Source organism: Choloepus didactylus, chromosome X, assembly GCF_015220235.1.
Source record: "Choloepus didactylus isolate mChoDid1 chromosome X, mChoDid1.pri, whole genome shotgun sequence".
Taxonomy (NCBI): domain Eukaryota; kingdom Metazoa; phylum Chordata; class Mammalia; order Pilosa; family Megalonychidae; genus Choloepus; species Choloepus didactylus.
Genome location: NC_051334.1, coordinates 18,199,437 through 18,343,615, shown reverse-complemented (window position 1 = coordinate 18,343,615; position 144,179 = coordinate 18,199,437). Strand labels below are relative to the sequence as shown.

At 38.2% G+C, this 144,179-nt stretch overlaps 2 protein-coding genes across 2 annotated transcripts; both read left to right on the top strand.

The window, feature by feature from the left end:
- Positions 1-73,880: 73,880 nt before the first annotated feature.
- Positions 73,881-142,687, top strand: RPS6KA3 (ribosomal protein S6 kinase A3). The gene is made up of 11 exons (XM_037822118.1): positions 73,881-73,977; positions 74,180-74,619; positions 100,468-100,524; positions 122,055-122,171; positions 126,930-127,011; positions 137,083-137,163; positions 137,967-138,046; positions 138,638-138,744; positions 141,579-141,616; positions 141,824-141,966; positions 142,535-142,687. Exons 1-11 carry the CDS (start codon positions 73,881-73,883, stop codon positions 142,607-142,609), a joined length of 1,317 nt encoding a protein of 438 aa, XP_037678046.1. The 3' UTR covers positions 142,610-142,687.
- Positions 131,068-132,448, top strand: LOC119522736 (heterogeneous nuclear ribonucleoprotein A1-like). The gene has a single exon (XM_037821349.1). It carries the CDS (start codon positions 131,268-131,270, stop codon positions 132,165-132,167), a length of 900 nt encoding a protein of 299 aa, XP_037677277.1. The 5' UTR covers positions 131,068-131,267; the 3' UTR covers positions 132,168-132,448.
- Positions 142,688-144,179: the final 1,492 nt, after the last annotated feature.

Sequence of the window (144,179 nt, the reverse complement as noted above, 5' to 3'; positions counted from 1 at the left end):
TGTAAAGATTTTTAGCTAAAAAGTAAGGCTATTTCCCATAACCTCCAGGATGATAAAGAGGAAAGGATGGTCTTGATAAAAGGTTCTTTTTTGTTTCTTCTACTTTCCCAAGCTAAAGCTGATTAAGATGGTATTGGGCAGAAAGGAGCTCTGGATTCTGTAGTAAATATAGATCAAGCAGTGTTGGGTGAAGTCATCTGTGTGGGTTTTCCTCACCACTGACTCATCATGTAAGTAGTGAATGTCTGCCACGCTTGTCTTTCCATTTTTATCATGAGAATTAAGCATCTATGTAATAGCAATGCTTTGAATCTTCAAATGCGCCCAGTCATCTTTGAACCCCCAGATGACTAAAATCAGAAGGAGAGTCAAATCTCAACCTGTGTTGCAAATAAAGCATCCTTTTTCCAAAAGCCCCCTTCTGATGTCCACCTGATATTTCACAGTGCTTTCAGCCCAGTAACTAACAACTGATGTTCTTAGATAACAGACACGTTAGGATGAGTTTACAGATTACTAAGCATTTTTGAGCTGCTAAGAGGTTCAGGGCTCTGAAGGGTGAAGTTGAATCTTGCTACTTGAAGTGGGGGTCTATGGGCAGGTGGTATTGGCATCACCTGGGAGCTTGTTAGAAATGCAGAGCCTCGGGCCCCACCTTGGACCTTCAGGATTAGAATCTGCATTTTAACCAGATCCCCAGGATATTCGTGGCACATTAAAAACCAAGAAGCTCTGATAAAAGAGACAGAGGAAAAATAATTCCCACCTGGACACTAGTAAGATCAGGCCTTTCTGGTGGGAATTCGGGGACTTAGAGACCCCCAAATCCTTCTGCTTTCAGGCAAATGCCTCACATCCCTTAAGTAGGGGATCATAGCATTTCATTCCACAATCAGAGATAAGTTTTAAGAAATTAAGTCTCCTTGCAGAGGTAGGGCACTGAACAAATTCACATGAGAGCCTGTTGATTCTGATCTTATGGTTTGGGTTTTTCTCACCTTGGCTTGTCTTCCCATGGAAGGCAAGAAAAAGACCTACAGTGGGCAAATGTGATAGCTGGCATGAAGTCCCAAGGGTTGGCCCTGAAAGGGCAGCATATCCCCAAAAGATGACCTAGTACAGAAGAAATAAAATGCTAGTTCCTGGAGTGGGATTTCTATATACAGGTCCTGAATCTATCTGCCAACTAATATACATGTCCTCAGTAGGACTGAGCATGCTTGTTAAGAGTACAAGTTCTGAGTTCAAGTCCCAGCTCCGTCATTGACTATGTGGCTTCAGACAAAGGACTTAATTTCTTTAAGCCCCACTTTCCACATTTGTAAAAACAGTCATAATAGTGCCTACCTCAAGCAGTAACTGTCAGGGCTAAATAGATTAATGCAGGTAAAGCATTTCTAATAATGTCTTATTGATACATAAGGGGATCAATAAGTAACAGCTACTGTTATCATTATCATTATCATTACTATTATCGTTGCTACCATTATTATTATTATTTTATTATTGTTGTTACTAGAGAGCTCCTTGTGGTTTAACATTCATCTGCGCTCTCTGCAACACAGGCACACAATTCCCCAACTGGTTTTTATCCAGTCTGTAATTCTCCAACCTATCAGGAAATGTTTCTTCTTTTGTAAAACACTGTGTCAAAACCTGATTAAAATCCACTTGTAGAGTCTCAACTCCGGAGAACTCCCCTAATTTGCTGGTGTGTGATAACTCTATTCATGGGGAAATGGACTCAGCTGGCATGACTTACTGATTTCATGCCACCTGCTAGCCAACCCCCTCTTCCCTTTCTAAGTACCCATAAACGACTTGCTTTAATAATTCATTCTAGAATTTTCAGTGAATTTGCAGTTTGAGGTTAGAGTTTTTGGGAGATTGGGACATTTCCCCTTTTCCAGGCTTTGAGCTTTCCTCTTTCCCATAGCTCCTCAGAGTTACCGGCAATGGCTCGGTAATTTTATCTGCATTTGTCTACGTTCTCTCAGATTGTCATTTTTTTCTGTGTCAGAAGACGTAAATCCGTTTATAACAGCTTTGTGGCTCTCTTACAATCTCCCCACTTATCTCTGGTTTCACTTCCTTTTAACCAGATCTCTTCTAACCTTTCTGCATTCTCTCCAGGGCCCACTGACATGACATTGTCACACCCAAGCAGTCAGGTGCTTCTTTGTGATCCAAGGATAAATTGAAAAACCTACCTCAAAAAGAGTCAGCTTTTTTGGTCAAACCATAATTCTGGTAGCCGTTTTACAGGTTAGGGTTGGTTCTTTTATAAATTAGAGGATGTTGAATGGGAACTGGGGCCTAAAGCTGAGGACAAAGAAGTAACAAGTAGCTCCACTTTCTAGAGAAAACCATGAGCTATCGGGGCCTGACACCCCACAGAACTGACCCTACTACTGTCTGTCATCACATACACTACTACGGGGGAGAAGAAACAAAATTCTCTCCAAACTCTATAAGATGAATACTGGGAAAGTCACAGGAGTCACGCAGGGGTCGCTGGGTAATCAACCCTCTGGTGGGAGCAGAGTTTGCGGTAAGCAGAGACCCCGTCCCCTCCCCATGGAAAGGGAATGAGGGTGCCTCCCCTTCTGCACCCCTAGGCAAGGTGAGTGGGTGCCTGCAAAAAGCATGGCTATATCGCAATGCCGTACCACTTCACACCCACCAGGATGGCTATGATCAAAAAGACATTAACAAGCGTTAGCAAGGATATGGAGAAATTGAAACCCTCATACACTGCTGGGTGTTGGGGTGGGGGGATGTAAAATGGTACAGCCACTTTGGAAAATTCCTCAAAAGGTGAGAAAAAAGTGTTTTAGTTTCCTAGCTGCTAAAACAAATACCATACAGAGGGTGGGCTTAACAACAGGAAGTTATTGGCGCACAGTTTTGAGACTAGGAAAAGTCCAAAATCCAGGCATCAGCAAGGCAATGCTTTCTTCCTAAAGACTGTGGTGTTGTGTGGCTGGCTGCCGGCCATCCTTGGTTCTTGGCTTTTCCGTCACATGGCAGCGCACATGGTGGTGCCTTTTCCTTCTCTTCCAGGTTTCGTTGACTTCCGGCTTCTTGCTTCTCCCTGTGGCTTTCTCTTTCTGTGGAGGATTGAGGGGTGATGGCTAGGGGGTACAGAGCTTCTTTTTTAGGGTGATGAAAATATTTGAAAATTAATTGTGGTGGTGGTTGCATAATCCTGTGAATATCCTAAAAGCCACTAAATTGTATACTTTAAATAGTTGAACTGTATGGAACTGCATGGTATATGAATTATGTCTCAATAAAGCTATTAGGAGGAAAAAAAGAAGCATGGACTGGTCCCCCTTCTCCAGCTGGATGCTTACCAAGGGGCAGAACCCACGGGCCCACCCTGGTGCCAACATCAGAGTGTAGTGAGGGAGTGCTGGGGAATTTGGAGCTTTACATGAACATGGAAACTGGGGTCTGCTTCCAGCCTTGAGATACTTGAATGGGGTGGGGTTGGGTGAGATGGATGCTGGAGCAGCCCACCCTGGAAGGACAATGAAGAGGGGTGGCAGTGCACCTGCCTGCCTGCCACACTTTGGTAACACAAGAATGAGTATGTTTCCTACAGGCTAAGGAGACATTGGGGAAAAAGGTATCCGGGCTTCAGCTATTGTGTTGGCATCCCACTCCAGAGCCACCCACTAGACAAGGGAAACCCAGCAGCCAGGGCCTTGGGGTGTACACCCAATGTCATATCTGAGGGAGAGGGAAGAAAAGAGGCTGAGCTAGATCTCCCCCATGAGGGAGCTATATAGAGGGAAGCCCCCTCCCACTGAGGACCCTCTAAGGCAGAGCTTCTCAAACTTTACTGTGCCTATGGAGCCCCTGGGGGTGTTATTAAAACTCAGATTCTGATTTAGTAGGTCTAGGGCAGGATTCCACATTTCTAAGAAGCTCCCAGGTAATACAGATTCTGCTGGTCTGTGGAGCAACTTGGAGTCACAAAACTCTAAATCAGTAGTAGTCAAATGTTTTGGTCTTAACACCCTTTTACATCTTAAAAATTATTGAGGATCCCAAAGAGCTTTTGTTTATGTGGGTTTTAACTATTGATATTTACTGTATTTGAAATTAAAACTGAGAATTTTTTTATATTTACTGGTTGATTATTTTAAAAAAACAATAAAGCCCACTACATGTTAACATAAATAACATATTTTTATGAAAAATAACTATATTTTCCCTAAAATTTAGCAAGTGGCATTGTTTTACATTTTTGCAAATCTCTTTATGTCTGGCTTAACAGAAGACAGTTAGATTCTCAATCTGCTTCTATGTTCAATCTGTTGCAGCATATTGGTTTTGTTGAAGTACATGAAGAAAATCTGCCCTCACACAGATATGTAGCTGGAAAAGGGAGGAGCATTTCAATAGCCTTTTCTGGTAATTATGGATACTCTTCTTTGATACTACACCAAAACTCAATAAGAGATAGTTTCTTAAAGGTTAGTTGCAATGTGGAATCTGAAAGCATAACAGTGAACTTTCTATACTCTGTTACATTAAAATTCATTGGTCTATCTTGCCCTTTGAGTAGCTCTTTTACCCATACGTGATTTGTAACATTTGGAAAACATTGGTTCACTGAATTATACAGATCATCCAAATGTTGACACATTTCATGATACAATTTCAAAAAGTCACATTTGTTACTACCACCACTGATCTCACCCATCAACTCACCAGAAAAATTTTTATGTACTGGGAAGCTGTCAAGCTCATAGTGGTGGAATACAAGTTTTCCAAAATTTTAACTTTTGCCTGGAAGCTCAAATTTTATCATTGACAACAAATACTGTCAATTGTTTTACCTGAAATTACAGTCTTCCTTCAATCATTTGCAAGAAAATGACTGCCAAATACCAAAGCCTAAATAACCGTAGTTGCCTGTCAAACATTCTTCTAAGAGAAATTGATGTTCCATGAAAATAAATGGCCAGTGCAGTTTGCAAATCAAACATTCACACACGTTTTTCTCAAGATAACCATCGTCCTTCAGGTATGCGACAGAAGTGCTTTATGCATACTTCCCATTTGATAACACAGAATATCCAAAAGGCATGTACTCAAAGGTCAAGATTTAATACAATTAATAATTCTTACTGCTTTGTCAAGGGCACCCTTCATTGACATCGGATTATGTTTTGTTGTATTACTGAGAGTGCACAGCAATGAAGAATACAATGACTACTAGTACGGTTCAGTGCCACTGCCTTAATTTGTGCTTAGGCACTGGCAGTTTTTTCCATCATTGCTTTTGCCCCATCAGTGCAAATAACATCTTCATATTAACATGAAAATAGCTTTGAACTCACAGGCCAAAGAAAGGCTCTCTGAGAACCACTGCCCTAAGGAACTCACCATGTGACCCATGGGGAAGCCAGGTTTGGAAGGCTGCCACCAGAGGACACAGGGGCTTAGTGGTGTGCACCAAAGAAGCCACTGAATGACTTTGTTCTACATTTTTGTGAAGAAGCCACAATAATCAACAGAAAGGCCCATTAAGTAAAAAGACCCTCGTCCCTTTTCCTCTCCCACTTTCCCCAGTCAACTTGCTTGATGATCTAGGCCTTGGAGAGGAGGGAGACAGATTGGTATTAGAGCTGGACCCAGCCACTCCAACCCCTGCTCAAACTTGGACTTGGACAAGGAGAGGAAATGAGATTCAAATCAAAGTTGAGATTGAAATTTAAAACCAGACTGGGCTTCTAATAATCAAAAGTGGCTAGAAAGCTATGGAATCCACCCAAGATATTTTTTACTAAGAAAATGGAAAAGGCAATGAGACAGAGCACAGTTGGAAGTAGGGATTAAAGATAAACAAAACACTTTCATGTTACTACCCCTACTGAGTGGAGACTCCTCATAGAACAGTTATAGCCCCCCTTCCATTCATAAATGTAAACATCTGAGCTAATTGAAAAGATCCCTGTGTGACATGCCATATTCCTTTTCTTCCTTGTCAACATCATATCATTCATCTATTCAACATATTTTGATTGAACACCTACTGTGCCAGGCACTGTTCAAAGGGCTTGAGAAACACCAATGAGAAAACAGATGAAGATCCATTGGGAGAAGCTCACATTTGTAATTACTTTTTAAAGCTTTTTTTTTTTTCAATTAACCATGTGTGCTCAGCTACAAGGTCTGCCGGGATCTTGACACAACCTAGCAGGGCTCATTGGGGTTTGGCTAAATATTATAAGTGGTCCATAAGGCTGACCCCAAGGAACATGGCCAGCAATCTACATCGCAATGTTCCAGGCCCTGTCCAGCTGGTTCCAGCAGCCAAGGTTATCTAATGATCTAGTGGGCAGGAGCCGAGAGTGGAAGGCTCTAGGCAAGTTCAATAAGAGGGGCAGCATCTTGATTTCAGTGAGATCTAGGAGGAACCCAATCCCAGCAATGTCTGGAGGCACAAGAGATATAGTCCAACCCTTTCAAGGAAGAGGACCTGGTGAAAGTTTGGCAGGGGTAAGGTCCTAGTCAGATGAGCTGGGGCTTCACTTGGAGACTTTCATAGTAAAACGGGTACAAGCTCACTGGCTGAAATGGACACTTTGGATTGGATTCAGGACAAAAGGCAGTTCGATGGCTCTATGTCTGCTGCCTACTGGGCTTTGTCTCTTTTGGGGTCTGTTCACGGCCAATTTAAGACCATTAGAGGTTCTAGATCTTGAAAAGGCATGTAATGCAGAATAAAAACAACACTAAACCAGAAAATAGTGTAAGGAAGTCCAACATAGTTCTGCTTTGTTCTCTAATGTCTCCTTCAAAGTTGTCTCTTAATATCCAATTCCTTCAAGTGTGTGTGTGTGTGTGTGTGTGTGTGTGTGTGTGTGTGTGTGTGTACTGCAATCACATGCTTAGTCTGCCTTGGGGGTCGTCTCTCCTGGTCTGCCCCAAGCTCAGCAGAGAACATCAAATATATACGGTGGAAACTCCAGAGTGAACCACTGGCATTCATGTGATCAATCCTGTTCAGGCTTTCAACCCACGGATCTCATTACCGCACAGCCCGTGACTTCAGTCACCGCGCCGACTTTATTTTGACTCAGCACTTCCGGTTTGTGAGCCAGCCACCCTACTGCTCCAACACTTGGTAGTCCTATATCATTCCTTGACTTTTCTTTCTCCACCCTCAGTGCTCCCTTGGGAGAGCTCTTTCAGGAATGGTCCCTTCAGTTCATCTCCAAGTCCCCTTCATACACCCTGACTTTCTGAGGAAACCTAACTGGGCACAATCTGGCTTTCCACTCACCCCACCCCAGCTTGGAACCTGGAGGAAAGAGATCAAGCAGATAAACCTTCCCTCTCCCTCTCTGTCCCTCTTCCCAAGTAAAAGCCATAAAACTTGAGGGAAATGCAAAGGCTCTAGAAAGTGGTAGACCAATTCGAAAGGATGCTAATAACCTTATATTTAGTTATAAAACTCTCAGAGCAGTGTTTCTCAAAATATCATATGTGATGTCACATGCTTCAGAATCATCTGACAATGCTTGTTAAAATGTGGATTGCTGGGCCAACCCCAGACCAACTGTCTTAGTTTGGCTTCCCCAAGAATCAGACGCTGAGACAAGGATTTGAGTGCAAGTCGTTTATGTGAGAGATAATCCCAGGAAACCCTGGGATTGGGAGTGGGAAAGTGAGACAGGGAAGGGAAGGCAGCCCATAAAAGGCACACTCTCAAGCCAGTTACTAGTATGGGATTCACTGGGGAACTTTGGAAACAATATAGTACACACATCTCAAAATTATCCCACTGGAGAGGTGAGGGAGCTGAGGTGTTTGTATGCCAACTCCCTTCAGTCATAGATTGAAGCAGCACTCGGGTGGCATTAATTCCCTGACACTTCTGACCTGGAAAATCACAGCCCTCTGGCAAAAAGATGCAGGTACTGGGAGCTGGAAGTCAGGCTGGTATGCACCGAAATGGTAAGAGCTGAAGAAATATGGGTGGCCCTGACAGCATCTACTACACCAACTAAAACATGTCTGAGGGCAGGGCTGGAATCTACAGTTCAAATGAGCTCCTCATACTACAATTTGAGAACATAGAGTAGTAAGAAAATGTAGTGCAAGTGGATTTCTAATTTCCTAATGGCTTCTATGAGTAAGAAGGCATCTCCAAATGCCACTGAATTACATACTTACAAGTGTTTAAAGTGGCAAATTTTGTTATATATGTGTGTATATATATACACACACACATATATATATAACAACAATAAAACATTTTTTAAAAAGATGGCACCACTACTTCATCATTCCCCCCAAAAATCTAATTTTAGTAAACCCTCCTTTTCTTATGATGAAAGCATAAAACTTGAGTCTGCCACTCATCATTATGATCCCTGGACTGAATTTCCATTTTGTACCAGGGGAGCTATTTTGGACAAACCCTGTGAACTTAAATAGGGAAAGTGATTCATTGGCATGTAAGGTCCGTTTCATGTTGATGTCAGGGTGGAGAAATAAGATGGTGCTAAATGTTCTCTCAGGTCAATACTAGATGACTTCATAGCTTTCACCAGCATTTTAAATGGTTCGACATTTAGCACTCAAGTCCAGGAGCTTTTTGCCAGCTCTTTGTGAAGGGGGAGACCGGAGAGATGCTATTGAAAGGTTTTTTCAAAAGGTTAGTTAATGCATTAGGGCATAGATTTCATTACATGATCACATAACACTGAGTAGCAGAACATATAGTGGGCGATCTAAAAATAATTACTGCTCAGATGTCGATTAACCAAGGGCTGGCCATGAGCCGGCCTTTGGAAATGTGAAGCTGAGGGCTGAGAGAGGAGGATCTTGGGACCCTGACCTTCCGTCAGGCTGCAGGTTGGGAGTGAATAAAATGGAATTCCTGCCATGGCAGTTCTCACTCACTTTCCCTTTCTATTCTCCGTGGCCATAACCTACCCCACGCCCACGGGAGCTGGGAAGGGCTAAAAAGGGGCTGCCATAGTCCTTTTTTGCTTCTGTCAGGAGCCATCTTACGGAATTGAATATTGACGTAGATGCTCCTTGATGCTCAGGTGTGGTGGGCACCATGTTCTTTCTGCAACCCCACCCCATCTAGAAAAGTGCAGCGATTGAGCAGAGAACAAGAGAAGGAAGAGAAACTAGCCAGGCTGTGAAGCTAAAGGTTTCTCCTAAGAGAACCAGTCAGAAACACTTGGAAGAGGAAAGGAAGAGGTGCATATGCAACTGAGTCAGGCATCCAGAGCTTCTACCTCTGCCAAAGCCCTCACTCCACTGTCTTGTTTGTTGCTTTTTTTGACTGTCTCTTAAGAGTGGCTTGAAGGCAGGGGCCAAGTCCTGTTCATCCTGGAGTCCCCCCTGCCTGGAGTACAGTAAGCTCACAGTGCATTTCAGTTGAGTGAATAAATGAATAATAATTAATTTTTTTACAGTGCCAGAAAATAAGAAAGTGCTAAAAAATCCACAATGATAGGGCTATATCAAAGGCATATGGAAAGAGTACCCAATGGCCAAAGTTGGAACAGTTTGAGCAGCAAAATAAAGTAATATCAGATTATGACTCAAAATATAAAATAAATATTTGAGCCCATACTGATATAAATAAGTGATTGAATAAATTAATAAATGGGGAAAAGAGACTAATCTTCCATGCAGGAAGTACCCCAGAAAGAATTTCAGGAACCAGACGTGGGCTTTAGGCCTGGGTGATGGGGTTCGCTAAGTGCCAGACTCAGCAAATTGCCTTAGTTGGTTGTATGAGTTGTTTCCAGATGCTGACATGGTTGGGATTTAAAAGGCAACAGGGTCCCCAACTCTGGGCAACTGTGGTCTGGGGAATAGCTCACTTTTCAGGCTACCAAGACCACTACGAAAAGCAAAGGAAGTGATGGGGAGCTGCAGCAATGTCCCTGCAGTCTTACCTCATGTATATTCTCTGCAGGGCTTATTAGCTGCTCTGAGAGAAAGCAGAAGTAAAAACAACCTTGACGTGTGCTCAAGTTGTCAATCTCACCCATCCTTGCCCCGGACCAGAATCTGGCCTATTCCCTCTATAATCATGGACCTGGTGTTACCTTGCCCAGCAAATACTGCTCTCTTCTTCCATTCTGAATATCTGGCTGTAATGTTGTAGAAAGTCCTGTGAAGAAAGATTGAAAAGGAGAAAGGAGCAAGGGAGCCTGTCCAATGAAGCTACATTCATTGAGGGCTTTCTGGGTGCCAGCATGCTTTGCTTGTTGCAGCATGAATGCTACTGTTATTGCAGTAATTGTTATTTTTCCTAAAGATCTAGGAATAGTTGAGATCACACAGTTAAGGGCAGAGTTTGCCTTTACACTCCCCCAATGGGGGGACAGCAGAGTGACAAGTAGTGATCACAGGAAACCCCAAGCCCCGGTGGTCTTGCAAGGTCTCCAATCCACAGTTCTACTTCCTTCTGGCCACCTACCCTTACCCCATACCCCACAATCACTAACCTGTAGGAAGGTAAGTCCCAAGTCAGGAAGACAGTCTCATACAGTGACGAGCACAACTATGGCTGAAAGTTGGAGGCCTCGGTTTTATTCCAGTTCCACCACTGACTAGTTAGAACATTCTTTAGTGTTCATGCTGACAAGCACTCCACTGTAATAGCATAGAAGATTCTGACAAATTGGGAATGTGTGTTCTTTCCTTCCGTGTTGATAATAAATAGCATTTGTATCACAGTCTGCAGTTTACAGTGTCCACGCAAATCCTATCTCACTTGGTTTTCAAAAGAGCTCTCCAAGATAACCTGAAGAGTTGCTATTGTCTCTGTGTCACAGCGGAGGAAACCAGGGCTCAGAGAAATCAAGCATCTGGTGACAAACTAAAATGGCAAAAGGACAGTAAGAGTGCAGAGCAGTTAGTAAATGGCTCCTCTGACCCCTTTAAGAAGCAGATGGGTAAAGCTTTAACTTAATGGTGTTTCCCAGGTTGGCTTTCCTATTCCTCTTATAAGATCCATTGATTGGATTTTTTTTTTATCTCAAACTCTTGCAACAAGTCTACAAATTGGAGTCATTGTTAAAAAATAAAGAAACAGTTTCAAAGTTACTTGTCTGATATCATACAGCTGATACAATCTCAGCAAATGAGAATTCAGATCTCATAAGGCAGCAGAATTCATGTTCTTGGTCACAGTCCTTTCTGAAAGTTACACTCCCTTCCTGGGTGATACGTTAACCATTAACTCTGTCTTGTGTCTAAACATCTCTCCTGAATCCCAGATCTATTTATACAACTGCCTACCGGAAATCTCCACTTGCGTGTCCCATGTGCATCTCAAGGCCAGTTTATCCTAAATTGAATTTATGTATAGTCCAAACCTGCCCCTCCTTGGGAACTTCCAATTGCAGCTAATGGTACCACCATCCTGTCCATTGCACAAATCAGAAATGTGGAAGTCCTGAGACACTCCTGCCTCTACCTCACCCCCACACCCATTTGTTGCCTTCTCAATTCTTTCTCCTCCATGTGTCTCCATTCACTCTGCTGATTTCTATCCCCCATGTCAATAGTTCCCTATCAATCTCCTTGCCATGAGGCTCAGTACATCCTGCCCTCCCTCCCTGCCTCAAACACCTCTCTGCCTGGCAAAGAGGCCCTCCTAGATCCAGCCCCTACCTAGCTACCATTCCAGCCTCACTATCCACCATTTTCCTTCTGGCACATTGTATCCCAGAAAATCCAAGGTAATTCCTTCAAGACTCGGTCTAACAACCACCATCACTTCTTGTATGACGCGTTCCGCTCCCCAGCGCAAGTCCCTTACTCCCTCCTTTGTGACACCCTGTACCTTGAATTTGCCCCTGTAATGGCCTGTATCACCCTGAATCACAATTCCTTGCTCACAGGGCTGCCCCCACTTTCCACCATTCTGGGAGACCTGTAGAACAAGTACTAGATGTTTATATCTACAACCCCTAGCCCAGTGCCCAAACATAGTAGACACTCAATAAATGTGCCTTGAACTTCTGCTGGAGTTCATCATCACTGAAGGAAACACTCCGAGCCCTCATTTTACGGATAATGACACCAAGGCTCAGGGAGGGTGTGATTTGCTGAGTTACACAACGACTTGGCAGCAATGGTAACAAATAGATTCAAATCTCCTGAACGGATTCACTCCTTCATCAGTTCGCTTTCCATGACTCAAAGTAGAAAAGCTATTGAACCTATCGGTGTCTCTGTTTCCACTCATAGACAACGGAAATTACTAATGCCTTCCCTTTCCACATCATAGGGATTGTGTTTAACTACAGTTCAAGGCTGTCGGTAAAAATGCTTTGACTTCAGAGAAGAGCTACACCACAGACAAGGCTCAGCAGTCCACCACTTTGATTTCAGCTTCTCAGTTTACACTCTCACTTCCTTTATCGACTTTTCCTCCCCATGTAGCCTGCAACCCAGCAGAAGCTGGAAGAGAAAGAGATTTGCAATTTCCTCTTCCACTCCAACTCCACTTAACTAAGGAGAAAGCTATTGCAAATAAACTTTAAAAAAAAAAAGGTTTCTGCACAGCAACACTTAAAATATTGCAATGATTGCAATAGATTACAAGTTCAGAATACAAACAAAAGGACGTTCAAGTTTGGAGTCTTGCATTGGAAATGATTATGGCATTACTTAGAAAATCCACATCTATACATATGTATATAAAATATCCTGCCTTCCTAGGAAAGAGGAAATTTTATTATTTTTTTAATTCTGACATGCTTTTTTAAAGAAAAGGGGGTGGGGAGGATTAACTGTACTATGGAAAAATAACAATGTTGTAAAACACAAGGAACGTCTGTGAAAATGTTCCAGATTAAAGGAGGCTAGAGCCATGGCAGCTAAATGTGATCCCTGCTCCTATGCTGCTATAAAGGGCATAATTGGGTCAATTGACAAAATTGGAATGCAAGGAAAAGATTAAATAAAAGTGTTGTATCAGTATTAAATTGATGGAAGTCAATAACTCTGTTGTGATTAGGTAAGAGACCGCTCCTATTCTTAGAATATAAAGTATTTCAGGGAAACACTTTCAAATGGTTCAGTGTGTGTGTGTGTGTGTCTGTGTGTGGGTGTAGAGAAGGTGATCAATTAGATAGAAATGGGGTCAAATGTTTACAGGAAGTAAATCTAGGTAATCTAGGTAAAGAGTACACAGATGTTATTTGTACTCTTTTTATTCTTGCAACTTTTCTGTAAGTTTGAAATTATTTCCAAAGAAAAGTTTTTTTCAAGTCAGGTCTGAACAAGACTTTGCATTTGTGAACTTCAGTTGCTCTATGTGTATATATTTATATCTATCCATTCGGTGACCATGTCCCTGGCACTATGTTAAAAACTATAGGGATTAAAGAGCAAATAGGCATAATTTTTTCTTTAACTAGTTCATTTCTAGTTCAGAAGAGAGGACACAATCACATGAAAAGACAGAAATAATAACAAGCAGCAAACGCTGAAGGTGAAATGAGTAGTGCCGGCAAAAGAGAAGGTTAAATGGGATGTCGGGACTTCAGAGAGGAGACAGTATTTGAGTCAGGCCTTTGAGCAGGGGGCTGGGCCTGGAGAGGAGAACATAGGCAAAGGCATCCCAAGTGGAGGGGACAGTGAGAGCCAAGGTGGGAAGGTGGGAATAGTGCAGCTGTGGTGAGCAGTAGGATTTGAGAGGTTTCATAAAGGGGTTGGGGAGGGGAGGTGAAGATTGGAGTAGGAAGACCCGGAAATACCAGGACTTTGGACTTTATTCCAGAGGCCAGAGGTCAGCCATCTTTTAGATGTGCTGACCCCTCATTCTTCTGGACAACACAGAGAAAGCTGGGAGTGGGTGGTGCCAAATGACCAGGCAAGGGCACCAGGAAGTTTCCACTCCTCAGAAACCTCTCCCTCATACATCCCACTGGTCAGGAATCCACTTGAAAACAGAACTCTTTCAGACGCTAATTTGGCAAACATTGTTCACAATTAAGTGAACTTTAATCTGATAATGGTGTGTCTTACCTTTAACACGAGGCTGTTTTCAGCTATGTTATCAGACACACTGAGGGAGTGGAAATTTTTAAAGGAGGATGGAGAGCTGTAATTTTGGAGACTTGGTGAGGGGAGACTGAGAAGACAGCTGTGTTAGTCAGGGTAATTAATGTTAGCTGCCATAACAACAACAACAACAGAAAACCTTGGTGGTTTAACCCAGTAAAGGTTTCTTCCTCAGTCATTCGATCATAATCTGACACAGATGGGGCAGCTCTCCTTATTAAGTCGCCTCTAATCAGTGACTCAGGAATCCTGGCACCTTCTATGTTGCAATGTTGCAAAGTCACCATGAAAAGGAAAGAGAGAGAGGAAAGATCATACCAGTTTTCTGGCCAGGCCTGGAGGTAACTTATATCACTCCTACCCACGTAGGAGTGACATAAGCCTAGTCACATGGGCCCAATCAGACTGTGATTGTCACCAGATTATGTGGTTTTTCTCTGTGCCCAGGAAGAGGAAATGAAGTGGTGGGTATCATAGTTTGGGGTTCCCCCAAGAGCAGACTCTGAGACAAGGATATGAGTACAAGAATTTAGATGAGAGGTCATCTCAGGGAACACCACCTGGGGAGTGGGGAAGGGAAGGAAGGGGTCTTCTGAGAGACTGTATAAAGCAAGCCAAGCTGTTCCACCTGACGAGTGAGGAAGCTAAGATATATATCTGCCAACGCCCAACCTTCGTTGGTTGCAGGCTGCTCCCTGGGAAATTAACTCTCTGGCATTTCTGGCAAGCGGATCAAGCCTGCTCCAGTGGCCAGAGAAAGTCCCCAGGCAGAGTCATATGTGCTTTGTGAGAAGCCAGGAGCATGTACTGAATGGTGAGTGCTGGGTGCATGTGAAAGGGCCACCAACAGCATCTGCTACAGTGAGCACCTACCCATAGCTTCTGGACTGTCTCTGCCATCCTGACAACCCTGATCAACATGCTCCCTGGAAGCCAGAAGACAGACTGAGGTCAAGCCCGGGGTGAGTCCTGGAAATGTATGTTCAACAAGCTCCCCAGATGAGTCCAAGGCAGTCCATGTGTGCACAAACATTTGGAAATATGGTCGATCTTCATTATTCGTGGATTCCGTATTTGTGAATCTGCCTACTCATTAAAATTTACTTATAGCCCCTTTATCAATACTCGTGGCACTTTTAAGATCATTTGTGGTCATATGCAGAGCAGTGAAAAATTTGAGGCTATGTTCTGTCTTCTTGTTTCGGCTCTCATACTGTAAACAAGTGTCCTTTTCATTGTAATTTAGTGCCATGTTGTTCACATGTTGGTGCTTTTTGTTGGTGATTTTGCTGCTTAAACTGACCCCCAAGAATAGTGCTGAAGTACTGTCTAGTGTTCCTAAGCACAAGAAGGCCGTGATGTGCCTTACAGAGAAAAGATGTGTGTTAGATAAGCTTCATTCAGGCAGGAGTTATAGTGCTGTTGGCTGTGAAGTCAATGCAAATGAATCATAATATGTATTAAATAAGATCTCTTTAAATGGAAACACACTTAAAACAAGGTTAAGTATTGATCGGCTGGTGAAAATGTTGTGACCAGAGGCTCACAGGAACTTAAACCTGTATTTCCCCTTAGAGCAATGGTTCAGTATTTGCTAATTCAGTCTTCACATCGACTTTAAAATAGAACATGACTACCACAAATAATGAGAATTGGCTCTACCTCCCATTCTCTACTCAAACCTATGTTATTTCAGTCCTCTCCCAACCATTCTAGTGAAACCACCCTCCATAAGGTCACCACTGGCCTCCTACTTCAAATCTCACTGTCTCCTCAAGTCTTTGACAAATGTTATTATTTCTTCCTTCTTGAAACACTCTTCTTCCTTCTGGGATCTCCTTCTCTCCCACTACTTCTCCTGCCTTCCTGAATGATCTCTCTGAACCTAATAACCAGAGACACTCACTCATCCTTGGCGGTGCACAATTGCTCCCAGTTACCTTGCCTGGATCTTGAGCAGAAACCAGGAATGGTAAGTGGCTTTATTGGCAGTGGCTTCCTGAAGTCATGTGTTGAGAAGGATTCTGAGGCTGCATGGTCAATTAGCTATGTCTGCTATGGGTGTTAGCATAGGGAGTGACAGCCTGAGTTCAGACACTAATCAGCTCTGCTGTAGCTCTTTCTCAAGGTTCAATCTTACATGATCTCCCTTGACAATCTCATCCATTCCCAAGGCATTAACTATCATCTCTACATAAATGTCACCTAAATATATATTTCTATTCATGGTTTCTCTGTGGACTTCCAAATCCATATTTCCAACTCTTTTGGGAAAATGTTAATTAACCCAGATATTTATTTTCTAAGTACAATCTCTTCATCTGCATTCTCCATGTCACATGATGGCTTTACCATCTTTCAAGTCACCCTGGCTTAAAATGGTGGCATCATCTTCACTTCCATCATATTGCCTCATCCCTTTTCCATATCATTTACCATAGTGCATGCCAAATTGTATTGAGTTGGGCTTTTATTCTCTGTCTGCTCCAAAATAATATGGATTCTTTAAACAAAGGGCCAGATCTAATTCCTCTTGCATCTTCAGCTGCCAGAAACTTTCTGGCACAAAGTAGGCACTAAGTGCCAGAGGATGTATTTACATACATATGTGTGTATATGTGTGTGTATATATATATATGTATGTGTATATATATGTATATGTGTATACATGTACACATACACAATTTAATATATAAATTTTATATGTATGTATAGATATCATTTCATGTATAAATGTTAGATATATATGTATATTTGTCTATTTTGCTCCTTCTCTTTCACTCTTCCATTCTTTCTACCCCACATCTCTAATCAGTCACCAAGTTCTGTCCATTCAGTTGCTCCACAAAGACGTCTACATATGCCAGCTCCTTTTCCATCCTCACTGCTTTTCACAGGTTGGGTTCCCTGGAAAACCGAGTCTGAGTTAGAGATGTGAGGACAGGGAATTTATTAGGGATGCTCTCAGGAACAACACCTGTGGGCGAGGCAGGGCAGCAGGATCTGGCAAAGGGAGGAATCAGGCTGTGAGGCAGTCACGATGAACACTTCAGATGACCCTCAGGGGAGCTCTGGAGCTGGGGCGGGGTGGGGGGGGGCCTTCAGAAATTTCCAGGTTGGGGAAGGTGCCTGGGGCTTTGTGACCTCCCTCACTGACCAGTCACTGGATGTGGGCTGCCCCAGAGAAAGAGTGTGACCTAGGGCGAGTGAGCGCTCTTCAGATGAAGACAATGCTCAGAGGGAGACTCAGAGCCACCAGCCAGCCCGGCTCGGCACAGCCGGGGTCATGAGTGCCTGGGTCCTGAAGCAGGGGGTCATGGGAGCACACCGTGGCATCCAGGCCAAGACCAATGTCCTAGTTTATGCCCTCATGACTCCCCACCTCCCCTGCTGCATTCATCCCTAAACAGTCTCACTGCCTCCAACCTCTTTTTTTTAATCCATCCTTGGTCCTGCCACCCAGACTAATTTTTCACAAACCAATTTGATATGTTCCTGATACATTGTTTGGCAGTCAACACAACTTACTAAGCAGTAGGTACAAATCCATTTGCATATATCTGTTTGTACATATACACATAGAAAAGTATCTCAGGGCAAATCCAATGAGACAGAAAGTAGATTAGTGGGTTCCAGGGCTGGGGGGATGGGGGAATGGGAAGTGACTGCTAAAGAGGACGGGGTTTCTTTGGGAGGTATGAAAATGTTCTGGAAGTAGATAGTGGTGATAGATGTACAATCTTGTGAATTGTACACTTTTAAATGGTGAATCTTATGTTAAATGAATTACATCTCAACTTAAAACAAAAAAAAGTATCACAGAGTCAACATATAAAAGTGATGCCAGTGACTGTATTGGGTTTCTGTTGTGTTCAACTGGATTTTCAGATTTTTCTGCAGGTGAACATATTTCTTCATATTAACTCTTCAAAATTACTCCTCTGCTTTAAAACTTTTGATATTTCATTCTTGTGTGTAGTGAAGGCCAAATTCCTTGGCAGAGTAGTCCGGGCCCTTCCTGAGCAGGCCCCAACCTGTTTTGACAGACGCTCGTCTTTCACTCTCCCATGACTTCCCGCCCCTGACTTCAGCCACTCCAGATTTCTCCATTTCCCGAATATGCCCTGTGCTTCCTCTTTGAGTCTTTGTTCCCTGCAACTCACACCCACCCCCTTCTTTGTCTCCTCTCCCACCCAGCCCTACCTGCAGAAATATTTCCCGGGCCAGATCAAATCTCACTTCCCCAAAGCTGCAATTGAGATGTCTCTCTCTTTCTAGCTCTCCTAACACTCTGTTTCAAGTCTGTTTATGTAGCATTTATTTCATGCTGCCATTTTATATATTGTTGTATATTTCTCTTTAGGCTGATTCACCTTTGCTTACTATACACAGCACATGGTGTAGATATGCAATAAACCTTTCTTTACTTAAGTGTTTGGCTTAAATTTTTTTAAAAAAAATTCAAAGCCACATTCATTCATTTGCTCATTCAGCAAGTACTTACTGATGGCATACTATGTGTCAGGCTGTAGTGTCCAAGTCAGAAAAATCCCTTGCTCTCATGGAATCTCCTTTATTATCTTTAATTTTATTTGATGTGTGACATACATATAGTGTGCATAAATCTTGATGACTTTTTTACAGACGTACATACCCATGTAACCACTACCCAGATCAAGTCAATATCCTCCTGCCCAGAGGTAGCCACTATTCCAGCTCTTACCACCATCATTTACTTTTGCCTGTTCTTGAATGTCATATAAATGGATCATACAGTATGTTCTCTTTTGCATCTGCCCTCTTTTGTTCATCCATGTGGTTGTGTGTAGCAGCAGTTCATTCTTTTTTATTGCTGTGTAGTAATCCACTGAAGAATATTCCACTGACTATTCCACAATTTATTTATCCATTCTTCTATTGATGGACATTTGGATTGGTCCATGTTTCTGGCTATTATGAACAAAGCTGCCATAAACTTCATTGCATATGGCTCTTGATGGACATAAGCACTCATTTCTCTTGGGTAGATACCTGGCAATGGAATTGCTGGGTCATTGGTGGTAGTTACTGCCAAACAACTTCCTAAAGGAGTTGTGCTAATTTACACTCTCACTAATAACATGAAAACAAACAAACATATAAGAAAAGCATCTGGTAGGGAAACAAGCTATGTGGAGAATTAAGACAGGATGATGAAGCTGTTTTAGATTTGGTGGCCAGGCAAGGCTTCTCTGGCAAGGTGAAATGTCAGCTGAGACCTGAATGACAAGAAGAAGCCAGCCATGCCCAGAGGGAGCAACAACCACAAAGGCCCCCAGGCAGGAAGGAGCTTGATTTCTTCAGAGAAGCTAGTGGCCTGGGAGCAAGTGGGGAAATGAGACCGGGAAGGGAAGGCAGAAGATAAAGGGTACATTATTAAACCAGCTGCCACAATGGGTGACTGGAGCTTAATTCTGTGGGGAAATGGTGGGACAGGTATAAAAGACACGCTTTGGAATTGTCCCACCCATGGGCCAAGAGACTTGGGGTATTTATGTGCCATAGTCATCGGGTGGATGCTGGTGCTAATTTTCCAGCACTTCTGGCCTGCAAAGTGACCTTCTACAGTTTTGGAAAACCCTCAGGTACAGGGATGCAGATACTGGCGGCTGAAAATTGTCCAGAGCACATTAAACTGGAGAGTTGGGTGGGCGGGGTGCATTATGGGATTGGGGGGGGTTGCATTGACAGTTTGCTATGCTTTCTTACATTCATTTGCCCTATTTTCTATTCAAATACTTAATCTCACACATACACCTGATATAGGTATTTCCTTCCATAGTTAGGATTCAATCTCTTTCTTTTTATCTAAGCTTTTAACTTCGTTCTGTTTTCATTGATCTTCTCCTTGACCCTGGGCCCCACAGCCAGCTCCTTGAATTCGTCCTTCTCCACCACCCTAAGCATCATCAGCCATTTGACCCTGGCCAACCTCTTTGGGTCATGCCCATCATTTCCTTTTGCTTCTTGCGGGCTCCCATTCACTAGGCTCTCTATCTAGTGTAGCGTCTTGCCAATAATAGACTCAGTACATGCATGTGGAATGACTGTTGGAGGAGGATCCTTAACCGTGTTGATTTGGAAAGATCGCAAATTGCAGTTAAATCTTAGTTTGATCCTTGCTCTTCCCCGTAACCCTCCCAATCCTTTCATTCTTCCCTTAGGGACGTCCTCATGTTTTCCCGACAACTAGACTCTCACTCTCTGAATCAGTTATCAGTTGTCACATAATGCCATATAACAAAATACCCCTGAACTCAGTGTCTTTAAACAATAAGCATTTATTTTGTTCTCAAGTCTGTGCATTGGCAGTTAGGCTGGCTCAGCTGGGTGGTGCTTCTGGTTTCAACTGGACTCACTCATAAGTCTGGCAGGCAGCTGCAGGTCAGCTGATCTCGGATAACCTCAGCTGCGATGACTGGGGCAATTCAGCTCTGTTCCTCACGTCTCATCTACCAGCAGGATAACCTGGGCATGTTCTCATGGCAAACCCAGAAGTCAAGAACAAACAAGTGAAAATGCACAAGGCCTCCTAAGGCCTCAGCTCAGAACTGGTACACCATCCCTTCCTTCACATTTGATTGGCCAAAACAATTCACCAAGACAGCCCCGATTCAAGGGGAGGGGAACTAGGCTCTGCCTCTGTAGTGAGTGAAAGTGCAAGGTCACTTGGTAAAGGATGTGGCTGCTATAAGATGAGGTGCAGAAGTAAGACCACTAATGCAACCCACCAGACTTTACTACTTGCCTTTTGACTTGGAAGTTTGAGTATACATTCCCTTTCCTCTTAAGCTCAAAGGAAATGTATCTTAAAGCATCCAAGTAAATATAAGCAGAAGTGCTTTTAGGGCTTGCATTTATAGCTATTGCCTTGGTTCTCCATTTCTATGTCACAGACATCAGAGAAAGAACTGTGGAGTGTATGATTTCAATCATAAATATCCCCAGCAGACTTTCAAAACAGGGTTGTCAGTCACCAATCAAAGATCTGTCTTGAACAGAAGTCAGATAAAATCGCCCACAATCTTAGATTTCATTTATTTTATTTTGTATTGGAGAGAGAGATGTTCTTCCTGTGTCTGGTGTCTAAGTGTGAGAAGGTGCTTAAATTGTGTGTCATTTAAGAAAGGGAACAAAAGAGCTGCTACTGTTACTGCCGCTGCCATGGCCGTGACATATTAAATCAGGCTAGAGGAGGTTACTGAAATGACTTTTCAAACCAAGTGTCGCCTTATAAAGCATCTCTGCCAGTGACATCAGTGGGAACATCGGGTACAGAGTGTCCACTGAGAGAACGTACAAAATATTCAAGCCAGCGACGATCCTGTGAATCAAATGGCCCTGCTGTGCCCTGCTCAACACTTTCTGTCCTGTGTGAGGTGTGTGTTCTGAATTTGATTTTTACTATCTTTAACATCATTCACCTACAGTGTAGTCTGTGGATGCAGCAAGGGACTCCAATTAGGACCTGAAAATCCACTACAGTGCAGTAGAAGTGTAACGATTTCAAACAGATATAAATCTGTGGAGAGGAAGTGGGATGTGGAGGCAACACATTCCTGACTTCCTGCTTGGGGAAAGGGGCAGCACAGAATGGTGGTGACAAGGCTAGTTTTTTGAGACAGTCTCAGGTTTGAGTCTAAGCTCTGCTAATTGCTAATCTGAACATCTTGAATTCCAAGTAGGTCTCTTATCTTCTTTAAGCCTCAGTTTCCCTATCTGCAAAATGGGACTACTATTAACCCAACCCCAAAAATGTAATAGAAGAAAAAGAAAACTTATGTAAAGCAGTTAGTGGGGTGTCTGGCACAAAGTTAAACACTCAATAAATGTGAACTATAAGCATTTAAAATGGAAGGGACTTAGGAAGTCATGCGATTCAATACTCTCATTCACATGATGACAAACAGGGTCATGGAGAAGCTAAAGGAGTCATCCTCGTTACACAGTTAGTGGCACAGGTAGGGCTGAAAACCCAAGACATTCCTATTCTGTGCCTCTGCAATATCCCTCCACTAGCCCACCCTACTGCAGCCTGCAGCCCTGCTAGACTTTTCCACAGATTGTAGCTTCAATAAATAGCAGGAACTTGCCCCTTTCCCCTGGAAAGCCACATTTCAGGCACAGGACAGTGAACAGTGTGGAATTTTCTAATGAGGGACTTGCTGCCTGCTCGCTTTAATCTGCTACAAGTGTCTCTGGGAAATAAAATATTGGCAGGTTTGTCCAACAGCTGCTCAGCCTAGAGACCACAGATTATTTTGGTCCATTTATGTTAACTCATCTGTCTTAAGCTCTTTGTTAGTGACTCACCGCATACTGCTACCAAAAATATACACCAAAATCCAAGAATCATTCATATGAAGGGCAAACGTCTTCCTTAAAATATCTCACTTCTGCCGTCTTGTTTTGATGAAATGTTTTTCTTCCTCCCACCTCCATATCACATTTTCTTCTCTCCTTTCTTCCTTCTCTGTCTTTGATCACCTTCAGTGGCACAGAAGCAACATGGCATGGTCCACAGAGTTCTAGATTGGGCATCGGAAGACTTGGTTCTGGAGCTGGCCTGGCATTCTTTAGCTGTAAAAATCCAGCAAATCATACCTCGTATGCAACTCAGCTGCCTTACCTGTACTGTGGGAGGGCTGTATTAGCTCCCCCAGTTCCCACCAGTGCAAGCTGCCAGAACTTCCTCACAACTTTCCCCTTCAGCAATTCCAAGCTTTGAAAGATTTCATCTACCATGAAAAGCTGCCTTTTAAAAGAAAAACTAACATTCCCCATTTTCTGCTAAATTTAGGTATAGACAACCTACTACATATTAGAATCAATAAACAACAAGAATAAACAGGAAATGAAAATTTTTAGGGATTAAATGGACATATTTATTAAGGTGGCTGCTGTTTTGAATACCTTGCCCAGGCTTATCACAGGAAAATATGCCATCTTTGTTAGACTTCATAAAATATTGAAAAATGGCTCATATACTATGCCATATATTTAAACATGAACAAGCATGGAAAGGAAACACAATGACTTCAGGATGATGTGAATTTCCAGGGAGGATAAAGGGAAAAGAGATGGGAGAAGACAGTCTTCAAGTGTATCTGTGACTTTTATTTATTAAGATTTGAAGCAAATATGAGAAATTGCTAAGCTTAAATCTGAATGCTAGATTCATGGCTGTCAGTCATTAATAATATCCTTATTTTTTATGTTTGAAATATTTCAAGATTAAATATTTTAAATTAAAAAGAAGACTAGTTGACAATGTGATTGTTAAAGCCATGTGGATCACACTCCCCTTTATCCAGTGTATGGATGGTTGAGTAGAAAAACGGGGGCAAAAAAAAAAAAAAACTAAAGGAAAAATAGGGTGGGGGGGACAATTTGGGTGTTCTGTTTTTACTCTTAACTTTTTATTCTTTCACTTTTTTCTGTTACAAGGAAAATGTTAAAAAAGTAGAGATCGGGGTGATGAATGAACAACTATATGATGGCAATGTGATCAATGGATTATATACTTTGGATGATTACATGGTATGTGAACAAATCTTAATAAAATACACACACACAAAAAAAAAACTTCATTACATATGTGAAAGAAATGTTTACCCCCTTACAAGAGACATGACTCCCAGGGTTGTAAATCTCCCTGGCAATGCAGGACATGACTTGTGGGAATAAGCCTGGACCCGGCATCGTGGGATTGAGAAAGCCTTCTTGGACCAAAAGGGGGAAGAGAAATGAAACAAAATAAAGTTTCAGTGGCTGAGAGATCTCAAATGGAGTTGAGAGGTCATTCTGGAGGTTAATCTTATGCATTATATAGATATCCCTTTTTAGTTTTTAGTGTATTAGAATAGCTAGAAGGAAATACCTGAAACTGTTCAATTGCAACCCAGTAGCCTTTATTCTTGAAAACAATTGTATAACTATATAGCTTATACTGTGTGACCATTTTACTGTGAAAACCTTGTGGCTCCCACTCCCTTTATCCAATGTATGGACAGATAAGTAGAAAAATGGGGACAAAAAGTAAATGAATAATAGAGAGGGATGGGGGTATGGGATGCTTTGGGTGTTCTTTTTTACTTCAACTTTTATTCTTATTCTTTTTTGTATGTGATAATGAAAATGCTCAAAAATTGATTTTGGTGATGAATGCACAACTATATAATGGTACTGTGAACAATTGATTGTACACTGTGGATTATTGCATGGTTTGTGAATATATCTCAATAAAATTGAATTATTAAAAAAAAAAAGAAGCCTAGCAACTGGAACTCTTACTCATGGCTGGTGGAAGTATAAAATGATGGAACCCTATGGAAAAGTTTGGCCGTTTCTTACAAAATTAAACCTACCATATGATCCAGGAGCCCCCTCCTAGGTACAGGCCCAAGGAAAATGAATACACACATTCATGTACAAAAATATTTATAAAGCTTAATTCACAGTCGCCCAAAATAGGAAACAGCCCAAATGTCCATAGATAGGTGACTGGATAAACCAGTTGTGATATATTCACACAATAGAATACGACTCAGCAATAAAAGGGAGAGAACTCCTTTGATCCAATAATACAGCTAAATCTCAAAAACATGCTGAGCAAAGGAAACCTGATACAAAAGAATACATACTGTATGATTCTATTCATATAACACTCTAAACCAGGCAAAACTCATCCATAGTGATAGAAATCAGAACTGTGCGGAGATGGACTGAAAAGAAGCACAGGAAATTTCTGGGTGATGGACATGGGTTATACTTCAATTGATGTGGTGGTTACATGGAGTGTTTACATTTGCAAACAAACTCTTCGAATTGCACATTTAAGATATATACATTTCTTTGTATATAAATTTCCTACCTAAAAACTATCCTGTACTATCTTTATTGCCCCCCATGGTATCTAAGGACCTGAGGACAGGAACCAGCCCTGGACTAAGGATCCCTGTGATCACTTCCATCTCTTAACAGTACACGATTTTACCTTCTTTATTGCTCGTCACTCACATTATACATGAAGTCTTTCTTTAGGGATATCTTTCAAAGGCAATGAGGTGTGGTGGAAAGAATAGGGGCTTTAGAATTAGCCAGAACCTGGGCTTGAATCTCTGCTCCATGGCTCCCTGGCTATGTGACTCTGGGCAAGAAACTGACCTCTCTGAGTTTATTTTCTTCAAATCTACACGGGGAGTTGAAAGTCTACTCCCTGGGGTTATCCAGAAGATTAAATAAGATCACACAAGCAAAAACACACTTCACACAGCCAGCTCAATGCAGACGCTCCATACATTTTGGCTTCCTTTCTTCCTTCCTTTACTTTTTATAGACCCTTCACAGAACAGAAGCATCATATCTCCTCTATCATCACAGTTCAAATCCTGATCCTCAAAGCTTTCTGGATATAGGAATGGCTTCCTTGTTCCTCCTCAAACATGCCAAGCACAAATGCCACCCTAAGATCCTGGCAGAAAGGGGCCCTGCCTTGGGCCCCATGCCTTAGAGGGTCCCCATGACTTAGAGGGTCCTGCTCTGACTCTCTCCTTAGCCACAGCCTTCTCCACATGGCAGGAATCAGTGGGATCAAGGGGTTGTGACCATCCAGAGCCTGACCCCTTCCAGACCACATTCTGGGTACTTAAGACCCAAGAATGTGCTGCCTAAATGACCCCAAGCTGGCGTCCAGGGCCTGCATGGGCCTCTTCCTTGGCCTACCATCTTGTGGGAGGGATATGCAAATTCCTAGGCCCAAGGGCCAAAGGGCAATTTTCTTTTCTTTGGGGATGGGGTGGAAGAGTGTAGACAGAGCTTGGACATGCAGGCTGGGGTGTCCACCCATGTGGTGCAAGGCTCCTCGTGGTGATAGAAAGATCCACGGGTGGGAAGAGAAAGAGGGGCATCTGATGGGACTAGGACCCAAGGGCTGGCTCACCCTGTCCCACCCAGTTCTGGTGCAGAACTCAAGGGTCCAAGAATTCTAAATCTGAACCTGGGCTTCCAGGGCAATATTAAAATATATTTGTCAAGGTAGAGGGAGAGAAGATATTTTCTAACTTCTAAATGTTTAGACATGTAGTAGGTGGGCCTCCATTTGTACTCTTGCCCTGGACTTCACCAGTGTTAGGGACAGGACTGCCAAGCATAATCCCATCTCAAGACTTTTGCACCTGCTCTTCTTATGCCTAGCTCACCCCTGCTCAAGATCTTGCTTGGCTTCCTCCCTCATTTCCTTCATGATCCTGCATCCATATCCCATCTTCACTGTTCTGTCCACCGTGTTTAAAATAGCTCCCCAGGCTTCATGCCTCTATTCTCTTACCCTGATTTATTTGTCTTATTACTGCTTTATTTAATATCTACTGTCTGACTCCTCCACTAGACTATGATCTCCAAGAGAGCGGGAATTTTTCTGCCTTGTTCACTGCTATAATCCTGGCACCTAAAATAGTGCCTGGCACATAAGGTATTGAATTAATAGATGAATGAGTTCATTTTGGATTTCAATTCCCATACCTGGTTCTCTATTCTATAAAAACAAAGAAACACACAAACCTTTTTAAATAGGCCAACCAACTCGCATTTCAGATTTTATTTCAGTTTTAATAAACCTATAAACCTGTTGAACACAACCCCCCACTTTTCCAGTTCTCTCACTCTGTTTTTACCACTACACCTGTTCTTATTACAGAGACCTCCAGCCCTTTGACATCTACTTTGTCTTCATCTATCAGACTTCTCCTGCCTCCATTCCCTTCCCTCTTCTGTCTAGAACTTGAGGGCCATCACATCAACCATTGTTTTGCCCATATCTTCAATTACCTTGCCCTTTCGTCTGTCAAAATCCTAATTGTGGATCAAATCAAGAAACTCTTCCATTTCTACACTTGAGTTACATCACAGGATAATAAATTAACAGAGGTAGCAAAATGATCTATAGCTATAGTCATTTCTTTCCTGGCTCAAACTCTTGCCTACCAACTATTGTACATTCTTTACATGGCTAGAATTAAATATGCAAGTCTTCTGTGACATTTAATTAGCAATCAGGCAGAAAAAAAATGCTGCTCTAGTTTCATTCACAAATTTTAGTTTAATTACATTCCATACCCTTTTCCAAGCCAAGACGGGTGGGTTCAAATCTCTGATTAAGAAAATGTAAGGTAAATGTTACATCAGTTTTGAAAAGCCTAAAACTCACATAATCAACAAGTGATTTTTTTTTCCAGCTACAGTGGCATCATTTCCTTAGTCCTGTTTTGTAATCTCCTTGTAGAAATTCCAGATCTCTTTTCAAAAGAAGGTTGAAAGAGCAGAATACAATACTGTATATATAGTATGATTGCTACTATGTAGAAAAATATGAATGCATATGAGCAAAGAATAAAAGGCAACAAATAGACATAGTAGCAGTGGTATTAGGAATTTTGTTTCTTTTCTCTGAATACTTTAGAAGTTGTAATATTGTTTTACCATCAAAAGTGAGGACAGCGTAGGGAGGAGGGAGAGAAAGCTAAATTTACTAAGAGATGATATGATTTTGTTGCAAGATTCATATTTCTTTTGAATTTCAAATTAGTATTGGTTCCATTGGCACCTAGAAGTAGCTCTGATCTTTAATAAATGTCCTAAATAAATCAAAGTTGTCACAGTAGGGCAATTATAATTCTATGGTTTTAATGTCATATTCACCCTGTTTGTTACAAATGTCTTACCATCCTTTTTTGATCCCAGGATTCAGAGAATTTGAGCCATTATGGAGGAATCCCAGAGTCTAAATCAAGTTGCAATAGAAAATCACTATAAACTCTTGTGAACAGACAACTGTATTTTAAAGATTCTAAATAATAAATGTATTACTGAAACTACCTCATAATATATACATATTGCTTTTCCAAGGACAAAAATAGAGACAGTGCCCAAGGCTCAATTCTTACAGGGGGTTCTCTTTAAAACTGGAACTAACTCTCTGAACTTAGAGAAAATGAGGAAAAGGCCCTACAATCCCCTTCAGATCCAGATCCACAAAGAACTCAGTGTTTCAGTAAACAAATGAGGTGAATAATCCATTTGTGATAGCACTAATTTCATGAGGTTACTTCCTAATCAGGACAAAAATAAGCCCTAGACAGAAATGCAAGATTGCTAGTGAATTCTCCATAAATAACATTGCAAATCAATAATTATGTTCATTTCCTTAGGAATGCCTTAATTATTATTCCACATTCTTGCATAGGAGTGTGGGTAGAAAATAAACAAAATTAGAGAAAATTCCAGCATCCCAGTAGATTTGCTTTGGCTATATCTTTCTTAGCAATTGTACTACTGTTATTTTTTAAAATATGCAACTGTACCTGCTTGTTTACCTTAAGGACTCCTTCAAAGTGTGGGAGGACTACATTTGTATAATTAAACATCACTGTGCTTTTTAATAAGGGATGATGGTAAATTATGAACACTTTAATTGAATTATCCATGGTAGCATGTCTCTACTAGCATTTGATTTTCTCCAAGAGCAAGTTGTTTATTGTTTCATTTATTCGTTGTTTTCCTTTGCTACCAAAATTTGTTTACAGAAATAATGAAAGAATATTGAAATAAAAATTAAGTGCCTAGATCACCAAGCAACATTTGTAGAAGAAGCAGCAACTGAATGTGTAACCTCTTTCGCATGATACTGTAATCATTTCTTAGATGTCCCGCTTACACTCTATGTAAAGCAGTGTTATTAAGTAATAAAACATGGGCAGAGGTGAAGAATGATGTAATAATTCACATTTACCACTTTGTGCTGTTTGAGCTCAAGTCAAGGGACATCTATACTACTAAATGTGTTTTATTAAGCAACAATAAAGGGTCCTGGGAGATTCTTTTGTAATTCTCAATTTTAAATGAAAGTCAAGGAAAAAGGATTATTTTTGAACAACATCGAAATCCACTAGCACTTGTTTTATATCCATATCTTTGAAATAAAATTTAAATCACACTTGATGGAGTGAAGCTAGTTCTTGGGGCATAATGGCAGTGATTCCTAGGGACACTGTGGTTTGGTGTGGACTGATGAGTTCCTTTTGGGTTCTTGCTACTTTTAGGATTCTGTATTTGGGGTTTATAAGAAGGAGAACAACCTAAAGTTCTTTTCCAGAGTTCACCTGAATTATTGAAGATAATTGGTATAATAGTACATGTGAGTTAAGGAAGGAAAAAGTTCAAGGACCGCTGGTTTAAGAGTTTCAAGTGCAATATGACTGAGTCTCTTAAGCCAGTTGTGGTAGTTTCCAAGGGCTACCATAACTGAGGACCACAAACTGGATGGCTTAAAACAACAGAAATGCATTGTCTCAGAGTTCTGGAGGCTAGAAGTCAGAAATCTGTAAGGGAGAATCCCTCCTTCCCTCTTCCTAACTCCCAGTAGTTTGCCAGCAATCCTTGGGCTTCCTTCTCTGCCTCAGTCATCATAAGCCCTTCTCCCCTGTCTGTCTCTTTGGGTCAAATTCTCCCCTTCTTATATCGACACCAGGCATATCGGATTAGGGCCCACCTACTCCAGTATTACCTCATCATAACTAATAACATCTTCAAAGACCCTATTTCCAAATACGGTCACATTCACAAGACAAAGGATTAGAGCATGAGCACGTCTTTTAGGGGACATAAGTCAGCCCATAACACCAGTGTTTCAGAACTTTCCTAGCAAATTTCCTCTAAAGGTACAGAAGAGTAAATTCTTATAACTTCACCCCACCCAAGAGTCTGGGAGCGTGGTTCAAACCAGCCTCCGTGTGTTGGGCAGGTGCCCCAGAAGCAGACCTGGAGATTAGAGTTTGAATAGTTCATCTGGGGAATGATCCCAAGAAGCACCAATAGTGGGATAGTGAGCCAGGGAAGGGAAGTCAGCCAATCCAAGGTGCGGTTAATGTGCAGGTTGCCACTGTGGGCAACTGGGGTTCAGTCCCACTGGGGATGTCTGGGAAACAGGATAGAACATAAGTCAAAATTGACACCCCCCCCTCCCCAGGTCAAGGAAGCTGGGATGTTTAAATTCCAGCTCCATTCATCATTGGCTGAGGACTGTTACCAGGGTTGTTAACTCCCTGGGACCCTGGCCAAGAGAAAGCCCTCAGGCAGAGTCACAGGTGCTTGCAGTAAGACACTGATTAGCTTGTACAGGATTGGTGACTGCCAAGGGGACATGGGTGGGGCCCAAACAGTCTGCTACACTCTGCAAGCATGAAATTTCCCTCAAATCTCATATTTTATCATACAATTTCATACTAACTTTGCATGTGATTCCATTGCAGTCTTCAAGTTAACATGATGCTCCAGGAATATGAACCGTATTTATCCTGTGGCATCAAGTACCTGTCCCTGCCAGGCCACCGAGAACCTAGGGTTAGTACTCTCCAGTTTGAGGAAGCTGAAGGCAAAGGCGTGCCTAGAGCCCAGCCTTACTGATAACCAGCTTCTGGCTACACCCATTTGGGCAGGGAAGGGGAGCAGGCAATCTTGGCAAAACTTTCTGTACAGTCTTCACTGGGGAATACACTAAGTTAATGCCTGTCATTTAGATATTCCATTTCCCATGGAATTTTCCAATTCTTCATGAAGCCCCATAGAGTCTCAGCTTTTGCTGTCTTCCCTCTCCCAGAAGTTGAGGCCTCCCTTTGTCTGTACTTCCAGGCTTAGACAGCTGATTCTAGCCCATCCGTCAATAGTTCTCTGATTTTGTGCCTCAATTCAGGTACCTGGGCATCTGCCAGCCTTGGTCCCAGACCCCAGTTTTGGCAATTGAATGTCTGTCTCATTTCCAAGACTCTCTACCCACCATGTGCCCCAGTTCTAATATCCAGGTTCTGTCTTGGTCCCTGTGTCTGAATTCCTGTCTTGGCAATCTGCCTAATCACCCACTCCCTTCTAGGTCTACGGCTCCATCTTGTGCTTGTTAGTCCTGTTCCAAAACTCCAGCAGGTGACCCTGCTGCCAGCTTACCCTAACTTCCTGTCTACCTGGTTTCATCCATCTGTCCCCTCCCCAGATTCCTTTTAAATGCATGAGTCCCATTCCTTAAAACTCCAGGGTAATATCCATAGCCAAAAGAATGAAAGAGGACCCCTATCTCACACCTTATACAAAAGTTGACTCAAAATGGATCAAAGACCTAAACATTACAGCTAAGACAATAAAACTCTTAGAAGAAAATGTAGGGAAATATCTTAAAGATCTTGTGGTAGGAAGTGGTTTCCGAGACTTTACACCCAAAGCACAAGCAAAGGAAGAAGAAGTAGGTAAATGGGATCCCCTCAAAATTGAATACTTTTGTGCCTCAAAGGACTATCAAGAAAGAAAAAAGGCAGCCTACTCAATGGGAGACAATATTCAGAAACCACATATCTGATAAGGGTTTAATATCCAGAATATATAAAGAGAACCTACAACTCAACAACAAAAAGACAAACAACGCAATTTAAAAATGGGCAAAAGACTTGGATAGACACTTTTCCAAAGAAGAAATACAAATGGTTCAAAAGCATATGAAAAGATGCTCACCTTCACTAGCTGTTAGGGAAATGCAAATCAAAGCCACAATGAAATACTGGAATATTGTGCAGCTGCAGAAAGGAATGAAGTCGTGAGGCATGCAAGGAGGTGAATGAACCTTGAGGACATTATGCTGAGTGAAATAAGCCAGAAGCAAAAGGACAAATATTGTATGGTCTCACTAATTTGAGCTAATTATAATGAGCAAACCCTGAGAATTAAATTCGAGAGCCTAAGTTACCAGGAGATAGAAAGTGGGTAGAGATTGGGCAATTGATGATTAAGGAGTACAGAATGTTCAATAAGGTTCATTGTAAAGGTTCAGAAATGAATAGCACAACACTATGTGATGGTAGTGTAATTAACAAAGCAAAGTGTGAGTACGGTTGAAAGAGGAAGGCTAGAGTTGTGTATGTCATCAGAGGGAAAGCTAGAGGATAAAAACTGGGACTGTATAGCTTAGAGAAACCCAGAGTGGACAATGATGGTGGGTAATTGTATAAATATAAGAGTTCTTACATGAAATGTAACAAATGTACATCACTATTACAAGCTATTAATAGGGTGTTATATGGGGATATTCAATTAATGTAAACCAAGGTCTACAGTTAACAGTAATATTGGAATATTCTTTCATTAATTGCAACAAGGGCACTATACCAAAGCTAAATGTCAGTAACAGGGGGATATAAGGGATATGGGATTTTTTTTTCCTTCAGAAGAAATGAGAATGTTCTCATATTGACTGTAGTGGTGAATGCATAAGTATGTGATTGTACCAAGAGCCATTGATTGTACAGTTAGGATGGATTGTGTGGTGTGTGAATAAAACTGTTTCTTTAAAAATAAAAACTCCTAGGTATTGCCCCTTAGACTACTGTGCTAGTTGCTTGGCTGGAATTACATGTCTTTACCACCTCCCTTGGACGCTGTACTTTAACTCCATACAGCTGGGTCCTCATAGCCACTCCCTCCCCTTAAAATTCCAGGCCTACAGGTGGTAACAACTCCTCAATATTTCTACTCCCAGGATATTGCATCATCCCTTTCCGATTTCCCTAAACCCTGCCAATGCTTTCGTAAATCATCCTATTAAACCCTCCTCAATTACCCAGTTTGAATATACCATATGTTTCCAGGCAAGACCCCAACTGAGTCAAAGAAGTTAAATAATTTGAGTAATTTAAATATTTTCATATTATCATAAACACGGATCGTTAGAGAGTGGAATGCAAAACAGGAATTTATTGTTCTCTGCTAAGGACATCTCTGGAAAATTTGGGGACACACTGGTGAATGTAACTATCTTTCCTTAGGGAAAATTATGATAACCAGAACTCAACAGAACTTTTACATTATCACTTTGGCTAAGGGTCTTGGCTTGTCATGAAAGAGGAAAAGACAAAGACAGGAAAAAGAAATTTCTCGGTAGGACTTCACCTTACAAAAAGATTTTCAAATTATGCCCTGAGGAGGCGGGGCAAGATGGCGGACTGGTGAGCTGTATGTTTTAGTTACTCCTCCAGGAAAGTAGGTAGAAAGCCAGGAACTGCGTGGACTGGACACCACAGAGCAATCTGACTTTGGGCATACTTCATACAACACTCATGAAAACGTGGAACTGCTGAGATCAGCGAAATCTGTAAGTTTTTGTGGCCAGGGGACCCGCGCCCCTCCCTGCCAGGCTCAGTCCCATGGGAGGAGGGGCTGTCAGCTCCGGGAAGGAGAAGGGAGAACTGCAGTGGCAGCCCTTATCGGAAACTCATTCTACTGATCCAAACACCAACCATAGATAGACTGAGACCAGACACCAGAGAAGCTGAGAGCAGCCACCCCAGCAGAGAGGAGACAGGCATAGAAAAAAACAACACGAAAAACTCCAAAATAAAAGTGGAGGATTTTTGGAGTTCTGATGAACATAGAAAGGGGAAGGGCAGAGCTCAAGCCCTGAGGCTCATATGCAAATCCCGAAGAAAAGCTGATCTCTCTGCCCTGTGGACCTTTCCTTAATGGCCCTAATTGCTTTGTCTCTTAGCATTTCAATAACCCATTAGATCTCTGAGGAGGGCCCTTTTTTTTTTTTTTAATCCTTTTTTCTTTTTCTAAAAAAATTACTCTAAGAAGCCCAATACAGAAAGCTTCAAAGACTTGCAATTTGGGCAGGTCAAGAAAAGAGCAGAACTAAGAGAGCTCTGAGACAAAAGGCAATAATCCAGTGGCTGAGAAAATTCACTAAACACCACAACTTCCCAAGAAAAGGGGGGTGTCTGCTCACAGCCATCATCCTGGTGGACAGGAAACACTCCTGCCCATCGCCAGCCCCATAGCCCAGAGCTGCCCCAGACAACCCAGTATGACGGAAGTGCTTCAAATAACAGGCACACACCACAAAACTGGGCGTGGACATTAGCCTTCCCTGCAACCTCAGCTGATTGTCCCAGAGTTGGGAAGGTGGAGCAGTGTGAATTAACAAAGCCCCATTCAGCCATCATTTCAGCAGACTGGGAGCCTCCCTACACAGCCCAGCAGCCCAGAACTGCCCTGGGGGGATGGCACTCACCTGTGACATAGCACAGTCATCCCTCAACAGAGGACCAGGGGGTGCACAGCCTGGAAGAGGGGCCCACTTGCAAGTCTCAGGAGCCATATGCCAATACCAAGGACTTGTGGGTCAGTGGCAGAGACAAACTGTGGCAGAACTGAACTGAAGGATTAGACTATTGCAGCAGCTTTAAAACTCTAGGATCACCAGGGAGATTTGATTGTTAGAGCCACCCCCACTCCCTGACCACCCAGAAACACGCCCCATATACAGGGCGGGCAACACCAACTACACACGCAAGCTTGGTACACCAATTGGACCCCACAAGACTCACTCCCCCACTCACCACAAAGGCTAAGCAGGGGAGAACTGGCTTGTGGAGAACAGGTGGCTCGTGGACGCCACCTGCTGGTTAGTTAGAGAAAGTGTACTCCACGAAGCTGTAGATCTGATAAATTAGAGATAAGGACTTCAATTGGTCTACAAATCCTAAAAGAACCCTATCAAGTTCAGCAAATGCCACGAGGCCAAAAACAACAGAAAATTATAAAGCATATGAAAAAACCAGACGATATGGATAACCCAAGCCCAAGCACCCAAATCAAAAGACCAGAAGAGACACAGCACCTAGAGCAGCTACTCAAAGAACTAAAGATGAACAATGAGACCATAGTACGGGATACAAAGGATATCAAGAAGACCCTAGAAGAGCATAAAGAAGACATTGCAAGACTAAATAAAAAAATGGATGATCTTATGGAAATTAAAGAAACTGTTGACCAAATTAAAAAGATTCTGGACACTCATAGTACAAGACTAGAGGAAGTTGAACAACGAATCAGTGACCTGGAAGATGACAGAATGGAAAATGAAAGCATAAAAGAAAGAATGGGGAAAAAAATAGAAAAAATCGAAACAGACCTCAGGGATATGATAGATAATATCAAACGTCGAAATATAAGACTCATTGGTGTTCCAGAAGGGGAAGAAAAGGGTAAAGGTCTAGGAAGAGTATTCAAAGAAATTGTTGGGGAAAACTTCCCAAATCTTCTAAACAACATAAATACACAAATCATAAATGCCCAGCGAACTCCAAATAGAATAAATCCAAATAAACCCACTCTAAGACATATTCTGATCACACTGTCAAACACGGAAGAGAAGGAGCAAGTTCTGAAAGCAGCAAGAGAAAAGCAATTCACCACATACAAAGGAAACAGCATAAGACTAAGTAGTGACTACTCAGCAGCCACCATGGAGGCGAGAAGGCAGTGGCACGATATATTTAAAATTCTGAGTGAGAAAAATTTCCAACCAAGAATACTTTATCCAGCAAAGCTCTCCTTCAAATTTGAGGGAGAGCTTAAATTTTTCACAGACAAACAAATGCTGAGAGAATTTGCTAACAAGAGACCTGCCCTACTGGAGATACTAAAGGGAGCCCTACAGACAGAGAAACAAAGAAAGGACAGAGAGACTTGGAGAAAGGTTCAGTACTAAAGAGATTCAGTATGGGTACAATAAAGGATATTAATAGAGAGAGGGGAAAAATATGACAAACATAAACCAAAGGATAAGATGGCCGATTCAAGAAATGCCTTCACGGTTATAACGTTGAATGTAAATGGATTAAACTCCCCAATTAAAAGATATAGATTCGCAGAATGGATCAAAACAAAATGAACCATCAATATGTTGCATACAAGAGACTCATCTTAGACACAGGGACACAAAGAAATTGAAAGTGAAAGGATGGAAAAAAATATTTCATGCAAGCTACAGCCAAAAGAAAGCAGGTGTAGCAATATTAATCTCAGATAAAATAGACTTTAAATGCAGGGATGTTTTGAGAGACAAAGAAGGCCACTATATACTAATAAAAGGGGCAATTCAACAAGAAGAAATAACAATCGTAAATGTCTATGCACCCAATCAAGGTGCCACAAAATACATGAGAGAAACACTGGCAAAACTAAAGGAAGCAATTGATGTTTCCACAATAATTGTGGGAGACTTCAACACATCACTCTCTCCTATAGATAGATCAACCAGACAGAAGACCAATAAGGAAATTGAAAACCTAAACAATCTGATAAATGAATTAGATTTAACAGACATATACAGGACATTACATCCCAAATCACCAGGATACACATACTTTTCTAGTGCTCACGGAACTTTCTCCAGAATAGATCATATGCTGGGACATAAAACAAGCCTCAATAAATTTAAAAAGATTGAAATTATTCAAAGCACATTCTCTGACCACAATGGAATACAATTAGAAGTCAATAACCATCAGAGACTTAGAAAATTCACAAATACCTGGAGGTTAAACAACACACTCCTAAACAATCAGTGGATTAAAAAAGAAATAGCAAGAGAAATTGCTAAATATATAGAGACGAATGAAAATGAGAACACAACATACCAAAACCTATGGGATGCAGCAAAAGCAGTGCTAAGAGGGAAATTTATAGCACTAAATGCATATATTAAAAAGGAAGAAAGAGCCAAAATCAAAGAACTAATGGATCAACTGAATAAGCTAGAAAATGAACAGCAAACAAATCCTAAACCAAGTAGAAGAAAAGAAATAACAAGGATTAAAGCAGAAATAAATGACATAGAGAACAAAAAAACAATAGAGAGGATAAATATCACCAAAAGTTGGTTCTTTGAGAAGATCAACAAGATTGACAAGCCCCTAGCTAGACTGACAAAATCAAAAAGAGAGAAGACCCATATAAACAAAATAATGAATGAAAAAGGTGACATAACTGCAGATCCTGAAGAAATTAAAAAAATTATAAGAGGATACTATGAACAACTGTATGGCAACAAACTGGATAATGTAGAGGAAATGGACAATTTCCTGGAAACATATGAACAACCTAGACTGACCAGAGAAGAAATAGAAGACCTCAACCAACCCATCACAAGCAAAGAGATCCAATCAGTCATCAAAAATCTTCCCACAAATAAATGCCCAGGGCCAGATGGCTTCACAGGGGAATTCTACCAAACTTTCCAGAAAGAACTGACACCAATCTTACTCAAACTCTTTCAAAACATTGAAGAAAATGGAACACTACCTAACTCATTTTATGAAGCTAACATCAATCTAATACCAAAACCAGGCAAAGATGCTACAAAAAAGGAAAACTACTGGCCAATCTCCCTAATGAATATAGATGCAAAAATCCTCAACAAAATACTTGCAAATCGAATCCAAAGACACATTAAAAAAATAATACACCATGACCAAGTGGGGTTTATTCCAGGCATGCAAGGATGGTTCAACATAAGAAAATCAATCAATGTATTACAACACATTAACAAGTCAAAAGGGAAAAATCAAATGATCATCTCAATAGATGCTGAAAAAGCATTCGACAAAATCCAACATCCCTTTTTGATAAAAACACTTCAAAAGGTAGGAATTGAAGGAAACTTCCTCAATATGATAAAGAGCATATATGAAAAACCCACAGCCAGCATAGTACTCAATGGTGAGAGACTGAAAGCCTTCCCTCTAAGATCAGGAACAAGACAAGGATGCCCGCTGTCACCACTGTTATTCAACATTGTGCTGGAAGTGCTAGCCAGGGCAATCCGGCAAGACAAAGAAATAAAAGGCATCCAAATTGGAAAAGAAGAAGTAAAACTGTCATTGTTTGCAGATGATATGATCTTATATCTAGAAAACCCTGAGAAATCGATGATACAGCTACTAGAGCTAATAAACAAATTTAGCAAAGTAGCGGGATAGAAGATTAATGCACATAAGTCAGTTATGTTTCTATATTCTAGAAATGAACAAACTGAAGAGACACTCAAGAAAAAGATACCATTTTCAATAGCAACTAAAAAAATCAAGTACCTAGGAATAAACTTAACCAAAGATGTAAAAGACCTATACAAAGAAAACTACATAACTCTACTAAAAGAAATAGAAGGGGACCTTAAAAGATGGAAAAATATTCCATGTTCATGGATAGGAAGGCTAAATGTCATTAAGATGTCAATTCTACCCAAACTCATCTACAGATTCAATGCAATCCCAATCAAAATTCCAACAACCTACTTTGCAGACTTGGAAAAGCTAGTTATCAATTTATTTGGAAAGGGAAGATGCCTCGAATTGCTAAAGACACTCTAAAAAAGAAAAACGAAGTGGGAGGACTTACACTCCCTGACTTTGAAGCTTATTATAAAGCCACAGTTACCAAAACAGCATGGTACTGGCACAAAGATAGACATATAGATCAATGGAATCGAATTGAGAATTCGGAGATAGACCCTCAGATCTATGGCCGACTGATCTTTGATAAGGCCCCCAAAGTCACTGAACTGAGTCATAATGGTCTTTTCAGCAAATGGGGCTGGGAGAGTTGGATATCCATATCCAAAAGAATGAAAGAGGACCCCTACCTCACCCCCTACACAAAAATTAACTCAAAATGGACCAAAGATCTCAATATAAAAGAAAGTACCATAAAACTCCTAGAAGATTATGTAGGAAAACATCTTCAAGACCTTGTATTAGGCGGCCACTTCCTAGACTTTACACCAAAAGCACAAGCAACAAAAGAGAAAATAGATAAATGGGAACTCCTCAAGCTTAGAAGTTTCTGCACCTCAAAGGAATTTCTCAAAAAGGTAAAGAGGCAGCCAACTCAATGGGAAAAAAATTTTGGAAACCATGTATCTGACAAAAGACTGATACCTTGCATATATAAAGAAATCCTACAACTCAATGACAATAGTACAGTCGGCCCAATTATAAAATGGGCAAAAGATATGAAAAGACAGTTCTCTGAAGAGGAAATACAAATGGCCAAGAAACACATGAAAAAATGTTCAGCTTCACTAGCTATTAGAGAGATGCAAATTAAGACCACAATGAGATACCATCTAACACCGATTAGAATGGCTGCCATTAAACAAACAGGAAACTACAAATGCTGGAGGGGATGTGGAGAAATTGGAACTCTCATTCATTGTTGGTGGGACTGTATAATGGTTCAGCCACTCTGGAAGTCAGTCTGGCAGTTCCTTAGAAAACTAGATATAGAGTTACCATTCGATCCAGCGATTGCACTTCTCGGTATATACCCGGAAGATTGGAAAGCAGTGACACGAACAGATATCTGCACACCAATGTTCATAGCAGCATTATTCACAATTGCCAAGAGATGGAAACAACCCAAATGTCCTTCAACAGATGAGTGGATAAATAAAATGTGGTATATACACATGATGTAATACTACGCGGCAGTAAGAAGGAACGATCTCGTGAAACATATGACAACATGGATGAACCTTGAGGACATAATGCTGAGCGAAATAAGCCAGGCACAAAAAGAGAAATATTATATGCTACCACTAATGTGAACTTTGAAAAATATAAAACAAATGGCTTATAATGTAGAATGTAGGGGAACTAGCAATAGAGAGCAATTAAGGAAGGGGGAACAATAATCCAAGAAGAACAGATAAGCTATTTAACATTCTGGGGTTGCCCAGGAATGACTATGGTCTGTTAATTTCTGATGGATATAGTAGGAGCAAGTTCACAGAAATGTTGCTATATTAGGTAACTTTCTTGGGGTAAAGTAGGAACATGTTGGAAGTTAAGCAGTTATCTTAGGTTAGTTGTCTTTTTCTTACTCCCTTGTTATGGTCTCTTTGAAATGTTCTTTTATTGTATGTTGTTTTTTTTTTTAATTTTTTTTTTCATACAGTTGATTTAAAAAAGAAGGGAAAGTTAAAAAAAAAAAAACAAGGAAAAAAAAGATGCAGTGCCCCCTTGAGGAGCCTGTGGAGAATGCAGGGGTATTGGCCTACCCCACCTCCATGGTTGCTAACATGACCACAGACATAGGGGACTGGTGGTTTGATGGGTTGAGCCCTCTACCACAGGTTTTACCCTTGGGAAGACGGTTGCTGCAAAGGAGAGGCTAGGCCTCCCTATGGTTGTGCCTAAGAGCCTCCTCCCGAATGCCTCTTTGTTGCTCAGATGTGGCCCTGTCTCTCTAGCTAAGCCAACTTGAAAGGTGAAATCACTGCCCTCCCCCGTACGTGGGATCAGACACCCAGGGGAGTGAATCTCCCTGGCAACGTGGAATATGACTCCCGGGGAGGAATGTAGACCCGGTATCGTGGGATGGAGAACATCTTCTTGACCAAAAGGGGGATGTGAAAGGAAATGAAATAAGCTTCAGTGGCAGAGAGATTCCAAAAGGAGCCGAGAGGTCACTCTGGTGGGCACTCTTACGCACACTTTAGACAACCCTTTTTAGGTTCTAAAGAATTGGGGTAGCTGGTGGTGGATACCTGAAACTATCAAACTACAACCCAGAACCCATGAATCTCAAAGACAATTGTATAAAAATGTAGCTTATGAGGGGTGGCAATGGGATTGGGAAAGCCATAAGGACCACACTCCACTTTGTCTAGTTTATGGATGGATGAGTAGAAAAATAGGGGAAGGAAACAAACAGACAAAGGTACCCAGTGTTCTTTTTTTACTTCAATTGCTCTTTTTCACTTTAATTATTATTCTTGTTATTTTTGTGTGTGTGCTAATGAAGGTGTCAGGGATTGATTTAGGTAATGAATGTACAACTATGTAATGGTACTGTGAACAATCGAATGTACGATTTGTTTTGTAAAAAAAGAAAAAAAAAAAAAAATAGCCGAATCATTTGATTACAACAGATCATCCTAGCTTGTATATAAAATTTTTAAATAAATTTAAAAATAAATAAATAAATAAATAAAATGAAAAAAAAAATTATGCCCTGAGCTCAGAATATTTTATTTAAAAAATATATCTTTTATTCACATTTAAGTTTTCCTTTTTACATTTGTACTCACAAATATAATTTTTACAAAATTGCATAAATGTGATCGTATCACACACATTTGGAATTTGGGGGAAGTCTTTTTTCTTTTCCTGTTCAGCTTGTCTTCCCTCTCCCCGACTTCTGCTTCCTTCACTCCCCCGTATAATCCCTTCCAAATAATCCATGTTAACAACTTAGTCTATATTTACATATATTTTATCCTAGCTCATATAATCAAATACAAACATTTATATAGATACCTGAAAATATACTTATATGCGGGGTTATTCTGTTCATTGTTTAGAAAGATGGGATTATATTATATTTTTCTGCATCTTGCTTTTCTCGTTCAACAATACCACTTGGAAATTCCTCCAAGTAAGCTGGCATAACTCTCGTTCATCTTTTAGCTGACTGAACAATATTCCATTGGATGGATACCCCATAATTTATTCATCCCTGTTGATAAGTGTTCACTTTGGTAAACATCTTCTGCCACTACAAGCAGTGTGTGTGTGCACACACACGTGTGCATGTGTGTGGGTGAATTGTTATTCTTATTTCTAAGAGTTGGAGAGTTGGATTCCCTGGAAAAAGAATGTCTGGGTCAAGAGGCATAGATATTTTTAATTTTGATAGATGTTGCCAGATTATCTTGCAAAAGCTGTAACAGGTCAAATTTCCTCCAGCAATGAATGACAGTGCCCTTTTCCCTGAATCCAACCAGCCATAAGTGTTATAGAGTCTTTTACATTTTGTACCAGTTTCATGAACACTATCTTATCATTACTTTAATTTGCATTTTCTTTTGCTAAGAGCATCTTTTAATGTTTTGTTGACATCTGGATTTTCTTTCTTGCAAATTGCTTCTAAATCTTTGGCCCATTTTTCTATTTGCAGAGAAATTATAGGCATACAGTAGAAGGCTTAGTACATATAACTGCATTTTTTCATACTTATCTTCACATTGTCTATTCTACAAAGAACAGTTAGAACATATAAAGAGAAAGCTGATCCAGATTACAAAATGTTTTTCAATTGTTCAATAAAAACGTGTATACCTTCAAATAATTAGATTAATAAATTATCTTCAAGAGCAGGTTTGGAAATAATTGTCTCATTAAATCTTTTGCCTATTTTTCTATGGGGTTAAAGAGTTCTTTTTAGAATAAAGATATTATTATGTCTGTCTGCTGATGCTAATGTTTCTCCAGATATATTGTTTGTCCATTGACTTTATGCCATGTACCATTTTTACACTTTTATACCTGAGACAAATCTTAGTTAAGAAGGTCTCAACTACTCCAGCTTCTACATATAGTTTTCTAGGTATTTTCTAACAGGATAGTAATTATTTTTTTTTTTACATATAAGTATTCAATCCACCTTAAATTTTTTTTATTATGATTGTTTATTGAATACATACTATGTGCCAGACATGACACTGTGTGTCTCATCTATTTTTTTAAACTGTTTTATTCACATACTTAAATTTGTTTTTGTATGCAACTTATAAGGTCCAATTTTATTTTCTTCTAGATGCACAGGCCAATTGTGCATGCCCCATGTATCAAAGAGTCCATTCTTGTCCTACGCTTCTTCCTTCTCTTCCATAATTCTCCTTTGTCTCCCACAATTCCCTGTTTCTCCCACAATTTTCCATTCTCTCCTACAACTCCTTCTCTCTCCCATAATGTCTCTCTCCCAGTTTTCCATTCTCTCCCATAATTCTCTGTTCTTTCCCATAATTTCTTGTCTTCCTCACAACTCCTTGTCTCTTATAAAATTCCTTTATGCTCTCAAAAATTCAATCTCTCTGTTTATTTGGTGTAGGATCTATATTTTCTAAACAAGATGTATTAGTTAGGGATCTCTAGGGAAACAGAATCAATGAGAGGGGTCTCTATCAAACTTGTAAAAGTGACTCACGCTACTGTGGGTATGCACGAGTCCAAATTCTGTAGAGCAGTCAGCAAACTGTCAACTCCAAGGAAGATGTCCGATGAACTCCTCAGGAAACGAACCAGCAACTTCAACGAACTCCTCAGGAAATGAACTGGGATCTTCGACGAACGTGTTCGATGAACTCAGGAAACGAACCGGCAACTTTGACGAACTCCTCAGGAAACGCTTCACTGGGCAGCCGAAGAAGAAGTGAAGGTCCTCTATCTGACTCGCTTATAAGTCTTCAACTGATGAATTGGATTAAATCCAGCCAATTGCAGTCTCTCATTGTGGAAGACACGCCCTTTGGTGAGTCATCAGTCACAGCTGCAGTCAATTGACCAATGATTTAATAAACCAGCCTGTTGGTTTATTAACCAGCCACAAATGTCCTCACAGCAATGGTTAGGCCAGTGCTTGCTTCACCAGACACCTGGGTACTAGCACCTGGCCAAGTTGACACATGAACCTAACCATCACACAAGATAATTTCTACAATTTGTTCAAACACCACAATTACATGGGACTTTGAATAGGAAGTGAGATATGGTAGGTTTGTATAGGTTAGAGTGAAATAGCATCACATCCCAAAGAAATTTGAGCAGAGAAAAAAATACATAAGCAGGGCCCCCCTGAGGAGCTGGGGGAAAATGCGGAAGTGTTGGACTTCCTCACCTGGATTATTGCTGATGTTCTCACAAACATTGAGAACTGGCAGCTTGACATGCTGAGCCCTCTATCATGGGACTTGCCCTTATGAAGCTTTTTGCTGCAAAGGAGAGGCTAAACCTGCTTATAATTGTGCCTAAGAGTTTCCCCCTGAGTGCCCCTTTGTTGCTCAGATGTGGCCCTCTCTCTCTCTCTAACTGAGCCATCTCAGCAGGTGAACTCGCTGCCCTCCCCCCTACGTGGGATCTGACTCCCAGGGGTGGAAATCTCCCTGGCAATGCAGGATATGGCTCCTGGGGATGACTCTGGACCCAGCATCGTGGGATCGAGAACATCTTCTTGACCAAAAGGGGGATGCAAAATGAAACAAAATAAAGCTTCAGTGGCTGAGAGATTTCAAATGGAGTCGAGAGGTCACTCTAGTGAACATTCTTGAGCACTATATAGCTAACACTTCTTAGGTTTTAATGTATTGGAATAGCTAGAAGTAAATACCTGAAACTATCAAACTGCAACCCAGTAGCCTTGACTCTTGAAGATGATTATATAACAATGTAGATTACAAGGGGTGACAGTGTGATTGTGAAAACCCTGTAGATCACACTCACTTTGTCCAGTGTATGGATGGATGAGTAGAAAAATGGGGACAAAGACTAAATGAAAAATAGGGTGGGACAGGGGGATGATTTGGGTATTCTTTTTTCTTTTTAATTTTTATACTTATTCTGATTCTTTCTGGTGTAAGGAAAATGTTCAAAAATAGATTGGGGTGATGAATGCATAACTATATGACGGTACTGTGAACAGTTGATTGTCCACCGTGGATGATTGTATGGTATGTGAATATATCTCAATAAAATGTAATTTAATTAAAAAAATTCATTCTCACACAATTTTCTGTCTTTGCCACTATTCTCCATTCTGCCCTACAATCACTTGGTTCTCCCACAATTCTCTGTTCTCTTTCACAAGTTCCTGTCTCTCACATAATTCCTTGTCGCTCCTGAAATTCTGTTTTCTCCTGCAATTATCCATTCTCTCCTACAAATCCCCCATTCTATCCCATCTCTCTTACAATCTCCATTCTTTCCCACTATTTACTGTCTCTCCCACAATTACTTGTCATATATTAAAATCTCATATATATCACAATCTATTTCTGGACTTTCTATTCTGTTCCATTGAACTATTTGTTCTTATTCAATTACCATATTAATTAGGCTTTATAATATGTTCTCTCATCTGGAAAAATATATTGCCTTCTATTCTGATTTTTCAAAAATTTTCATGGCTTTCCTTAGACATATTTTTCTTTCATCAAATAAAGAAGGATATTTTATTCAGCTTTTTTTAAAAGGATATGAAAATCACCTACTAGGATCCTGACTAGAATTAACTGAATTAATTTATTAATTTGGAGACATGGAGAGAATCAAGTTTTTTTTTATTATGCCTCCTTTTCCAAGACATGAAGTGACTTTCTGTCTGTTCAGATCTTGTTTTATGACCCTCAATTCGAATTTATAGCTTTTCCATGATAGTTCTAAGCCTTTCTTTTTATCTTTCTCATATGTACACCTTATTGTTTTTGTCAATATTATGAGTGGAATAGGTTTTTTTTTTTCAATTTTCTTTTCTAGGGAAAAAACTATTGACTTTTAAAAATATATCTGTTCTTACCTCCTGAGACATAAATGAATCAAAGGACTGAGTTATGTGGAGCTCTGGGAAACATTCCAGGTGGAGGGAACAGTAAGAGAACAGACCAGGAAGTGGAAGCATGCTTAATATGTCAATATATAGTAAGGAGATCACCATGGCTGGAGGTAGTGGGCAATGGGGACAGTGGTAGATGATGCAGTCAGAGAAGTAACTTCGGGCAAGGCTACAATTTTTTTTTTAATATCATTTTGTGTGAGAGTGCTCCTGGACTGAGCCCAATAAAGACATTATTCTTAAAAATAAAAAAAGCAGGATGGTGGCCATGGAAGTCAGAATCCGCTAAGGAGTGTGTAACAACTCACCTCCCAAATCAACTAGCCCTGAAAATGGATGGCGCCAGAGCCTTGGTCCCATACCCAGCCATCGCCAACAGTCGGGACACGTGTGAGAGGGACAGAAGCGGGCCTTATAGGTTATATCAATTATCTATTGCTGCATAACAAATTACCTCAAAATCAGTCACTTCAAACAACAACAATAAACATTTATTATCACTCACAGTTTCTGTGGGTCAGGACTTTGGGAGTAGCTTAGCTGAGAGGTTCTGGCTCTTAAGGTTGCTGTCAAGATGTCAGGTATGGCAGCTGTCATCTGAAGGCTCGCCTGGGGCTGGAGGACCCACACTTCTAAGGTGGTTTACTTGCAAGAAGCCTGCTGTAGACCTTTGTGATTTCACACATCCAAAGCCAATTCCTAATGTCTGAAGCAAAGCCCTGGATTGCGTGATTATCCACTTTTCCATGACTATATTTCCTTGGCTCCTTTGCTAATTTTGAAAGATATTTTTAAAATTTAAGGCCATCTAAATGTCAGACCCTAGCTACAAATGTCACAACCTGTGTGTATTTCTAAAGCCTATAAGCCCTCTTTTTTGGAAGAACAATAGCATATATGAGATCAAGAGGACAGTAATAAAGGAAGCATGAATATTTTAAAGCTGGAAATATTGGGAGCCTCCAGATTTTGACAGAATCTCTTTGATGAAATATCGTGTGTAGCAAACATAATAAAAGGTAATATCTCCCAGCATGGAGACTCTATTACATCCACCTATTTATACCAAGAAAGACTACATGTAAATGAAATGGGAGCAGACTCAGCTGCAGAGAATTACCCGATCCTCTAAGAGCTCAGTCTCTCCTTTCAGAATTAGGTTACAAGCTTATTCTCTGGTTGTGACCCTACAATTTGCATAAGTTATTGCACTACCTTTTTTCTTATGTTTTTATGAGAAGCTTTTTAGTTTTATTAAATTTATTCTTATGGGAAGTGGAGTTTCTCTCTGTAGCTACATATCTGTGGACCCTCCCTTGGTTAAACCTGCTTTTGAGTAATAAAGAGCTACAGGCTCAGGAGGTAAAAACAGAAGCCAGGAATGAGGTGAATAGTGAATCAGACAAAAGTCAGAGAGAAGAAAATGTCTCTGATGAAAATTAATAAAATACAAGAAGACATTCGCATCCCATCCTGCAGAAGAACAGCTGCCAAGAAAAAAAAAATGTCAGTGCAATGAGAAGGAAATCTAGAACTTTCCCACTGACTGAATAGTGTTTTTGAGAACACTAGTTCATTAGGATCTAGCAAAGCCTGGATACTATATCCCTTATCATCGTCCAATTTCTTCTCTTTGTAATTCCATCCTCATCAGCAGGACCTTCTGATAAATAAGATGGTTTCTAGGTATACTGGGATGCAAGTCCCTTGGAGAGAAGACTCTGTAGTTCAAGTCACTAGAAAAGTCTACACTCCTCTGTATATTAATAAAATTTTCATTCTGTGCTCCTATAGATTTCATTTTTATGGTTTGCTGGGACCTGATTGCTTCCTAGAGCAGGAGGAAATAAACCAGCATGCTATTATTTCTTTTATTTCTAATTTTATAGTCAAAAGGAAAATCAATACACTAATGTTAAAAGCACTTAAAACTTTTTTTTAATTTGGTAAACATGGATGGAGAAGTCTGAAATAGGAGAAATCTGAATTGCTAATGAATCAGAACACTGCTAATGAATCAGAATTTTGTTTTATACGTACATAAAATAATCCAACCAGCTCAGAGGAGACGTGTAAACAGACATGTTGAACCTGCTTCATTTAATAGATGATTCATGCCTAATTAGCAAAATCCATTTTATCACAAGTAATTACATAAATACACGGAGGAGTTCTTGAATCCCCTGATATTGCAGGGACTGTTTCCTGTATATCTGTGTGTATTAGCACTCTCTGTTGCAAATAAGAAATGCTCAAATCAAACTTGTTCAAGCAGAAAGAGGAAGTTAGGGTAAATATTTCTCACAGAATCCCAAGTCAGGATGGTTAAGCCTTAGAGGCTATAAGAATAAGAGACAAACACTTGATGGATTTCTCTCAAATTTCTCTCAGCTCATTGGCTTTTTATTCTTCTCTCTTGCTGCTAACTGACTTTCTCCATGTGATGGAAAACATGGCTGACAACAGCTTCCAAGCTTTACAACTTACTTCTTTAAGCATATGAAGACAGACTGGCTCTCTTTCTCCATTCAGTTCCAAAACACTTAAGGAAAGATACTGAGTGACTCGTCCTGGGTCAGGTGACCATCTACTAACCCATAAGAACCATCCGGGGGGAGCTCATGTTTTACCAGCACAGGGCCTCCCATGATAACCATGTGAATGGGAAAGCAATTCCCAGAAGAAAGGTGCTGAGCACATAATCCCAATATATATCGGTGACCATGTATATAGGTATTTTCTTGGGTGGAGCCTTAAGTTCCATCAAATGCTTGAGATCCTGACCTCAAAATGTTTTTGAACTACTTCCTCAATGCAACTTATGTCCTTAAACATCTCCCCACACCAGGTCAGATAAACTTATACTCCCCTCAATATTCCCATACTATACTATTAATTAAACTTTCTTAAGGATTGTACAAGGGAAATTTTAGCTCAATACAAGCAAAATTCCCACAAGTTCTAAATTTATCAGAGTCCAAACAAGCAACTTATCATCCCAGACAGATTCTATAGTCAATCTCTTGGCAGTGTTTCCTTTCTTTTCTATGTATATATTATTATTCACTTTACTGTAATGGGAGACACCAATCATGTCTCTGGATAGGGAAGAATCACTATGTATATGATCTTTGATTAATCTCTGGCAATGATAGTTCTAAGATTTATACTAAGAAGAAATGGAGCATGAATTCAGCCTCTGCACTTGATAACTGTTAATACATTCATTAGTTAAGGATTTCTCCCAATAACTGGGCTTCTTTGTAAGGAAACTGCATCAACTCTCATGACCTCCTTAGTCAGCCTTTATTGTACATTCCACAAAGAGTATGTTATAAATAAGCTTGGCATATAGACAACAAAATAGGGAGCTGTTTTTTTCTCTCATCAACATAACCTTATGTCTAAAGAATATTCAAGTAGGGTAGGTCATATGTTATATGGCTATACTAACCAGTGAAACTTGATATCATAATACAGCTGTGTTAGCCCAATTTAATGTCCTGATAAGTAGAGAAGAAATTCTGGGATTTGCAAGCATGGAGTTAAGGGATCAGTAGTTACGGAAGAAATGCCTCCTTTTTCACCAAATATTCAAGTCAATGCACTAGAATATTATCTACTTGTAACTTGCAATACCTGTCTATTAAACTATCATTCAAGTCTTCTATTTACTTACTGATCTTCTATCTAGCTTTTCTACCCTTTCTTGGAAGTGTTATATTGAAGTCTTTTACTAGTAATACAGAACTGTCTATTTCTCCCTTCAAATCTGTCAATATTTGCTTCAAATATATTGGGAATCTGTCATTAGTGCACATATATTTATAATTGTTATGTCTTTTTGTTGAATTGACCCCTTTATCCATATATAGTGACCTCCTTTGTCCCTCATAACAGGGACATAAAGTCTATTTTATTTGATATTAGAATAGCCACCCTAGTCTTTTGGTGGAATATTTGCATGGAATATTTTTCCATCCTTTCACTGATTTCAACATATTTGTATCTTTGAATTTAAGGTGAGTCTCTTGTAAACAACATGTTGATGGATCATGCTTTTTTAATCCACTCTGCCAATCTTTGCCTTATGATTGGAGAGTTTAGTCCATTTACATTTAAAGGAATTACTGATATTGCAGAACTTACTTTTGTCATTCTGCTATTTGGTGTTTGTAATTCTTATACCTTTTTTGTCCCTTATTTCTTCCATTCCTGCCTTCTTTTGTGTTTAGAATCCCTTCTCATTTCCTTTTGTGTTTATTTTTTTATATATTTTCTTTCTGGTTACCATGGGGGCTTAAATTTAACATCCTAAATCCATAGCAATCTTGTTTGATTTGATACCAACTAGCATACACAGACTATGTTCCTCCATCCTCCCCTTATGTTGTTCTCATCACAAATTACATCTTTATACATTGTGTGCTTAACACCATAGATTTGTAATTACTTCTTATGCACTTGTATTTTAGATCATGTAAGAAGTAAAAAGTGGAGTTATAACCCAGTAATACAATAGTACTGGCATTTGTACTTATGCACATAATTATCATTACCAGAGATATTATATTTTCATAGACCTTCAAGATACCATCTAGTGTTCTTTCCTTAGACCTGAAGAACTCCCTTTAGTGTTTCTTGTAGGGCCGCTCTAGTGATGGCTAACTTCCTCAGCTTTTGTTCATCTGGGAATATCTTAATCTCTTCCTTATTTTTTTTAAATTGTAATTTTTATTGGAAAACAAATATACAACTTGGAATGGATTTGAGGCAAATTGTGCCATATGCAGATTTTCTATAAGTGGCTAAACAAAGTTTAAAAAGCAAGTAAGGGTGGAGTCGTGGCTAAATCGAAAGCAGCCGTCTGAGCAAGATCTCCTGGGGTCCATAGAGGGACCTGGTCTCTAAGGAAGAACTCCTGCTTCAAAAAAGACAGTCTGGGGGAGCTCCAGGACTGCCTTGGACTGGAAGAGCATCTGGCAGTTACCCAAGAACTATATGAAACAGTGTTTTTGGGGTCTCTGGTGACCAGTCGCACACTGGACTCAAGTTTGGAATTGGAGGAAAAGCTGAGATCACAGCAAACATTCCCCCAGCAAGGGTGGAACTGAAGCGGTTGGAGAGTAATTATCAGACAATAGCCCAAAGCATACCTTTAAATGCTCTATTCTGACACTGACAAAACTCCCAGCCTGGGGAAAGACGTTTAAAAGAGACTTTTTTTTTTTTTTTTCCTTTTTTCTTTTTCTTGATTTCTTTTTTTTTTTTTTTTAATCTAAAAGTAATATATGTGGTTATTTTCTATCAGAAAGCCCAGGTTGAGGGACTAGGCTGGGCTTGGGGGAGACAGAGTACCCACAGTGTCTTTGAATTCCATATTCACTACTGAAGGCCTCCAGCCCCGTCTTTAATTGGCAACTCAGGCTGACCAAGGAATCTACCTGGAGAGGCCCCAAAGAGGAGAGAGGAGAAGGGAATAGTGCCCCTGAGAGACAACTGGAGGTCTGAGGATTGGGAGAGTGGAGGGAGGCCCAGCTCAACTGGCAGTCCTCCTTCTGGGAATTCAGACCTCAGGGGCTGGAATTCAGATTCCAGCTTCAGTCAGCCACGCCCCCGACAGGATCAGAGCCCCCAGGAGAACTAAAGTCTCCACACCTCCTTACACTGGTAGGGGAGCTGCGGGCTGGCCAGCGCCACCTGCTGGACAGGAGAGGAAAAGCACCAATTCTAAAGGCCTCATAGGAGGCTCTCATTCTCAGGAAAACTCCATACCTTCCCAATGAGACCTGGGCTTCACCAGACTGGGAAAATCTGACCAGGGTTGACCATATCTGAGGAGACCCACTCACAAAAAGGTTACATAGAGGCAGAGCAAGAAACAGAAAAAACAAGAGGGGAAAAGTTCTGATCAACTAAATAGAACCTAAATTAGAGGTCTAGAATAAGCTGAACTGAATAACAGAGGCCAGAAAACAAAGCCAACCAACAAGAAAACCACTAGGTAAAAGACAGAAAACAAGCTCCAAAATAAACTAATCAAGAGAATTAGATGCCTAGACAACTTAAGATAACAAGCCATACCAGGAAACATGAAAACATGGACCAGCCAAAGGAACAAACTAATAGCTCAGCTGAGACACAGGAGTGGAGGCAACTAATGCTAAATAAATTTGATGAAATGAAGGAAGATATAGCAAAAGAGCTGAAGGATATAAAGAAAACACTGGCTGACCATAAAGAAGAATTCATAAACTTAAAAAAACAAATGGCAGAACTCATGGGAATGAAGGCCACAATGGAGGAGATGAAAAACACAATGGAGGGACACAACAGTAGATTTGAACAGGCAGAAGAAAGGATCAGTGAACTGGAAGACAGGTCATTCGAATTCATACACACAAAAGAACAGATGGTGAAAAAATGGAAAAATATGAGCAGGGTCTTAGGGAGCTGAGTGACAACATGAAACGCACAAATATACGTGTTATGGGTATCCCAGAAGGAGAAGAGAAGGGAAAAGGGGCAGAAAGAGTAATAGAAGATATATTCACTGAAAATTTCCCAACTCTTATAAAAGACAGAAAATTAGAGATTCAAGAAGTACAACGTACCCCAAATAGAATAGATCCCAATAGGCCTACTGCAAGACACTTACTGGTCAGATTGTCCAATGTCAAAGACAAAGAGAGGATTCTGAAAGCAGCAAGAGAAAAGGAATCCATCACATACAAGGGAAGGTCAATAAGACTATGTACAGATTTCTCTGCAGAAACCATGGAGGCAAGAAGACAGTGGCATGATATATTTAAGATACTGAAAGAGAAAAACTGCCAACCAAGAATTCTATATCCAGCAAAACTTTCCTTCAAAAATGAGGGAGAGGAGGCGGGGCAAGATGGCAGACTGGTGAGCTGTATGTTTTAGTTACTCCTCCAGGAAAGTAGGTAGAAAGCCAGGAACTGCGTGGACTGGACACCACAGAGCAATCTGACTTTGGGCATACTTCATACAACACTCATGAAAACGTGGAACTGCTGAGATCAGCGAATCTGTAAGTTTTTGCGGCCAGGGGACCCACGACCCTCCCTGCCAGGCTCAGTCCCGGGGGAGGAGGGGCTGTCAGCTCCGGGAAGGAGAAGGGAGAACTGCAGTGGCTGCCCTTATCGGAAACTCATTCTACTGATTCAAACTCCAACCATAGATAGACTGAGACCAGACACCAGAGAATCTGAGAGCAGCCAGCCCAGCAGAAAGGAGATAGGCATAGAAAAAAAAACAACACGAAAAACTCCAAAATAAAAGCGGAGGATTTTAGGAGTTCTGGTGAACATAGAAAGGGGAAGGGCCCTGAGGCGCATATGCAAATCCCGAAGAAAAGCTGATCTCTCTGCCCTGTGGACCTTTCCTTAATGGCCCTGGTTGCTTTGTCTCTTAGCATTTCAATAACCCATTAGATCTCTGAGGAGGGCCCCTTTTTTTTTTTGTTTTTTTTTTTGTTTTTTTTTTTTTTAATCCTTTTTTCTTTTTCTAAAACAATTACTCTATGAAGCCCAATACAGAAAGCTTCAAAGACTTGCTATTTGGGCAGGTCAAGTCAAGAGCAGAACTAGGAGAGCTCTGAGACAAAACGCAATAATCCAGTGGCTGAGAAAATTCACTAAACACCACAACTTCCCAAGAAAAGGGGGGTGTCTGCTCACAGCCATCATCCTGGTGGACAGGAAACACTCCTGCCCATCGCCAGCCCCATAGCCCAGAACTGCCCCAGACAACCCAGTGTGACGGAAGTGCTTCAAATAACAGGCACACACCACAAAACTGGGCGTGGACATTAGCCTTCCCTGCAACCTCAGCTGATTGTCCCAGAGTTGGGAAGGTGGAGCAGTGTGAATTAACAAAGCCCCATTCAGCCATCATTTGAGCAGACTGGGAGCCTCCCTACACAGCCCAGCAGCCCAGAACTGCCCTGGGGGGACGGCACTCACCTGTGACATAGCACAGTCATCCCTCAACAGAGGACCCGGGGTGCACGGCCTAGAAGAGGGGCCCACTTGCAAGTCTCAGGACCCATACGCCAATACCAAGGACTTGTGGGTCAGTGGCAGAGACTAACTGTGGCAGGACTGAACTGAAGGATTAGACTATTGCAGCAGCTTTAAAACTCTAGGATCACCAGGGAGATTTGATTGTTAGGGCCACCCCCCCTCCCTGACTGCCCAGAAACACGCCCCATATACAGGGCAGGCAACACCAACTACACACGCAAGCTTGGCACACCAATTGGACCCCACAAGACTCACTCCCCCACTCACCAAAAAGGCTAAGCAGGGGAGAACTGGCTTGTGGAGAACAGGTGGCTCGTGGACGCCACCTGCTGGTTAGTTAGAGAAAGTGTACTCCACGAAGCTGTAGATCTGATAATTAGAGATAAGGACTTCAATTGGTCTACAAATCCTAAAAGAACCCTATCAAGTTCAGCAAATGCCACGAGGCCAAAAACAACAGAAAATTATAAAGCATATGAAAAAACCAGACGATATGGATAACCCAAGCCCAAGCACCCAAATCAAAAGACCAGAAGAGACACAGCACCTAGAGCAGCTACTCAAAGAACTAAAGATGAACAATGAGACCATAGTACGGGATACAAAGGATATCAAGAAGACCCTAGAAGAGCATAAAGAAGACATTGCAAGACTAAATAAAAAATGGATGATCTTATGGAAATTAAGAAACTGTTGACCAAATTAAAAAGATTCTGGACACTCATAGTACAAGACTAGAGGAAGTTGAACAACGAATCAGTGACCTCGAAGATGACACAATGGAAAATGAAAGCATAAAAGAAAGAATGGGGAAAAAAATTGAAAAAATCGAAATGGACCTCAGGGATATGATAGATGATATGAAACGTCCAAATATAAGACTCATTGGTGTCCCAGAAGGGGAAGAAAAGGGTAAAGGTCTAGGAAGAGTATTCAAAGAAATTGTTGGGGAAAACTTCCCAAATCTTCTAAACAACATAAATACACAAATCATAAATGCTCAGCGAACTCCAAATAGAATAAATCCAAATAAACCCACTCCGAGACATATACTGATCACACTATCAAACACAGAAGAGAAGGAGCAAGTTCTGAAAGCAGCAAGAGAAAAGCAATTCACCACATACAAAGGAAACAGCATAAGACTAAGTAGTGACTACTCAGCAGCCACCATGGAGGCAAGAAGGCAGTGGCACGATATATTTAAAATTCTGAGTGAGAAAAATTTCCAGCCAAGAATACTTATCCAGCAAAGCTCTCCCTCAAATTTGAAGGAGAGCTTAAATTTTTCACAGACAAACAAATGCTGAGAGAATTTGCTAACAAGAGACCTGCCCTACTGGAGATACTCAAGGGAGCCCTACAGACAGAGAAACAAAGAAAGGACAGAGAGACTTGGCAAAAGGTTCAGTACTAAAGAGATTCGGTATGGGTACAATAAAGGATATTAATAGACAGAGGGGAAAAATATGACAAACATAAACCAAAGGATAAGATGGCTGATTCAAGAAATGCCTTCACGGTTATAACGTTGAATGTAAATGGATTAAACTCCCCAATTAAAAGATATAGATTGGCAGAATGGATCAAAAAAAATGAACCATCAATATGTTGCATACAAGAGACTCATCTTAGACAAAGGGACACAAAGAAACTGAAAGTGAAAGGATGGAAAAAAATATTTCATGCAAGCTACAGCCAAAAGAAAGCAGGTGTAGCAATATTAATCTCAGATAAAATAGACTTCAAATGCAGGGATGTTTTGAGAGACAAAGACGGCCACTACATACTAATAAAAGGGGCAATTCAGCAAGAAGAAATAACAATCGTAAATGGCTATGCACCCAATCAAGGTGCCACAAAATACATGAGAGAAACACTGGCAAAACTAAAGGAAGCAATTGATGTTTCCACAATAATTGTGGGAGACTTCAACACATCACTCTCTCCTATAGATAGATCAACCAGACAGAAGACCAATAAGGAAATTGAAAACCTAAACAATCTGATAAATGAATTAGATTTAACAGACATCTACAGGACATTACATCCCAAATCACCAGGATACACATACTTCTCTAGTGCTCACAGAACTTTCTCCAGAATAGATCATATGCTGGGACATAAAACAAGCCTCAATAAATTTAAAAAGATTGAAATTATTCAAAGCACATTCTCTGACCACAATGGAATATAATTAGAAGTCAATAACCATCAGAGACTTAGAAATTCACAAATACCTGGAGGTTAAACAACACACTCCTAAACAATCAGTGGGTTTTAAAGAAGAAATAGCAAGAGAAATTGCTAAATATATAGAGACGAATGAAAATGAGAACACAACATACCAAAACCTATGGGATGCAGCAAAAGCAGTGCTAAGGGGAAATTTATAGCACTAAACGCATATATTAAAAAGGAAGAAAGAGCCAAAATCAAAGAAACTAATGGATCAACTGAAGAAGCTAGAAAATGAACAGCAAACCAATCCTAACCAAGTAGAAGAAAGAAATAACAAGGATTAAAGCAGAAATAAATGACATAGAGAACAAAAAAACAATAGAGAGGATAAATATCACCAAAAGTTGGTTCTTGAGAAGATCAACAAGATTGACAAGCCCATAGCTAGACTGACAAAATTAAAAAGAGAGAAGACCCATATAAACAAAATAATGAATGAAAAAGGTGACATAACTGCAGATCCTGAAGAAATTAAAAAAATTATAAGAGGATACTATGAACAACTGTATGGCAACAAACTGGATAATGTAGAGGAAATGGACAATTTCCTGGAAACATATGAACAACCTAGACTGACCAGAGAAGAAATAGAAGACCTCAACCAACCCATCACAAGCAAAGAGATCCAATCAGTCATCAAAAATCTTCCCACAAATAAATGCCCAGGGCCAGATGGCTTCACAGGGGAATTCTACCAAACTTTCCAGAAAGAACTGACACCAATCTTACTCAAACTCTTTCAAAACATTGAAGAAAATGGAACACTACCTAACTCATTTTATGAAGCTAACATCAATCTAATACCAAAACCAGGCAAAGATGTTACAAAAAAGGAAAACTACCGGCCAATCTCCCTAATGAATATAGATGCAAAAATCCTCAACAAAATACTTGCAAATCGAATCCAAAGACACATTAAAAAAATCATACACCATGACCAAGTGGGGTTCATTCCAGGCATGCAAGGATGGTTCAACATAAGAAAATCAATCAATGTATTACAACACATTAACAAGTCAAAAGGGAAAAAATCAATTGATCATCTCAATAGATGCTGAAAAAGCATTTGACAAATCCAACATCCCTTTTTGATAAAAACACTTCAAAAGGTAGGAATTGAAGGAAACTTCCTCAACATGATAAAGAGCATATATGAAAAACCCACAGCCAGCATAGTACTCAATGGTGAGAGACTGAAAGCCTTCCCTCTAAGATCAGGAACAAGACAAGGATGCCCGCTGTCACCACTGTTATTCAACATTGTGCTGGAAGTGCTAGCCAGGGCAATCCGGCAAGACAAAGAAATAAAAGGCATCCAAATTGGAAAAGAAGAAGTAAAACTGTCATTGTTTGCAGATGATATGATCTTATATCTAGAAAACCCTGAGAAATCGATGATACAGCTACTAGAGCTAATAAACAAATTTAGCAAAGTAGCGGGATACAAGGTTAATGCACATAAGTCAGTAATGTTTCTATATGCTAGAAATGAACAAACTGAAGAGACACTCAAGAAAAAGATACCATTTTCAATAGCAACTAAAAAAATCAAGTACCTAGGAATAAACTTAACCAAGATGTAAAGACCTATACAAAGAAAACTACATAACTCTACTAAAAGAAATAGAAGGGGACCTTAAAAGATGGAAAAATATTCCATGTTCATGGATAGGAAGGCTAAATGTCATTAAGATGTCAATTCTACCCAAACTCATCTACAGATTCAATGCAATCCCAATCAAAATTCCAACAACCTACTTTGCAGACTTGGAAAAGCTCGTTATCAAATTTATTTGGAAAGGGAGATGCCCTCGAATTGCTAAAGACACTCTAAAAAAGAAAAACGAAGTGGGAGGACTTACACTCCCTGACTTTGAAGCTTATTATAAAGCCACAGTTGCCCAAAACAGCATGGTACTGGCACAAAGATAGACATATAGATCAATGGAATCGAATTGAGAATTCGGAGATAGACCCTCAGATCTATGGCCGACTGATCTTTGATAAGGCCCCCAAAGTCACTGAACTGAGTCATAATGGTCTTTTCAGCAAATGGGGCTGGGAGAGTTGGATATCCATATCCAAAGAATGAAAGAGGACCCCTACCTCACCCCCTACACAAAAATTAACTCAAAATGGACCAAAGATCTCAATATAAAGAAAGTACCATAAAACTCCTAGAAGATAATGTAGGAAAACATCTTCAAGACCTTGTATTAGGCGGCCACTTCCTAGACTTTACACCCAAAGCACAAGCAAACAAAGAGAAAATAGATAAATGGGAACTCCTCAAGCTTAGAAGTTTCTGCACCTCAAAGGAATTTCTCAAAAAGGTAAAGAGGCAGCCAACTCAATGGGAAAAAAATTTTTGGAAACCATGTATCTGACAAAAGACCTGATATCTTGCATATACAAGAAATCCTACAACTCAATGACAATAGTACAGACAGCCCAATTATAAAATGGGCAAAAGATATGAAAAGACAGTTCTCTGAAGAGGAAATACAAATGGCCAAGAAACACATGAAAAATGTTCAGCTTCACTAGCTATTAGAGAGATGCAAATTAAGACCACAATGAGATACCATCTAACACCGGTTTAGAATGGCTGCCATTAAACAAACAGGAAACTACAAATGCTGGAGGAGATGTGGAGAAATTGGAACTCTTATTCATTGTTGGTGGGACTGTATAATGGTTCAGCCACTCTGGAAGTCAGTCTGGCAGTTCCTTAGAAAACTAGATATAGAGCTACCATTCGATCCAGCGATTGCACTTCTCGGTATATACCTGGAAGATCGGAAAGCAGTGACACGAACAGATATCTGCACGCCAATGTCATAGCAGCATTATTCACAATTGCCAAGAGATGGAAACAACCCAAATGTCCTTCAACAGATGAGTGGATAAATAAAATGTGGTATATACACACGATGGAATACTACGCGGCAGTAAGAAGGAACGATCTGGTGAAACATATGACAACATGGATGAACCTTGAAGACATAATGCTGAGTGAAATAAGCCAGGCACAAAAAGAGAAATATTATATGCTACCCCTAATGTGAACTTTGAAAAATGTAAAACAAATGGTTTATAATGTAGAATGTAGGGGAACTAGCAGTAGAGAGCAACTAAGGAAGGGGGAACAATAATCCAAGAAGAAACAGATAAGCTATTTAACGTTCTGGGGATGCCCAGAATGACTATGGTCTGTTAATTTCTGATGGATATAGTAGGAACAAGTTCACAGAAATGTTGCTATATTATGTAACTTTCCTGGGGTAAAGTAGGAACATGTGGAAGTTAAGCAGTTATCTTAGGTTAGTTGTCTTTTTCTTACTCCCTTGTTATGGTCTCTTTGAAATGTTCTTTTATTGTATGTTTGTTTCTTTTTAACTTTTTTTTTCATACAGTTGATTTAAAAAGAAGGGAAAGTTAAAAAAAAAAAAAAGAAAGAAAAACAAGGAAAAAAAAAAAGATGTAGTGCCCCCTTGAGGAGCCTGTGGAGAATGCAGGGGTATTCGCCTACCCACCTCCATGGTTGCTAAACATGACCACAGACATAGGGGACTGATGGTTTGATGGGTTGAGCCCTCTACCATAAGTTTTACCCTTGGGAAGACGGTTGCTGCAAAGGAGAGGCTAGGCCTCCCTATGGTTGTGCCTAAGAGCCTCCTCCCGAATGCCTCTTTGTTGCTCAGATGTGGCCCTCTCTCTCTGGCTAAGCCAACTTGAAAGGTGAATTCACTGCCCTCCCCCCTACGTGGGATCAGACACCCAGGGGAGTGAATCTCCCTGGCAACGGGAATATGACTCCCGGGGAGGAATGTAGACCCGGCATCGTGGGACGGAGAACATCTTCTTGACCAAAAGGGGGATGTGAAAGGAAATGAAATAAGCTTCAGTGGCAGAGAGATTCCAAAAGGAGCCGAGAGATCATTCTGGTGGGCACTCTTACGCACACTTTAGACAACCCTTTTTAGGTTCTAAAGAATTGGGGTAGCTGGTGGTGGATACCTGAAACTATCAAACTACAACCCAGAACCCATGAATCTCGAAGACAGTTGTATAAAAATGTAGCTTATGAGGGGTGACAATGGGATTGGGAAAGCCATAAGGACCAAACTCCACTTTGTCTAGTTTATGGATGGATGTGTAGAAAAGTAGGGGAAGGAAACAAACAGACAAAGGTACCCAGTGTTCTTTTTTACTTCAATTGCTCTTTTTCACTCTAATTATTATTCTTGTTATTTTTGTGTGTGTGCTAATGAAGGTGTCAAGGATTTATTTAGGTGATGAATGTACAACTATGTAATGGTACTGTAAACAATCAAAAGTACAATTTGTTTTGTATGACTGCGTGGTATGCGAATATATCTCAATAAAATGATGATTAAAAAAAAAAAAAAAAAAACAGGCAAAGGACCCGAATAGACATTTTTCCAAAGAAGATATAAAAATGGCCAATAAGCACATGAGAAGATATGCGACATATTTAGCCCTGAGGGAAATATAAATCAAAACCACAATGATATATCACTTCACACCACTAGGATGGCTATTACAAAAAAGAGGAAAGGAAGGAAGTGTTGACAAGGATGCAGAACAATCAGAACCCTCGAACACTGCTGGTGGGATATAAAATAGTGCTGCTACAGAAAACAGTTTGGCAGTATACACTCACAGTGGAATATTATTCGTCTGTTAAACGGAACGAAGCTCTGATGTATGCTACAACAGAAAACATGATTGAAAATGTGATGCTGAGTGAAATAGACAAGGCACATAAGGGCAAAATATTGTATGATTTCCCTAATATGAAATATCTGGAATAAGCAAATTCAGAGACAGAAAGATTAGAAGTTAACAGAGGCTGGAGGGTGGGGGAATGAGGAATTATTGTTTAGTGGGTACAGACCTTCTGCTTGGGGTGACAGAAAGTTTAGGTAATGGATAATGGTGATGTTAGTGCAACATTGTGAATGTAATTATTACCATGAAATTTCACAAAAAATAGGTAAAATGAAAAATTTTATATTTAATGTTAGCATAATAAAAAAATTTAAATTGATATTTTATTACCACTAAACATCAGCTTAACAGTACAAGGAAGAAAACTGAGAAGTTACTTCTTGATTATCAAGGTGAATTACCCACTATTAAGTTTTATTACCAACTTAACAATAAAACAAGAATGTTGTATTAACAAAATACAAGTTTTATTACCAACTTAGCAATAAAACAAGAATGTTGTACTAACAAATACAAGCTAATTTAAATATCATAGCAAAAAGACTATTTTGGATAGGTAAAAGTACTTTCAAAAACTTCATCAATTCTATGATTAAATGTACATTCAGTGTTTATTCTTTTACATTTTTAATACTGCTACCTTTTTCCATTGAGTGCTAAATAACTTTTTCATTGTGGGGGTCCCCTCCCCTCCACAGTGATTTCACATAGCCGCCTACTTGACCAGGACAACTGATACAAGTCTACAGACCTCCCCAGAAAAAAATGTATTGTTAACAAAGCATTGCAACTCCCCTCCCCTGATCACTGTTGATAACAAATCTCCACACCCTTGTGTCACACTGTTTTCACACTCCTCTTGTCCTAACCCTTATAAACTAACCCTTGGCACTCCCTGCTTTTGCAGAGTGCTAACTTCCATCTTCCCTGGCCCTCCGCTGCCATGGAACCATAACCCCTGTAAGTCAGTCCTATTAAACTCATGTCTGACTCCAAAAAAAAAAAAAAAATACTTTAAAAAGTATTTCTTTCTGAGGTGAAGCTGTTATAACATTAATGGGCTTGGTGAATGAGTTTAGATGCTGTGTAGAAGCTTGAAATAGTACCAGGGAAAAGCACATTTCAGCAGCTAGAGCTGAAAAACTAGAAAGAATAAGTAAAATGGAGCCAAGGAGGAAGATGAGATCATAAAAAAAGCAGTCTATTCAAGGTTCAGGTCTAAGGTTGGTATAATTAAAGTGAAAACTTTGCCATTTCAGGGACTGGAATTATGTTGAAATTGATTTTGATAAAACTCACCATTCAAACTTTATGAGTATGGCCCTATAATTGCTACCTATCCATTATATAGAATGTACCCACGGAATTCTGCTCACCAAATTAGCCATGACTCACTGGTATGTTTTTAGAACATTTAGATATATTAGTCACATGAACATTTCAGGCAGTGTTGTTCAAATGTACCTCAATCAGAATATTTCAGTAGTTTCCACCATTTCTAATTAAGCACTAAAACGTTGAGAACCATTTAAAAAACATTTCATAAAATGAATTGTTTCATTAATTCCAAAGGAATGTAGCAATAGTGTAACTGACCATTGTTGGCACTGTTTTTAATGTTACTAATACTCTCCTTCGATAAAAATAAATATTGACTTGGTTATTTATTTGCTCATTCAAGATTTATCAGCACTACTCTGTTGAAGGCCCTGTGCTAGGCCACGTCAGGAATGTGCAGATGAATCAGGCAGAGTCTCTGCCCTTTCTGATGTCTCAGTTAATTTGGGAAGATAACACATATACACAAATGACTATAACACGAGATAGGAGGTGTAAATGCCAAAAGAGACGTGGACATAAAATTCAAGAAAAGCAAGAATGTATTTCCATCAGCGAAGTATGGGAAAGGCTCTGTCAAGAAATTAGCAGTGATGCTGAATTCATTCCTTCTTTCAAGAAAAACTTACTGAAAAGGTCCCTGCCCTTCCGGGGTTACAATCTAACAAGGAAGACAGATGATGAGCAAATAAAGATTTGGAGGTAGAGTATTCCAGGCAAAGGGAAAGCGCTTGGCTACATGGAGAAGCAGAAATAGGGCCAATCTGGTCAGGGTATAATAAGAAAAGGGAAGAGTGATAGGATAGGAGATGAAATGCAAGAGGTAAGTAGAGTTCAGATTATGCAGGACCTTGTAGGCCCAAGGAAAGGGTTTGAATTTTACTCTAAGTGCTTTGGTAAATCAGTGAAGGATTGAACAAGAGGGTAACACGATGTGGTTTACATTTTTGAAAGATCACTGTGGCTGCTGGATGAAGAATGAATTGCAGGGAGGTGAGAGTGGAAACAGGAACACCTCTCAGGAGGCTACTGAAAGAGTCCAGGTGAGAGAAGATGACGACTTAAATTCCAACAGTAGCAGAGAGGGTAGGGAGAAGTGAATAGATTCAAGATCTACTGTGAAGATAGAGCCAAAAGGACTTCCTGATGGATTGCATGTTGGACATAAGGGGAGTAGAGCAATTAAAGATCACTCCTAGGCTTTTGGCTTATGAATAGTGGTGACATTTACTGAAACTGAGAAGGTTTGCTGGGTGGGGAAGGGAGTGAAGTTGAGGAGAGGGATAACCAACAATTCTAATTTGACCATGTTATGTTTGAGATACCCACTGGACATCCAAGTGGAGGTATCAAATAGGCAGTTAAATACACAATTCTGAAGCTCAATGGAAGCAAAAGGGCTGAGGATATAGATTTGTGAATCATCGATATAGAGATGGTATCTAACACCATAGGGCTGGATGAGATCATCTAGGGAGTAAGTGTTGATAGAGCAGAACAGAGGCCTAAGACCAAACCCTGGGGAAATTGAAAAATGAATAATATTTTCATAAGCAAGGAAGGGGAGGGAATTTCAACAGGAAGGAACAGAGTGACCAAAAGCTCAGAGACAGGAAATTGCTTAGCACAAGTGGGAAAGAGTGGGTAATCCATTTAAGCACTGCCCATAATAGATATCAAGACCTAGATTTGGTCCACAGACTTCAATGGAGAATCATAGAAAGTTTTAAATCTGTGAAGTGGTTCTGCTCCTGATAATGTCCAAGTAGCTCCTATCTGACCAACCCTTCTGTAGATAACAGCTATACATGCTGGATACAATTTAAAAACCCTACCTGAAGCCACTGGAGAACAAATAAAAGCAGGAAGATACTGGAGGGGATCAACAACTGAAGGAACATATCAGCTTTGTGGAGTTCACAATATTTATTTTACAGCTTTGTTTACCACATTTATTGTACAGCTTTATGCCTGAAGGCAAGCCCCAGTGTGCACCAAGTGAAGTAGCCAAAATCTACAGCATTGCTGGCTTGAAGAACCAGAGGACAGAGTTTGGGGCTGGAGTGGGGGTGAGGATATCTGAAAGAAGAGACCCATGGAGGAAATATTTTAAGATCTGTATTTAAACTCTGCCTAAATATCTGGCTGACCCTGGAAGTACACATGTATAGGGCAGACCCCAAGAAGCTCAGCCATAAGGCTAAAAAAAACTGGACAGAGTTTTCAGGGGCTACCCACTGCAGAGGAGAAAGTGTTTGGAATTTGAACTCAGCCAAGTTAACTGCCTGCAAAAATAAACAAACAAAAGTCAGTACTCTTTGGAGGAACAGAACAGGATCCAGAGTCTCTTCAGTATATAATTTACAATGTCCAGGACACAATCCAAAATTATTAGACATATGAGGGAATAGGAAAGCATGACCCACACTCAAGAGAAAAGACAATCAATGGAGAGTATCAATGGATATGACCCAGATGTTGGAGTTAGCAGATCTAAGGAAAATATGCTTGTAGTGAATAAGCTGAGTGAACCCATCACTCTATATCTTAAAAGAATAAACCTTAGGTCAGTATATAAGATTAATTTGAGGATGTAGAGGCCAGAGGTGGGAGATCTGTGAGCATTCTACCGCTGGATTAGCAATTCTATAGCTCTAAAGAGAAGAAAGATGACAAAAAGATACTTTGAAAAATATCACCTGACTGACTATGAGATGAAGTAAGAGGAATCAGAGATGACACTGGGGTTTCAAGTATGATTGACTACAAGAATGGTAGTACCACCAACAGAAATAGAAATGTCAATAGAAGGCATGGGCTCAGATATAGGATGACAAATTCAGTTTTGGAAATACTGAGTTTGACATGTTAGCATGACATCCAGATGGGATATCCAACATGGAGTTCCAAATTCAAGATGGAACTGAGTGAAAGATCAGAGTCAAGGCTAGAGAGAAGTGATTTGGAGTCATTCAAAATAGAAATGATAATTGATGTCTCTGAAATTAGATTATATTACCATGGAAGAATGTGTATAGTTAAAAGAGAAACAATATGTATTAGCTATCTATACACAGCAAAACAAAAATGCTTAAGACAACAACCATTTATTTAGCTCAGAATTCTGCAGGTTGGCAATTTGGGCTGGGCTCAGCTGTACATTTGTACTGGTGTCTTCTGGGCTCACTCATGCATCTCCAGTCAACTGCCAGGTCAGCTCTGCTGATCTTAACTAGGCTCTCTCATCTTTGGGACCTCATCTGAGACGGCAGATCTCTGCCCCATATGCTCTTTCATCATCTAACAGTATATCCAGGGCTTGTTCACATGGGTTCCCAGAGAGAAAGCAGAAGTGTGCAAGACCCCTTGAGACTCAAACTTGGAACCAGAACTACATTGCTTCCATCATATTCTATTGGCCGAAGCTGTCCCAGAGTCAAGTAGTTGGGAAATCAACAATCCGTTGATGGGAGAAATTGAAAAGTCACATTGCAAAGGGGCATGGATACAGGGAGGGGAAAATGTTGGGCCATTTTTGCAATCTACCACACAAAAACAGAACTTTGGACATGACCCTCATTTTGAGGAGAGGAGGAAAAAGAGAAACCAAAAGAAACAAATTCTTCTCAGTCTGGAACGAATGGAAACCAACCTAGCAAGTGGGATTTGAAAATGATTCTCTATTCTTCTGTCTTTAAGGACTGAAGCATCTGGAAGTATGCACAACTGTCAAATAGACTTCCAGAATTTAGCCTTTCCTCAGCGGAGTAAAGAGAGCAATCTGTTCATCTGTCCCCAGAATTCTAGTGTTTGAAATGGTTTCTCTACTTATCCAGGCCTGTCCCTTGTAGACATTCCAACCCTGGACCCGCTTTCTTTTCTCATTTTTGCCAGTCCCAGATCCTGGTCTTGGACCTCAGTTCTCGTCTCTTGGCTTCACGTCAAACTGATTGTCCCCAGTAAATGATATGGTCTGCCTCCAGTCCTTCACAGAATCACACCCCCATCTTGCTTCCAGAGAGCAGACACCCCTAGGAGAGCGATATATGCCTGTAGTGGTTTTAAAGTTCTGCCGAACTCAGGGACTTGTTTGTTGTGGGCTGTCCTCTTTGCAGCCAGGGAAGTGACAGCCCTTCTGCCCATCCCAGATGCCCACGTTTGCCTGTTCCACCTTGCTCCCTGCTGGCTCACTCATTACATGTAGGATGTCTTAAGGCCGGAACTGGAATCCTCCTCACTTGAAGCTGTAGCAGATTTTAAAGACAGGGAAATGGGCAGATCCTAGCCAAGAGCCAAATGAGATGCCAAATTTAAAAATCACCAAAATTCTGTCCATAATCATAGTATCATGAGTGCCTCAAAAAATGTCTTTGCAATTGGTTTGCTCAAAACATGATCCAAACAAGGTCCACATATTACATCTGCCCTTTTTCTGCCTCTCCCCTTTTTCTATTCATTCCACCGACTTGTTGCAGAAACTGGAAACCAGTCATTAGAATATATCACATTCTTTGTTTATCTATTTGCTTCTTTGAGGTGTCATTTAATTTCTTTCTCTAGCACCCTTTTTCCCAAAAACTGAAGTTGGCTCTAGAGCAGCACTATCCAGTAGAGCTTCCTGCCATGATGGAAATGCTCTATAATGTGCATGATCCAATACCATAGCCACTAGTCATAGGTAAAGCTTGACACTTGAAATGTGGCCTAGTGCAACTGACGAACTGGATTTTAAAATTTTATTTGACTTTCTTTAACTTAAATTTCAACAGCCACATGTGAACAGTAGCTAACATATTGGACAGTGCAGCTCTAGAGGCTTAATTGAATTCAGCTTCAGGTTTTTGGAAAGAACGCTTCATAGGTAGTACTGTATGTTTTCAATGTTTGGTTGTCCCACCTTAGTTGATGCTAAGACTGATTCATGGGTTCAAGTGATGACAGCCCATCCTTCCATTTTCTAGTTCCCCAACTGCCTTTCACCTAATGGCTTCATTCACTTGTGACTGTTGCTTGAATCAGTTATTTCATTATAGGTTTCAAAATGGTGCTTTTCTAAGTCTATCATTCCTTCTACATTTATAAGTCAGAATTCTTCTGTAAAGAACTTCCTTTCATCAACTAATATTATTTGACCACCGTGAAATACAGTTCATACAACAAAAGCCAAGATAAAACCTTAATGATTTATTTTTAAGTCCCATTAATGGCTGGTGACATAGGCTGGCATCTTGCATCAGTGCAAAAGTACTGGGATTTTATCCGGAAGCTATGGAAAGCAAATTGTGGGTTTGGCCATAGTGTGGAGAATTCTTGGTGAAAGTCAGGAAGGCTGTGAAGGGAGTTGTCATAATTCAGGCCAGAGATGATGGGAAGGGCCTGAACTCTAGTGGGGGAGGTAGAGGTGGAGAGAGTTTGACAGACTCCAGATTAGAAAGCAGAACCAACAAAATTTAGCAGTCAAACAATCTGAGGGGTGGGGTGGAGAGAAAATAGGGTAGGATGACATGATGAACCCTAGATTTCTAATTTGGAAACTAAGGACACGGTGATGTCACAAACCATCCTGAGAAATACAGTACGAGAAGTAGAGAGAAGTTAGTTTCTAAGTGAAAAACGAAATCTGCCCAAACATGGACCTCCCAGACAGAAGAAAAGATTTAGGAAACTATAGAATAGTGTGTTTCCTCTTCTTACTTCACTTTAATAAATAATAGTGGGTGCATATTATACTATACTAGGGGGAAATGCTCGTATGGAATCATCTGGATTCAAGAGATCTATAAATAAAACTCAAGAATTATTTTGTTAGCATTAAGTGTTTAATCTGAAGAAATCACATTCCAGGCTCCATTCCTAACCTGTTTTAAAAATCTATTCCAAATTCCTCTCTATCATTATTTTTTCCCTATTGTTTACAGAAGATGTAGTGTTTGCAGAAATGGAAAATGCTATGCGAGTGTATAAGTGAAACTCTTTTCAGTGGCCTAAAGACTCATCATGAGCTGTGGAAAAGACAGTTTTCATTTGAAAATGATCTCCTTTAGCATCCTTTCAAAAGCCTTGTTTCCATACGTTTTCAACTTTTGTCCATAACTAAATATTGCTCTTTGGAGAAACTGAAACTTACTTTCAGTTTTTTCAAAATTTCACAGACTCTTGCTGTCTCTACCAAGGTGAAATAAAATAAAGAATATGAGAGCAATGTGGCATGCAGTTATATTTAATAAAGATAATCTTTTAAATACTTACTTAATTGCATTCTATTGTTCATTTTCCTAAGTATTTTCCTGAACCTTTTGAAAGAATTATAATGACAAATATTCATTATCACAATGAAACACTAACTTTTGCTAATAGTAACTGTTTTTAGAATTAAACACAATAATGTTTAACATTTTGCAAGTACTCCACAGCTGTTAGCGGCCATTAATATATATTTCATATTCTTAGGGTTACAGTAAAGATTAAAGAGATCAATACGTGTAAAGCACTTATAATAGTGTCTGACACATAGTAAGTACTCAAAAAAATGTCTAGCCATTGCTAGCATCAGCATCATTATTTTATGATGGTGTAGGGGATTGATAGTGTCCCTCCTCCCCAAATTCATGTCCACCTGGAACCTTGGAATGTGACTGTTTAGAAACCCTGTCTTTGCAGATGTGATTAGTTAAGATGAAGTCATACTGAATTAGGTTGGGCTCTAAATCCAATGATTAGTGTCCTTAAGGAGAGGGATATTTGGAGCTATAGAGATACGGGAAGAAAGCCATATGAAGGCGGAGGCAGAGCCTGGAGTGATGAAGCTACAAGCCAAACAATGCCAAGGATTGCCAGTCACAAGCAGAATAGGAGGGAGGTAAAGAAGGATTCTTTCCTAGAGCCTTTGGGGTGAGCAGGACCCTGCTGACATCTTGATTTTAAAGTTCTGTTCTCCTATGAGAGAATAAATTTCTGTTGTTTTTAAGCCACCCAGTTTGTTGCACATTGAAACTAACACAGATGGTAAAGTGTCAAAAATCCCAAGGCTACTTCCAAAAGGTTTACTCCTGCTTAAGTATGAATTCATCATTTCCATATGGTTTTAAGAAGTGGATTTTCTTAAATTTTCAAATAAATGAAATTTAATCTATAGAATTAATCTATAGAATTCATCCCTTATTTAGTAGGCAATTGTAAGTTATTGAAGTTCAGATTTCTTTTCTTAAAAAAGGAATTCCTTAATATTTATAGCCCCCCAACTGTACTTAATTTCATTTTACTAGTTATCAGGAACATCACTTGAAAATAAGCTATTAAAATCATAATTGATGTGTTATTTGACGGAAATGTACTTCATTTACAAATATGGCATTATTAAATCACAGTCAGTTTTTCCAGCAATGGACCTGATTTTACACTGCAATTTTTGGAACAGAGCTTCAGATTTTCCCAAGCAAGGAGATTTGGGGTTCAGTTGGTGGCCAAGGAATAGAGTTCCCCAAAGTCACTTCCAGTCGAGGGCTGGTTGTGGGCTGCTCTTAAATGCAAGTCACTAAAAAATCAGGACTTTTTAAAAGTATCTTTTCTAGCTGCAGAGTTGAATCTACATCCAAAAGGAGAAATAAAATATGTAACCACAATAACAGCTATGTTCTGAAACAACAGTTCCATAAAGTTTTGTTTTGTTTTTTCATGGCGATAAGTAGAAACTGGTGATCCTTGGATTTTTTGCTTCACCAAAATGGTTTGTGAACTGAAAAAAAAGCTGAGAACCACTGTTCTAACCAACTGAAGTAAATTGATAGGTATAAAATGGGATTGTTTATCCTCTGAAGTGTTCTGACAAGGAATACTTTTTGCTGTGATTTTTGCTTAATGTTAAAACAGCCGTTTTTAACATCAGTTTGAAAATGAAATTTTAATGTATTATCTCCCTCTTATGAACTAGCGTTTATAAACAAGAACATTTAGTGGGTCTTTTCTGTTCTAGTAAAATGAAAACTGAAGGAAAACAGCAGCTTATTAAAGCCCAGAGAATGGCCTCTCAGTTCCTTGTCATGTCTCAAAGCCCCATCATTCTTTCCCTTCAAACGACTGTGAAACAAAATGACACCTCTAAGGATTAAACATCTTGGAAACCAATAAAAGAAGAAAACATTAAAGCACGCCTGGCACAGGCCTCTCCTGCCTGCTTCCCTGTTCCTCCTGTCTTCCCTACATAAGTATGAGTCAGGTAATGTGAACTTTGAATCATACATTTGTTAGTTTCTTTTGAGCATTACATAAACAAGGTTTTGATCATAGCCTCTGAGGCAACTGACCTGTAATCATTTGCATTTCAACATTTGTGGCTTTAAAAACAGAACAGCAAGTTACCTTACATGCTCTTTTATTTGAATTCCACAGGAAGTTCCTCACATCATTTTTGTGATACAAGAGTGCCTTAAAGAAATCGACTATACCAAAACAAAATGCTCACACAACAAATGGAAAGAAATCACTTTCAAGAGGGGAGTACTTGAGTTGTGTATGCAGGAATACTCCCTTTTTGAAGCCGATAACAATTGCTCAATTTATTGAGTGCTTCCTATCTGGCAGGCTTCAGAGACATCTCCATTTTAATCTTCCCAACAATCCTATGAGGTGGATAGTGTTATCCCGATTTTCAGAAGAGGAAAACAAAGTGTATTCTGCAAATATTTATTGAGTTGCTACTATGTGCCAATCTCTGTTCTAGGCCTTCAAGTGGAAGCTTCGAGAAGTAAGCTAGAGTTTGGATATAGGTGTGTGTCTGCTCTTACCACATCCCCATACTGCCTTACTCGGAAGTAAGTATGTGTGAAAAGAAATATGCTTCAGATAACGTAAAGTGGAAAAAAAAAAACGCTTTTTCCAGTTTTCCATAAGAATGACAAACCAATATGCAATAGAGCCTTGAATGTGGGGTGTATGTGAAAACAAGATTGTACCATGAGCCATAGTTAGTCATCTTGCAACTTTTCCAGACTGATGTAACTCCATTTTTGAAAAAAAAATGTTATTTTGTTAAATAAATGCCCATTTAAACTTGTATATGAAGGTTATAATTACAGCAGGAAATTGATGGGGGCAGAGGAGGTTAAATCTGGTTGTCCTGTCATACATTAGGAATGATTTCTTAGAAACCTAGTCCAGATTTTTGACTGAGGTTTGCTGTTCCCCTCTGCTGTAGTTTCAAGTAATAACTTTCCAATATTTTGTTTCTGACTGGACATTTGCAAGGAGGAGGGGCGGTATGTGTGGAATCAGTCCTTTCTGCTGATTTAGTACCCAGAAGGCCAAAATGACAGCGGAATGTGAGGATATTACTTAACATTATAGGACTCATAGAAATACACAGGAGGCTCAATGTTAACAGAAGTTCTAGAGCAGCTGTCTTACAGAACTATAATGTGAACCACATATGTAAGTATATATTTTATAGTAGCCACATTAAAAAAGTAAAAAGAATCAGGTGAAAAATAATAATAATGAAATATTTTATTTAACCCAATATATTAAAAATATTTCAATATATAATCAATATAAAAATTACTAATGAGATACTTTACCTTTTTTGTTGTTGTTGTTCTAAGTCCTTGAAATCTGGTGTGAACATCTCAATTCCAGCTAGCCAACTTCATTTTTTTTTTCCAGAGTAACAAAAATGTTCTAAAATTGACTGTGGTGATGAATGTACAAACTATATGATGATACTGTGAGCCAATTTCATTTTAACTGCTCAATAGCCACCTGCGGCTAGTGGCTGCCATGTTGGACTGCTGCAGATCTAGAGATCCCAGGCAGCTATTCTTCTTTGAACCCTTACACTAAGTGTTCTTTGTTAAACAGGGAGGAAGCAAGAGAGAGAAAAAAGTAACCCTGTCCAGGACAATATCAGCTTCTATATTCAAATAATTTTTTGCTGCCACCTGCAAGTAAAATCCTTCCACCTCACTTTATTTGCTCACATTCGCCTGACCAAAGAGAGTGGTTGCACCATTGTTGGATTTGAGGAAAGAAAGAAAAGAAAACGGTTTATTGTTAACCATAACAAAAAAAAATCACTTTCAGTTCTCTTTGGGCAAAAGGAAGGAGAATAGCGTTTTTCTAAATCAATTCACAAATAGTTATCCGGTTGGTTCTGTGCGCAACACAGCTGTGCCAGCGCTACTTTAGCCCATTATTAACAGTTCATTTACTGCTTAATTCCCTCAATGTGACCATGGCCCACATTATTCTGACAGATCAATTAACTTTGTGTAAAAGGTATTCCTCCGATTCTCAAGGTAAGAAGAAATGAACAAAAGTTGCTATTGAAAATGGGCATGCAATTTGCTCTATTTTTTAAGGGTTAGTTAATTCTTTTGAGTGCAGTAATTAGCACTGAACAGCGTTAGACACATAACTGTCTCTTCAACTATGTATGTTTTTACTAAAGCATGAGTGTTAACAGGAATAATTGATCACCGCGGAGCTAATTTAACCTTAAACCAACCAAATTGACCAACTTCTTTCCTTTTCGCTATAAGGAATGGTGATGTGGCTTTGCAATGTAAATGAAAGATAAATTAGGCTCTTCGTACCATAAAGGCAAAATAATACCCAACTCAAACTTCTGCAAGCAGGGTTTATCGCTAGGAACTGCACAGACACGGTGCTGCCAAAGTATGTGTTTGGGTCAAGGCTGGATTTGCAGCACCTGAATCAAGCAGGTTGGGGGAAGCGACAAAAGCACGAGCCGAGCGGCCCCATTCGTCGCGCAGAACCATGCTGAGCCTGCCCAGATGTTGCCCAACCCTGAGCTGTCCCCTGAGTCCAGGGCTGTGGGAGAGGGCGCGCAGCGAGGATTTCCGGTCGCCTCCTCGGGCTCCTTAAACAAATGGAGCCGCCTCGGGTGGCCACGAGGTTCCGGGGAATGGAGCCTGTGCCAACCCGCGCGTTGGCGAAGACAGCGAAAGAGCCCAACACCTGCCTCTCGCAGGTCCAACGAAAACCTTTGCACCGCCAGCACAGACCTGACCGACCGGGTGTGAAGCTCTAATCTCACTCCTCAGGGCTGCATTAGGGAAGAATGGCTGTGTCTGGGTGTGATGAAAGGGAGGTGTAAAAAAGGCGTGCACGGGGAGCGCAGCGGGACGCGCTGTGGTCGCCGGGCGTGGGAAGATCGGGACGCCTGGGCTGCGGCCTGGGGGTATGAAGGCACTGGTCGGCCTGGAGATTGCCTTTTGCTTTTTTCCTTCCCCTTGGAGGGCGGTTAGCCAGGGGCTGCAGTAGCTTTCCACTCTGAGTACGCCAGTGCTCCCGGCCGGGTAACCGAGGGGTCAAACCCTCTCCGGACCCACCGGACGCCCAGACCTCTTCCCCCAAGCTCTTCTTGTCTTCTTGGGTTCCATCGCCTTCTGGGGGATGGGTGTCCTTAACTCAGGGATTCCCCATCTTGGGCAAGAAGAGGAGGGAGAACTCACCCCACCCTCCCCTTCCTCCGCCCACAGCCAGTCTGATTTTTTAATCTAATCTTTTATTTAAAGTCAACAGAGGAGCGGGAACCCCGCGATCCTGCCTACAAGATATTTTTTAATAACTCCTCGACCAACACCCAGAGGGGCAGCCTTAAGTAACCTCCCTGTTTTCTCCTTTGTGAACAGTAAGGTAGCAGGGAGTGAAGGGCTTTGATGGTCGGGGTTAAAGCCCGAGGGCTCTGCAGACTTGGGAAAGGGAAGTCGGGGCGGGGGGCGACTCACGTAGGACGAATGAAACCTAAACATAAAAATTTAACACAAGAGCGTCAACTTAGCCTAGAATCACACCGGGAGCCGAACCCCCAGGGACTCCCGACAAGAAGCCCCTCGTGGGGGGAAGGGGGGGGTGAATGTCCAGCCTGTGACCTTGGAGAGGCGGGTCCTGGGCCACTATAGGATGCGCCTCTAGACTGGGCGCGCCTGCAAGCACCCCCGGAGGAGACTAGCCGAAAAGACACCTCCACGCCCCTTCCCAGGGTCACCGGCAAGGGACTTGAGTGCCGTCCACCCCCGCCTCCGCGCCTTGCCCATCTCCCTTCCCAACTGGGCGGGAACCACCGTTCTCTATCATCCCTTAGGATCCTCCGACCTGCTGGAAACTATGGCAGTTAAAGACCTCCCACAGCCTTCTGCCCCTCCCGCCTTTTCCCTGCCTCTCTCCGACGCCCCCAGACCTCTCGGGCTCACTCTTCCTGAAAGTAGGCGAGGCCCAGAAGCTGCGGCGGGGAGGAGGGAGGAGCAGAGCTTGGCAATCGGAGGCGTGTCCTCCACAAGCCACGCCCCCTCGGTGCGCGCGGCGGCGGCGGCGGCGGCGGCGGCGGCGGCGGCGGCGGCGGCGGCGGCGGCCAAGCCTCGCTCTGAGAGACAGGTATCGCTTAGGCGCCATGTTGTGAGCGGAAGTGGGGGAGCGCGCGGCGGCCGCTGTTCTGCTGGGAGCGGGCGCGGGAACCGGCGGGGGGGGGGGGGGCGGAGCCGTATCCCCGGCGGCGGAAGGAGGAGTGGAAGAAAGGGGCGAGACCGGGTGCCCGGCGGCAGTGCGAAGCTCTCGCTCGGCGCGCGGGCGTCTCCGGCTGGGCGCACGGCTTCGGGGCCGTCGGTGTCTGCGCCGAGCCCTGTCCGGAGCCGCAGTCGCCGCTGCTGCCGCTGCCGTTGCTGCCGCTGCCGCCGCCGCCGCTGCTGCCGCCGTGGGGCTCGGGCGGCGACGGAGCGGGGCCGGCCTCGGGGCGGGCGGGGAGGGAGGAGGCGGTGAAGGCGGCGGGCCGGGGGGGAAGATGCCGCTGGCGCAGCTGGCGGACCCGTGGCAGAAGATGGCTGTGGAGAGCCCGTCGGACAGCGCAGAGGTGAGTGCAGCGGGGTGGCGGGGCCAGCGCGAGCCCCCTCCCCTCGGCTCGCTGCCCTCCCCGGAGCGCCGGCCACTCGGTTCTTTCCTCTCCCGCTGGCGTCTCCCCCGGTCCGGGATTCCGGTTTGGGTAGTTGGGGCTGGTGTGTTTGTCCGTCTGTCTGTTCCTCCCATCCGCACCCTCACCGCCCTCCCTCGATCTGGGGGCTGCTGGTGTGGTGGCGCGTGGGGTTTGGAGTGGGCGCTGGGACTTCGCGACGAGCCGGTTTTAATCAACTTTGCGTGGGGGAGGCGGAGCGGGGGCCGGCGGGGAGTTGGGAAGTTTGGCCCTGCCGGGTCGGGGGCTTACCCAAACCTTGGTGACTTGGGGGGACGAGGGAGGGGTGTGGATTGGGTTCCGCGGGAAGCGGACACTCTCGAGTCTGGCCGGGGGAGGGGGCTGCTGCTGGGAGCCGGGCGTGCGGGGGCAGGAACAGCCTGGGGCAGGGGTGGCGACCTGTGGGGGTTTCGGGGAAGGGATGCTGACAGCTAAGGTGCCCCTCTCCACCTCTGCCGCAGCGGTTTCTGCTGCTGTAAAGGAGAAAGTGAGATCCTGAGTCGTCTCCCACCCCCCTCCACCCCCGCCCTCCCTCTAAACCGTTTCTGAGGTCGCTGAGCTTGAGGACCCAGTCCCTGCGAGTTTAAATTGAGTACCCTATTCATGGAGGTGAGAGGGTGATATTCAAAGAGACCCGCGTCTACTGTAAAGGTCTTTCTGGTTTTAGCCTGGGATCTGGTTATCGTCCCTGAGACACCCACCCGAGTGCCTTTGTGCATGCCCTTTCCAGCCCCGAAGAGAGCAAAATAGAATTTCTCCGGACGCATCACAGCACCCAGCTTTTCGCAGCCGTCCCCGTCCCAGAACCGACTCGGGGTCTGCGAAAATACTCCAGACAAGACCCATTCCAGGGTATTAGCGCTCCTATCGAGGGGAAAATCCATTTCTGATGGTGGCGTGTGTGTGATTCTTCCTTCTTTACTTTTTGCCGTCTTCTATTCCCGCAGCGGACTTTGCGGGATTACAGGATGATAGGCCTAGTGTGTGTAATAGTTACTGAGTGAGTGACCCCATTTCTGGAAAGCATGACTGAAACGCGGGGGTGGAATGGGGCAGGCTCTGATGAGTGGTGTACTTGGCGGCAGCCGCTGGCCCTGTTGGCCTCCGCAGTGTGAGAGGTGGATAGGGTTACTGGTTACGTCAGTAAGACCAAGGCTCAGTGTGATCTGAGATGCTGGACACTGGCATTCTCGGGTATAATGGAGGGGGATGGGGATAAGTTGAAGTAGCTTTTAAATTTTTTTCTAGTCACCTCCACTGCTGTACAAAATGTTTTCTTGCTCTCCCCAACGCAAGCAGAGTTGTAATAGTGCTTACGTTTGGTGCTTAGTATTTTGTGACTTGGGTCATACTTTTAAAACCTAAATTAAATGCTCCTCTTGAATAGAAAAGACATTGATATGTGTTACCCTTAAAAAAAAAAAAACAAAACAAAGGAAATCGTGTTTTTAAGAGTGGTAGAATTACCAAAATTTCATTTAAAATTATCATGTTAGCCAGTCTATCACTATAAATCTTTTATAGGAAAGTCAAACTTAGAATGTTTACTGATCCTTTGAATGGGTAGTGTGAAAAATAGTATACCGGGGGCTTTTTTCATTCATTTTTCCTTCAGATTTTTTTTGCATTAAATAATATAGCTAAACGGTTAATAAAAATAGTTTCTCAAAGTGCTAAGCTTGTAGAAAGAAATAAAATTTGTTTTGAGCCTAATTTTTAGATGCAAACATTAACATTTGCAACTTAAAATCAGTCCACATTACTGCTTGGCATGTATTCGTGTGTAGGAAAAAATTCATTTAAAATTCCACCTTATCCTTTTTCTGTGTAGCATACATTTGGATAAGGAAGGCATAGAACTAATATAACTGATATTTATTTAGCACCTGCTATATCCCAGGTACTGTGCTACATGTGATCTCATTTTATCTTTCCTCGAACCCAGCAGAGTAGGATTATGATCCCCATTGTTACAGATTAAGAAACTGAATCTCAGAAGTTAAGGGCATAAAGATTATAAATAGTAAATGGCAGAGCCGTAATTCAAAAGTCAGGTAGATATAATTCATGTCCTTTGCTTTATATTAGGGTAGCTGCCTCAGAGCCTTTTTGGAAAAAATCGGGGTATAAAGAAATAAGCCAGTAGTTAGAGGTCATGTATTTTTCAGAAACAATTAGAAGTCTCATTTGTTAAAAAGCCTCGTTACTTCAGTTTCTGTCCTGTTTTCCAGTACCTGGCAGACAGGATTCCACAATTTGCAATTTTCAAAGAATTTTCTTGATACTCTGGCATAAAGTATGTCAAACAGAGCCAGTGTTACCTAGATTTATTGAAACTAAATTTTAACAAATTGCCTTTGGATATTTTGTTTGTTTGTTTCATTTGGTTGTTCAATCGTTTCAGGTATAAGTATTACTTCTGATACAAATTTAGAAATATTGAAGCCAGTGAGGGAAGGGTCAATTCAGAGGAGTAATATTGGTACCCACTATTAATGTCATCTTCGCCCCAGTAGGTTCCTATCAGAGGATAATTGTGGTATCAGAGTACCATCTGTTTAAAAATTAGTCAAAAATTTTCTTTCCCGACTAAAAGATTTCAGGGTTGGTCTGTATATGAATTTACATTTGTGGTCTCATCCTTAGTAGGTTGTGAACTCTTGAGAGCAGAGACTTTTTTCACTCTGTATCCTCAGCACTTTACACAGTGCCTGAAACATATATATTATGGACCCAATAAATGTGCAGTGAATGAATCATGAAGGTTAGAAATAGGGTGATCGTGGATCTTATCTCTGTTCTTATCATTTTAATCTTACATTGAAATATGAACAATTTTAAAAGACCTGAGTGCTCACCAGAAACATTGGCAATTTCTTCATTCTCTCACAGAGCCATCCTGCTTTAGGACCTCACGTGGCTCTCACGGTGTTAAAACAGAAAGCAACAACAATAACAGCAACCTTGTGATTGAATTCAAATAGGATAGGCTAGAACAAGGCCTAATGTTTAAAAAAGCAAATTTAGGATAATAAAGGAAGTACTAAAAGCAAAGTAAGGGTTGGTACAAGCTAAAAAACAAATAGCTTCCTGAATGGTCTAGGAACTCCATTTAAAGTTGCTAGTATGTTTTTGGATATTTTACTCTTTAGGAGATTAGTATCAAGGAATTGTGGCTATTCTATTCTACAGATTCCTTACCATTGCCATCAGTGACAACATTTACTGGATCATAACCCTGACGTAGAAGGACATTTTTTTCTCAGTTTCAGTAGCATAGGTATAAATTATAGTAAACATAAATACAAACAGTTTTCAAAATAGTAGAATTAAGGGGGTTATTTTTGCATTACAGAAATGCATTATGTAAAAATAGCCACCTTCAATTCCTTTAAATAACAAGCATCCATAATGCATTGAAAAATATTAACTATATAAATAATTTCTGAGAAATGAGACCCTTGTATTGGAAACCATCTTTAGTGAATGTGCAGCCATTTTTAACCTTAAAGATTATATTGGATTTTATAGTATTTCTACTTTATCAATATTATGTTTTCTTGTATTTCATCTGTAGGGAAAAACATTCTGTTAAAGTATAATCATTGATTTTGAAAAAAAATGTTTTATTAAGTTTCTTTTTCCTTTTCCTGTTTCATTTTTACCACCTTTCAGGTTTTTTTCTTTCCCCCAAATGAAGATCTGAGGAGAGGACAGGTATTGTTACATGTCAACTGTCAAGTAACTGTGACACATTATTGAACACTTCATTGTTTTCAGTGATTATGATATAGGATGTTAGTTTTTGTTAAATTAAAATTTAGGAAAGTTTGCTTTAATTTGGCAACTTGACACATTTTGATCTTATACTAATAGGGTTGATCCAAAATGTGAAACTTCATGGATGCATTTAAATTTTAAGATAAAGACATAAATTTTTATCTAATTAAAGAAACAAGTATAGGCAAACTTTGCCTTTTCTTTAATATTTATCTGGAAATTACAATAAATATATCCTATTTTTATAGGTGGCGTAATTGGGGTGTGTACTCCTGACCAAGGACTTGACATTGAGTAAATTATAGAATGATCAAAAATAAAACAGAACAGCCATCCAGATGTCTGAATTGCAGAATAATTGTTCTAAAGATGTTTTTTAAGTTATCCATTTAAAGACATCATTCTGTTGTACTAATTGATAAGATTTACTGTAGAGTTCCATGGTCAGGGATCTGCCAGGCTGTGAATGATGGGTGACTGCAAAGTGGCCGGATCTACCCAGTGCAGACTGGGTGCTTTGGACCTGGTGGTTCAGATGTACGACAGTGACATCTTGGTGGTCTCCCTGGTAATGCATGAGTGTGATAATTCGCAGTTGTTTATGTGTTTTGGTGGATAAGTTTTAAAACATTGGAATGCAATTGTGTAAATATATATATATTACACACCCCATTCCTCAACTCACGTAATAGAAAGAAAAAAACAAAGCAAATGCCTTTTGATGCTTTAGCATTAGATGCCTTTTTTTTCCCCCATCAGTGTACCTGTATCGTTAACTGGAACAAATATCAGATCTCAGATATTCTGGTTTATCATTTTACTACCAGATATCATAAAAGCAAAGGTAAAGCAACCATAAAGCTGAATTGTTAAGTAAAATGTGTCAAGATTTAACAAAACAAGCACAGATGTTTGATTTATGTTTATTATAAAATAGGTTCAGGGTAAAATGTATCCATTTAGCACATAAATATTATTTAATAAATGTGTGGCCTATTTTAAACAAATATGCTAGTTACCAGTAATTAAGTTTTGTTTTGTTTGTTGTTGTTGTTTTGCTTTTTTCTGCTTATCTCCTTAGAATTTAGAAGGAACTTGGTGGGATAATTTGAATATGTGCCAAAGTGTTAAAGAACATAAGCTTTTGGGCCATATAGACCTGGGTTTGATTCCTGGCTCTACCACTTACTAACTTTGTAACCTTATGCAAGTTATTTAATAGCTCTAAGCATCAGCATCCTAATCTGTAAAATAGAGATGAAAATAATATCTACCTCTTAGGGTGGTGGTGAGAATTAAATAAATGATAATATATGTAAAGCACTTGGATTTAGTACATGGTTTAAGCAGTTAATAAACAGTAGTTATAATGAATCATTCTTTTAAAGAAGTGAGGAATTTCTGTGTTTTTCTTGGGTAATTTTTTTCAAAATCTAGCAGAATGATTAAAATGATTTATTTGATTGACCTGTTTATATATCTGATCATATAATATCTGAATATAATTGTAAGGGCAAGGTAAGCATAAATCTTCTGGATCTTGTCCTGTTTTATATCATTCCCCTCCTCAGCATTGGGAGTTTTCTTTAAAGAGGAAAAACAGATAAACAATGTTTTGAAGAATATGTGTGGTAAAAGGAAAAAAGGAAAGTGTGTTCATATTTTAGCATTGCTCAAATTGGGAGGTGTCTTTCAGTTGAAGGCATATCATAATTTAAACAGTGGGCTTTTCCTTAGTGATATATTTTTTAAAAAGTGTATCTTAAACATGATGATGTCTTATAATTGATGGAATATGGTATCCTTTATGTCAACTTCATGGAGGAATTGTGACCCTGGAGAAACAGATAAAGTCAATATATAGCATCAGCGGATAGAATTTTAACTTCCTTTCTAAAACATACAGAAACAAAATATGTATACCTTTTTATATTTTAGCATTTTCAGAGCCTAGGAAGATCAACCAATTCTGTTAATTTCATTTTTAAGGAAAGAAATGAATGTGTCACACCTCCCTTCACCTTACTGTAATCACACTTATTTTTATTGTTTGAATATGCCATGAGTAACTGGGTTTACATGTCTAGAAATATGATCCTTTGGATTTGGTCTGTTACATAGTGTTGGTACTTAAGGTACTTTTAAGTAGTACATATAGTATTTTTCAAACAGAGAAATCTCTGGAGATGTTGAAAGGTGTGTCTGTGCCCCAACAACCGAAATTCCACTATCCTGAAAAGACAAGAGGGTAGGGCTGAATCAAATAAGTTTGGAAAATGTGGAGTTAAACACAGCTTAACCAGTGTCACTACATAACTTCTTGGACCTTTTCAGATGATGTACGTGATGAATCTGCAAAAAGGTTATAGAACATGGCATTTGAGACTTGATGACAGAACCTCTTTTTCATGAACCACCTATTGAAGTCTCAAAGGACACAAAAGTGTTTTACAGAAGACAGTTTTGCAAAGGCTGATAAATAAAGTAACATGATCCAGTATTGCCTGGAAATAAGCTGTTATGTTTAATTGACTTTATCAAAGCTTTTTCCTTTAACTGTCAAGCATTTTTGTTTCATTTTGGATTGAAATCTTTCCAAATTGTACAACAATTCCCCATCTTAAAAGTGAACTAAAAATAATTTAAGTGTAATAATGTATATTAAAGTCAAAAAGAATTATAACTTTTTTTGATTCAACATTCTGAGAGTTAATGGTTGTATTTTACCTTAATATGGAGATATCATCAAGCTACTTGCCCCTATTAAATGGCCCCTACATTTATTTGATCTGTAATTTATGTCTGATATTCGTAGTTTTAAAAACTCTGTCATCACCCCCCACTTTATGTTGCTGTCAATCTGCCTACCTTTACCATTCTCCTTTTTTAATTAATTGCTTCTAACTTGCAGTCACTAGAACACAGATAGCTAGGGTCCAGTAATATTTTGATGCTTGGGAACATTTTGGCTTCATCTTTAGAAACAAATTAAAGTTACAGCTTGCCAAACAATGTGAAATAGCATCCTCATCCCTTTTCTGATCTCTGCCCATCATGTACACATACCTCTGGGGTCAGGGGTAGTATTTGTTGGGCACATTACTTAACAGTAAATGGTGATTTTATGTATTGACATACCATATCAGAATGGCACAATTACTGACATTACCTACTCTGCCTTTTTACAAAACTTTCTCTCTTGAAGGTGTGAACTAGAAAGTAGAAAGTGAATGAACTAAGTAATAATAACTAAATAACTAAATAATAATAAAATGGAAAGCTTACTGCCCCACTTGGAGTCGGGTCTCCACAGTGTGTGTGTGTGTGTGTGTGTTTTGTTTTTTGTTCTTGTTTTTGTAAAACAGTGCTTGTTTCCTAAATATTAGCTAACTATATTTATGTATAAATCTAAAAACACTTTAAGATTTTGTCATTCCTCTCCTCTTTGTGTAAATGGATGTCAAATAGGTACGAATAGTATTAGTATAAATATAAATATATGTAGTAGTAAAACTTAAATTGAATTTCCCCATCTTAACTAATATATCCATGGTCTCTCCTACATACATTCAAAGCTATTTATGTTTTGCTCACCATGTAAATTGATTTTTATAATCTTATATACAATGATGATCTCATCTTAAAATCTGACCTGGTCATCTAGATTTCTGTGAGCCTGGCTCTAATCCCTTAATCCACAAAGCTTGTTATAGGAAACTTGGTTCGGTCATTTGATATGTGTTAGAAACAGATGTCAAATGATAGCCTGAAGCAAAAGATCATTTTGACGTTAATAGATTGGAGTGCATCTCAAAAGTGCAGTGGTTTGGGAAAAATTTTCACTCCAGGAGTCTTGCAGAACCTATAGTAAAAACCCCAGTTACCCAGAGTGTTATTTCATTTCTTCAGGTTTAGGAGCAGAGGCATCTATGTGAAAATAATATAAAATAGAGGAACGATTCACTTAAAAAAATAAGACAAACTTCTAGATCAGTGCTGTCCAGTAGAGTAGCACAAGCCACACATGGCTCTTGAATATTTGAAACGTGGCTTGTTACTAAGGAACTGAATTTTTAATCTTATTTCATTTTAATTAATTTAAATGGTTGCATGTGGCTCTTGGCTCTCATATTGAACAGTCCAGTTCTAGATTATGGGATTGGTGCAAATTGAACCTTTTTTTCCCATACTATTGTTTTTCCACCCTGCCTTCTATTAATATTTTGAAATTAATAGGCAAAAACTTTCTAAATAAAAAAATATTTAATATGCTTTTTCAAATAAGTTTAGTCAAGGTTTTCTTGTCCCTCTCCCACCCTGAAGATTTTGATAAACCCTCCTAGGTGGTACATAGTCCTCAAATCACCATCCTGTGCTTCTACAACTTGACTAGCTTTACAGTGATTTTCTCATTCAAATTATAACACCAAAGCACTGGGGAAATATAGCTATCAAAAAAATGTTCCATTATGTTTACTATACTGTGCTGATTAAAACTGGAAAAGTGGATTGATACATCTTAGATTTTCAACCAGCAAGGCTTTGGAACATAAAAGTGTTTTTAAAAAATATTAGCATAGAATTTTAGAGCAGAGAATAATTTAGCACAACTGTATTTATAAAAGAAAACTGAGACCGATCATACATTAACAAAGTTAGATCTAGGGTGTGCAGCACATTTCATTTCACCATAATTAATTTTGCCATAATTTTTTTTAGTAACCTTTAGTTTACTTTAGTAACTTTTAAAATCTTTAAACAAATACAAAATCTGAAAGAGCCACAATAAGCAGAAGGTCACATATTATGTTTTGTCTCTGACCTCCTCTAATTTTTCCTCTAATTTGAAGTCCTTGTTTGCTGTGTCATGGTACTTAAATGCAAAATAAATTAATGTACAGTCTTACTTTAGCTTTAATTTATTAGTCTGGAAAATACCGTCAGTCCCTAGTTTACAAAAACAATTTCAGAACAAACCTATGCACAAACAGATGGTGGAGGAGTATGTCAAGATCAGTACTCTTTTGTTTCCCAGGTGAAAATGGATGAAGACTAACATTTACTGAATGCCCCCTCTAACTAGACACTTTACATATATCAACTCTAATGAGGTAGGCATAATTATCTTCAACTTACAGATGAGGAAACTGAAGCCTTAAAGAGGTGAGGCAACTTGCTCATGGTTGCACAGCTGCTAAGTGAAGGAGCCAAGATTCAAACCCAGTTCTCGCAGATTGCAAATTCTGTGGACTTTCCAAATTCCATGGACTTCCCACTAGAGTTCCCTGCTTGAGTTGAAAACAACATCTAGGTGAGTGACTCAGTCATAGATGAAATCTGCTACAGGGGAGAAAGAATCCAAGTGGTTTGCAGGAATAGCTGCTTTTGTGGTACTGTAGAGAATAATGACCTAGAGAGACAGGTGCCTTCTCCTATATATATATCTTGAAGCCCTCTTCTCACCAAAGGGAACCGTGGAGAAGATGTGATCCTGGCATCAACCAGGAATGCTGTTCAAAATTGAAGCAGTGTTTAAGTAGTTGATGGGTGGAGTTAGATCTAAGTTAGTCAAATTGATACAGTTTTACAGTGTGGGTGAAATAGGCTTTTTCAAGCTGGTCTGAGAAATAGTATTTGTGACATTGTATGGGAAACTGGAGAATTCTAAACAGCTGTCTTACATATGAATATTTGAAACAAAAGTTACAGTATTTGGAAAGAGGGGCTGCCTAGCCATTACTTAAATGCTTTCCTTACAGAAGCACCTAGGTGTGTGCTTGATTTAGTATTTCTATTCTTAAATGTAGCTTACTGAAGCATTGCCTCTGTGTTTGCATCTTCTTTTTAGAAAAATCTATTTTATGTGTCATCGAAGTGCCAGAAAACAATATCTGGCTCAACCTGAAAAAGTTACCAGTTATCATGCTACTGTGTAAGAAAAGGAAATTTAAGGAAAAGTTATACTGTTGTTGAGGTTTTTTCTTTAGACTTTTGAACTGTTAGGTCAGATATCCCTAATTGATTATTTTTAAAATTATTGAGATAATTTGCATACAATAAAGTACACCCTTATGCACAATTCAGTGTTTTTTTTAGCACATTCACAAGGTTGTGCACCCATCACATTCTAGAAAAGAAACCTTATACATATGCATTAGCAGTGACTCTCCATTCCCCCTGCCCCACACCTACCCTACCCACCCATCCCTAGGGCACCAGTAATCTACTTTGTATCTCTATAGATGGGCCTATTCTGGACATTTCATATAAATGGAATCTTACAATATGTGACCTTTTGTGTCTTTTCTTTCATTTAGCATGTTTTCAAGAACCATCATTGTTGTAGCATGTATCAGTACTTCATTACTTTTTGTAGCTGAATAATATTCCATTGTATGGATAGACCACGTTTTGTTTATTCACCAGTTGATGGACATTTTTGGGTTGTTTCTGGGTTTTTTGACTATTATGAATAATGCTGCTGTGAACATATGTTTTCAATTCTCTTGGTATATACCTAGGAGTGGAATTGTTTAGTCATATAGTAAGTCTATGTTTAACATTTTGAGGAACTGCCAAACTGTTTTTCAGCTTGCCTGTACAATTTTATATTCCCACCAGCAGTGTTTGATGGTTCCAGTTTTCTCCACATCCTTGCTAACACTTGTTATCGGCTGTATTTTTTTTTTATTTCTTAATTTTTTTTTATTAAATTCAGCTTTATTGAAATACATTCACACACCATACAGTCATCCATGATATACAATCCACTGTCCACAGTATGATAACATAGTTATGCGTTCATCACCACAATCTATCTCTGAACATCTTCCTTACATCAGAAAGAACCAGAACAAGAATAAAAAATAAAAGTGAAAAAAAAACACCCAAATCATCCCCCCATCCCACCCCATTTGTCCTTTAGTTTTTATCCCCATTCCTCCACTCATCCATACACTAGATAAAGGGGGTGTGATCCACAAGGTCTTCACAATCACACTGTCACCCCTTGTAATCTACATTATTATATAATTGTCTTCAGGAGTCCAGACTGCTGGGTTGGAGTTTGGTAGTTTCAGGTATTTACTTCTAGCTATTCTAATACATTAAAGCCTAAGAGGTGTTATCTATATAGTGCATAAGAATGTCCACCAGAGTGACCTCTCAACTCCACTTGGAATCTCTCAGCCACTGAAACTATTTTGTCTCATTTTGCATCCCCCTTTTGGTCAAGAAGATACTCTCAGTCCCACGATGCCGGGTCCACATTCATCCCCGGGAGTCATACTCTGCGTTGCCAGGGAGATTTACACCCCTGGGAGTTGGGTCCCACGTAGTGGGGAGGGCAGCGAGTTCACCTGTCGAGATGGCTCAGTTAGAGAGAGAGAGGGCCACATCTGAGCAACAAAGAGGTACTCAGGGGGAGACTCTTAGGCACCATTACATACAACTTTAGACTCTCCTTTGTGGTAATGAGCTTCATAAGGACAAGTCCCATGCTCGAGGGCTCAGCACATCAAACCGTATCGGCTGTATTTTTTATTATAGCCATTCCTAGTGGGTTTGAAGTGGTATCTCATCATGGTTTTGCTTTGCATTTCCTTAATAACTAATGACATTGAGCATCTTCTCATGTCTTATTGCCTATTCGTGTACCTAATTAATTCTTATGCTTATTTTGTTGCTGGTTTGGTGACTTAAGTGGAGTTTTGCTCTAATGCTGATGTAGAAATTCTTTTATCTATATCATGTTGTATATGCAGTTTTCCCCAGAAAACTTAGTTTCGATATGTGCTTTTAAAAGATTTTCTTCATTTTTAGATGTGATAAATACAAAGCTTTTCCTAGAACCCTGTTTTTCCAACTAGGTTAGTAGAGCCCAAGATTCTATGGCAGTGCCTCAGGATACCGTACCTCCTGGTGCTCCCTCTCCTGGCTGAAGCAGACTTTCTAGAGGAACACAACAAGAAGAAGTAGAGATTGAGTATAGAAAGTTATAGAAAGAGAACAAAGATTGAGGCAGTGATATTTTTCCTTACAGTCTCCTCAGTCTTGCTATAATATTCTTTAATTTTTCTTATTTAAAACAAAAGTACAGGAAGGTCAATCAAAAGTTCTAGAATCTCTGAAATTAAATATAAGCCACAGATAAATGAATTCTTTTCAAGAATCCATCTCTTAGAGTAAGAGATACCTATACAGATGTTTTATTTAAAGGGGGTAAAAATGCAAACTAAACAAAAACCCTGTTTGCCCGGTGTCCTTGTTCAAGTTCCTGCTGGCTATGGGTATTATTTAAGAGGAATAAATATCACCATGGTTGTTGATATTGGTAAGGAGGATCACGTAAAGCAGAGAAGTGTCAGAGGCAAGTTTAGAAAAGTAAAATTCAACTTGGATTAATAAGAAGAGGCACTCATAAATGAGTTTTAAAGCAATCTTTGGTGGTCAGGCAGTTGAATGGTATGAAACAAGCTAAATTAGCCAGAAATAATATAAACAAATGTAAGTGGTTCTTTGGATGGGTGGGGGATTATGATCTATAGTGTTATAGCAGTTTTTCATAGTGCATTTTAAACCATAATACGGAAGGCTAGAAAAGAATAACAAAAGCTTAACATAAAAGTTAATCAATTGGAGGAGGGGCCTATTCCTCCCAGGGTCTCCCTTATGACTAAAAATCTAATCCTGTGAAAAAATTGCACAGAACACATTAAACAAATGAGTACCTCCAAAACTGGTGAAATCTGAACAAGATCTGTGCATTGTACCAGTGTCAATTTCCTGATTTTGACAGGAAGTTATGTAAGATGTTACCATTGGGGTAAATGGGATTAAAGGCACGTGGGACATCTCTGTATTGCTTTTGCAACTTCTTATGAATCCATAATCATTTCTAAATAAAAAGTTAAGAAAAACAAAAAAGCATTAGGTAAAATTCAGTGTTCATTCTTGATTAAAAACAATAAAATAGGAATAAAAGCCTGTGTACTTATTATTATTAAAAAATAATATCAAACCCTTAGCCAGCATCATGTTTGATGGGGATGTCTCATTAAAACTATTCCTGAAATCCCCCTTCTAGGTATGCTCAAACAGATATTTGCACACTGATGTTCATAGTAGCATTACTCACAACTGCTAAAAGATGGAAGCAACCCAAGTGTCCACCAACCGATGAATGGAATAAATAAAATGTAGTATAGACACACAATGGAATATTATTCAGCCGTAAAAAGGAATGAAGTCCTGATAACGTGCAACAACATGCATGAATTTTGAAGACATCATGTTGAGTGAAATAAGCCAGACAAAAAAAGGGCAAATATTGTATGATCTCATTGACTTGAAATAATTAGAATAAGCAAACTTATAGAGTCAGAATCTAGAATATAGGTTACCAGGGAATGGGGAGGGGGTAGGGAGTGGGAAGTAAGTATTCTATTTGGAGTGATGGAAATGTTTTGGTAATGGATGTTGGTGATGGTAGCACAACATTTTGAATGCAGTTAACAGCACTAAAATTTATATCTGAATATGATTAAAAGGGGATATGTTAGATTGTATATATGGTAACAAATTTTTTAAAAATCCATGGAACTGCACTACACAGTGAACCCTAAGTTAAACCATGGACTTAACAGTACAATTTTTAAAACAACATCAGTTGTAACAAATATTCTACACCAATGCAAGGTGTTGGTGGTGAGGTGGTATATAGAAATCCTGTATTTTATGTCTGATGGTTCTGTAAACCCACAACTTTTCTAATAAAGGGAAAAAAGAAAACTATCACTGATGTTTTCACCTCTATTTCATACTCTAGAAGAGCTTGATAATGCAATTAGACAAGAAAATTGGAAAGAAGGATAATTATTCATAGATCATATAATCATCTACTTAGAGAATCTAAAGAAATCCACTAAAAAGTTTTGTTAAAACTAATGATAGTCTAGTAAGGTGGTATTTTGCAAATGTATCCAGAAATCAGTAAATAGCTTCCCTGTTTACTGGTCATAACCAGTTAGAAATTATAATGGAAAAAAGATCACATTCAATATAGCAGTAAAAATGTTAAATACCTGGAAATAAATATAATAAGCAAAGGACAAGACCTAAATGAAGAAAATTACTGAGTTGCATTAAAGAATAATTTGAATAAATTGAGAGAAAAGCTATGGTTCTTTAATTTTAATTACTTCAAATGGGATTTGGGCTTTGGTTTTCTGGTCTGTTTTTATTTTTTAAGAAATGAGGGTAACTTTTCCTTCTGTCTTGAACAAGTGTTCTCAGGTATTTAGTTTTTTAATTTTAAGTTTCTTTAGGTTTCTCTAAATTAGTTTATAGCTTATCTGAACAGTTACTGCTAACAATTTTTAGTAAAAATGCTGTTATTAAGTGTCTATGCTTAATACATGTACAGCTAGAATTAATCATGGAACTGTAATTAGAAATTACGTTTCTGGTCATATTTTCAGAAATAAGCCTTTGCTTATAAGTGTTGCTGCTGGGTTTTGTTTGTAACAAGGTTGATTTTTTTTTTAGGTGGCTAAATATATAAATCTTTTTTAAAAAAACTAGAGTGAGTAGTAGTTTGGATTGTCTCTTCCTAAATTTACAAGTAAATTCTACTCAAGACTTGCTTAGAGCACTTCATGTGAAGATATGATTGATCCTATATAAACAGGAATTCTGAATTGTTTACAGATGAGGAAAAAGTAGTTTGGGTAATTTTGCCACAGTCACATAGCAAATAAAAGCTTGAGCTTTGAAGCCGAGCATAATGGTGTATCAGTTTTGGATAGGAGGGTTTCATTAAGCCTCTGGAAACTAGAAGAACAACATTTGATTTGATCCCGAGGCTCCTGAATTAACCAACCCAAGTATAATGCATTAAAGAGTTATCTAGAATTCATTTTTAGTCCTAGAGATTAGGACAAGGGACTCATCAAAATCTCCCTGACTATTCATATTTGTCATTTCACTTGGAGGAGTTGAGCAGGCAGAAACAGAAGCTGACACCGATTGAACACCCAATGTGGCTAGGCATATTGAACTTTACTACAACCTCAGGCATAACTATTATCTGAATCTTATGAATTAGAAAACTGAAATTCATGTTAAGTAACTTGCCAAAGTCACACCTGAAATAAAGAGCAGAACCAAGTTTAATTTATTTTTTAAATGCAATTTTATTGAGATATATTCACATACCATATAATCCATCCAAAGTATACAATCAGTGGCTCACAGTATCATCATATAGTTGTGCATTCATTGCCACAATCAATTTTAGAACATTTTCATTACTCCAAAATAAAGAAAAAAATAAAAAAGACCACCCAAAACATCCCATTCCCTTTATCCCCCCTATTATTTCTGTATATTTTTGTCTTCATTTTGTTACTCATATGCCCATACGCTGGGTAAAGGAAGTGTCAGTCACAAGGTTTTCACCATCACAGGGCCCCACAATAAAAGCTGAAGAGTTATACAGTCATCAAGAATTAAGTCTATTGACTTGATTCAACAGATTCAGGTATTACCTTCTAGCTAGTCTAACACACTAGAAACTAGAAAGGAGTATCTGTATAATGCATAAGAATAACCTCCAGAATGACCTCTTGATTCTTGTTGAAATCTCTTAGCCACTGCACAATTAGGGTTTGAAACTTATTATGTGAGACTCCAAAGCATGATTTTTTCACTACACTATGGTTTCCCAGACTTGTCTAATCAAAGGTGTCATCTAAGGTGCCTGTTTAAAAATTAAAATACAAAGCATTGGGTGTCTCCTCCTGGAAATTCTGATTCAGTTGAGGTGAATTCCTGTAATGTATGTTTAACAGGAATCCTAGGTGAATCTGATTACCAGGCAAGTTTGGAAAATATTACCAACTCCATCATGTAGTAAGATGTGGGATGTGATGGTATTGGGAAGGCAGGAATAAGATTGGGAGTAGATTAGGAGTTTAAAAAAAGTCGACACTTTTCTAGTTTTCCATCCTAGTAAAATAAGAATAGTAAAATTGGATTGTGGGAATTATAAAAGTTGCTTTAGGTTCCTTAATTACACAAAAAGCACAATGTTGTTTTTTTATTTTTTTTCTTTTAGGTGACATTTGTACAGTCAATTCTTCAACATTATCCTTGTTTACTCTTGGGAACAAATGTACCACTGACATATATAAACGAGAATGTATTTTGGATGCAGGGGAGAGAGAAAGAATTAGACTTAGAAATAAAATAAAAATGGCTTTAAATATAGACTCAGTACTTTGAGTGTAAAAACCTCACAAAATCTGAAATAACCTTAATCTAAAACTTTAGTCCATATCACAGGCTTATGAAATTTTCAAACTGGGAGAAACCTTAGATATCTGTGTATTTTATGGATGAAGAAACCAAGACTCAAAGAGGCTTAGTGACTTGCCCACAGTTTGTGGCAGACTTTCAGTTCCATCCATGCTCGCCAGGGTTCTATAGAACTCTTACCAATTGCAGAAAAGTGCCAGAAAAAAGTGACATATTCAAGATCATTACCAGTTTAGTGGCAAATCATGTTTAATTTGTATTCCATACTTTGTTTTTCTAATTTTATGGTTTCTTCCTTTTTCATTGCCCTGACAATATGAATATATTTAAAGAAATCCCTTTTCGAAGATTATACAATTTGAAACATTATATCTGATCAATGATACCTTGTTTTAGGCAATGAATAAATGATAGCTGTTAGTATTACTTAGTTCCTTGACCCAGTAGTCATTTAGAAGAATGTTAATTTCTGAGTGTAAGTGCTTTAGTTTATTTGCTTGTTCCATTTTTAAAAATAGTAATCAGAAAATAAGATCTCTATGATTCCTGCTTTTAAGAATTTTAGATTTACTTTATGGCCTAGGACATGATCAGTTTTTATAACTTCTCATAGATACTTGAAAATAACTCATATTCTTTTTACATTATGAAATTCAATATCTACTTATATATTACTTCAAATGTTTTACCTTTATTTTGTTCATTATACTAGTTGATATTAGTGTTCTAAAATTTCCCTTTCATTTTGTTTCCATTTATTTCATTTTATATTCCGCAAAGCATCTGCTTTTGTGTTTTGTAGTTAGGTCAATCTGTGGTTACATGTTCAATACTATTTTGCAGTCACTGTTTTTAATGATTTTTTTTGTTTGAAAAAGTAACGCGCTAATTGTAGAAAATCTGAAAAACAGAGAAGCATACACCGAAAGAAATAAGCATCTACACTCTTACTATAAAATAACATTATTAAACAGTTTTGATGTGATTAAGAGTATGGCTTTTAGAATCAGATTTGGGTTTGAATTTGAGCTCTGCTACTTATTAGCCTTAGGTGGGATGGTAGACTTTTCCATTTGTTCAACAAATGCTTATTGTGGACCTACTGTGTTTCAGACATTTTGCTTGAGGCTGTGGATGTATTGCTTAACAAGATTGACATACCCATCTTTGCTTGATTTCCTTATTTGTAAATTAGTGATAATACCTCAGGGAGTTGTTAGAAGCATCAGACATGATTTATAGAGCTTAATGTTTACCTGGTAAATGTTAAGAGCTCAGTAAATGATAGCAATTGTTATTACTATATGTATTAAGTACTAATTATACTTTTAGTCCAACTGCAATGACCTTTTTAATTGGCTTAAGGTTTTTGCCTTACATTTTGTTTTTAGCCATTAATATTACAAACTTACTTTCTTTACATATATATATTTTATGAACTTGCTTCATAAATATATATATATACACACACACACACATGCACACACACTTTTCTAAATGTATCTGTTTTGTTTGGGTTTCTCTTTAAAGCAGTAAATCATTGTATTTTAATTTTTAAATATAACCTAAGACTTTTAAAGTTTTTATTATCGAACATTTTAAACACATACCAGAGTAGAGAGAATAGTATAGTGCAACACCGTATTCCCATAACCCAGTCTCAATGATTATCAACTCCTGGCCAATCTTGTTTCATCTTTACAAAGCAACCCCTCTCCTCCTCCACACTCCTTCCAGTCGATTATTTTGAAGCTCATCTTAGATACATCTATTCAGATGTAAATATTTGAATTTATGTTTTTTAAAAGAAAGACTTTTAAAAACACCTAACCACCATCGCTCATAAAAACATCAGTAATTCCGTAGTATCATTGACTATCCAGTAAGATACTTTCTTTGGTTAGACAATTTGAATGTTACATTTCTTAGATTATTCCTTTTGAAATGACTTCTGTCATCTTACTTTAAGCTTTTTATTCTTTCCTTGTATTTTGTTTTTTCCTTCTGCCATATGGATTGTGTTGTTTGGTTGTGAAATATAGAAGAAAAAATTATGGAGCTAAAAAAGACTTGTGTTTGAATCCTGCTTCTGCCATTTACTAATTAACTTGACTGAGCCTTGGTTTCCTTATCTGTAAAGTAGGGGTAGATATAATGCTCTTAGAGTTGAATGTGATACCTGGGTAAACTACTATTAACAGTCTCTACCAGTTATTATCTTCTCCAGTGATTTGGGCTGTAATAAACATCTGTTCTTGGTTATAGTATGGTTTTTCAAAAATTCCAAAATTTATATTTATTAGATGATTATTAAAAACAGCAGTTTTAAAATATCCTTTTAGGAAAGACAGAGAATTTAGAATCTTTGCTTATTCCTTCTCCTACTGCCTCTTAATTTTGAGTCCATACCAATTTAACCTGAGGTTACAAATCTTACCTTTAATTTTCTAATGTGTTTTTTCTTATATATTGTTTATATACTTGTATTCTTCGGTATTGACCCTTTTTTCCTTTAGTGAGGTTAATTCAGTTTTTTTAAGATGTTAAGTTGGTGTCAATATACTTCACCAGTTCTTTCCTACCTCAGTATTTTTAAGCTCTTACTTTGATTTTCTTTTGGTGGCTTATAGAATACCTTTGAACAATTTAAGAAAAAAGGTTCTACCAGAATGGTGAAATTTTCTAAAACTTTGCAGATTTAAGAATAATTTCCTGGGACCTTTGTACATGAACTAGGACAACGTATAAACTTTTTAGATCATAACTTTTCCTTTCAACTCACTGTAAGTCATTACTTCATTGTCTTCTGGCATTTTATTGTTGCAAAGGAGAAATCTGAGGTCAATCTGATTTTAGTTACTTTGAAAATAACCAATTTTTTTCTGCTTGTATGCTTGTAGGATTATATCTTTATCCTTGAGATTTAAAAACATTTGCCAGGACATGTCTTGGTGTTGATGATCTCTGTTGAACCTTCTCAGTCTCCAGTCTCAGGTATTTTTTTTTTTCAGAACTGGAAAGTTTTCTCTTATACTTTTGATTGATTGAACTGCTATGTTTTTTTTTTTTCTTTAGGAACATCTGTTGTTCATAGATTATTTCTACGTCTGTCCTCCATAGTTTTTAAATCTTCTCTTTCATGTTTTTTTTCATTTACTCAAGTTTGTCCTTTGTGGCATGGATTCTGTTTTCTGCAGTGTTAATTCTAATACTTGCTATCCACAATGCGATTTAATTTTGGCTACTGTGTTTTCATTTCTTTATTCTTAGCTCAACATACTCTTGTTTCATAAGCAGAATCTCCCTTAAGGGTACGCTCCAAAAAAATATGAGGTGGATTCAGTCCTAAAACTGAAAACTTACTTATACTCTGAGGCCACAACCACAGGACCAGGGGTAAAAAAAAAAGAAAGAAAGAAAGAAAGCTTTTGAGAGGGTCCGCCTAAACTTTAAAATGTAGATATAACCCAAAATGTAGATATGACCAGAAGTCATTCCTACCCTAGCCTAGAAAATAAAACAGTTTTGGGTACTAGCAGGCCTAAAGGAATAGTAGCACAGATGTAGGGTCACCTTAACTAGAAATAAACTGATTTTTCTAATTATATTTATTGTTTTTCTCTTTATAAAACTAATATATGATAAATGCAAATAATTTTGAAAATACGGTTCAAAGAAGAAAATCCTATGACCCAGGTAACTACTGATAAGATTTTGTGTACGTTTTGCCAGTCACATGCACACATGTTGGGGAGCATGCAAAATTGGGGTCATACTATATAGTTTTGTATCTTTAAATCTAATATATGGCAATCATATTTTTATTTTAAATTTTCTTTGAGGCCCTGATTTTAACCATTGCATAGTATTCCTACATATGAATAGATGTATTGTGATTTATTTATCCAGTCCCCTCTTGGTCATCTAGATTGTTTTCTATTTTTCAGTATAATGAGTATGATGAATATCACTGTACATAAGTCTTTATGCACATCTCTGATATTTCCTTAGGATAAATGAGGAGCTGATTCTTAATCCTGTCACATTGGTAAGGACTATGTACATTCCTTATTAAGAATATTAAAATGCTTGTTTCTTATTGTTTCATTGTGTTTGCATAGAAGATTCTTTGGATTTTGAACAATTTGTTGGTATCTTAACTGAAGTCTGTGAGAGAGGTTTATAATGCTTTACACTCAGTACCTTGATGACTATTCCATACGTTTTGGGTAGAAAACCACTGCTGATAGCAGGGAGTTTGGAAGGCAGATATACTTGTGGAAACTTGAGAGTGGTAAAAAAAGTGTGTTCATTCCTACAACCTGGGTCTCCAAATTAGTACACTTAGGGCTCTGCACCCTTTCATCTCCCTTGCTGGTAATTTCAACTGTTATCTTCTGTGAGGAATTCTTTTCTCCCAATGTTCATCTGTACATTTCATTTCTAGGCAGAAGAGTGGCAGTCTGGAAATTTGCGTTGTTGTAACATGCCATTACAACAAAACAATCCGTTTAATAGGGTTGCTTAAAATGAAATGCTTTTAATTTAGTAAAATGTTCTTATTTTTTTAACATTTTAGAATTTTCCTTGAAATACTTGGAAATACTCTAGATCCAGAAACCTTAGTTCAGAATTACTGATTTGAATTGTTCTTCTTCTTTAAACCTAGAAGATAAGTGCTAATTTTATTCAACATAGAAAGTTGTTTTGAAAACAATTCCTGCTGAGACTCAAGCTCTTTAACAGTCTCCTTTATCTGATTTGTTCTGATGAGGCCCATATTGTAGGTTATTCTATTTTGTAACTTTTTACACATTTCAAGACTAACAAAGTAAAGCATGATTAGCATTTCCTAACCTTTTCCAGTAATTCACATCATATTTGCATATGTACATTCTGCCAAGCTCTGCAATTTTTTTGGCTGGGAGGCACCTGATGGTGGGATGAGAAAGGATAAATACATTTGCTTCACTTTTAAACTATTTTTTTGGTCCACACTCATTCTTTAGCCAAATTGTATAAAAATGAACCACACATATGAATGATCTCTTCCACGCTGCTTGTTGGGAAGTTGGCTGTGTTAAGTGATGAAAGCTGTATCTCAGCACTCTCCTACACTTCTTCATTGCATTAAATGTTTAGAAGTTACCTATAGAAATGTAAATATTACAGTCAGTTGAGACAAGAGAGGAAGAGAAGTAACTTTTACTGAGCATCTATTATCATCCCTTGGTGGATCCTTTTAATTGCAACATCCCCGTGAGGTACGTATTATATGCATCTTACAAATGAAGAAAGTGACACTCAAAATCTTAAGTAACTGTCCCAAGTTCATGTAACTACACTAGTAAGTGACAGAGCTGGGGTTTAAACGCAGTACTGGCCAGCTTCAGAGCACATTTTTTCTACTTGTTTCTTGAAATTAGAGAAATAAGGTTTTTTTTTTGTTTGTTTAATAAGTGCTATTCTTTGAACTTTTAGAACTATTGAAATTGCCATATTGAGTCAGATTGATGGTCCATGTAACCTAATCTCTAGTGAAACCAAAGGTCATTTTTCAAAAGAAAAACTTCTTAACTGTAGAAACAACTTTATGCTAATTTCTAATAGAGACCATTTGAATCCTTGTTTTGATGAAATGATTCAAAAGGTTTGTTGAAGTAAAGGTACCTTTTTTGGTAGATATTTGCAAAGCTTCACTGGTATGTAGGATAATGTTGGCTTTCATATTTTCCTGCTTTAAACATTAAGTTGTTCAAAATTTTAAATCTTTGCTAAACACAGAAAGGATGTAGGTATTTTTGCAAAAAGTAGAGCATTAAAATACCTTTCAGATCATGTTTCACTTATTTTTTTTTCTTGGATCGCTTTGTTAGTATATACTGTTAATTAGCTGGGTGAGGTGTTCAGGAAGGAAAGTATATTGTAAAATGGGTGGGTGGCATGAAGCTAAAAATAGTAAAGATGCTGATTGATTTGGAATTCAATGTACACAAACTGCAGAAATGGGTCAGAGCTGGAAAAAATGACTCAAAAGTTTAAAATAATGCTTTATTCTTGGGATGGAAAGTAACAACAGGTACAGGATAGAGGATGCATAGCTTAGTTTCAGTGAAGGTAAAGAAAAGAATTGTAGAAAACTTAGTGTGTCTGCAGCGTATTGGGTATTCCAAAAATAATATATACATGAACTGTATTAATACAGTTATCTAGGATAAGGGAGATGATTTGACCTTTACTCTCTGCATTGGTCATATCACAGTTGGAATGTTAATTGCATGCAATTCTGTATACTTCCCTTAAAGACTGGGCTCAGAAAGAGGATAGTGATGGGTCTCATCTATCTTCAATGTTTGAAGGAACTTGAATTATCTGGAAGAGAAGACTTGGGGTGATTTATAGTCATCGATGTAGATTTACTTCCTGTCACTTTGCAGATAGAGTACAAGCAAGTTAGTCACCATATGTTAGTAATGCTCTTAAGGGGAATTTGTGGTTGAGGAGTTATTATATAATGAAGAATTTTTTAGCCAACAGTGCCTTTTCTGAGATAGTGTAAGTAGCCTGCATGGTGAGGGTAGTACATTCGTCTGATAGTGTTCAAATATAGGTGAGGATGGGGTAGAAAGAATTGAAGTATATGATATGTAGTGGAACAGAAGACTTTCCCTCACCAATCCTAAATTGTTTTTGATTCTAAGATCAAATGGACTTTATGGAGTATTGTTTTATCCTCATGAAGCTACCTTACCATGATAATAGTAATTTGGGTTGGTACAGCTCTTTAGTTTATAAAGTGCTTTCTTACGTGTTATCTCAGTTTTGAGCCTAACAATAACCCTTTATGGCAGGCAGGGTAAAGCATCCCCATTTTAAACAAATAAAGTAATGGTAATCTAGGAGAAACTGTGAATTGTGCCAAATCACCTACGGGTGGCAAACCCAGGACTCTACCCCTGGTCTCCCAATTCCAAATTCAGTGGTGTTTCTACTGTGCCAATTTGCTTTAAAAAGTAAAGTATAAGTTGCGATACCTGCTTTGCATACATTGAAAATTGCAAGGAACAGATGATTGTCAAATTATATTCCCATGGGGAATGAGAGTGTAGCCCAAGTTAGACCAAGGGTTCTGTAAGCCAAATAATAGGGAGCCATTGAGCAGATCTGTATTGTAGACACCTAACTCTGCTTACAATAAATGAGAAAATCTAGCGTGGGCTATTAGGTGAATGATGGTACCATTCACTAAGATAGCAAATACAGGAGAAATAGGAGGTTAGTGGACTAGAGGTGGGGTGATTGAATTTTGGACATAATAAAAATAGCTAACGTTGATTATGTGTTTGCTAAGTGCCAGGCACTATGGTTACTGTTTTATATGGTTAGTCTCAGTTAATCTTCACAACCATCCTCTGAAGATACGATGTTTTAACCCCCATTTTCCATATGAAGAAACTAAAACTTAAATAGTTTAAAAAAAATTGCCCGAGGCATCATAATTAATAGTAGGGTAAGCACAGAAACTTGAATCTAGGTGTCTGACTCCAAAGCCCATTGTTTTTAAGAGCTAGTTTGAGGTTTCTCTGGGATATTTAGATAAAAACGATCAATGGACAGTTGAATAAATGGTTGTGGCTTTTAGGAGAGAGATGTATCCTGGAGATATTTGGGTGTTCTTACCATAGAACTGGGTGACAGTATAGCCTCTGAAAAGTGCCTGACAAAAATATAGACTTTATACCTGCATCCCCCTCCTTCCTGCATTTTGGCACCGGTTCTGTGCTTTGTAGTATTGTATAGGAATTTCCCTAACCTAGGAACATCCTGTATGAGTGGGTGAAAACGAAAGATGGCCTTTGTATGGGTCAGTGGATGCACGATCTTCTAGGACGGGGACCGTGTTTTTATTTTTCATGTCTAGGACAGTGCCTAGAACAGAGCATGTATGAAATGAAATGGATGGATGAATGGGTGGGCAGATTAGGAATGGGGAGAGTAGATAGAAGAGTTCTAATTCAGAGCAGCGGCCTCATGTCAGGTATGAGGTGATAGGTGGGCTGCCTTTTATTTCCCAGTTGATAATACTACAAAGATGATTGGCTTAGATCCTTGTACACTTGTTGAATTAACAAGTGGTCAGGGGCATTTACTCCTTTTTCCAGGGAGAGAACCTAAAGAAACCACCATGTGTTCCTTCTGGTATATATCTTTTTTAATTACACAAGTAATGCATATTTATTGTAGACATATTAGAAAATTCAAATAAGCAAAACCAAACAAATGAAACTTAAATTGTCTAAAATTCTACCACCCAGAGGTAGCCACTGTTAACATTTTGGTGTATTTCCAGAATTTTTCCCATACAAATATATACATTAAAATATATGTATATATTTCTTTAAAATGGGATCATTACAATCCATATTGTTCTGTAAACTGCTTTTTAATTTATTACATGTGACTCCATGTTAATAAATTTACATCTTTATCATCATTTTTAATGACTTCATAATATTCCATTATATGGATGTACCATAATATATTTAACTAGTTCTCTATTGTTAGGACTTTAGGTTTCCAATTTGGAGTTATTTTTGAAAACAAATTATGTTGAGCATTCTCATGTACATCTCTGTATACTTGACCTTTTGCTTTTAAGGAAGTAGAATTGATGGGACAAGTTTTATGCATCTTTTTTTTTTTTTTAAATAGACTCTGGTTGCATTTCTGAGAGTTGTACTGATTTACACTTTCACTGACAGCATATCCAGAGTGCTTGTTTCCCCATACCCACTTAACACTGGATGTTATTTTTTTTTTGTAAGTCATTACCAATTTGAAAGGCAAAAGATATCTTATGGTTAAATGCATTTCTTTGATTAATACTAAGACTGAACTCTTTTCTCCCTTATTGCTCATTTCTGTTGAGGTTCATTGTTTTTTTCTTACAGGTTTTTTTTTTAAGCTCTTTATGTATTGATTATACCAACCCTTTGTCATATGTTACTTTTTTTGTAATCAGTTTGTCTTTTATCTTGTTTGTGTCTGGCAGAAGTAGTTTTAAACTTATATAGATTCAGATGTCATTTTTTTCCTTTGTGATTTCCACCCTCCTTTACCCCATGAGTATTAGTCACCTATATTTTCTTCTAATAATTGTATAATTTTATTTTTTTAACATTTAAATGTTTACTCCATCTGGAATTTATTTTTATATAAAGAGCTAACTTAATATTCTTCCCAAATAATTAATCAACTGCCCTGATTAATTATCAATGAAGATGGAATTTAGAATGTTTGTTGCCATAGAAAATGTTATAAATGATGGTTTGGTGAAGTATAAATAAGACTATTTCTAATGCATTTAACTATTAAAATAAATTCATGGGCTCACGTAGAAAGGTAATCATCATTTATTACCTCATTTATTACCTTATTTCCATGGAAAGTGCTATTATAGTTTCAAATAATTAATTTACAGATTAACTTGGGAGCACAACCTGTGGTAAATAGGTAACTGCTTACTTGCATAGTGGTTCTTCTTCATTAGAGCCCTTTAGGGGTGACAGTATTCCTCTATAATTTTTTTGTCTGCCTTTGTTAAACTTTGATGTGAAATCTGTTTTGGTAACTTTCTACTTGCTATGCTTTTCACAGAATGGACAGCAAATTATGGATGAACCTATGGGAGAGGAGGAGATTAATACACAAGCTGTAAGTAAAATATTATATTGTAAGGAGTATAGATAAATCAAATACCATTAAATTTAAGTATTATTATTTTTTAACTGAGCAAAGTAATGATTTACAGTGTTAGACACTTGTTGATGCTTTCATAATAACTTAACCAAAAAACATTCCTGAATATTCCAGTAACCTTTTTAAAAATTGTTTGATAAGACTGATTTTAAGAAAATGACAAAATGAATTGTCTTATATTATTGAAAGTTTTTTATTAGTCTTAACGCTTTTACTTTAAAAATCAAACTGATCATAGATTTATTAAAGGCAAAAATATAAAAGTCATACTTCACAGAAGTATTTAACATTGAAAGTGAATGTTTACCATTTCCACATCTGTTTTTTTTTTAATCAAATTCAGTTTTATTGAGATATAGTCACATACCATACCATCATGTATGGTGTACAATCAGCTGTTCACAGTAGCATCATATAGTTGTGCATTCATCACTCCAATCTATTTTTTACTTTTTTTTTTAATTCAGTTTTATTGAGATATATTCACATACCATGCAGTCATCCATGGTGTACAATCAGCTGTTCACAGTACCATCATATAGCTGTGCGTTCATCACCCCAATCTATTTTTGAACATTTTCCTTATACCAGAATGAATTAGAATCAGAATACAAAATAAAAATAAAAAAGAACACCCAAATCATCCCCCCTCCCACCCTATTTTTCATTTAGTTTTTGTCCCCATTTATCTACTCATCCATCCATACACTGGATAAAGGGAGTGTGATCCACAAGGTTTTCACAATCACACTGTCACCCCTTGTAATCTACATTGTTATATAATCGTCTTCAAGAGTCAAGGCTACTGGGTTGGAGTTTGGTAGTTTCAGGTATTTACTTCTAGTTATTCCAGTACATTAAAACCTAAAAAGTGTTATCTATATAGTGTGTAACAGTGTCCACCAGAGTGAGCTCTTGACTCCATTTGAAATCTCTCAGCCGCTGAAGCTTTATTTCGTTTCATTTCGCATCCCCCTTTTGGTCAAGAAGATGTTCTCAATCCCACGATGCTGGGTCCAGAATCATCCCCGGGAGTCATATCTTGCATTGCCAGGGAGATTTACACCCCTGGGAGTCAGGTCCCATGTAGGGGGGAGGGCAGTGAGATCACCTGCCAAGGTGTCTTAGCTACAGAGAGAGGGCCACATCTGAGCAACAAAGAGGCATTCAGGGAGAGACTCTTAGGGACAATTATAAGCAGGTTAACCTCTCCTTTGCAGCAAAAAGCTTCATAAGGGCAAGCCCCAAGATAGAGGGCTCAACATACCAAACCGTCAGTCCTCATTGTGAGAACATCAGCAATAATCCAGGTGAGGAAGTCCAACACTTCCACATTTTTCCCCAGCTCCTCAGGGGGGCCCTGCATATATATTTTTATTCTCCACCCAATTACTTTGAGATTTGTTGCTATTTCACTCTAACCTATACAGACCTACCACAGCTCACTTCCTATTCAAAGTTCCATGTAATTGTGGTGTTTGAACAAATTGACTGTAGAAGTTATATTGCTTAGAAAATATAGATCCTACACCAAATAAACATCTCTTCCCTTGGTCTCACGTGGAAGTTGAAGTTTTAACACACAGTAGGTTTCAACCTTTACCCTTTGGCCTGATTTGCCCTAGTCTTAACCATATCTGCTTCATTCATATCTCTAATTGAAGTCTGGGCTTTTTTTCAGCTTTTTTTTTTTAAACAGTTGCTGTATGCGTTAATACTGACATTCATATCTGCTGAGCTCTAGCTCTAAGTTTCAGTTGTCACACAGATACCCAATGTTCCAGAGACCAATCAGGTTTGCATCTGTTTTTACGTTCACTCCTGAATCCCTATCACCTAGAACAATGCCTGCCACATAGTAACACTCAAAACATAGAAAAATGACTTAAAAAGAGAAATTGCAGATAGGTTATAGATGACCTTATATGCCAGGTTGAGAAGTAGCTCCCCCTTGAAGGACATAGGCAGGAGTGCACTGGGAATGCCCTGTTCTTCTTTTCAAATCCCCTGAAATCATGATGGGCCTCTAGCAATAGTTCCTCTCAACTTCCACATATACCATTATTCTAGCTCCCAGTGATGTTTAGATGGCCTTTATGATATCCAAGGAATTTCACCAGTTCTTGGTGACCTGCTGATTTTTATCCTCCAATTCTTTGATGGTTCCCTCAAGCTTCCTTAAAACTTGGATTTGAACATCCAAAATGATACTTGTAGGCACGAGTCCAGCATTACTTGCAGCTACGATGGGCCAAACACAAATAAACTGCAGAAAGAGAAGCCCTAAAGAGTAAACAATAGACATTGAAGAACTTGCTCAACAAGGAAAGTACAGTAGAGTGCTTATTGGCAGGGAACATTTGCAGTCTAGCAACACTCATTGACTAATTGTGTACAGTATTATCGTTCATTCTAACTCTCATTGGCTGAAAGTGTATTTTAACACTCAAAGCATGTAAGAAAAACTCTAATGGATTTAAGTATATATCGCTTAGGAAAACATTTCTGAGATAAATAGCATTATAATTAGCACTGCATGGTGGCATTAAATGGAGTATGTGTACACTAGGCAAAATTTCCAAGCGTGAGGTTTCCCTTTACTACATTTTTGGCTCTTTTACAAGGTTATTTTTTTTTACTTCTAGTGTCCCTTTCCTCAGTCCCAAAGAGTTTAAAAAAAAACAAAAGCCCCATTTTATTGTGTTCCTCTCTGGCTTGCCTGCCTAATATAGTACCTCCAATCCAAAATTTCTTCTACTCTGCTGTAGTCTACTCATCACTGTACCTGTTCCTTCAGTTTGAGTGATCTCATCCAAATTTGAAGGAATGTAAACTGATTTAATTAAGCTATGCTCCAGTGTGAATGGATGGCTTGAGTCAATCAGAAATAATGGCATATTGAAAGTTATAGCTGCTTTACCTAATTGATAAATAAATCTTTTAATGTAACCATTTTAGACAAGCATGACTACGTAAAAAGAACTTCAGGCTAGACAGGACAGGGAGGGGAGTAATACCACCTAAGATGTCTTGCTGCTTACTGCCAGGGTCAGACCTGGTACAGCGGTCCTGCTGTCCGTCCCCTTCATCCCATGCCCATAGGAAATATTGCAAATGGAACAGAGCATGTTTTCTCAGTGAAGGCTCAGGCAGGGCCTTAGAGGCAACTCCTCACAGTGCTCTAGGAAATCACTACTACTTACATCTTCATGAAAGTTATTTTCCATCTCTGATTTGAACCTTAGAAATGTTGCACTTTAATCCTAGCACTAGACTTAACATTATCTATTGATGAATGTTTGCTAGAGAACACTTCTCCTGCACCTAAATGGAAATCATTAGGCATTAAACCTTATAGTGTCTGAAAACTTGAATGATCCATACCAAAAAATTGTTTTCAAAAGAATCAATTAAGAATGCTTTAACTTTAAATTTTTATCATAGAGGTTGCTTTTTCTCCAGCAGTGTCCATATCTTCCAGTACAGTCATAGAGATGGTTGATAATTGGGTTTGTATCTCCTGGTTTTTGACCTAGTCAGCTACCAGCCATGCATATGCACTGTCCGTCCCCAGATGGATTTTCCGGGTTATCCTCTCACCACCATCATAATTTCTACCTTCAAACTATGAACTTGGGCAGGTTACTTCTCTCTAAGCTTCAGTTTCTTCATCTGTAAAGACTGGATAATGGCATCTACCTTATTGTGGTGACAATTGACTGAGATAATTTTATGCAAGCACAGTGTCTAGAATATAGTATCTTAATAAATGATAATATTATAGTTTTACTCAAAAGAAAGTTTTATTAATAAATGAGGGAATTCAAATAAAGGGACTAAGAACTCACTGAAGGAAGGTAGAGAAAGAACTACAAAGTAAACCTATAAAAAGCAAGAGAAAGGAATTAAATATAAATTTCAAAATTAGTGAATTAGAAAATGGGGAAAAAAGCAAACTCACAACTTTAGAAAAGGAAAACAGGATATAACTACAGATAGGAAGGAGATTAAAACATCATAACAACTGAAATATTTACAGATGGAATGATACAATGTCTGGGATTTGCTTCAAAATAATTACTATGGGAGTAGGGGGAAGTGAGTGTAGAAAACAAGATTGGCCATGGGTTGATCATTGTTAAAGCTGAGTGATGGATACATGAAGGTTCGTTATACTATTCTGACTACTTTATGTATGTTTGAAACTTTCCTTAAGTTTAATTTTAAAAATTGGAATACTAAGTGAAACTCTATGCTAATATGAAAGTCTTGCTGAAATAAGTGATTTTCTAAGAAACTATAAATGATACAACTTTTAGGAAGGAATAGAAAAACAGTATACCAATAGCCGTGGGAAAAATTGAAGTTATTAAGGAACAAGCACCACCCCCACCCCCAAGTACAGTGCCAAGCTCCAGTGAGTTTACAGGAGACATCTTTGATGCTCTCAAGGAATAGATCATTCCTTTAGTTTTTAAATTGTCCCCAAACAGAAAAAATCTGTAGTGCCTTCTAATTTGTTTTATAAAGTTAGTGTAACCCTGAAAATAAAAGTTAACACACGAAAGAAAACTGTGTAAATTTAGTTTATGAATATAGGTGCAAAAATCCTAAATAAAATATTTACAAAGCAATATAGAGTTATATTAAAATAATGGATTGTTCCCAGAAGTAGAAGCAAAGGTCACTATTAGGAAATCTACTAATCTAAGTTATCAAATCAATGGAGAAAATCTAAGTGACCACATTAATAGATAATAAAAGATATTTTATAAAATCTAACATCCATTCCTAATTTTTTAAAAAGAACTTTTAGTAAAGAGGAAATAGTGGGACCATAACATGAGAAATATGTCTAAAACCAATGATGGATTAGTGTTAGAGTATATTCCTGAGTCAGGATCAAGGTAGCATTTATTAGTGCTTACTGCTTACTTGATGTTAAACCCTGTAACAGTATATGCATTATCTCATTTAATATTCAAAATAACACTGTGAAGTAGATGCTGCCTTTTACTATTGAGGCAATAACTTGCCATAGTCATTGCAGCTAGGTCGTAGAGTTAGACACAAACCCTATGCTTTTTTTTTTTTTTTAATTTTTTATTAGAGAACTTGTGGATTTAGAGAAAAGTCATGCAGAAAGTACAGTTCCCTTGTTACCCTTCCCCACAGTTTTCCTTATTAACATTTTGCATTAATATGGTAGCTTTGTTGCAATTTAAACAATATTATTATGATTATACTATTAACTATAGTCCATAGTTTACATTAGGGTTTACTGTGTTGTACAAGTCCTATACTGTTGTTTAACTTTTATTCTGGTAACATATATACAACCTAAAATTTCTCCTTTTAACCATATTCAAATATACAGGTTAGTGGTAATCACATTCACAATGTTGTGCTGCCATCACCACCATCCATTACCAAAACTTTTCCATCACTCCAAACAGAAATTGTACCAATTAAGCATTAACTCCCCATTTCCTACTGCTATCCTGGCCCCTGGTAACCTGTATTCTAGTTTCTGACTCACTGAATTTATTTACCCTAATTATTTCATATCAGTGAGATCATAAATTATTTGTCCTTCTTTGTCTGGCTTATTTCATTCAACATGATGTCCTTAAGGTTTTGCTCAACATGTTGTCACACATAATAGAACTTCATTCCTTTTTATGGCTCAATAATATGCCATTGTATGTATATACCACATTTTGTTTATCTGTTCATCTGGGCATTTGGGTTGCTTCCATCTTTTGGCAATTGTGAATAATGTCACTGTGAACTCTGAGTCTTTGCTTTTGATTCTTTTGGGTAAATACCTAGAAATGGGATTGCTGGGTCATATGGTAATTCTATACTTTGCTTTCTGAGGTACCACCAAACTGTTCTCCAATGTGGCTGCACCATTTTACATTCCTACCAACAATGAAAGAGTCCTCTTATCTCTCCACGATAACACTTGTTATTTTCATTTTTAAAAAATAGTAGCCATTCTAGTGGGTGTGAAATGTGCTTTTGATTTGCATTTCCCTAATGGCTATTGATGTTGAGCATCTTTTCATGTGCTTATTGACCATTTGTATGTCTTCTTTGGAATATTGTCTATTCAAGTCTTTTGCCCATTTTTAAATTGGGTTGTTTGTCTTTTTCTTGTTGAGTTGTAGGATTTCTTTATTCTGTGGATATTAAACCTTTATCAGTTATGTGGTTTCCAAATAAAACCCATGTTTTTAACCACTACTTAAGCCTAGAAAGCCTTTCTGGAGGATGGTTGGCAGCACATATCAAATTATAAATCCATAGGGTAAAGATGAAGAATTTGACAAAACGTGTTGGGACAGTTGGTTACTCATTTGGGTAAAATAGTGTTTACCTCCTACTGTACACAAAAATAAATAGTGAGATAAAGGTTTTGTTGTAAAAAATGAAATTATAAAAGGACAAATGGGTGGATATATATACTCTTGGAGTGGAGAAAGTCTTCCTAAGCATGATGACAAAGGTGGAAGCCCAGAGGAGATTATTAAACTTGAAATTTATAAACATAAAAATTCACAACTTTGTATATAAAAGGCATAAACAAAGTTGAAAACCAGTGATTACCTGGAAAGAAGTATTCACAAAAGACAAAGTTATATCTTTAACATATAGAAAACTCAACAATAACATGAGAAACCAATGAAAAATGGTCAGAGACACAAGCAGATCATTCACAAATAAGGGCCAATAACTATTGAAAACCTAATCTATAGTGATAAAAAGATTAGTAGTTACCTGGGGATGGGAATTGACTAGGAAAGAGCACAAAGGAACCTTTTAGGGTGTTGGAAGTGTTCTATATTTTGATTGTGATAGTGGTTACATAGGTGTATACATTTGTCTAAATACACTGAACTATATATACTTGAAATGTGTGCATTTTACTTTGTGTAAGTTACACTTCACTAAAATTATTTCTTAAAAATAAAAAAGTGCTGTTTTTGAACAAAATTGTTTAAGATATAAAGATCAATACCTGCGCGCTTTTGCATGAAAAAGCAGCTCCAGATTCTATACAGGCCAATAAAAACTTTTTACTGTAAAAAAAAAAAAAAAAAAAAAAAAAAAGATCAATACCCAGTTTTAGCATGGGTAAGCTTAATTATTTGACAAATATTTTTGAGGTCCTGCTGTATGACGGGCACTGTTCCTACCCCTGGGGATCCTTTGGTTAACAAGACCAGGCTTTCTGCCCTCTTGGTGCTTCCTTTCAAGTGTCGGGAGACACTTAAATAAACAAGTAGGTAAAAATCCCAGATAGTGATAAATGCTCTGAAGAGAATTAATAGAGTAGTGTGGCAGGGTAACTGCCATAGATTGGGTAGTCAGAGAGGGCCTCTCTGAAGCAGTGACATTATCGCTGAAATCTGAATGACCACAAGGAACCAGCCACGGGCTGTTCAGGAAAAAGAACATGCCAGGCAAAGACCACAGCAAATGCAAAAGGCCCTGATCTGCTCTAGGGTCAAAATGGCTAGCTGCCCTGCTGTTGCAGCATCAGGCTGGTGAATGGATGGTATTCGAAATGGTATTACAGTGCTGCAGGGTTCAATAAACTGGAGTTAATGAGAGATGACACAATAGCTGAGAATGTATAGATGTAAAAGAAGCCATAAGAAGGCTTCCTGAGAGAGCACTGGAACTGACCATGAGACAGCAGATCTTGCCTAAAGAGCAGTGGACAAAATATGAGGAGGATAAATTCTATCTTAAACCTTATCTGAAAGAGGTTATTCAGGAAAGAAAAGAGAGGAGAATGGGCAAAGAAATAATCATGTAATTGAAACTGTAGATACAGCTATCTCCAAAGTATTTTTATGAAGTTGGTAAAACCTAAAACGTACAATTTAAAAACTATTTGGTCTACAAATGTATTACTTTAAGCAAATATCAATTGTAATCATTGTTGGAGTTTTTGAATTCTAAACTTTATAAAAATCTTAACTACTGATTTCACTTATCTGTTGTAACTCTTCCATCTAAGCTATGTTTAGTTAGTGTTTAATTGCTTCCTGGGGCTCAGAGAGAACACTTTAATCAGTTCTCATTGGTTGGATAACCTCAATTTACTAAAGGATATAATGTTATACCAAGTAGAATAGTCACCTTTATATTGCCTTTGTAGGTTAGCAAGATGCTTGGAAGCCAGTCCCATAAGGGCCTAACTTGCAAGTATGAAATGGAGCAAGAAACAAGTGCCAGTACTTGATTTCACCTGAAGTAGATAGAGCAGTCCAGCAGACTGGCTTTCATACTTAAATGAATCTTCAGCAGAATGAAAAGAAAAAGTTTCACTCCCCAGTTTGCTAAGACTGGGAACCAGCTCCAGTTCAGCCCTCTTCAACCACTGGCCTTCAAAATATTTCATTTTGCATCCTACTGATTAAAAAAAATCATGTACACAGCCCCAATATGGAGATGTATAAATCATATGTATGTACTCCTGTGCTAATATGTATATTGGAAAACAAAAAGTAGACATTAGAAAAATAGATAAAATCAGTGATGGCAATCAGTGATGATGGTTTGAGCAAGGGAGTGGCAGAGGAAATAGAAATAGACTGATTTGAAGTTTATTTCAGAGATAGATTCAGTAGAATATGCTGTTGGTTTAGACATGAAAGATGTGAGAGAGAAAAGAGCCAAAAAGGATGTATAGATTTGGGGGATGGATAATGATGCCATTGCCTAAGATAGGAAAGATTAGTTTCCCATCACACTTGAAATAAAATCCAAATTCAAACTTCTTGATAGTTTGTAAGGCCCTCTCAACTTCATATGGCACCAACATGCCTCTCCATCTCCTTTCTCTTTCCTCAGTGTTTACCCCAGTATAGCCACCCTGGTCTTTTCTTTGTGTCATGAATTCATTAAGCTAATTCCTATCTCAGGACTTTTGCATTTGCTGCTCATTGGATTTGAGGGCTCTAGACCATGTTCTTCCACCTTTTTCTTTAACGGTCAGATAGAATTACTCAATTCAGCTGTAGCCATTGTAGGGCAAAAACAGCCATAGACAATATGTAGAGGGAGAGGGGGGTGGCCAGATTTAGCCCTTGGCTGGCCAGACTTGGCAGTAGTTTACTGCTGCCAGAGGTTTTGGTATGGCTCACTCATTATTCAGGTTCTTCCTGGAGGGCAACTTGGCATATAAGTTAGGATCAAAAGGGTATGCACTAAAATGGTGCACACTAAAATGGTGCATACCCTTAACCTGCAATTCTACTTCAGGAAATTATTTCTAAATAATTGTGGGTGCGCACAGAGGATGGAGACATCACAATGGTATAGCAGATCAAATACTTCACAGTTGGAATTTGTACAGTAGAATTCTCTGTAATCATTAATAACACATTGAAGGTTATTTAATAATATAGAACATAGATCAGCAAACTACACCCGTGGGCCTGCTGCCTGTTTTCGTAAGTGAAGTTTTATTGGAACATAGCCTTAGTTTAGCCTGTTTGTCTTAGTTTGCTAGGCTGCTATGACAAATACCATGTATTGTACTATGACAAATACCATGTAATGGGGTTTGCTTAAACAACAAGCATTTATTGGCTCACAGTTTTGGAGGGTAGAAATCCAAAATCAAGGCCTTGTTAAGACCATTCTTTCTCCCAAAGTCTGTAGCATTCTGATGCTAGCTTGCTGCAATCCTTGGGGTTCCTTGGCTTGCATCTCTGCCTCCCATCACAAGGTTATTTCTCCTTGTTTGCTCTGCTGGTTTCCGCTGCCCTCTGGCTCCTCCCTGTGGCTTTCTCCTGACTTCTGGCTTCCTGTTTCTTCTCTTTAGAAGGCCTCCAGTAATACGAATTAAGACCCATCCTGATTCAGTTGGCCACACCTTAACTACAAATAACCAACCTGTTTTTGTTGGGGTACATAATTCAGTCTACCACATTGTCTGTGGCTGCTTTCCAGCTACAATGGCAGAGTTGACAGAGACCATATGGCCTGTAAAGCTGTAAGTGTTTGCTATCTGACCTTTTACTGAAAAAGTAGTAATATGTGCAGTATGATCTGTGCATGGGTGTATGTGTTGTCTGTGTACAGAAAACGACTGGAAAGAAAAAACCCCAAATGGTGATTTCTCTCTTTCCTTTTTCTCCTTTTTGCTAATTATTTAAGTTTTCTGCAATGGACATGCATAATTTTTATAATAAAAGTTACTTTTTAAAAAATAATAGGATAAAAGATGAAACTAACTGGCAGAACTGTTAGCTGGAAATTGAATAAGATAAATGTAAAGAAATTTAAAAGTCAGAGGTAGAAAAAATATAGACAAGAATATCTAGTGTCATGTCCACAATCAGACAAGTAGCGTCCACTATATGATATTTGCTATGGGAATGCAAATCTATGTCAATTTATTTTCCTTTATGGCTTCTGCATTTTCCAAACAGGTAGCCAGATGTTCTAACATCCTCCTCTGATTTGAAGTGCCACATTTATACATGAGTTTGTTCGTTTCTGGGGTCTTTATTCTTTCCTGTTGCTCTAATCCTATAAAAGACTAATCTGTAAGTTTTGTTTGTTGTTTTTTATGCGTATTCTGATTTACTTTAGCTGATCTAATTGTATGTAGGCGAATATTAATCTGCATGCCTGTAATAAAATCCTGGTCATGCTGATAAACTCAGCTTAACTGTCCCATTTTTATACAATCTTTAAAAAAAAATTCAGTTTTATTGAGATATATTCACATACCATACAGTCATCCACAGTGTACAGTCAATTATTGTACATCATGTAGTTGTGCATTCATCACCACAATCAATTTTTGAATATTTTCATTACTCCAAAAAAATAAAAATAGGAATAAAAATACAAGTAAAAAGGAACACCTAAAACATCCTATCCCCGCTATTATTCATTTAATTTTTGTCCCCATTTTTCAACTCATCTGTCCATACACTGTATAAAGAGAGTGTGAGCCACAAGGTTTTCACAATCACACTGTCACACCGTGTAAGGTATATAGTTATACAATCATCTTCAAGAATCAAGGCTACTGGGTTGCAATTCAACAGTTTCAGGTATTTCCTTCTGGCTATTCCAATATACTAAAAACTAAAAAGGGATATCTATATAATGCATAAGAATAATCTCCAGAATGACCTCTTGATTCCATTTGAAATCTCTTAGCCACTGAAACTTTATTTTGTTTAATTTCCCTTCTACCTTTTGGTCAAGAGGCTTTCTCAATCTCACGATGCCAGGTCCAGGCTCATCCTCTGGAGTCATGTCCCATGTTGCCAGGGAGATTTACACCCCTGGGAGTCATTTCCCACATAGTGGGGAGGGCAGTGAGTTTATCTGCCGAGGGGGCTTAGAGAGAGAGGCCACATCTGAGCAACAAACGAGGTTCCCTGGGGGTGACTCTTAGGCGCAATTATGAGTAGACTTAGCCTCTCCTTTGCAGTAACAAGCTTCATAAGGGCAAGCCCCAAGATCAAGGGCTCGGCCTTCTAAATTGGTAGTCCCCAGTGCTTGTGAGAATATCAATAATTCCCCAGGTAGGGAAATTTAATATTTCCACATTTTCCCCCAGTCCCTCAAGGGGGCTTTGCAAATGCGTATTTATTCTTTGCCCAAATTACTCTGGGGTGTATCAGGGCTTCACACTAACCTGTGGAAACCAACCACATCTCACTCCCTATTCAAAGTTCCATGTAATTATGGTGTTTGAATAAATTGGCTATTCAAGTTAAATTATATTGAGTGCTACAGAAAATACAGATTTTGCACCAAATAAACATCTCTTCCTTTGGTCCCACAAGAAGTTGAAGTTTTAAAGCACCATCAATACCATCCTTTACCCTTTAGTCTGATTTGCCTTGGTCCTAACCAGATCTGCTTCATTCATATCTCTAATTAAAGTCTGATCTCTTTTTCAGCTTTTTAAGCATTTGCTGTAGGGGGTAATGGTGACATTCATAGCTGCCAAGTTCTAGCTCTGAGTCTCAGGTGTCACCCAGATACCCAAAGTTCCAAGGACAGAGCAGGTTATATACAAAGAGCTCAGCATCTCAGAATTTAGAAATAACCATTACAACTCATGAATGTGACTGCTGTAAGAACTTACAATCTAGGAACCTTTGCAATAAGCCTTCCCATGATAATCTGTGCTCTCAGATCCAGTTCTCAGAGTTTGCACCTTATAGTTAGTCCATGTTAGTGAGGCATTATAATGTTTGTCTTGTCATTTCTGGCTTATTTCACTCAACATACTGTCCTCAAAGTCCATTCACCTAGTTGCATGCCTCACCTGTAAATTTTTAAAAGCTTATTTGGTTGCTGTTGTTCAGAAGTATTTACTTGAATAAAGTGGAATGCAGCAACACTCCTATTTTGTTTTGTCCTACTTAATCCGTTGTATAGTAAGCCTGGTGCTTGCTTCTTCCTAACATGTTCTTAAGAGCTACCTCATTTTTAGACTGCACTTCTATGTTAGGTGGTTGTCCTAGCCTTGCTGCCCTTTTGGAGCATTGTAAGGACTCTTTAATTCCTTTTGGGAAATTGGAGGGATCATATTCTGATGGAAAATTTCCTAAGTGCTTTCCTTGCTGAAAAAGTTAGGCATGTATTTTTAATCAAGAGAAGTGTACGATTTCCCAGGCAGAATTTCAGGATCTATCTTGGATATTTATTTGGGTACCAGTTGATTCTAATGTATTTGGTTACATAGGATAATTTTTTTAATGGAGCATTTTTAGTTATTCTTCAGCTTCTAGTAGGTCATTAGAGAATTAGAAAACTCCGCCAGGTAGAGAGTTGTCATAAAAATTTGATAGCACAGGAAGAGCCCTGTTCTTTCGCATAGTACCTCTAGCCCATAATGGGTTCTCTGACATGTGTGAGTTACACGAGAGCTGAACTGAGCTCCCATTATAGGGAGCCCCATCACCAAATACGTGCCGACCTTGACCAAAGTTTAGTTTCTTCATCCATAAAGTGAGATGATCGTTCTTGGTGTTCGTAGAGTCACTTCAGGTTTCGAAAACGTGATGATTTTAAAAAATTCTTTAGGCTATGACTACTAACACAAGGTTTTTGTTGGTTCCACATAGATTATACAGAGATTAAATGTTTGTTAAGTAGAGCATTTTCCCATAGCTTTCAATGTTACTGTCTTTGGTGGTTTTGTTTAAGTGCTACTATTATGGTGATCATGTTCTGAAAATTGGCATACTTTAAAAAATAGTTTCCAAAGTCAACTTCTATAAGCTATTGGAGGATAAAATGGAGTAAGGAGTGGTATGGTAGCTTGACACCTCTTCCTTTTCCAGATTGGCTTCCTATTGTTCCTTTTTTGCTCACTAGAAACCCAGGGATTAAACTTTTTAAAATTCAGATTTATCAACTAGGAAATTTTAGCTATATGTTTTGAAGTCTTTAACCTGGTTGATGATTGATATATATAACCAATGTAAACTTAAATGTAATTTACTTTCATTTTAAGACAGGAAGAATTTGTCCTTACATCACAATAAAAAATTTTAAAGTTGCTTGTATGTTGCATGATCTTCATTTTCTACCCACAATTATGAAACGCTTCATCATTGATGGGGAACACCCATGACATGTCTATATATAATCTTAAAATAGTCTTGAGAATAGCCTTTGGAGTGTGTGTACAAACATTTCGAAGGGTAGAATTTCACAAGTGCATCAGTGACTTTTATTATTTTAATCGTGGTGACTAGTTTCAGTTGCTCTAAAGGGTTATATAGTTTAGAAATATTGACATTTCTCAGGATTCTAAAATAAAATAGTGTTCATTTCACTGGTTGTGAAAATTTGTCTGGATTGCTGGGAACCAGGAAAAAAGAACATTTCAACAGGATTTTGTTATCAGCAAATCTGTTTTGGCTTCCTGTTCTGGCCTCCCCATCAGCTACATTAGTGCCCCCTGCCTTTAGGCTTCTCCTTTCTTTTACCACAGGAAAATTGTCAGGCCTTTTTTTTTCCCTAGCATTTTCAGGACCCGCCTGACAGGAAATTTTCTAATTGCCGGAACAGCTGGTAAGAGAAAACTTCTCAGGGGTTTGGCCTTCCCTTTCTAACTTAAGCTTTACGGCCAGAAATTCTTTTATCATCATGGTTTCTTAGCCATGTTTAAATTTTTGTCTTTTCGTGTTCGCTCTATACGGGTAAGCTTTGTTTAACTTCTTTAAAAAATAAAATGTTTTAGTTGGAGTTAACTATATCAACAGTTATTCCACTTTATATGTTCGTTTAAGAAGTTTTTCAAAATTCAAAACCAGTTTTTTTTTTAGAAATTTTAGAGGATAATATTTCTCTTTACTAAAAGTAACTCATTTGTGCATAGTATGTATTAACTCTGTATATTTTGTAAACTTACTTTTACATTGACTTTTTAGTGCTAGAGTAATTTTGTTTTCAATAATGTTTGTAATTTTGTATAAACTGCAGATTTGCTAGTATTTAAGCGTTTATTGTAAGCAATGTTTGGTGGGTGGGAAACAGTCTCATTTTAAATAATCAAAAACTTAAAATCAGATTTTTGTTGAAATTGGTTCCTGTAAAAATTTGAAAGATTTTCGTCAACTGTGTATTTAAGTAACTTTAGGCAAGTAATTTTGTCTAACTTAGAGTAGGCACAATTTTCAAAGAATTACCTTGTTAAAATGTGCTTAGTGAATAATTTCTGTTATATTTAACCCAAAATCCTGCTAAAAATTACTTGATATGCCTTGAGAATTATGCCATTGTGCTGCTCTTTAAAGAATATTAAATTTGCTGATTGGTATTACTGATTTGGGGGGGGGGTTGATGTGTGCTCTTTATGGCAGTGATTCAGAATGCTGGTCTGGATAACCAGCCATGCTATTTTTTCAAACATTGATATAAGAAGCTGGTTTGAAACACTCTCTTAAAGAATTTGGTTAAATGAAAGATGCTGAGCATGTTTATCATTCCTTTAGCAAATCAAGTAAATTGAATTTGGTTGAATTGTAATCTAGAATAAATTAAAATGTCATTTCTCACCATTGCTTGAATAACCAGCCTTATGTCTCACAGCCAAATAATTTTTTTGTGTGTCTTGGTCATCTAGAAAGTTAATGTATCTTTTTAAAATATAAAAAAAATCTGTGTTATAGAGCTATAGGTTGTCTGTATAGAGCGTGATACTTTAATTACTTTAGTGAATTACATTTAAAGGGCAAATATTCATTTTTCATTTGTAAGGTCTTTTTTGTATTAGCCAAGAAATGGTTATCCATACACGGTTTGAAAATTCCTATTTATTGGCTTTTACCAGGGAACATATAAATATTTTACTTCAGACTTCAGTAATATTTTCTGACATTCAAAACAATTTAGAAAATATAAATGCCTCAAGATCACATTTCCTGACTCAAGGGAGGGGAGGAAAAAGGAAATTATGTATACAAGGCAGGGCATAATGCCAAATGTTGAATCATTCTTTAAAATCAGTTAATATCACCTTGTTTGTTTTCTTAATGTTAGTATGTTATAATACTAAGTTTTCTATAACTCTAATAGACAGCATTGATTTCAGTTCCTTTTCTTTAATCCTTTTTACATTTTAAGAACAATATAGTACCTTTCCTTCTCTACTTGAAAAGGAAACATTGGGTTCCACACCCACCCACTCATTAAAGGGCCAACCTTTCTTTGATCCTGGAAAACAAGGTGGCTTTTTGTGTGACTGAAGGAATATCAAAAAATCTACCCTTCCATAATTTTTTTTTCTGCCATTTTTCTGTGATGTCTAGAATGACAGTCGTCAAAGAATTTCTAAAATTTATTTTTTAAAACTGAATTTACTTTGTTTTACCCATCAGGGCTCAGGTCTAAACAGGTATTTATCACATAATAAATCTCTAAAATCCCAGGTAAATTCCTAGGGAGTAGGGACTCTATTTTAGTAATCCAGCACACAGTAGCAGAGTAGGAATGTTTCTAACAGAATATGTCATAAGTCAGAAACATTTTCACTGGTACCAGGAAATCAGGAAGATGCAAAAGCACAAGAGCTACCTGAATTTTAGCTACCTTTCCTTCACTCTCTGATCCAAACACTGGTCTCCATGTGTGCTCCCACACTGGCCTTTGTACTGGCTAGTCCCTCTGCCTGGAATGCTCTTCACCCACATGGCTAACTCCCTACTTCCTTCAGGTCTTTTCTCAAATATTCCCTCTTCAATAGAGCCCACTCTGACTCATTTATTTAAAATTGCAAACCTACCCCCCCCCCCGCACTTCTGATTTCCCTTACTCAACTCAATATCTTTTTTTCCTTAGTATTTATTGTTTTCTAGCACCAATTTACCTATTATTAATATTATTTGGTCTCTCCCCATTAAAAGTTAAGATCTATCTCAGGCATCTAGAAGAGTACCTGACATGTATTAAGTGCTCAGTAAATAAATGTGTGAATGGTTGGATGAGTAGATGAATGAATGAATTCCCATGCATATCTTGAGGGTATTGAACACCTAGGCTGAAGGTGGCAAATGTCTGAAAGTGATGGAAATGTTGAAGAATGATATGGGGTTGTGATTTGTAGCCCAGCTGCCAGCCTCACAGTTTTGTCTACAATCAGATCTTCACTTATCAAATAAACATAGGTTTTGTAAAAATAACAATATAGGATTTATTATTACTGTTTTAAAAATGCGTAGGTAAGTTTTTTGTGGTAATGAATAGACAGGTAGCCACGTATCATTTAAAATACAGTTGTGACAGAGAATGTAAAAATATGTGAGCCTCACAGAATAATAATAATGTACAGAATTTATATTTGCTCTACATAAAATTAGAGTTGCTTCACAGTGTACTTACAGGCAAAAACACGATTTTACAAATTTCAAACTGTCGCCCCATGTTTTTGTGTGACAGATCTACTTGGGTAACAGGTGATTTAATGACATAAGATATGTTTGTCATGTATACATGTCAGCCTATGCTCTTGGGTTACCAGTGCCTTCAAATGTTTGATATACCTTTCTGCAGCCATCTCATTGGATTACATGTGTGAGGTAGAAAAGCAAATTGCTGCTTTGCTACCTGTTGTCCAAGCTTGCCTGAGCATTAGTATTATATCCTGGATGAACCTTAGATTGATTTCTAAAATACTTGTGGTCCCATTAATTCAATACCCTTAAGATTTGCCAGAGTAAAAAATTCAGTAGTGGGGGTGGGAAGATAAAGTCAAGGAAGTCTCTCAGAAAGTAGAGACAGAAAAATAGGAGAAAGAAGATAAGCAACATAAAGGATCCACTTCCAGAGATGCAATATCCACCTAATAGAGGAGTTGCAAAAAGAGAAGTGTGAAAAAATAGATGTAAAGAAATTATCAAAGAAATGTTAGAGTGCCCCCCCAAGATAAAGGATTCAAGTCTTTGTATTATAAAGGTTCCCCAAGCATCTAGCATTCTGAAGGAAAAAAGACCCTTATTTATCTTATTGGTATGGAATTTCAGAAATACTGGGACAGAGAAAACCCTTTAAGCTTCCAAACAGAAAAGCCAGGTTACCTACCAAAAAACATGTATAAGACTAGCATCACACATCTCACCAGCAGCACCGGATGTTAGGAGGTAATGGACCAATGGCATCAAAGTTCTGAGGCAAGATTATTTTTATCCTAGTATTTGGTACTGATCCAAACTATACATATGTGAAGACAAAGACATTTTCAGAGGTGCAAGGTTCAGAAAGTTTTCTTCCATATCACCTTTCTTTATAAGTTACAAGGGAGTAACCTAAGAAAGAGACATGGGAAACTGAAAATAGTGGATTCAGCCCAGAAAGCCTTGAAGAACTATCCAAAGATTAACCTCTCCTAAAAAGGGGTAACTGTTATAAACAGGAAAAATAGAAAACTATTTAAGAAATTCATGGTCCAAGTATTAAAGTAAAATATATCAAGCATTTGATGAAGTGTTAAAAAAAAAAAGCATCCAGTAATAGATTGGCCTGGAAGTCATTATTATGGGCCCATATATAAGCAAATATAATGTAGTACCTAGCTGCAATTGAAAAATATTAATATTGTCATAACATGGATGCTGTCATGCAGGCTTTCAACTTTTAAATTAGGCTATGGAGAGAGTGTGAGGAATTTGATTGTGGTTGCAAGAGAGTATCTTAATTGTCTTAATCACCTTAATAATAATACTGCTAGCAGCAGGTGGGGGGAGTGGTGGGTAGGGATAAATTTGAGGAAAAGAATGTAAAGGCACTCTTAGCCTCCTTTTACAAAGTGAGGAGTTGAGATTCTGTCTAAAACTGCTAGAAAAGACAAGAAAGAGGTTTATATGAAAGTAATCAAATTACCAAACAGTTGGGAGGAAGATGGTGGAAGTAAAGGGCATAATATAAGTGAGCCCCCCATCTTTCTTATTTTTAAGTCTGTAGACATTGTCTTAAGGTTAATAAACATTAAGAAATTATAAAGTAAATGCAGAAAGAACAGTTTTTTTTTAAAGGCCTAAGCACAGGGGTAAGAGACGTGCTTTTCATCATAAGCTATTCTGTCACCATTTGATTTGTTACCTATGTGCATGTATTACTTTGATTAAAAAAAAAGTTTAGGGAACAGGAAATAACCCAGATTGAGTAAAGGCTATGTCTAAGGGAATGTTGGGAGATAACAGAAAGGTAGGTTGAGGCCATATTGTAGTGGTCTTGAATACCGAGGGAGAGCAACACATCTAATTTAGAAAAACTTCAAGGAGTTTTTGAGCCTTGTGGTCATATGACTGGAGCTGTATACATTCAGAAAATGAAAGTGTCAGCAAGATAAGTTGGAATGAAAAGTGACAGAAAGGGTATGAATAACCAAGCTAGTTTTAGTTTTCTATATGAAAGGTGATGAAGGCTTCTACCTAAATGATGCCATTAGAAAGAGGAAAAGAAAGAAGGAAAGGTATTCCCATACCATGCTTGATACAGAGTAGGTATGTCAGTATATATTTATTGAATGAAGGGATCAAAGGGAGACTACATTTTTTAGTAACTTCATTGACGTGGGAGCAAAGGGTAGATGTGAAAGATGAATCAAACGTCATGAATTTGGCCTTGTGAGTTCAAGTGTCAAATCCGTTGGTCTACAAATTGCAATGCAACAGTACTTTGGGGTACAGAAAAGAAAGATGAGAACTTCTTTATAGTTTCATTTCTGTGTATGATGTATATAATTTAGTAATACAAAAGTGTATAATTTATAAACCAATAAGTATACAAATACTGGGTTTTGGGTAGTTGCTAAAAAAAATCTTTACTGATAAGTATGTGCTACCAAAAGTTCAGAGACCACTACTCTAATCATCTAAGCTAATCAACCCAAGAAATACAGACCGGTTACAAAGACCAAGAAAATAAGTCCATGTGTTCCTATTATCAGGCTTCTCTAAACATTAACAAGGCCAAAGATTTGTTATGAGGCTTTAAATAAAAGATAAAAGGTGAAAAAGCACCCAACACAGGCTTGATAAATAGTAGGTGCTCAATAAATGCTTGCTGTATTTTTATCTAAATCTCACTTGATCTGTCCTGTATATACATTGATTTTTGAAAAAAAAATTTAAAGGAATTTGTTTCCTGCCTTTCCTATTTTAGCTACTAGCAGCTATCACTGTCAAGCACTTGTACCTTGGTCTCATTTGGGGAGAAGGGACTAGAGTCAGCTACTGCTTGATTTCACCCTAATGCCTACTGCACAGGAGTGAGAATTAAAGGAGATGATGCCTGTGAAATTAGAAAATAAAGGACTAAACAAATATGAAGGGGTTATTTTATGTTTGCCAAAGAGAGTCCAGAATGACCAAATTGCTAGAGTGATAGGACAATCTACAAATGAAAGCCTCTGTCTTCGTAAAATTGTGGGCCTGGATTCCTTTTTTCCCCTCTTAGAGCCCCCCCCCCCCCCCTTTTACTACTCACTTTCAAAAGTGTCCACATTGGGATATCCTGGCATATCTTTTTGAGAAATCTTTGTAATTCCCTATATTGCCAGCATTCTGTGGGTGTCTCAGAAAATGTTAATTGAGCTCAGACTTTTATATAGAATATAATAACAATAAAAAATAGGGAATTATTTGTATAGCACCTTTAGATTCTACTAACATTACTTAAGTACCTAGAAAAAATAAAATAACATTATATTCAAAATAGAAATGGTAGTCTTTATTTGACAGGCTTATGTTTTTGGTTTTGTTGAGTTTTGTTTTATTATTGTAGTTTTAGCTATAATATACAGTAAGTGTCTGGATTAAATAAGGTGTACTTAATCTGCTGATCTCAGGGTGACTAAGTAATTGAAATTCTTATTATATTTCAATCTTTCTCTCTCTACTGACATCTTCCCTCAGGTGTACAGAAGAGCCCACAGTCTTTTAAAATGCTTCCCTCAACCCTCAGACCCTTTACCATTCCATCAGAGTGGATAGTTATTTTTTTTCCAGGTCTAATCCTCCATCCAAATGTTGAATCCTTTGTAATTTTGTGTTTTAGAGTTATTCATTTCTCCCCTCTCAGATCCCAGGTGATCCTGAAAACAGAAAGTAAATTAGCTATTTCAAACAGGAAAACACTTCAGTGTACTTAATCATATGGCTGTGCTGAAGGTAGAAATCTCCACATTAACCCTGGAATATTTTTCAACCCCTCTCCCCAATAAAGAAGGTATTTTTAAATCTACAGCATTGGTTCTACCTTAGTACAACCACATGTCAGAGCACAGGAGAACACTCTGGTCTGTTGTTTTCAGACTTCCTTATGCTCTCTGCCCCTATCCCATAAAACTATCCTAATTGTCTCCAGTAGGAAGAATGAAGACTTGGAAATACTTAGTCCTGATCTTAGGTAGAAACTAAATTGAGCTACATGATGTGCTGGTATTATGCTGTCTCTGACATTTAACTTGAAAATGTATTTGGCAAGATGATGCTCTTTGACTAACAATTTTGTTTTTGACCAGAAAGAGTGTTAAAGATAAGAAAGCATTTAAAACAAACTCATTGGAGATCAATAATATAAATCATGATCTGAGCAGCTCCTTAATATATTTTTTGAAGTACAGAACTTATTTTTACCACTTGCTTTTGTGTGACCCTGAGGAAATTACTTAATCCCTTTGTACTTGAGTTCTGTTGTCAGTCAAATAGGGTGAATGGTAGTTCCCTCTTCCAGGGTGGTTGAGAGGATTAAATAAATAATAAAGTATTTTTGATAGTGCTTGCACATAATAACCAAAAAAAAAAAGAAAATGTATTTGGTCAGCTTGTGTTTTCTCCTTACTTGGTGGGTCAGTAAAGGATGGATTGTGTATGTTAATTTGAGGATTTCTAATTTGATATATTAAATTAATATTACTTGATTTCCAGTGGGAGAATGTAGCTCTAACTGTGTGTTTTCTCCCCTTATATTTGACTCAACAGGAAGAAGGCAATATCAAAGAAATTGCAATCACACATCATGTTAAAGAAGGACATGAAAAGGCAGATCCTTCCCAATTTGAACTTTTAAAAGTGTTAGGGCAGGGATCATTTGGAAAGGTAAGTCATGAGTGTGTGCTTTTTTAAAAAGTTATTTTTTTGAAATTCATATATATTTCATGCATGTGGGGAAACAAGTATTTTATGAAATGCTTCTAGTCATCCCTACAAGAAATGTTTTCCATGTTTTTACATTTCTCACTATCAGTAAGTGTGGGAAATTGAATAAAGTTATTTAAAAGTGCTAGGAAATTTTAGTAAATTGGCAGTATTTAGTTCATATTCATTTTGTCTTAAAAACTATATGACTCCTAGTTGTGTTTCTCAAATGATTTAGAAATCACAAGAGATTCTTTTGATAAGCTTGCTTCTTTGAGTCCTTATGTAATGTTGGAAGGTGATCATACAATACATTTTAACGGTGTATCTCAACTTTTTCCTCCAAAGTATCCCTAATACCAGATGACAATGAATGTGAGAGCACTCCCAAGGAGCTAGGGTAGAGAGTTACTGCTACAGTATGAATTTTTTTTTACTTACAGCTTGTCTTTAAAATTAATGCAAAGCTTGCATTATATTCCATAATATCAGTGTTTGTTTTTAATATCAAAAAATGTTTCCCAAAACCACCAAGTAAAATTGCTCCAGAAGATGCAGCATCTTTCTCAATTTTCTCCAAGTATTCCTTGGCCCCCTGCTGCCCATCTCAGGGACACGTCCTGTACTCCATTTTGAGAAGGGCGGCATTACAGTTGCCACCAATTGATCAACAAGAAAAAATTCTGAGATTGTCATACTCTGCAAGATTCAAAATGACGCTAATTTAGTGCTCTTGAGTGTTTTAATAGGACTTTAGCATTTCTTGGTGAACATAGGTAATTTAAATTACAGTCATTAACCTCTTTCAAACCCAAAGCAATGCTTTTAATCCAAAAACAGATTAGGAAGACATTGGAGTGTAATGATTACAAGTTTGGGCTTAGGTCAGCCAGACTTGGATTCAATTTTTTTTTTATTTTATTCTTCTACTTAACTCACTGTGTGTGCTTGAGCAAGTTACTTAATCTCTTTGAGTCCCATTTTCCTCTTCTAGCCCATATTAAATATGGAAATTCCTCAAAGTTCAATTCTAGGCTGCCTTCTCCTTACTCTATACTTTCTGCTAATTGATTTTCTCTATGCCCATTATTTTAATTATAATTCACAAACATCTGACGTAACCGATTTCTATCTCCAGTCTAGATGGCTCCTCCAAACTCTAACCTCTCTATACAATTGCTTTTTTCAGTTTCCCATTTGCATGTCTCAAAGGCACTTTAAATTCAGCACGACTAAGACCAAACTCATGATCTTCCCCTATCTCCTAAACCTGTCCTGTTTCATTTTTCTCTTTTTCTATGAATGATATCCAGTTAAGCAAGCCAGAAACTTGGGAGGCATTTTGACATAACCTTCTCATGCCCACCCCTTCCTCATCCTCTGGACCAGTCTGATCCATTAGTAAAGATCTCTCAAATCATGCCTGTTTTCTCCTCCACTGCCCCCTGTCCCGTCTATGCTACCATCTTTTCTCCCTGGTCTTTTTTTTTTTTAAATTCAGTTTTATTGAGATATATTCACATACCATATGGTCATCTATGGTGTACAATCCACTGTTCACAGTATCATCATGTAGTTATGCATTCATCACCCCAATCTATTTTTGAACATTTTCCTGACACCAGAATGAATCAGAATAAGAATAAAAAATAAAAGTGAAAAAGAACACCCAAATCATCATCTCCATCCCACCCTATTTTCATTTAGTTTTTGTCCCCATTTTTCTACTCATCCATCCATACACTAGATAAAGGGAGTGCGATCCACAAGGTTTTCACAATCACACTGTCACCCCTTGTAAGTTACATTGTTATGCAATCGTCTTCAAGAGTCAAGGCTACTGGGTTGCAGTTTGATAGTTTCAGGTATTTACTTCTAGCTATTCCAATACATTAAAACCCAAAAGTGTTATCTATATAGTGCATAACATATAGTCGAGTGATGTCTCGACTCTATTTGAAATCTCTCAGCCACTGAAATAAAGCCACTGAAGCTTTATTTCATTTCATTTCACATCCCCCTTTTGGTCATCGTCCTGGTCTTTTGAAGGAGTCTCCTAACTGGGTCTCCCTAGATTCATTCTTGCCTCACTCCATTATTTACATGGCAGTCGGCATGAACTAATCTTATACCCTATCCCCTTAACCATTCCATAGCCTCTTTTCGCTCTTAGGATAAAGATAAATTCTTAAGATGGCTGAGAAGTCTCTTGGTCTGGCCTCTAGCTACCTCTCCAGCATCAGTTTATATACTTTTCACTATCTGCATTCTGGTCACGCTGGCCCTTTTCAGTCCTTAAGCATGCCATGCTCCATCCCACCACAAAGCTTCTCCATATGCTGTTCCCTCTGCCTGAAACACTCTGTTCTCACCCCCATCCCCACCCCTTCTTCATGTGGTTAGCTCCTCTCATGCTTATGATCTCAACCAAGTGTTCCCTGCCATCCTGACCAGGTCATATTTCTCTATTATACCCTCTCAGGTCATTGTATACCTCATCTTCATAGCACTTACACAATTTTGGTTTTTCATTTGTGTAATTATTTGTTTATTGGCTGTCTCCCCCACTAGACTATATGTTCTGAGAGTGCAGGGGCCATGCCTGTACCATGTCTCGGCATTGAACCAGTAACTCAGTGCCTAGCATATAATTCTGGAAAGAATGAGGCAATAATAGTCCTGACCTCATAGGGTGGTAGTGAGAATTAAATGATAAAAGGCCAAGCAGATAATATCTGGCATTAAATTGTATTATCATGCCACTTGAGAAACCCAAATAGATGGGTTAGTTTTTATACATTAGATTTTCAGGGAACACAGTATTTAAGATCCTAGGAATTAGCATATTTCTCCCCTTATTTCTTTAAGAGTAACTTACATACCTTACTATAAATAGTAAACATTAAAATAGGGTGTCTCCTCCTTACTCATCTTAAAAGGCCAGTCTAAGCCAGGGAAGCAGGGATGACCTGTCAGTCTAGAATAATTTCAGGGGGAATTAGAAAGGTCAGAACTACTCTGGTGGAGGAAAGTCCCGTCCACATCTGTGGTTGCTGCTACCCCTGCTATGCCTGGCTGGTTACCCACCCGGAGGAATCAGGTGAAGAGCGCCTGGAACAGAAGCAGAGGACTGAGTGGCTGACTTGGTTCTTGTCCCAATACCTCCTTCTGACACTAGGCAAATTATTTAAGCTCTCTAAACCCCAGTTTTAACTGGCAACTCAGATTATCATGATGATCTGTTAAAATGCTTGTGAAGGTACTTTGAAAATTTAGAATTGCTGAAAAGTGTTAAGATGCTTTCAAAGAATAGGTGAAGAAAATTTGGAGTCAACAAGGAGAATTTTTCTCGTAGAATGGAACAAAGAAGTTTGATTAGGGAATCTTAACAATGAGTAAAGATCAGACAAGTCCTAATTATCTCCACCTAATTAGAATTTATTTTGGTTCAAAAATATTGCTAATCTTTGATTACCTTTAACACTTGAATACCGTTGCACCTTAGGAAGCCCCTAATTAAGAATGCTTTTCTCCCTCTAGTTTACCTCCCTGCTAACTGGCTGAAAGGAACTAAAGGGTGGGGCATGGTAAAGAAGGGAGGGGTTATCATAGGAGAGGAGCACATCCTGCATCAGGAATTCTGTGCAAGTTATGCTCTTCACTTGATTTGAGGTCTTTGCTGCTTCCGTTTGGTACAAGTAAGGAAGTCTGCCTTGCTCCTGGAATCAGTTGGTTGAGTCTTTTTGTTTGTTTGTTAATAATCTGGCTTACTGATACAAATAATTGAGAGATGACCCTAAAGTTAATTTTTGATTGTATTTGTTTTTCTTCTTCCCACCTGTGGCAGCTCAATAACGCTGCTACAAAAGAATGGGTAGGGGAGAAAAAGAGTTGAAATTCAGGTCCATTTAGCAGGTCTGTTTAAAGGTTTCACGGAAAAGATCATGAAAGGAATGGTTAAAATGTATAGAAGGGATTTATTGATAGTTTTGAATTAGCCTTCTTGTATAGTGACCATGAATTATTTAGGGCAGGCTTTATTCATTTAGCATAAACCTTAAACTATATTTTGAAAGCAGCCAAAAGTATTTGGAAAATCAAGATGCTCAGTAACATACCTTGAGATTGTATTCTTCCTATCTGGGTATATGTGATCACTTGATTTTAAAAAGGTGGGAGCGATTCTGACTTCGGTCACATTAAATATTTGTGAATAGGCTTCTTCAATGGAAATACACTTTTAAATTGTTCTGCCCAGCAGTGAGAAATTTGCGTGCAGTTTTCATATACAGGAAAGACTATTCATCAATAAACCGTATTAAAAGAAAATTGCAGTCAAGGGGAATCCCTACATAACAGTTTTTACAGAGCCAGAAGAATTTTTATTTTGTTAAGAAGAGCCATCACCATCAGTGCTATGCATTTTTAAACATGTCAGGCTTTTCTCAATCTAACTGCTACTTAGTTTAAAGATGTTTTTTTTTGGTCTTATGGGTTACATGCTCTTTGGGAATTGGCAAACAACATAAAGAAAAAAAATTATTCACTTAATATACACTTTGGTTGTGTTTATAATTGGTACATTTTAAGGGAAATACTTCATCTACAATGTATCAGAAACTGTCTAATAAACTGTATGATAGCAGGGATCTTATATTTAACAAAGGTATTATTGTTTGTGATACTTTGTAAACTTATTTCCTCTTATGTTAAATACAGGTTTTCTTAGTTAAAAAAATATCAGGCTCTGATGCTAGACAGCTTTATGCCATGAAAGTATTGAAGAAGGCCACACTGAAAGGTAAGTGCTGCTGTTATTTGTAATGTTCGTGTAGTGTAAACAAACTGAAATTTCTGAATAGATTTCATATGACTCCTGGGCCATTAACTTTACGTTCTGAATCTATTCCTTTACCGTCTTTAAATTTAGACTTTCTCTTAGTAAATTTTTCCTATTGGACTAGGAATCACATGGCTAGTGAGAAGCAGAGTTGCCATATTATTATAAGAAGTATTGTAAATTCACCTTGGGCTTTAGGCAAGTAGAAGTTTGGAGGCCTAAAATTGGGTTTGATTCATCTTCAAATTGATATAATTATTTTAATGTTTCAAAAAATCCAGATTTACTGGGTGCAAAATAACTTTTATTGTAAGACTTAATCATCTTGACTTTTGGTCTCCAAATAAATTTTTATTCTGAGCGTGTGAGTCTGAAAAATCAAATGTAGCATTTGGCTCTTCTAGGTAAAAAGTCTTTTAAAAGAAATTGTACGTAGGTGTTAAAATTCTTTAATCTTCCTTGAATTTAGTAGTATCACTTATTTTACCACCTAATCTCTAAATGTTTTGTGTATTGATTCCTAATATCAAGTTTTTCCTCTTCAGTTTACCTGTAATCTCTAAAGCCTTTAAAAATATTCTGGAAGGACTATTTGCATGATTATTTACTGTTTCTGATGTTATTCTTACTATTTAGTTACCCACCCTGGATATTATCATTATCCAAAAAAACTTAACCTTGTCTGTAAACACTGTCCTTTCTTCCAGTCTTTTCAGTGTATTTTCTGTCCTATGCAATCTCTACTCTATGGCATACCACTTAACTTCATTCTTGCTAGGACCAGGGAATTATATCTGCAGTGCCCTAACTTTACATCACCAGTTTTATGACTTTATTCTCATGAATCCCATGTTATAAAACTGCATAGATGAAACTTATATGAGAGGGTTCATTCATAAAAGCAACAAAAGTAAAGTTTGTTTTCATGTATTTAACAGAATTTGTGTTATGTATAATGTATGCAAAGGAAACTACAAAACTCTGAAAAATCAAAATGTTATCAGAAAAGGGAATAAATGCCCAATTCCTTTTAGAGTAGGCTAAATATTAAGAATCTGAATTCTTCTCTAGCTCTCCAATTCACTTAATATCAAAACTCCAGTTGCATTTTTCTTGAAACGTAACAAAATGATTCACAATTTCATTTGAAAAAAAGATATATCTTAAAGAGTATTCTGAAAAAGAATAATGAGATGAGAACAAGTTCTGTCAGGTATTAAAATGTATTTAAAGCAGCAATAATTCTGTGTGTTTTATTGAGGGGAATATTACAGACATACAGACCAGTGGAACAAAATTGTACAAAAAGGATTATTTTTTCAAATTTTTAATATATTTGTTGCAAGAATATTGAGTCCCTGCTGTGCTATATGACAAAGCAGATAATGTAGAACCCATGGGAGAATTAAGTAATTGTTTAATAAATTTTGTTTGAAATCCTGCTGAGCAACCTGGAAAAAAATTAGAGTCCTCTCTTAAACTATATGGTAGTAAATACCAATCTATCTGAATTCTAAAACTTAACACATCTAAGAAACTTGCAGAAGGGTTATTGAGTAAGTTACAAATGTGACAGTACAAAAAATTCAACCTTTCGTACAATAAAAAATAGTATAAGTTGGAAAACAGACAGGAAAATATTTGCCTCAAATATTACAAAATATTAATATAGGGAGTTGGTTACAGGGCTCCCACTGGCCAAATCAGGGACAGTTTGAGCATTGCAATAATCAGTGATATTGAGAGGTTGTAAACCACTGAAGAAAGTAAGACTCCGTGAGTCTATATTGATAAAAATTAAAGAAATTAATTTATATCAATTAATGGGGAGAAGGGAAAGCTCTTCCTTGCAGTAGAATTCCAACTAGTAAATGTAAAGGGGATGATGGAGTTAGGAATTGAGAAGAAATAACATTACATCTTCCACAAAAAGGATTTCAGAGTAAATTTTACACAAGGTGATAAAATAATCACTCTTTGGGAAAATGTTCAGTTTTGCTGATACTCAAAGAAATACATATTAAGATAGTGAGTTACTGTTTCATATGATGGCAACAGAAATTGGAAAGCAGTTTTGCAATAAATACAAAGAACCATTACCATTGCTAATTTAATCAGAGGAAATCATCTCAAAGAAGGAAATCATGTGCTTGAAAATTCTTGTTGCAACAGAATTTACAATAGTAAAAATTTAGAAATCACAAACATTGAAAAACGGGAATGTTTATAAAATTACAGTATCCACTTAATAGGATATCATTGAAAAGAAGCATTTTAAATATCACAAAAATTAACTTAAGGAAAATATATAAGTATAACTAGAGCAAATTTGTCTACTACAAGTATGTAAAATTATATAGACATAAGATATTGAAGGGATCCTAGAAAAGTAAAAATATTTGATTTATCAGAAGTGTAGGCTGCTAGATAATTCTTAATAGGTTTTTAAATTTAACCTTTATTTTAATCAAGTACCTGTATAGTCTTAAAATGTAAAATAGCAGTGTCTTACCCACCATCCTCCCTATTGCAATTCTTGACCCCCGAAGGCAATTAACTTTCATCTTTTTAGCTGCTGCTGCTTCCATTTACCTTCATATTTATTTCCTTGTATTGCAGTTCCTTGATTGTTTTCACTTAGAGACATATCTATTAATTTTTGAACATAGAAAATTAGGATTAAGTTCTTTATACTACCACCAGTACACAATTCCCTTTTTTTATCCTCCCAATAATGTTTTCGTTATTATAGCTTTATAAAAATTGTTCTTAGCTGAGCCAAATAGTATACCAGAGTCACATTTCCTTCACATTTTTCCTGTATTAGATCTCTTTTCCTATATTCTGTATGTACCTTTTTTCTCAACTTACTTTCTAGTTTCAGTAGAACACATCTTCCAGTAGTTCCAACCTCAGAAAGGATGAAAGGACAGTAAATTCTTTGTGACCTTGCATGCCTGAAAATGCCTTTATTCTACCCCCTCACTTACTTTATAATTTGGCTGTGTATAAAATTCTAGGTCAGAAATAATTTTCCCCCAGATATTTGAAGGCATCATTTCCATTGTCTTCTAGTTTCCTGTGTTCAAATATGAAGTTTATTGCCATTCTGATTCCCAGTGCTTTGTGTGTGAGCTGCTTTTCCTCTTGGGAAGTCTTCACTCTTTATCCCTGATATTCTGAAATTTATATAGTGGTATTCTTCACTGTATATTTTTTATAGTTTTCGTCATATCAGATATGGGGTGGTCTCTTTCAATCTAAAAACTCATTTCTTCAGATTTGGAAAAATCTTTGTCATTTCTTTGCCATTTTTTAGCTATTACTCTTTGGATATGTTGGGCCTCCTAGATTATTCCTGAATTTTCTTATTTTTCCCTCTCCTATTTTCCATTTTTGTCTCCTATTTTCTGGGAAATTTCATCAACTATCTTCTAACACTTCTATTGAGCTTTTTACTTCTACCATCCATTTTTTAAATTCCTAGATTTTCCTTGTTTTCTGACTATTCCATATTTTAAAACTTTTTGTTAGGGAAAATGCCAACATTTGCAAAAAGAAACAGAAAGAATATAGTGACACCCCATATACCCTTCTCTCTGCTTCAGCATTTATTGACTTATGGTCAATTTTTTTTATCTATGTTCTCCTTCTTCCCCACTATTTTGATTTGCTAAAGTGCTGGAATGCAATATACCAGTTGCATTTTCAATGGGGATTTATTAGGTTGCCAATTTACAGTTCTAGGGCCATGAAAATGTCCAAATTAAGGCATCAAGAGGTAGATACCTTCTCTGAGAAAAGACCAATGGCATCCGGGATTTCTCTTTCACATGGGAAGGCACATGGTGACATCTGCTGGTCCTTCTTCTCCTGGGTTCTGGTTTCAAAATGGCTCTCTCCAAAATGTCTCTGGGTTTCTGTCTCTCTTAGCTTCTCCTGTGGGTCCTTCTTGCTTCTCCCATGGTGTTTTCTTTCTAAGCTCTCTCTCCATGACCTCTCTTGGAGGACTCCAGTAAAGGATTAAAACCCACCTTGAATTGGGTAGGTCACATCTCTACGGAAACAACCTAATCAAAAGTTCCCACCCATGATGGGTCTGCCCCCACAAGATTCGATTAAAAGAACATAGGCGAGATAGATTCGTTAGCTTACTCCTTTCTGCCCGTGGACGCTGCTGAGGAAACATCGTTGAATTCTTTCCTCCCACTGCCGTCATGTCTAAGTCAGAGTCTCCTAAAGAGCCTGAACAGCTGCGGAAACTTTTCATCGGGTGGCTAAGCTTTGAAACAACTGATGAAAGTCTGAGGAGCCATTTTGAGCAATGGGGAACGCTCACGGACTGTGTGGTAATGAGAGATCCAAACACCAAACGCTCCAGAGGCTTTGGGTTTGTCACGTACTCTACTGTGGAGGAGGTGGATGCAGCCATGAATGCAAGGCCACATAAGGTGGATGGAAGAGTTGTGGAACCAAAGAGGGCTGTCTCAAGAGAAGACTCTCAAAGACCAGGTGCCCACTTAACTGTGAAAAAGATCTTTGTTGGTGGCATTAAAGAAGACACTGAAGAACATCACCTAAGAGATTATTTTGAGCAGTATAGGAAGATTGAAGTAATTGAAATCATGACTGACCGAGGCAGTGGCAAGAAGAGAGGCTTTGCTTTTGTAACCTTTGACGACCATGACTCTGTGGATAAGATTGTCATTCAGAAATACCATACTGTGAATGGCCACAACTGTGAAGTAAGAAAAGCCCTGTCTAAACAAGAGATGGCCAGTGCTTCATCCAGCCAAAGAGGTCGAAGTGGTTCTGGAAACTTCGGTGGTGGTCGCGGAGGTGGTTTTGGTGGGAATGACAACTTTGGTCAAGGAGGAAACTTCAGTGGTCGTGGTGGCTTTGGTGGCAGCCAAGATGGTGGTAGATATGGTAGCAGTGGGGATGGCTATAATGGATTTGGTAATGATGGAAGCAATTTTGGAGGTGGCGGAAGCTACAATGATTTTGGCAGTTACAACAATCAGTCTTCAAATTTTGGACCCATGAAGGGAGGAAACTTTGGAGGCAGAAGCTCTGGCCCTTATGGTGGTGGAGGCCAATACTTTGCCAAACCATGAAACCAAGGTGGCTGTGGCGGTTCCAGCAGCAGCAGTAGATATGGCAGTGGCAGAAGGTTTTAATTACTGCCTGGAAACAAAGCTTAGCAGGAGAGGAGAGCCAGAGAAGTGACAGGGAAGCTACAGGTTACAACAGATTTGTGAACTCAGCCAAGCACAGTGGTGGCAGGGCCTAGCTGCTACAAAGAAGACATGTTTTAGACAATACTCATGTGTATGGGCAAAAAAAAAAACACGAGGACTGTATTTGTGACTAATTGTATAACAGGTTATTTTAGTTTCTGTTCTGTGGAAAGTGTAAAGCATTCCAACAAAGGGTTTTAATATAGATTTTTTTTTTGCACCCATGCTGTTGATTGCTAAATGTAATAGTCTGATCATGACGCTGAATAAATGTGTCTTTTTTTTAAAAAAAAAAAAAAAAAAAAACATAGGCTTCTCTGGGATACATAATAGATTCAAACCAGAACACCCACCTTTGTTATTTCAAAGCAAACCCCAGACACTGTATAATTTTTTCCTGTAAATATTTCAGCATTTATCTCTAAAAGATAAAGACTTTTAAAAGAAATAATACCACCCTATCATTATACCTTTAAAATTAACATTAAAATATCCAGTCAGTGTTCAAATTTCTAGTTGTCCCTAATGTTATAATTCATTCTCTTTTCAGTTTGTTTGAATCAGGATCCAAATAAGGTCTATACTTTGCAATTGCTTGATGTCTCTTAAGTCTTTATTTTTTTTTTTTTTTAATCATCATTTTATTGAGATATATTCACATACCACGCAGTCATACAAAACAAATTGTACTTTCGATTGTTTACAGTACCATTACATAGTTGTACATTCATCACCTAAATCAATCCCTGACACCTTCATTAGCACACACACAAAAATAACAAGAATAATAATTAGAGTGAAAAAGAGCAATTGAAGTAAAAAAGAACACTGGGTACCTTTGTCTGTTTGTTTCCTTCCCCTACTTTTCTACACATCCATCCATAAACTAGACAAAGTGGAGTTTGGTCCTTTTGGCTTTCCCAATCCCATTGTCACCCCTCATAAGCTACATTTTTATACAACTGTCTTCGAGATTCATGGGTTCTGGGTTGTAGTTTGATAGTTTCAGGTATCCACCACCAGCCACCCCAATTCTTTAGAACCTAAAAAGGGTTGTCTAAAGTGTGCGTAAGAGTGCCCACCAGAGTGATCTCTCGGCTCGTTTTGGAATCTCTCTGCCACTGAAGCTTATTTCATTTCCTTTCACATCCCCCTTTTGGTCAAGATGTTCTCCGTCCCACGATGCCGGGTCTACATTCCTCCCCGGGAGTCATATTCTACGTTGCCAGGGAGATTCACTCCCCTGGGTGTCTGATCCCACGTAGGGGGGAGGGCAGTGATGTCACCTTTCAAGTTGGCTTAGCCAGAGAGAGAGGGCCACATCTGAGCAACAAAGAGGCATTCAGGAGGAGACTCTTAGGCACAAATATAGGGAGGCCTAGCCTCTCCTTTGCAGCAACCGTCTTCCCAAGGGTAAAACTTATGGTAGAGGGCTCAACCCATCAAACCACCAGTCCCCTATGTCTGTGGTCATGTTAGCAACCATGGAGGTGGGGTAGGCGAATACCCCTGCATTCTCCACAGGCTCCTCAAGGGGGCACTACATCTTTTTTTTTTTTTTCCTTGTTTTTCTTTTTTTTTTTTTTTTAACTTTCCCTTCTTTTTTTTAAATCAACTGTATGAAAAAAAAGTTAAAAAGAAAACAAACATACAATAAAAGAACATTTCAAAGAGACCATAACAAGGGAGTAAGAAAAAGACAACTAACCTAAGATAACTGCTTAACTTCCAACATGTTCCTACTTTACCCCAAGAAAGTTACATAATATAGCAACATTTCTGTGAACTTGTTCCTACTATATCCATCAGAAATTAACAGACCATAGTCATTTCTGTGCATCCCCAGAACGTTAAATAGCTTATCTGTTCTTCTTGGATTATTGTTCCCCCTTCCTTAATTGCTCTCTACTGCTAGTTCCCCTACATTCTACATTATAAACCATTTGTTTTACATTTTTCAAAGTTCACATTAGTGGTAGCATATAATATTTCTCTTTTTGTGCCTGGCTTATTTCGCTCAGCATTATGTCTTCAAGGGTCATCCATGTTGTCATATGTTTCACCAGATCGTTCCTTCTTACTGCCACGTAGTATTCCATCGTGTGTATATACCACATTTTTTTTTTAATCATCATTTTATTGAGATATATTCTTAAGTCTTTTAATCTTTAAACTCTGTTGCTATTTCTTTTCTTTTTTATTTTGTAATTTATTTGTTGAAGATAACCTTACTACAGTCCCTCCCTCCTCCCCCTTTTAAAGCTTCTTGTTCTTGTTTCATGGATTCCTATCTTCTTTCCTTTCTCAGAGGATATAAATTACAAGGTTGGGTTTTGTTTTAAGTTTTCTTCTGTTTCTTACATTGTTTCCCTTTATTCCTTTTTTCTGTTTATTTTCATATGTTTTTCATGTTAGAGCCTTTCCTCAATTGTCTGGGGGTCTTTGCTGTCCGTTCCTTATTTAAGAGTGAGGTACTAAAATACTGGTTGAAAAGGGTTCCTGTGGCACGAAATTGCTTATTTCTCATTGGCTTCCTTCCCTTAGGCTTAGATTGCAGGTTTCTCTGATCTGTTATGTTAACCACTTACTCATCTTATTGTTACTGCTTCTTCTCCTGTTCTTTGTCCTTGTGAGTTTATGCATAATTTTCCCATTATTGTCATTTCAGTGGAGTTTTGGAAGAAAGGAGAGAGTACAACATCCATGTTTAACCAGAAGTTGGTTTTCCCATTTTAAAGTTCATATTAATACTATAAGTGGAGTCAACATGAAGTCAGTGACATTAGGCTGAGTTTATGGGGCTTTTGTCCTACTAAAGTGGTCTTTGGCCTTCAAAGGTTTTGTAAACGGTTGCTTAAAACAGTTTCCTAATACACAATCTTAGAAACATAAACAGTATTTCTTCTTGCTCACTCTCATGTTCTAGTCAAGGAGGATTTAAATCTAATAACTTCTAAATAAGAAAAATTATTTCACAGCAGTGTTGTTGCTTTGCCAGCATGAGTCAGTATTAACCAATTCTATTTTAGGGACTAGCGTTTAACTACCAATATAAAACATGCTTTCTTCTGAACCAGTGTATACTAATCAAAATTCCTGAGTATAGGTTGATTTATATTTGTCACTAGGTCTTTACAAAAGCAAAAGAAACCAGATTAGAATTTTTACACAATCCTATTTCAGACAAAATGAAGGAATTCTTTAGTGAGTGAATTTGGCTGCTCATTTTCAACTAAACAAAGCCCTCATCAATGTTACAGGGAAAAGCTGAAAAGAAAACTATCTCATAAGATAATCATAATCGAATCATCTTGTTCTGGCCCCTTATTTTCTAAAGTAGTAAATAGGAAGTCCTTGAGAAATTAAATTATTTCGCCAAGGTAATTTACCTAGTTATTAGCATAGCCACTAAATTATAGTTCTTCACTCCCAAATAATTGTTCTTTTCATTGTGAGTATATTTTTGCTAGCTTCCTGAGCAGAGGAGTGATTTTAAAATGGTAAACTTCGTAAGTTTTATATAGTTATTGAAAGAGGTAGAAATTTAGAATCCAGCTTTAAGGTTATAGGAACCTAATCCAAGAATGTCTGGGTAGCAGTGGAAAAAGGGCAGATCTGGACTAGACTGGAACAGAATGATTGGCAAGCCTAAGTGATAAACTTCATTCGTGTAAATAATAGAAAGGGCCTGTTTGATATAATAAGGGAGACATCAGAGTTGCAGTGATAGAAGATAATGAAATCAGAAGCTGATAATGAATTGTATGCCTCAACTGGGCAAGCCAGTTGAAGGACAAAGCTGCAAAGACATCATTTTCAGTTAGTGGCACCAAAATTTCCCAGTTGGGTTTAGAAAACTGATAGAATAGGAAAAATAGGATATTTTTTTTTGTAGCTACTTTGTGTTTTTTGACCATTTGTATATCCTCTTTGAAGAAATGTCTATTCAGGTCTTTTGCCTGTTTTTTGCTTGGGTTGTTTGTTTATAATGTTGAGTTATAGGATTTCTTCATATATTCTGGATGTTAAACCCTTATCAGATATGTGTTTTCTAAATATTTTCTTCCATTGAGTAAGTTGTCTTTTTACTTTTATGGTAAAGTCCTATGATGTACAGAGTTTTTAATTTTGATGAAGTCCCATTTATCTATTTTGTTGTTGTTGTTGCTTGTGCTTTGGGTGTAAAGTCGAAGAAACCATTCCCTGACACAAGATCCTGAAGATGCTTCCCTACATTGTCTTATAGGAATTTTATAGTCCTGATTCTTATATTTAGGTCCTTGATCCATTTTTGAATTAATTTTTGTATATGGTATGAGGTAGAGGTCCCTGTTAATTCTTTTGCATATGAGTATCCAGTTCTCCCAGCACAATTTGTTGATGAGACTATTCTTTCCCAATTGAGTGGACTTGGCAGCCTTGTCAAAAATCAATTGGCCATAGATGTGAGGGTCTATTTCTGAACTCTCAGTTCCATTCCATTGATCTATATATCTGTCATGTGCCAGTACCTTGCTGTTTTGATCCTGGTGCTACTTTTTGATATAACAATGATAGCTACAATTAAATTGAATAGATCTTACATACCAAGCTCTGAGATGTACAAACCTTATCTCTAATGGGCGCATGATCTTCACAGGTACAGTGATGTCATCCTTATTTTATAGATGAGAGGTAATGGAGGCTCAACGATTTTGAATAAGTAACTTTTTTGAAAATTGGAATATAGGTGTCAAAAAGAATTCATCTTTGAAAACTATTGTAATGTAGCCATATGTGTAATGTTTTACAGTTCGAGATCGTGTACGGACAAAAATGGAACGTGATATCTTAGTAGAAGTTAATCATCCTTTTATTGTCAAGTTGCATTATGGTAAGTTATGAGCCACTTTTCACCTCATCCCTCACTCCCTGCTTGCATTCAGGTATACCAAAATATATAAATATTTATTTGTTTATATCTATGTGTTTAGCAGACACATATATAAAGTCATGGAAATTGAAGCATTACTTCTTAGGCAAACTTTTGAAGGTTTTATTGCATTGGCTTGTGTTGCTTTTAAACATTATAAAGTTAGTTTCTCAGTGGTAGCCTTAGGAACAGGTAATAATAATGGTTGCCTTTTTATTAATAATAGTGGACCAGCATTGTATAGTCCATACATGTTAGCCCAACTTAAAAGAAAGAAAGCTTCCTAGCTGGAATGAAGGATCCTGAAACTGTTTTCACCTTTCTTTTCCCCAAAGCCTTGTGCTTTTTCTCAGTGGGTAAAGGTGTGATGATTCTTATTATGTGCAATTAAATCTAACCAACCCTCACTTTTTCTGTGGTCAGTGCATGGTTTTTGTATTTTATTTCATGGTCAAGTAAGCCTTTTTCTGTTGGGAGTTTTTCTTATTGATCACATGTTTTGGAACTATTGTATTCCTGAGAGACTTTTGTCTAAAGAAAATCTAAACAGATGTTCTAATGGTTCCATAATAAGAAACACTGCATTTAACATTTCCACATGGAAACTAAGAGAAATCAGTGGTTCTCTTCTAAATAAAAATCAGTTTTTATCTACAATATAATCATTAATTTGCTAAAGGTTATATTAATTTGTGAATGAGTTAATGTAAATATAAAAAATGAACCAAGATGGATTAAATGGAAATTTTCATTTCTTCATTCAGCTTTTCAAACTGAAGGGAAGCTGTATCTTATTTTGGATTTTCTCAGGGGAGGAGATTTGTTTACACGCTTATCCAAAGAGGTATATAATTAATCTCTATTTTTATCTGTTTATACACATCCTGTTCCAACTAAAGCTTTGTTATATTTCAATATTATGCCTATTGTATTTTCTCTAGTGGCACAAGATTCTTACATCAATGAATCAGAGCAAGAAAACAGTTCTTTTCCTAACTTTTGAATTTATTCTGGAAGTAGGACGTTAAATTGACAAACGGTCTTTGTCGTAACCCTGCTTCTTTTAGTTATAATTCAAAAACAATAATTATCAACAAGGTATCCTTAAACAATTTGTAATGGGAATTCAACATATATTTTAAAGATCACTTTTCATTTCTAAAATGCTCCTTGGTGGGACAACAGTGGCACAACTGGAATATAGTTATTGCTTAACAAAATGTAAAATTATTTCCTCCACAGTGCATTTATTAAGTGATTAGTTGACTGATTAGATCATTTTTGCAAATTCCTTTCCTAAGTAAATGGTGGCTAAAACTTTAAGTGTAATGAGCATATTTGTATTTTTTAGATGTTTAAATTCTAAGGTGGAACTTTAAATAAAAATAACAGACACAAAAAGAAAATCAAGACAAAAATTATTCTTTTATTTTAGGTGATGTTCACAGAAGAAGATGTCAAATTCTACTTGGCTGAACTTGCACTTGCTTTAGATCATCTTCATAGCCTGGGAATAATCTATAGAGACTTAAAACCAGAAAAGTAAGGAATTGTGCTGCTAAGTTGAATACAATGTAGTATTATTTAGGAGATAATAAAATAATTTAATAGAAGCCCCACAAGTATTGGATTAGAGTGCCTGTGTTTCATACCTATGCTAACACGATGTATTCTCAGACTTTTCTAATCTCTGTTAATTGAAAGATGTTATCTTGCATTAATTTTTTATTTTTAATGAAGTTGAAATCTTTGTTCATATGTTTATTGGCAGTTTGTATTTTTGTGTGAAATCTCTTCATGGTCTTTGCCTATTTTTCTCTTGAGATGTTACTTTTTCTCATTGATTTGTAAAAGATCTTTACAAATTAAGATTTTTAACCATTTGATTGTCATTGCAAATATATTTTCCAGTTTGTCTTTTAATTTTAAATTTGTTATTTTAACCTACACAATTATTTTTTTTTCAGTGAGAAATTTCCTTATGATTTCTTCTGTAACTTTTACTCTTAGAAAGGCTTTCCGAACCCCATCATCAGATATTTTTCTTTTAATATTATAGTTTCATTTTTTAACTTTTAACTACATCAGAAATTTTTTGGTATGAGAGACTGTGTAGAGTTAACCCTTTCCCCAAAACACTATTTATTGAAAGTTTTCTTCTTCACATAATTCCAAATTTTAAGAGCAAACTGCACAAATATCCCATAACTCTTAAAGTAGCAGTTATTAAGAAGCTGATATTATTTAAATTGCACACACTTCTGTGTTTCAATTTGCCTATGTGTATTATCTACCAGTTGGAGTAAGAAAGCTTTTTTCTTTTTTAAGTATAAAAAGAGCCTTGCTCTATCAAAAAAATTTAATAACTTTGTATATCAAAAAATATTATACATTATGTGATGTATAATTCACATACCATATCATTCATCTATTCAAAGTGTACAATTCAGTGGTTTTTAGTATATTCACAGAGTTCTGCAACCGACATCTTTATCAAAAATTTTGCATGTTGCTTACTTTAAAATGTTACATGCAAAAGTTAAAACTATAATTGCAATAGGAAATAGAGAAATGCTGCTTTGGAATCTTGATGAGGGATCATTTAGAAATTGTTTTGCTTTCATGTTTTATGTTTGTTTTCTGTATATTTTGTTTTCAGGTAAGTTTTATATGGTTCTATTTTTATTCCCCAAATAATTACTCAGTTTCTCTCATTTTCCCAACTTCTAATTATCATGACATAAAATATAATTCCTGGTGAGAATAAATATTCAATATATCGTCTTTACAAGAAAAAAATTGCCATAAACATAAGATTAAATATTCGTAAGAAAAATATGTTAGTGTTTTATATCACTTGATTAAACATATTTGTTATAGACCATTGTATTAGCACTGGTCATAATATCATGTATAAAGCATGGGTTGAATAACATCAAATGGAGGTAAGATCGCTTATAGTGAGATTGTTCACATAAGTATCTACATGATTCTGTTAACTTGAAATAATATTTAATTGGACTTGGGAAAATTTAAAAGTTTTAGACCAAATGTTTTATGGACTGTAAGGGGTTTTCCAGATTCTTTTAAACTAGAACTCTGTTATAAGAAATATTGCTAAAAATAAGTGTTGAAAGGGAACCTTGCTTTTTGAAAGTAATACAGTTGACTTTTTCTTTCAAATATAAAGTGTGAACATGGTTATCTTAAAAGAATATAGATGCTGTAGAAGGCATAAGTAATGCCCTTTTAGCCGTATTTTCTTTGTTCTTTTTTTCCTCTCAAAAGTATAAAGAATGATTTAAAGTTTGTTTTGTTTTGTTTTAAAACTGTCTTTCTTGTATTTATTAGACAGTGGACTAAAATACCTAGCAAGAAATAAAATTGTTGGCCTACAGCTTGGTACTTACTTCTTTCTATGGCTCCTAAATTAATGGCATTACTCTCCACTCAAATAGCTGCTCAAGCCAGAAACCTGAGTGCCTGTCTCCGTTAGTTCTCCTTTATCATGACCCATATCTAAGAGCTCACTAAATGTCTTTTATTTTTCTCTCTAAATTGTTTTCTAAATTCGTAGGTGTGATTACCTCTATTCCTGCATGCATGTAAACCTTGTGTGATGTCCTTTGTCCTTGGGAAGAAATGCAAACTATTTGGAATGCCTTATGAGGCCCTTTGCAGACTAACCCCAACCTACCTGAGGAACCTCGCCCATTTGTTCAACAAACGTTTCTTATTTATATTCCACAAGACACTGGGCTACAAAAGTGAATAAGGTCACAACCATCTAGGAGCTCATTGTTGACTGAGAAAGAGAGAAAACACTAGAGAATGTATACAGAGAATGGATGGGTCAGTGAAAGAAAAGGAGTGAAGGATGGTACGGAAGGTGATATTTTGATGAGAAGTGAATTGTGTAGGCCATGTCAGAAGAAAAGAAAATCTAGGAAAGAATGACTGAGTCACATGCCTTAAAAATGACCAAGAGAATGAAAACTCCAGTCGATTTGACTTAATTGTGTGGACCCTCTCTCTATGGTGAGCAAGCACTAGGTAGTTAAACTAGGCCGTTTAACTAGGCCACCTCTTCGGAAAGACATTAGAAAGTGCAGCTTGGAAGAATATACGTTTTGGAGTTCTTTTCCTAATAGTTTATAGGTGCCTCTGGCACATTAATACAAGTTTATGGCTTTGCCTTTGGGATTTTGTTATATGTGTATGTATATATATATACAAAAAATAAGTATTTTCCTCTTTTACCTTTGCCTTCTTATTCACAACTTCAAGTGATATTTTAGAATGAATGTGTGGTGGTCTGATACTTAAGGATGTATCTATTTAGCGGCTTTAAAAGGTTTTCTGACTTTCTCTTTCAGCATACTTCTCGATGAAGAAGGTCACATCAAGTTAACAGGTAAAAATCCTCATTTTATTAAAAGTATTCTTTCCTACCCTATATCATTTCCTTTAAGGTTGATTATGGAACAAATATTGAGTAATGCATTATTCGTACTAAAAACTTGGAATTTTAAAATAATGTAAATGTTGGAACTCGAAGTTTAAAATTTTCATGTGCAAATTACTGTAGAATATTTAATGAATTTGATATGTATTTTGGCAGATTTTGGCCTAAGTAAAGAGTCTATTGACCATGAAAAGAAGGCGTATTCTTTTTGTGGAACTGTGGAATATATGGCTCCAGAAGTAGTTAATCGTCGAGGTCATACTCAAAGTGCCGATTGGTGGTCTTTTGGTGTGTTAATGGTAAGGTTTTGGGTTGTTTAGTTTAGTTTTGTTTGTTATATGAGGATCAGCAGTGAATGTTATGAGAGAGAACTGGTGTTTATATTTTCTGTATTTTGTAGAATATGTAATAACTAACCAAGAAAAATTATCACATGCAGTGTGGAAGGAGCACATCACTTGCTTCCATCTCTTCTTAATTTGAAAAGGCACAAATGTATTACCCTATATTTTCTGCAAATAGTAACAATTAACAAGATTTACTCTATGGGAAAACCTGGTTCAGAAATCTATTAATAAGTGACTCTTAAAAATAAAATAAGTTCATATGAAATTGGCATATCTGTAAAATTTTTCACACACGTATACTTTTAAATTGCCATTTAAAATATGATTAATTTCTGCAAAAGAACTATAGCTTGGTTGTCTTTTAAGAATCATCAAGAATTTCAGTAATGAGTGGTAGAAATATAAATCACTTGTTTGTTTTATTATGTAGCATTTTTAGAAGATTTAGTTGTAATTAACGTGAGGCCTTGTGATTTTATACTTAGTGGCTAATACCATTGATGATTTTACTTTTTTATAGTTTGAAATGCTCACTGGTACACTACCTTTCCAAGGGAAAGATCGAAAAGAAACAATGACTATGATTCTTAAGTAAGTACTCCCTAATGTGTGTGTATATTTTGATGAGGTTTAAAAATAAATGCCTCGGGAGGCGGGGCAAGATGGCAGACTGGTGAGCTGTAGGTTTTAGTTACTCCTCCAGGAAAGTGGGTAAAAAGCCAGGAACTGCGTGGACTGGACACCACAGAGCAATCTGTCTTTGGGCATACTTCATACAACACTCATGAAAATGTCGAACTGCTGAGATCAGCGAAATCTGTAAGTTTTTGCAGCCAGGGGACCCGCGCCCCTCCCTGCCAGGCTCGGTCCCGTGGGAGGAAGGGCTGTCAGCTCCGGGAAGGAGAAGGGAGAACTGCAGTGGCTGCTCTTATCGGAAACTCATTCTACTGATCCAGATTCCAACCATAGATAGACTGAGACCAAACACCGGAGAATCTGAGAGCTGCCAGCCCAGCAGAGAGGAGACAGGCATAGAAAAAAAAAAATAAAAATAACACGAAAAACTCCAAAATAAAAGCAGAGGATTTTTGGAGTTCTGGTGAACACAGAAAGGGGAAGGGCGGAGCTCAGGCCTTGAGGCGCATATGCAAATCCCGAAGAAAAGCTGATCTCTCTGCCCTGTGGACCTTTCCTTAATGGCCCTGGTTGCTGTGTCTATTAGCATTTCAATAACCCATTAGATCTCTGAGGAGGGCCCTTTTTTTTTTTTTTTTTTTTTTTAAATCCTTTTTACTTTTTCTAAAACAATTACTCTAAGAAGCCCAATACAGAAAGATTCAAAGAATTGCAATTTGGGCACGTCAAGTCAAGAGCAGAACTAAGAGAGCTCTGAGACAAAAGGCAATAATCCAGTGGCTGGGAAAATTCACTAAACACCACAACTTCCCAAGAAAAGGGGGGTGTCCGCTCACAGCCACCATCCTGGTGGACAGGAAACACTCCTGCCCATCGCCAGCCCCATAGCCCAGAGCTGCCCCAGACAACCCAGTGTGACGGAAGTGCTTCAAATAACAGGCACACACCACAATACTGGGCGTGGACATTAGCCTTCCCTGCAACCTCAGCTGATTGTCCCAGAGCTGGGAAGGTGGAGCAGTGTGAATTAACAAAGCCCCATTCAGCCATCATTTGAGCAGACTGGGAGCCTCCCTACACAGCCCAGCAGCCCAGAACTGCCCTGGGGGGACGGCACTCACCTGTGACAAAGCACAGTCATCCCTCAACAGAGGACCCGGGGTGCACAGCCTGGAAGAGGGGCCCACTTGCAAGTCTCAGGAGCCATACGCCAATACCAAAGACTTGTGGGTCAGTGGCAGAGACAAACTGTGGCAGGACTGAACTGAAGGATTAGACTATTGCAGCAGCGTTAAAACTCTAGGATCATCAGGGAGATTTGATTGTTAGGGCCACCCCCCCTCCCCGACTGCCCAGAAACACGCCCCACATACAGGGCAGGCAACACCAACTACACACGCAAGCTTGGTACACCAATTGGGCCCCACAAGACTCACTCCCCCACTCACCAAAAAGGCTAAGCAGGGGAGAACTGGCTTGTGGAGAACAGGTGGCTCGTGGACGCCACCTGCTGGTTAGTTAGAGAAAGT

Coding starts and splice junctions, on each gene's coding strand:
- LOC119522736 (XM_037821349.1), top strand. CDS start 131,268: ATGTCTAAGTCAGAGTCTCCTAAAGAGCCTGAACAGCTGCGGAAACTT.
- RPS6KA3 (XM_037822118.1), top strand. CDS start 73,881: ATGGCAGTTAAAGACCTCCCACAGCCTTCTGCCCCTCCCGCCTTTTCC. Junction 122,172..126,929: donor GGCAGGGATCATTTGGAAAG/GTAAGTCATGAG, acceptor TGTTAAATACAG/GTTTTCTTAGTTAAAAAAAT. Junction 138,745..141,578: donor AGAGACTTAAAACCAGAAAA/GTAAGGAATTGT, acceptor TTTCTCTTTCAG/CATACTTCTCGATGAAGAAG.